Genomic DNA, 144,179 nt, shown 5'->3' with positions numbered 1-144,179 from the left:
CAGCTCGTAAGGCACAGAAACAATGCAAGGATTAACATGTAGCATCAGGATACAGACCCATCACACAGGACCATGAAACACAAGTTGACTTTTTAAATTTCCAAGGAATCACATCTTTGCCTAGCATTGACAGTTCTGAACTAAAGAGGAAAAAACTTTTGAGGGAAAAGAACGCCATGTTCTCCGCATTGGTTCCCGTTGTCGCTAATGAAAGCACCTTACCGTTTTGCAGGATGCGTACACACATTGTACTGGTTTTTCTTTTTTTTTTTTTTTTTTTAGCCATCTGCTTGTGTGATCCCCGTTGTGCTTTGCAAAGCAGAGTGAAATGGGCTCTATTTTGTTCTGCTTTCAGAACATTGAAAATGGTCACTGTTGAGTATTCCACAGATATTAACTGGACATGACTAGCACTCGTTCTACACAAAGAATTAATCATCTTCAGTGTGAGAATGGAAAAAAGAAAAACTGTGGGGAAGGACAATAAAGGTGTAAGTTCCTAACAAGATCTCAGCAGTGGACACTGGAGGGCGCTGCAGGCTCACCAGCGACGCTGCACGTTCCAGGGGCATCAAGTGCTTTAGCTGGTTGATTCCAATCTGGAAATTAGGTGTGGGGACCCTCCAAGCTAAGGGAAATTCCTGGATAAGAAACACAGTCCTGGAGCAAACTTAACCAGAGATGGAGCAGGGGCTGGGGCATTACTAATGCAAATAACCTTGGGATTCTAAGATGACTGCTAAGAGAGTGCCGGAGATCACAGCTCCGCAGTCAGGCAGTTAGGGTCTCTGGTGCCTGGTGAAGTTCCTGTTTGAAGTACAAGACCTTGCTTCTCCCCAGTTTTTACCCTCCCAAGAGCAGGTGCTCCTCAGATTTGTCCCTTGGTGCCCTTGAGGGAAAATAAAGGGACAAAATCAACAATGGGCAGGAATGTCTATTACCTTGTCAAGAATATAAGGGCATCAGAAGGGTGTGATGGTGGCTTCCTGCTGCGATTCTGATGAAAGCTGTAAAATCTTTAAAAATAAATAAACATGAATACATCTTTTTCTTCAGGGCTAAGAGCTTTTGGGAGAGAGGCGACTTCAATGTGTTTGTCTTTTTAGAAGTGCAATCATTAAACAGATGAATAATAATAAAAAGATATCAAACATACATGATAAAATGTTTTGGTGGTGATATCAAAAGGCTAACATTTGGGGCTGGCATTGTGGTGTTAGACCACTGTTGGTCATTCTGCATCCAATAGTGCAGTGCCAGACTGCTTCGTGGCTATTCTAGTTTGGATTTAGATTCAGTAGCTCCTGGGAAGGCAGCAGAATCTGGCCCAGGGCTTGCATCCCTGCTACTGATGTAAAAGATGAAGATAGAATTAATTGCTATGGACTCTTTCCTGCCCCAGACACAACTTTTGCGGCCATTTGGGAAGCAAATCCAGAGAAGGAAACATCTCTCCCAATTTTCCTTCCTCTTTATTTCCTTTCCTGGCCTTGTTGTTTTTTCAGGGTGTAAGTGCTTCTGTGATCAGAAATGAAGAGATCTGGGCTTGAAAACCAAGCAGTAGGTCCTTGCGTCTGAAGGAGAGTCCGTGAAGGACAATTGCAGGTTCATGGATGAGTCAGGAATCTGAATACAGTAGGTCAGACCTGAAGTGTAGGCTGAACCAGGAACGGTCTCAACCAAGAGTCTCTACCCATTCCATCTCCCTAATCCACCCACAACAGCTCTGACCTTCCACGTCTGAAGAGCAGCAGCAGTGGAAGTTCTAGGAAATGCTGTGTTGACCTCCCTTGCTATCTTGGATCATGCATCAGAAAACAGATTAAAAGTGCAGATCCGGCCAGTCGTAAGAGCAGTAATTGAACCTGGGTAGTTATAGGGATGCGTAGATGAGTGGATGGGGCTTTAGGAATTCAGGATTTCCTAATCAAGTAGTTAACAGAGATAACAATCTGAAACACACCCACCTTTAAGGCCTGCTGTTTAATTCTAATAAACACAGTATAGAAATTTTCCCAGCTCTGGAATGTAATCCATGATTAAGTCACAACTATGTTAAGCATTGATTTAAAATATTAGACGTGAGTTACCAAAGGAAAATTAGTTTAGATATGCTCAAGTAAAAATAGCATCATTTTTAGTTTACTCATGATTTATTTTATTTTATTAAGATTTATTTATTTGGGCCTGGTGACATGGCCTAGTGGCTTAAGTCCTTGCCTTGAACACGCCAGGATCCCAGATGGGTGCCGGTTCTAATCCCAGGAGCTCCACTTCCCATCCAGCTCCCTGCTTGTGGCCTGGGAAAGCAGTCGAGGACGGCCCAATGCTTTGGGATCCTGCACCCATGTGGGAAACTTGGAGGAAGTTCCTGGCTCCTGGCTTCAGATCGGCACAGGACCGGCCATTGCGGTCACTTGGGGAGTGAAACATCGGAAGAAAGCAGTCAAGGATGGCCCAAAGCCTTGGGACCCTACACCCGCGTGAGGGACCTGGAGAAGATTCCTGGCTCCTGGCTTTGGATTGGCTCAGCTCCAACCATTTTGACCTCTTGGGGAGCGAATCATTGGACAGAAGATCTTCCTTTCTATCTGACTTTCCAGTAAAATTAAATAAGATCTTTGGAAAAAAATGTTTTAAGACACATGAAAACTAGAAGATCTAAAAGCCAAAAAAAGAAAAAGATAAAAATTATTAGGTAGTCTCTCTGATTACATAGAATTAAGTTACAAATCACTTTACATAAGAAATCAAGAAGTCTTCGATATTTACAAACGATTTTTTTAAAGATTTATTTTATTTTTATTGGAAAGTCAGATATACAGAGAGGAGGAGAGACAGAGAGGAAGATCTTCCGTCCGATGATTCACTCCCTAAGTGAGCCGCAATGGGCCGGTGCTGCGCTGATCCAAAGCCAGGATCCCGGAGCTCCTCCAGGTCTCCCACGTGGGTGCAGGGTCCCAAGGCTTTGGGCCATCCTCAACTGCTTTCCCAGGCCACAGGCAGGCAGCTGGATGGGAAGTGGAGCTGTCAGGATTAGAACCAGCACCCATCTGGGATCCCAGTGCGTTCAAAGTGAGGACTTAAGCCACTTGTCCACCGCGCCGGGCCCAATATTTACAAATGATTAGCATCCTAAATACTCTGTGAAAAAAAGTAAAATCTACAAGAGAAATTAAAAATACATTTAACAAATACAGTTTAACAATTACTAGACATCCAAAATTCAATTTGTGCATCAGTTTCTAAATAAGTAACAATTGAGTTTTGCAATACAAGAATGTGATTGTCAAATTAGGATGTTAAAACTACATAAAAACGGCAGCATGGGCAACACACAAAAGAAAAACTATAAAATTAAAATCCTTCATATCAAGACTCTCAAGAGTTAAAAGATAACCACCTGGATGGGAAAATATTTAGAAATCATATTGCATCAATCATATACAGGGAATATATGATACACCTTTAACGCAAAAGCAATAAAACAATTCCAATATGGACAAATAACTAAATAGACATTTCCACATTTAACCTAATGGCGAACTAGCACAGCAAGATTCTCAGCATTACTTCTCATTAGGTGACTGCAAATAGCAACATAATGAGATAGCACTTTATTTCCATTGCATCATCCTTTATAAAAAATAGTTCACAACATTGGTGAAACTGTAGACATTACTAATACAAGTGTAAAATGATGAAAAAAAAAAAAAAAAACAGAAAACAGAACTCAAGAACTGCATATTGTGTTAACCTTCTCACAAGCTTTAGAGCCAGCAAGGGACATCACATTAAAGAGGCAGAGAGGATGGAAGTAGTTGCGTGGTCTCCCTGTCTCCTTTCAAAGTTGTCAGTAACTGAGGCCTGCGCTGTGGCCTGGTGGGTTGGACTTCCACCTGCAGTGCAAGCATTCCTGGCTGTTCCACTTCTGACCTAGGTCCCTTCTTCTGGCCAGGGAACACAGCAGATGATGACTTGGGTCTTGAGCCCCTGCACCCATGTGGGAGACCTGGAAGAGGTTCCTGGCCCCTGGGTTTGGATTGGCTCAGCTGTGGCCATTGCAGCAAATTAGGAAGTGAACCTGCAGATGGTAAATCTCTCCGTTTCTCCTTTTCTCTATAATTCTGCTTTTCAAATAAAAAAGTAATTAATAATCAATTAAAAGAAGAAGAAGAACATGCAACAGTTTACTGTGGTTTAGCAGGTAAAGCCCTGGCATCCCCTATAGTCATTGGTTCATGTCCTGGATGCTTCAGGACATAACCCAACTCCACCGTAACGGGCTGGAAAGGAGTTGTAGCATGCCCCAGGCACAGGGGTTCCTGCGTTCAGGGAGGCCTGGATGAAACTCCTGGCTCATGGCTTCAGACAGGCTCACTCTGGTCATTTGGGGAATGAACCACCAGGTGGAAAATCTTTCTCTCTCTCTCTCTCTCTCTTTCTCTCTCTCTCTCTTTCTCTCTCTCTATCTATCTATTTATCTTCCTCTCAGTGACTCTGCTTTCCAAAATAAATAAATCCTTAGAAAGAACCTGCAACAGGAAACGGCAGTTTGAAATAGCAAATTAAGCAACCTGCTGCTTCATTTTCAATGCAGTACTCTACTCATGCCTTGGAAAACGGTGGGAGCTAGTTCGAGGTCTTGGTAGGAGAGTTAGATGGGAAACCTAGATGAATCTCTAGGTTCCTGTCCTTAAATTGGTCCAGCCTTGCCATCGTGACCATTTGGAGACTCAGTCTCTATAATAAATAAATATATAAATCATTTGTAAAAAGAGCTTGTGGCAGGTTCTGCTTACATATTCATATAGCAGCTTGTGAATGTGACACAGCCTCCCGAATGGTATTTGGGAAACACATTATTTCAGCAATTCCAGAGAAACAAGAACTGAAATTTTATTCTTCTTCTTATTATTATTATTATTTTACCTCAAATAACTCCTACTACCGCAAAATGTTAGTGTTTATTTCCAGGTTGGTACAAAACCACTTTAATTATATCATCTATAATACCGATAAAGATACTTTCAGACTTGAAATCCCACAAGCATGAACTGATTCTTAGTTCCAATTTGAATCATGTAATAAATATGTCTTGGTTATGCATCACATAGCCTGCAGAAAAGGGTTCCATCAGGTTTGACAGCTCTAACGTCTTAGCAGTGACAACTTTACCTTGTTTATCACATTCTTATTTTTGCATTTTAATTTTTAAAAAGCCTCAAAACTCCTAAATTGCCATGAAAAATAAGCTGAGAAATGAACAAATGACTTACTGAAGTTGTGTTTATGTTTTCTGGCCTGGAGACGTAATGTGGTTCAGGGCTGTAGCTGGAAGAGCAGGTGAATGGGGGGAGTTGTGAGAACCCATCTGCTGACCCCCAGTCCCCACTGTGCCTAGCAGCGTCACGACGGAAATGCCTACGGGATACCAGACACATTGGCTGGAGACACAGAAGCAATGAGCTTCCCTGGACAGGAGTCATGCTTTACAGATGACAAGGGCCTGGAAGACCTCCTAGAAAAAGTGACAATTTCAATAATAGAAGAGCTCAAACTCAAGCTATCCTTACATTGACACATTTATTTACCACTTATTTTGAAAAAAAGAAATGCTACTGCCAAGTAACTTATTATTTCAAAGACTATTGCTCAAACGATAACACACCATAGAGAGAACATCTTAGTGTCACTAAAATCTATGCTACACGAAATATTTGGAGTGAACCAGCAGATGGAAAATCTTCATTTCTGTCTCTCCTTCTCTCCATAAATCTGATCTGCCTTTTCACTAAAATAAATAACCCTTTTTAAAATCCAATCAAGAGAACTTTACATAGACATTTCCAGGACTGATGGTTTTACAAGTTTGGGGGCTCACAAGAAGTTTTGCAACCCAGCAAAACAGAGAAGGGTACATGTATTGAAGACCAAGTAAATTTTCCTAGGGGGAATCACAAATTGATGACATTCTGATAATATATCTGTACTTAAATTTGGTTTTTTAAAAAAAGATGTAATAAGACTTATTAAGCTTAGTTTAGTTTGGTTTGGTTTTTTAACTTAAATTTACTTCTTTACTGTGCAGATATAAAAGGTGAACTTTTCCATCAGCCTGCAGAAGTCATGGCGGCGACAAGGCTGAAGTCAAAAGGCTTGAAATAAATCAGGGTTTTTCAAACTGGTACTCAAAACCCAAGCCACCGTGTGCCACCTCCTACCTTGTGCGTTAGTTGTGTATCGTTCTCAGAAAGAAAACAGTCTTTTTCAAGAGCTATTGATTATTTTAAATTGCATTATGGGGAGGGGGAAATAACAGATAGTGTTATGACTTTCACGGCAGAACTCAGCACTCCGCAATACGGGAAGAGTTCCAGACATTTAGGAATTTATTCCCCCAGCTTAATGCTCCCTATTGAACCTGACACCCCCCTCTAAGCTCCTGGGGACATTTAATCCCAATTATGAGAACTTAAGCAGTGGGAACAGGTGGCACTATGTAAGAAGTAATTCAGAGAAATCAATTCAGGCATCGGTGGCGTCACGGCTTCTCCCTTGGGCTGAGCTATAGAAGCCACTTTGGGTTAGTCCCTGCTGCAGTCCCTTTATGTGTCCACAAGGTTGCTATTTCAACCCCGGCCTCTGTCAGCCAGAAGGCCATCAACAAGTGCTGCCCCTCAACCTTGGAGCAAAACTGTGAGGTACGTAATACTGCTATTCTAATCGCTGGAGTCTATGCTGGTCTGTTATTAGCAACAAGAAAACTGCCACAGACCCTTAGGAGGAGCTGTGTTGAGGACTCAACTGTGGGCTTGAGACCCTATTTCTCAACTCAAGAAAATCAGGCCCAACATGTGAGGCCAGAGGTTCAAAGTCATCGGCTGCCGGGAGAGGACACCAAAGTCCCAATTGCTGGCCCATACCTCACACTGTGTGGGGCACCGTTTCACCTGCTCACCACTTCATAGTTTCTAAGCAATCGGGAGTCCTCCCAAGGGCTTCTCTCTCAGGAGCAGCACCAGGAAGGTGAGCATGGCAGCATCCGAAAAGAAGACCCCACAGGGTTCTGTAGGGTTTGCAGGCGAGCCTGAATGGATAGTTTGCCCTGACCATGAGTGCGCACGACGTCATAGGAGACGCAACCAATCAGAATTGCACTAGGTAAGAGAGCGTCACTTGGGGAGTGAGGGACCAGGCCTCACCTCTAGTCGGTAGCCGCCTTATGTTTTGTAGCTTGAGCCTTTCAACAGCAGGGGACGCTGTCCCCCTTCCTGGGGCTCTCCTTCCTTCCTCGTCCATGATTGTGCTAACTGCTGCAAACCCACAAGCTTGCGATAATCTTTGAGTTATAACTTACTGAATGTTTACTGGATTCTGGGACTTGTATTGGCTTTTTCCTGCTAGGTCATTTGACTTCTTAAAATACAGAATTGAAGAATATTTGAAAATAAGGTATAAATGAATCTTTTTAATCTCATTTCGCTTACTGCTATTCATTTCATGATCTATATTTTGTATTTTAACATTGTTCCCAATCTGTTTCTTATTGATACCTAGTAACTTGATTGTATATACTTATCTTCCATCCAGAACTCTTGCTTCATTCTCTATAAATTTGGTTTTTGATTGTGTTGGGTCATGTCTATACATAATAGGGCCATTGGTATCGATTGACACTTGTGTAGCTCCAAAGGTGACAACTGTAAGATTTTCTTTCCATGTTCAATTTCCCACCTAAACCTGAAACACAATGTTTAAGAGACAAAGTCGGAGGAGGAAGCCTCATCCAGGTTTGCTCCCAAGGAAGAGCTCCTGGCTCCTGGCTTCGGATTGGTTCAGCTCCAGCCATTGCGGTCACTCGGGGAGTGAATCATCGAACGGAAAATCTTCCTCTCTGACTCTCTGTATATCCACCTTTCAATAAAAATAAATAAATCTTTAAAAAAATGTATCAAGTGCATTTCTTTTCTTTTCCAATACTTAGTGACACCGTTTTTACATAGCTTTTTGTCTTTAGCCTCTCAGTCACTGCAATCCATTTTTCTTTTCTTTTCTTTTTTAAAGATTTAGTTATTTTTATTGGAAAGGTAGCTATACAGAGAGAAGGAGAGATAAAGAGACAGAGCTTTCATCCGCTGAAAGTGGGAGCAACAGCCAGAGCTGAGCTGATCAGAAGGAGCCAGGAGTTTCTTCCGGGTCTCCCACGTGGGTGCAGGGCCCCAAAGCTTTGGGCCGTTCTCGACTGCTTTCCCAGGCCACAGGCAGGGATTTGGATGGGAAGCAGGGCAGCTGGGTGATGAACTGGTGTCCCCATATGGGACCCTGGTTGATGAAAGGCGAGGACCTCAGCCATTAGGCCATCCTGCCAGGCCCAAGTACGCTTCATTCTGTGGGATGTCCATACTGTTCACATAGGTTATGGTGCTAGAGACAGGGTCACACGTTACTATAAATATGTATGAATTTTGCATTTTGAATAACATACTAATAAAACATTTTAAGAATTAAAAGGAGGTTGAGTCTATGATAGGATGACTGGGCTGGGTCATAGCAACCATCCGTTTGCGTGGACTGGGGCAGAACTGACCAGGTAGCTGTACATGGCTGGTGCAGGTGACAGACCACACCTGACCCTACACTGGCTGGCACACATAAGAGTCAAATCTGGGGTCATCCCACAGGATGTTTCTGTTTTCTGAGACCACCAGTCTCAGACCCCAGCCATCCCAGAAAAATCACAGGATGTGTGGTCCAACCTTGGAGTGCACATATTGGGACCAGGTCTCCTCAGTTGCTGATGCTGGTGCAGTGGACAGAGTGTCAGATGCACGCGGGGGACATGGCAGCAGGGGATGTCAACTACCTCATCCGAGGGTAGAAAGCAGAACAGGCCAGACAGTTCTCCGGCCGAGCCCGTCCGCACGCTCCTGGGTCTGTGGATGCACTCATGGTGACTTGGTCAACCAGTAGATGTCGGAACGATTTTCTCAACCCTGACGCAACGAAGCCATTGACGTCTCAGATCTCTCAAAGCCACTCGAGTAACACCCTGAGAACACTCTTGTCTACATTGGGGTCTCTACGGGGCCATCAAAAGACCGTGCCCCACCCCTGGGTGCTGATACAGTTTGACACAAACAGCGGCCCTCTCCCCTTCCTCTCTTGTGGACACGGAAAGAAAAAGAAATGAAGTATTTGTTCCACCCACCTTCCTCCATATCATAACCTTCCCCACCCTGAATGATGGAGGTGCACATGGCCATGTATCCTTCTCAACTATGTAAATAATATTGGAAAGAGGACCCTGTTCGGTGGCCTAATGGCTAAAGTCCTCGCTTTGAACACGCCAGGATCCCATATGGGCGCCGGTTCTAATCCCAGCAGCTCTGCTTCCCATCCAGTTCGCTGCTTGTGGCCTGGGAAAACAGTCGAGGACGCCCAATGCTTTGGGACCCTGCACCCACGTGGGAGACCTGGAAGAGGTTCCTGGCTCCTGGCTTCAGATCAGCGCAGCACCAGCCATTGTGGCCACTTGGGGAGGGAATCATCGGAAGGAAGATCTTCCTCTCTGTCTCTCCTCCTCCCCATATATATCTGACTTTGCAACAAAAATAAATGTTTAAAAAATAATAATGTTAAAAAGAAAGCTAAACATTGGAAAAAAGAATTAACAGGGCAATAACAAGAATACCATGTTCCAATGCAGTGTTTGTGGCAGGAAGCTGAATGCTAAATTCATTCTGAGATGCTTGTAGAAGACATTATGCTGCAATAAAAATAACCTCACAGACCCAGCAATACAGCTTCTGACTGAGCAACCAGGAGCAAGCCACTGACCTCCCTGAGCCTCACTTCCCTTATCTGTAACATGGGGTAACAATCTTTGGCGAGGCTGAGATTCAGGCACTGCCAGGAAATATAGCAAGTAATGCATTAAACCTTTCGCACGTCCTTAAACCTGTTTAAGAGGAAGGCAAGAGGAATAACACGGAGACTACTGGAAATGTGGGGGCCAGACTTTAAAGAGGCTCCGGGGATTGACTCTCACCTTTAGCCAATGGTTTTGGTTGCCTCTCTGGGGAAAATGCCTGTTTGCTTAAGAAAGAGGATGCTGAGTCAAACAGCCCACGTGCCTAGTCCCGCAGGCTCCTCAGAGGCGGGCTTGGCATTCCTGAATCTAGCCGCCATTCCGTAAGTGGCCGCGGGGTGGCACTGCTTCCTCGTCAGAGACGAACACTGAGGGCGCTGCCACGCTGGGAAAGCAACCAGAGCTCCCGGGTGCTGCGAACCGCTGAGAAAGACAAAACACCGTCCCCAGATCCCACGCGTTCCCTGCAGCCCACAGCCCTCTTCCCTCTCCACCAAGGACCCCAGGACTAGGACAGGGTCCCCACTTTCAAATCTTAGGTCCAGCAATATCTGTCCAGCTCTGAGGCAGAGTACAAAGGAAGGCTCATGTGGCCTGTGTCTGAATATTATTCAGTTATTAAATCAAGCTAATAAACATAACTTTGCTGCTCATCGTTGAGATTTTGTTGGTGTTAACACTCAATACACAGCCACTTTAATCTGTGCATAAGCCTTAGCACACATACCAAAGATCTAAAAAGTCATGAATTGTCATTCATGTTGGAATGCTTCCAGTGACTTTGCAGCTTCGAATTTGCAGGCAACTCTTCCTTAAGATTATATCAAATACCAGTCTCTTCCAATGTTGACAAACTGTTACAGCAATCCCAATTCACAAGACACTGTTGTAAGGAGTCAGACGGGATAGTAGGCAGTTAGGGTCTCGGGTCCCTGGTAAAGTTACCTTTTAAAATATAAAATTGTGCTTCTCCCCATTTCTTATCCCCCCAAGAGTACGTTCTCCCCTGGAGGAAGAACCAAAGGACGGAATTAACATATCAAATCTCCTCATCAGAACGGGAGGAGGAAGAGACAAGACCCACCTTGCCGCTCCCCGTTGCTGATGGACAGGTGCCATACTGCTGTCCGTGAATGAGATTTTTTCTCTTTTTTTGCCCTGTAAGTGACTCCCCTGAGATGGTGCCTAAATGACACCATCTCCTCAAGACATTTTCCCCTTGGGACTGGCTCCTGCCACTATGACGGAAGACCTCTCTCATTCTCTCTTAAATTTCCTCGGGTCTTTCCTACCTTGGAGCCCCCACCTGTCTCGACAGCAACCTTTTTTTCTCTTTCCTAAATGAATCTTGCTGCGCAAACTGGAGTTGTCCACATGAAAATCCTTCTTTCATATAAGACAGGAAACGAGGTTGCTGCCGTGTTTCTTGTTGAATTCCCCACAATATCATACACACAACATACTCAAATTGTAACCAGAATAAAGGCATCTCCTTTTTATTATATATACCAGCTGTTGGGACTGGTGCTGTGGCACAGTAGGAAAAGCCACTGCCTGTGGATGGCAGCATGCCTCATGGGCAGTTCAAGTCTCAATTGCTCCAGTTCCTATTCAGCTCCCTTCTTGTGGCCTGGGAAAGCAGCAGAGGATAGCCCCAAACCTTGGGACCCTGCACTCAAATGGCCAACCTGGCAGTTAGCCAGGAGTGAAATAGTAGATGAACGATCTTTCTGTCCCTCCTTCTCTCTGTAAATTTGCCTTTCCAATACATATTTTAAAATTAAGAAATAAAATACTTTCTTTTTTTTAAAGATTTATTATTATTATTGGAAAGCCGGATATACAGAGAGGAGGAGAGACAGAGAGGAAGATCTTCCCTCCGATGATTCACTCCCCAAATGAGCTGCAACGGCCGGTGCGCGCCGATCCGATGCCGGAAACCAGGAACCTCTTCCAGGTCTCCCAAGCGGGTGCAGGGTCCCAAAGCATTGGGCCGTCCTCGACTGTTTTCCCAGGCCACAAGCAGGGAGCTGGATGGGAAGTGGAGCTGCTGGGCTTAGAACCGGCGCCCATATGGGATCCCGGGGCGTTCAAGGCGAGGACTTTAGCCACTAGGCCATGCTGCCGGGCCCAGAAATAAAATACTTTCATACTCTGGTTTCTCCTCAGATCAAACAAATCTTTCACCTTTTACTAAAGAAATACAATACTTCTGTGCTTTGTGGCAGGTACCTGTGCACTCTGCAGCAGGGGGCTTTCAGGGAGCCTGGGGATGATGCTGGGAGGGACAAGTGGGGACCTGGGGGCTCACATCCAGGCAAGCCAAATGAGCCTGGAGATTTCCCCACATGCTTTGTCTCAGACGGGGTGTGAGGAGGGGAGAGGAGAGCCCAAGGTGAGGAATGGCTTTTGAGGGAGGCACGTCGACCAGGTCATTGTACTTGCAAGTAACTGAAGGGGTTGAGAGCCAGTGGTTTGGGGCAGGGGTAGCTAGAAGACCTTTATGGATCAGACCTAAGGAGACCTAAGCTGGGCTAGTTAGGATGGGTCACTGCCTGCCGATTAACACTCACGAGTACATACTATGGCTAGGGCTGGGGTCTTCCTGGCAGGGCTAACTCACAGTACTTGCCAACAAGAGTCACAACAGGGGATGGGTAATGTTAGGCTGGGTCATGACACTAACCAGCACATGAAAGACCCAGGTCTGGGGGCAGATTCTGTGGGGGGGGGGGGTATGTAGGCCCACCTCTGTGGAACTGCAATTTCTGCTGGTTTGATCAAGAGCTTGGGGTAGTGACAGGCTGAGCTAGGCATGACCATGGAACCCTCTGACACTCATGGGTGTTGAGGTTGGGTTCAGGCTGGGCTGGTCCAGGCTAAAGCACCCGCTGGTCCAGGCTAAAGCACTGAAGAAATATTGTATTTCTTTAGTGGTGTGGGGCAGGCTGGGCTACAACATCTACCAGCTCATACAAAGGCCAAGACAGAGGGGGCAGACTACGTTGGGTAAAGGCCTACCACCTGCTGGCACATGTGAGATCTGGGTCTGAGAGTGGGCCTGGTTGGTGGAGGAGCTTGGGAAACTCCCCTAATGGGCCACAGCCCCCACTGGAGAGTGTGATTCAGGCCTGGGTGTTGGTCAGACCAGGAAAGGTAGCTCCATTCATTGGCGATCGTGTGATTTGGTTCTGGAAGTTAGTAGACCACGAAGGACCACTCCTGTGCAGGAGCCAGGCTGGAGTGTGGGTCATGCCAGGCTAGGCTATCACACCTGCTGGTTTGCATGAACCAGGGATGGGAGTAGATGGGGCAGGGCTGGGCTGCAGCACCTGCCGGTGAGTTGGGACTGCGGGGACTGGGGACAGGACAGGTCAGGCTGCAGCATACGATGGCGAAGGCCAAGACGGTGGATGGGCTATGTCAAGCTGGGTCAGAGTAACCACTGGCACACGCAAGTTCTGTGGCTGGGAACAGGCCTGGATGGCAAGCTAAGGGAACGCCTCAACTGGGTTGTGGTTCCCACTGGTGAGTGCAAGAGCCAGAATGGGAGTGGAAATCTGGGCTGGACATGGCTGCAGTGTGGATTGGGTATGGGGTATGCTGGAGTGAGCTAGACTCCAGCACCCACTAGTGCTCGTGGGAACCAAGGTGGGTGTAGAACAGGCTGGACTAGGTCTTGGCACCTGCTGACCATGCAAGAACTATGTCTGGGTATGTACCAGGCTAGGCTATAGCACCCAACAGTAAGAACTGGCATGGGTGTGGGCCAGCTGGGTAAGGCCACTGTTCCTGTCAGGACAGGAGGTGGACTAAGTCATCCTGGACCAAGGACCCGCTGATGTGTACGCAAGATCTGCCACTGGGAGGAGACCTGATAGAGGATATTGGGAAACTCCTTTGTCGGGATGCAGTCCCTGCAGGTGAGCACAAGAAATAAGACTGGGAGCAGCCCAGACCAGGGCAGATACCCACTGGCATATGTGTAGGTCAAGTCTGGGGGAAAACTCATCTGGATCAGTTCATAACACCCACTGGCAGATCTGAGAACCAAGATGGGGTGTGAGACAAGTCAGGTCAGGGCATAATTCCAGCCAGTTCACATTAAAGCTGAGACTGGGTACTGGCTAGATTGGATTAGGATACAGCACCCACCAGCATTAGCTGGAACTAGGGGCAGATTAGGCTAGGGCAGGCTACAGCACCTGCCAGCAAATGTTGAGGTGAGGCAGGCCATGCCAGACTGGGCCACAGCACCAAGCAGCACACAAGACCAGGGTGTGTGTGTGTGTAAGCCAAGTAGAGGAGTACTGGGAAGCTTTCTTGCTGAGCCACTGCATAAGAGCTGGGATCAGGGGCAGACTAAGCCAGGCAGGGCTACAACACTTATTGGCCTGCATGTGAACTGGGTTAGGTGGAGAGCAAGGTTGGGCTGATCAATTGTATCTGGCGTGCACAAGCCAGAGTAAGTGGAGGTTGATTGGGGTTTTGCTGCAGCATCAGCTAGCAATTGCTGGGACTGGGGGCAAGCCCTGTCAAGCTAGGCTGTAAAGCCTCCTGGAAAGTACAAGTCTTAGGATTGGGAGTGGGCCCAGTAGGGAAACTGTGGGCACTTCTCTGATGGGTTGCAACTTCCACTGATGAGCATGAGAACCAGGGCTGGGGACAGGGTCGTAGCACCTACAAGCATGAGTGTGGACTGAATAATGGAGTCAGTTGGGTTGAGCTAGGCTTCAATGTCCATTGACGTGTATAAGAGCTGAATGGGATCTGGGCCAGATTGGACCAATCTGCTGCACATATTGGCAAGCATAGGAACCAGGGCTGGGGGTGGGCCTAGTGGGAGTTATTAGGGGTTGCTCTGACTAGGCTGCAGCTCCTGCTGGTGTATACGAGGCTAAGTGTGTGTTGGGCAGAGTTGGGCTGGAGCACAGCATCCATTGATTTATGTAAGAGACAGGGCTGGAAACAGAACTGATCCAGCAATTGCAACTACCGGCGTGAGCATAAGCTGATGTGGGTGATGGACTGAGCCAGACCCTGTACTGGGAAGTACATACAAGAGTTAGATCTGGCATCATCTCAGATGAGGTTTTTTTGTTGATCCTCACTCCCCCCCCAACTGAACCACTGGACTCAGAACTCCAACCATGGGGAGAATCGCAGGCTCTGTGGTCTCAGATGGAGCAGTGAATGACATGCCCAGATGCACTTGGAGGACATGGCCGTGCACTGGGGCCTGCAGAGGACATCTGTTACTACAGCTTAGGATGAAGGACAGAACAAATTGATCAACTATCCCAGCCAAGTGTTGGCAGCACGTATCTGGGCAAACAGAGTCTCTAAAGTAGACTAAGTCAGCCAATAGACCTTGGAAGCATTTCCTCACCCTTGGAGTGGTGAGATTGTCAGCATTTCAGAACTATCAAAATGACTTGACCATACCCTTGGACATGTTCCACTTCAGGGACCTGGGATGACATCGGCTGGCCATTCCCCAACACTGGATACTGAGGCAGTTGGGAGACTGGGTACAGCTTCTCCCCTAACTTTACCCCTTCTCCCACTACAACAAGAAGAAAAAGAACATTTAGAAACAATGGTTTCACCCACTTTCCCCTAATTCTCGACCCTTCCCACCCTAATCAACTAAGTAAACAACATCAAAAATAAAATAATTTTTTTCCTCTCCCCAACACTCATCTTGGGTGAATTGACTATTCAAGCCTCAAGCAGCATAGGCCTGATTATTTGTACAACAATAAACTGTTTAATATTTCACGGCAAATTAACAAAATTATTAGGCAAACTAGACAACCACTACCAAGTATGTTGCAAGAGTAAACACAGTTATGGGCCCGGCACAATAGCGTAGCAGTTAAAGTCCTCGCTTTGCAGGCACCGGGATCCCATATGGGCGCCGGTTCTAATTCCGGCGGCCCTGCTTCCCATCCAGCTCCCTGCCTGTGGCCTGGGAAAGCAGTCGAGGATGGCCCAAACCCTTGGGACCCTGCACCCATGTGGGAGACCTGGAAGAGGCTCCAGGGTCCTGGCTTCGGATTGGCTCAGCTCCAGCGGTTGCGGCCGCTTGGGGAGTGAATCATCGGACCGAAGATCTTCCTCTCTGTCTCTTCTCCTCTCTGTATATCCGCCTTCCCTATAAAAATGAATAAATCTTAAAAAAAAAAAAAGTAAATACGGCTCTGACACAACAACAAGGAGTAGCTTGCTGTGGGAATCAATTCTATCAAACAGCATGGGAGTAAATGTAATTGAAAACATCTAAGACATATTAAATACGTAACTTTTACTTCTAAATTAACCTATAATGTGTATTTATTGTATGATATAAAACTGTCCCCATGTGTCTGTTAAACTGATACCCAAGACATTTAAATCCTTTCCTCTGATACCGAAGATATTCAAATCGTTCTCTCTTTCCGTTAATCTGCCTTTCCAATAAAAATAAAATCTTTAAAGAGAGAGAGAGAGTTGAAATCCTTTTTTATATATAAACAGAAAAAAAGTAGTGGGATATTTAGCCACATGGGCTATCTTACCCATGATTTCAGCTCCTGAAAGTTTAAACTTAAGGGCCTGGCTAGAAGGTTCAGTGGCTAAATCCTTGGCTTGCACACACTGGGATCCCATGTGAGCATCAGTTAATGTTCTAGTTGCTCCACTTCCCATCCAGCTCCCTGCTTGTGGCCTGGGAAAGCAGCAGAGCATGTCCCAAAGCCTTGGGACCCTGCACCTGCATGGGAGACCCAGAAGAAGCTCCTGGCTCCTGGCTTTAGATTAACTGTTGTAGCTACTTGGGGAATGAACCAGCAGATGAAAGATTTTTCTCTATCTCCTTCTCTCTGTAAATCTGCCTTTCCAATAAAAACAAATAAATTTTTTTAATTAAGCTTAAAAATTAGATCGGGTGGGCTTTTCCCTTTCTTAAAAATGTTTCCAGAGTCACTAAAAAATTGCATTTACAAAATAGCTGAGAAGTTGTTCGTCTGGATTGTGAAGGAAGAGGAGCTGGGAGCACTGATGGACATGGTTATGATATTAATCAGACTTAGCTTCCTCTTTTTTAGCTTCAGAGACTCAAGTCTCCTCATTTTTAGTTTCTATTTTTTCTACTGGCAAGTCTATTTTTTCCACCTGGATCTGTTTTCCCCTTGCTCGTCTCTTCCGTTTTGTTTGCACTTTTTTTTCCACTGATGTCCTTTGCAGCTTTGTTTCCACTATTGCAAAGCGGGTGCAGCAGACAACGTGGCCAGTACCCTCTTGGGTTCTTCCTTCACAACTTCCCTAGGACATCTTGGCTGTGAGGAGGGCACGTGCCAGGTGTCCTCAGGTTACAATGTTCCCACAACCTTCATGAAATCGGGCTGCTGAGCTCTGACCTACAGTATTAATGTTAAATAAACTACGCTCCACCCTTTGTATGCACACCTTCAGAATTACCTAAAAGTCCTGGGAAAGGTCTAGGATTTTGAGACTCATTGGACATCCACTTGTGGCCTTTGGCTCACTCCAATCTTCTCAGATTGTACCGATTCTCACATGGGTGCAGGTGAACACTCCAGCGCATATATCCAGGTTTTACCCATGGCCACACTCCCCAGGATCCTGAAAATGGCCTCCCCTTGGGTACTCTGGGCTGCAATGTGTGAACACTGACAGTGAAGAGAGATCCAGAGAAGAGGCCCTCGCAGGCCCTGGAAGAGGGCTTGCTGTCATTGGGCAGGAACTCTGGTTTCCAGATTGGACTAGATCATGAACAAGTCTCAATCCATGGACTCCTTTACCTGTGGGAAGGGAGGTGGCCTCAGCAGGTACAAACAAGGGGATCTCTTGCTCTGGATCCCGGAGACTGGTCAGAGAGAGATGATATTCTGATACCCCCTGCAGCACTCAGAATTGTTCCCAGACAGCTCGACTTCTGAAAATCTGGGTTTTGAGAAGCCAAATCTCCTCTCAACTCCTTTTGATTTTCTGTAGAGCCCCCTCAAGTCCAGTGATTGGAACCAAAGTGCTTACCTCTCACACAGCTCTACAACAGCTGCCCCAGATCTTCTCAGATCTCAACAAAAGCACTATCAAAGCAGCAGTGCAGGAACCCAGTGTTCGGCGAAGGCTCACATTAACAGGCAGTAGAGGACAAGTGTTCTTGCAAGGGTACAGAGTGCCATTTCTCTTGCAAGGGACAGATAATTCCAGCCTTACTGCAACCCTTCCTGTGCTGACGGGAAAGCAGCCTCCTGAAGCAGTTCCAGTGAGGGATAAGGGCTCTTTGCTTGGAGTGAATAATTCATGAAGGCTCAGGATGGGCATTCAGATAACTGCCCAGTTACTGTGCTCTGGGGACACGGGAAGAAATTCGAACAGGCTAATGGAAACTTTCTCTCTTCTTGTGCCTCCCACAATATTTTTCTTTCCTGTTCAGGGCTTCCTTCTCTGCTCTGCCTGATCAAACCTCCTCACCAATGCTCATATGCCAGGATGTTCAGGAGAGAGCATCTGGCCCACCCAATCCAGCTACAAGGCAATTGCCCAGCGTTCTCAGAAGAAAAAAGCACATTCTTTCTGGCCAAGCTGGCATGGTCCCACACACCTGCCTCCCTAGACCTGGAAGAAATTCAAACTGCCTCTTGTTTGTCCTTGGAAGGACACCTACAGATTATGTCTTATTTCAATTTCAATTTCCTGACCAAGAAGCATGATCATAATTCCTATGGTGAGAGTGATGGCCCTAACTCCAAACTGCAAGACAGGCCATGAATTTCTTGTTGTCGTGCCGGGCAGACCAGCAGGAAGGAAGGAAGGAAGGAAGGAAGGAAAGATAACTCATGATAATTCTCGCATCAGATCTGGATGTGATTTCTTCTTGACTTAGAGACAAATACAAAGACAAGTTATTAGCTGTCCACATACCCAATGGACAAAGGAAGATCAGAGCCAGGATAATCTCAGTAAATACTCCATTTGGAAAGGATAAATTGGAGGCATAGTATTATTACTGATGTGTGGAAACCTTGGAATTGCACCGGGCTAATGTAAGAGTAATACTGAGAGTAACCTGATCCCTGATTAGGTTGGTTCAGGCCGCTGTCCCCCAAAGCAATCTGGGAGGCCCTTCCTTTCCTTCCTACTAAGGGGATAAGGCTTCCTGGGGAGTTAAGGTGCTTCATGAATATTAGAAATATTCAATAACCCTTAGGAGGAGAGTATTTCATTAGTGGAAAACTGTAAGTGCTCACCCACTAAAGACAAGCTTGGGCGTGTGGGCTGTTTTGGCTGACGGAATGTGAGCACAGACCATGTGTGCCTCGTGCAAGCACAAGCTTTACGTTGGGTGACCAGTTGACTCAGTCTCCCCAGGACTATTCTGACTTTTAAGATTAAAGTTTTGATCCAAGGAAGCTATCTGTCCTGGTAAATGGGAGTAGTTGGTCATCCTTGAAGAGTTATCATGTGCCCAACCATTTTCATTTTTCTTTTTCCATGAGAGCAAGACAGTCCTAGTGAGAAACTGTTCTTGAGCCATGGTCACAGAATGAAGAGACATAATGACTTCTGCGTACTTGTAACACAAATAAGAAATACTCCATGGGCCTAATGCGGTAGCCTAGAGGCCAAAGTCCTTGCCTTGCATGCACTGGGATCCCATATGGGTGCTGGTTCGTGTCTTGGCTGCTCCTCTTCCCATCCAGGTTTCTGCTTGTGGCCTGGGAAAGCAGTCGAGGACAGCCCAAAGCCTTGAGACCCTACACCCATGTGGGAGACTCAGAAGAAGCTCCTGGCTCCTGGCTTTGGACTGGCTCACCTCCGGCCATTGCTGCCGTTTGGGGAGTGAACCAGCAGATGGAAGATCTCTCTCTGTCTCTCCTTCTCTCTGCAAATCTTACTTTCCAATAAAAATAAAATAAATCTTAGGAAAAAAGAAAGAAATCGTTGGGGTGAAGCCAAGCCCCTTCACTAATGCTCTTGATGAAGACTTTGTCACGCTGTAGTATCTCTGCCTTAGCTTGCAGCTCATCTGTAACAAGGACCTCCTTACATTAGTGGGTGACACAGGGTAAAACTAGAGCCACAATCCTAAGTCACAAACACAGATCACTCCTATAGTTCGCATTGACATGTCAGCCTCCACTCAGTTTTGCAGGACCTCGTAAGTCCTGATCAAATGGAGTACTATCCAGTCCACCCTCAGCCACAGACACAGAGCCTACTTTGGCATTTCAGAGGAAACACATTTGCCGCCGGTCACTGACCAACCAAAGAAGACCAAGAGCACTGTGGACCAGTCAGAGGCTCACACACAAGCTGATCATGCATTGCTCAGCTCCGATTTTAAAAGATGCGTTGTGTCTAATGCCTTAGGAGTCTGTGTGAATTGAGCCACGGCTGCCTGATTCCTTTCTTTGTGCATTGCAAATGAACTCCTGCTTTTTTCCCCACTGGGGTCAGTGATGGGTTTGCTATGTGTGGTCAGTGGTCAGTTCAGGGAGCATTCTATAACAGTTACAAAATCACTCTCTGAGATACCTGGATGAAGAAGTATACTGAGAAAATTGCATCCTTGATGAGCAGCAGTGTGGAATGGAATGCAATGTTATCAGATTTGCATGAAACTTTCAAAAAGGAACCTTGGTGTGGCAGTTAATTAGAAACTTGGGTAGGACACCTAAGTAAACTGTGGTTTAAAACAAAAAGTTGCTTCATTAATTTGTCAGTTGGGTTTGGAAACGACTGCCCAAAGGCAGTGCTTCTCAACCTTAAGGCACCTGTGAAGCGCTTCCAGGTCTTGCCAAGTAAAACTCAACTCAGCAGGCTTAGGTGGCACCTGTGGTCTTCCGTTTCTAACAGTATGCTGTTGATGTGCAAACGTGTGGGTTACACTGAAAAAGCAAGACTTTTGGGGTACTTCTCAAACCTGAATGACCTTGACAGCTTGTTATATCCAACTCCTGTGCCCCATCCCAGACATGGTTACTTAGTAGGTAGATACAGTATGTTTTTGTTGTTATTGCTAGAAAAAGTTCCTAGGTATTTCTGAAACTGCCTCACCGATAACAACAGTCAGAGATGTGCTGTGCTGGGAATAAGGGCTTTGGAACCAGCAAACCTGAGTTTAATTCCATCCCAGTAAATTTTTTTTAAAGATTTATTTTTTTTTTATCACAAAGTTAGATATACAGAGAGGAGGAGAGACAGAGAGGTAGATCTTCTGCCCGATGATTCACTCCCCAAGTGACCACAATGGCTGGTGCTGTGCCAATCTGGAGCCAGGAACTTCCCCCAGGTCTCCCATGCGAGTGCAGGGTTCCAAGGCTTTGGGCCGTCCTCCTCTGTTTTCCCAGGCCACAAGCAGGGAGCGGGATGGGAAGTGGAGCTGCCAGGATCCTGGCGCGTTCAAAGCAAGGACTTTAGCCACTAGGCCTCCACGCTGGGCCCCCAGTAAATTCTTTACATCAGTTCTTCACTCTGGCTGTACATTCGAATCTCTGAAAAACTTAATCCAGACATCAGTGCTCTTTCCAGATCAAATTAAGTTGGAAAAGCTCAGAGTAAGATCAGGCCCAGGTCTGCTGCTTTAGCAAGTTCCCTAAATGCTTCTACTGTGTAGCCAGGTGAAAAACCACTCGAGTACTTTGAGTCAATCTGTATTGAAAATGAAGACTTTCTGAGGATTAGGTAAAATGAAAATGGATAAAATCAGCCATGAGGCAGGCACCCAACGTGACTGTGTGGCTCCTGCACTTTGTATGCTGCTTTCCATGTTGGAGGAAGAGGCGTCCCTTGGCCTATGCAAAGCACACCCAACCAAAGGAAAAAGAAAAACAGCCCCTTGCAGCCTTTGTCCCTTGCTTCTGAGTCACTGCCTCTACTGACCCGCTCCTGAGGCCCAAGTCCACTGGCTGCTCTCTCCCCTTTTCAAATGTCCTGAGTGCCCCAACACTCAGTCTTGCAGCCGTCCTGTTGCCCTGTTTCTTGCCTTCTGTTGCTGATGCTATTTCTCAAGCGATCTAGACCTGCACCAATTCCTAGGCTCTCCTTTAGCCCCAGGAGAAAAAAAAGATTCGTTTCCTCCACCCACCCCTAAACTTCACAGTGCAGATACCTGAAGGCTGTGAAAGGTGTTTGGACAAACCCAACTATCAATTTTTGGTAATCATTCTCCCTCAACTCAATTGAACAAACATGCTTTAGTGCCCTCTATCTCTGGGGTGCAAATCAGTCCCCAGCTGTGGCCTCGAGGGTAGGGCTTTAATAAGCAGCTATCACATAAACAAATCAATACTATCAGTGAGATAGGAATGATGACGTAAGTGGCTCTGGTTCTCAACACTCAACCTTCGCACAGAGCCTTCCACATAAATATTTTTTTAATGAATAAGTGAATGAATGAGCCCTACAGGAAGATGAGGGAAGGCTTTATAGGTGGAGTTACCTGCCAGCAGAATGAGTAGGGTTTTCCAGGTGGAGACGTGCATGGGTGGGTATTTCAGGCAGAGTCAAAGGTATAGGAGGGAGAAACAGGCGATGCCTCCCAGACATGTTGATAATGTCCGGTTGCTGTGGAAGGCGTGACAGGGAAGGAGGGAGGGAAGGCAGAGAGGAAGTGTCTCCACTAAGAGTTTGCACCCATGGGCACCTCTGAACTATAAGGACTGTTCATAAAGCATACCCATAATGTAGTCAATGGACTCCAAATCAATCATGCTTAATAACCAACCAAAATGCAGCCAGTGTTTAAAAAAGGTGCTAATAAGCCCCATGCACGTATTCCATGAAATTGGGCTGTCTCTTAAGGTTTTTTTTTTTAAGATTTATTTTATTTTTTATCTCAAAGTCAGATTTATAGAGAGGAGGAGAAACAGAGGAAGATATTCCGTCCAATGATTCACTCCCCAAGTGACTGCAATGGCTGGAGCTGTGCTGATCCAAAGCCAGGAGCCCGGAGCTTCATCCAGGTCTCCCATGCGGGTGCAGGAACCCAAGGCTTTGGGATGTCTTTGCTTTCCCAGGCCACAGGCAGGGAGCTGGATGGGAACTGGGGTGGCCGGGATTAGAACCGGCACCCATATGGGATGCCAGTGCGTTTAAGGTAAGGACTTTGGGGCTTGGCAGCGTGGCCTAGTGGCTAAGATCCTCGCCTTGATCCCATATGGCTGCTGGTTCTAATCCCGGCAGCTCTACTTCCTCTCTGTCTCTCCTCCTCTCAGTATATCTGACCTTGTAATAAAAATGGAATAAATCTTTAAAAAAAGGAAAAAAGTAAGGACTTTAGGCACTAGGCTACTGCACCGGGCCCTCTCTCTTAACTTTTTAAGTTTATAAGCTGTCTTCCATATTTTCTGTTGTTGAGGAGACAAGGTTGAAATGTTGACAGCTCAGGGTTTAAAATGGTGAGCTCTCAAGTCAGAGGGTCTAGCCCTGTTTTGTGTTTTTGTGATGTAATGCAGTTTCTATTGAAGTATTACCAATACACAGGAAAGCACACGAATCTGAATGGACAGTGTGTGGTTTCCTAAGTGAACACGCTGGGCTTACCTTTCCCAGCTAAAGGACAGAACATTTTTTTCACCATAGGCTCATTTTGCCTCTTTCTGAATTTTATACAAGGAGGCTTCAAAAAAGTGTGCAGAAAGTCCACTTAATTTTTCAGTTCTATTTTCCATGGACTTTTTGAAGTCTCTTCATATCACTAGAATTTTATGAACATAGCCTCTCTCATGAACAGCCTTTTTTTTTTAAAGATTTATTTATTGTTATTACAAAGTCAGATATACAGAGAGGAGGAGAGACAGAGAGGAAGATCTTGCGTCTGATGAATCACTCCCTGAGTGACCACAATGGCTGGTGCTGTGCTGATCCGGAGCCAGGAGCCAGGAACTTCCTCCAGGTTTCCCACGTGGATACAGGAACCCAAGGCTTGGGTTGTCCTTGACTGCTTTCCTAGGCCACAAGCAGGGAGTTGATGGGAAGCGGAGCTGCCGGGATTAGAACCAGCGCCCATATGGGATCCTGGTGCATTTAAGGTAAGGACTTTAGCTGCTAGGCCACGCCGCTGGGCCCAAACAGCCTTTTTTGCTCAACATTATAAATGTGTCCATCAAATACCTATGGTGATGAATTACTCATTCTCAATGCTGTGTTGTTACTCCGATTTGTTTATCCATGCCAGTGCCGATGAGTGTCTGGACTGCTCACAGACGTAGCCTATTACAAATAGCACTACATAGACAACTGTGTTCATGTTTCTTTGGTTAGATATTTGGGGATCAGTGCTGTGCATCCTCATGACGGCCTGGGTTTTCATTTTGGCTTTTCTATATACCACGTATGTCCTTGGGCACATTATGTCACTTCCATAGCCTTAGTTTCTTCGTGTATAAAATGGGTACACCCATACTTACCACTCCCTCAGCATTATTGTAAAAACTAGATATAAGAAATCCTACCAAGAACTTGGAATAGTACTTTGTTCTTAGTAACAGTTTGATAAATATTACTGACCATTATTCCCACCTTTGCGGGGATAACTTCTCAGTCTTCTTCACTGTCCTGCTACTGCCTCCTGAAAGCGAAAGGCTTCCAAGTTCAAAATAAGTGGATATGCTTTTCTCTCTCTCTCTTCTCTACTCCCATGGCTTCTTCCTTCTATGTGGGAACCTGTGCAGAGTGGCCCCATGGCATCTAATGCAGTCCCCTAAGAGAAAGGGGGTATCACCTCCCCAAAGGGACCCAGAGACACAAAGGACCTACCTAGGAACATCTTTTTGACCATGGAAAAATCACCCTGACCGAGGAAACAATGCAGTCACAGGAATGGTTCCTGGATTGTGGTGTGTATTGTTATGGCCAGCCTCTGGCTGCCGCACCTGTTGCTCCTTTGCAAGTGTATGGTAGTAGCTAGCCTGACTAGAAAGGTACCACTGCAGGCATCCTGCTCAGCTTTTAGGCCATGTTGCAGCAGTAGTCAGCCCCTACCCAGCCTGCTTGCCCACTGCTTCCTTGCAGTGTGTTCAGTAAGCCCAGCTATGTTTTCCATACTCTGAATTCTTTCACTGCCCAGGTTTCTGGTCTCCCTTGATCACTCCTATGACACAACCTTATAAAAATACATAAAGAAAATGACTCTGTCTCTCCTTATCTGCAAACTCAGCCCCTCTCTTCCTCATTAGCCCTGCCTTTCCTGTCTGCTTTTTCCTTAGAATATGTGCTTCCACAGTCTCAACAGAGCTCAACCAGACATGCCTTCCTCCTCCTTGGAATCACCTTAGAAGCATCTCTGGTTCTTCTCTTTCCTTTGCACCCAATATTTATTTTTTTTTCTTAAATTTTTATTTTGAATCTTTTGAATTTTATGGTATACTTCATAGAGACTGGGATTTCCCCCTGCCAAATCCCACTCCCAACAGATCTTCCCATGTGGCTACAATAGTCCTTCATAAGGAGTCATGATTCCATCAGTCTGTTGTTTAAGTTGCACCCAATATTTAATCTGTGGGAAAGTTCTGGTGAATGCTTCAGGACTCATTTTTTTTTTTCATTCTTTCTCTCACTGTCAAGTCCCAGCCCTTACTATTTTACACCTAAAGTAATGGATAGGCTACCATCTCTTATCTATCTACAACCTCTCCTTCTTCTAATTTATCTTAAGCATTGCCTACGGAGTAAACTAAAATATTGCTTATAAATAAATAAAATTAATAAAAAATTAAAAATACTGCTTCGTGATAAATTGTAATAATAGAGCATATGACTTCTGGACTGGCACGAGGAACTCTGGGAACCCTCTCCCCAGTGAAAGCAGCACAATTGGCTTCTAAATAGCAAAAGCTATTTAGAAATCAAACCACAATAATTTACAGCCTCTGGAAATTCTCTTAAGGCCATATAGCAAACTAATATAGTTGTATTCTGGAAAATCTAGTAAGTTCTCCTAAGAACCACAAAACACCCCCTTTCTCCCCACCTCGTTCAGCATGATAGAAACTCCATTCCAGGCAAAGCCAAGAATGCTGGCTATCTCTCCCTCTGGCTGTAAGCTGAGCCCTACTGCCCTCCTGCTCTGTGTTGCCAAAGCTTTCTCCACACTAGAAGGACTAGCAGGCGTGAGGCTCACTTCCTATACACAGTCCCCACTCTATCTCAGGTATGACAGGTAAAGAGTACTGAGGCTTAATCACTCCAGCCGCAGCTTGCTCATGGGGCAGCGATTCAGTGCTGAGAGTGGTAAGCTAACAACACCAGAGGCTACAGCCTTGCCCAACACTCTGCTCATAACAGGATTGTTTCTCTGAGATAAAAACAGCCACTGTTTATACCCAAGTTCCCGAGCTCCAGGGCAGGTGTCAGTCCAAGAGGAAGAAGCTGACCACAGAACAAAGAGCAACAAAGTTCTCCCTAGGGAAAAATCATATGTGGGATACAATTGGAAACAGGAGATTATTATGTTCAAATGTAAGGATACTCTAAAAAACAATGGAAATTATGTGAGTGAGGAATTAAAAGGAGCTTGAGAGCTACATTAGAGCAGTAAGCTGAACTGTAAACCAGTTAGAAGTATACCAGATGGAACCAAAGAGTTGGCTAACAAGAGCCTTCTAAGGGTTGGAATGCTTATTGGAAAGCGTCAGAGGCTGACTGTTGGACCATCCCTGGAAAGGCATCCAATTTTAACTGAATGATACTGGAACAATTTATATTTCAGAGTAGTCAGACTCCGTAGAACAATCAGCTAGCAATTAATGGCAGATCAGAGCAGGATGTCGGACAGCTCAGGTGAAGAGAGAGTCCTGTTAAGATGGCTGCCATTGGGCCTTCTGCGATAGAGTAACAACTCAAGTCTTTGCCTTGCACGTGCTGGGATCCTATATGGTGCCAGTTCTAATTCCAGCAGCCCTGCTTCCCATCCAGCTCTCTGCTTGTGGCCTGGGAAAGCAGTCGAGGATGGCCCAAAGCCTTGGGACCCTGCACCCGTGTGGGAGACCTGGAAGAGGTTCCTGGTTCCCAGCATCGGATCGGCGCGCACCAGCCGTTGCAGCTCACTTGGGGAGTGAAACATCGGACGGAAGATCTTCCTCTCTGTCTCTCCTCCTTTCAGTATATCCGGCTTTCCAATAATAATAATAAATCTTTAAAAAAAATTGTTTGTTTATATTGGGAAAGGCAGATTTATAGAGTCTCTCAATGGATGCAGGGTCCCAAGGCTCTGGGCCATCCTCCACTGCTTTCCCAGGCCACAAGCAGGGAGCTAGCCAGGAAACAGGACAACCAGGACATGAACCGGCACCCATATGAGATTCTTGCACTTGCAAGGCAGAGGATTAGCCAACTGAGCCATTGTGCTGGGCCTGCTTTTCTTTCTTTTTAAGGCTAATATTGCGTCATACATGTACTCCCCCTTCCAGTGAAGGCTTCCCGCATGGGCACAGATTCGTGTCCCCAGATGTCCCACTTCCCATCCGGCTCTCTGCTTGTGGCCTTGGAAAGCAGCAAAGCATGGCAAAGCTCTGGGATCTTGCACTCCCCTGGAAGACCAGGAAGAAACTACTGGCGCCTGGCTTCAGATTGGCTTAGCTCCAGCTACGGAGCAAACCAGCAGATGGAAGATCTTTCTCTCTGTCTCTCTTACTATAAAATCTGCCTTTCCCAGTGAAAAAAAATTTTTAATTCTTATTTTCTTCCACTAAAGACTTCTGTTTCTGTGGTCCTCCCCACCTAGAATGCCACCACTCCACATGTACACACACACTCATACTCAACCCCATGGGACCGTGGGTTTAGTTCACATCTCCGAGAACACTTCATTCCCTTCCTGTAATAATGATTTATGGTATTGATTGGACTCTGTTGTTCATTGTTCAGTCTTTGGAATTATCTCTTCAAATATTCTCCTTGCCCTATATGCCAAACTATGTACTTTGTTCTGTGGTTCTCTCTCTCAAGCAACAGTCATCTTACCCAGTTAAAAAAAAGTGTCTGCTGTTTTGTCAATTTTAAGCCTATGGTAAAACAATATGTGGTCTCTGGGAGTATGACAGCTTTAAGTAACTCAGTACCATTAAGTGTATAGGACAAGGTTGGGATATAGTTTCTTTTCTTTTTTTTTTTTTTTTTTCAGGATTCTGACATAGAGGTGTTCAGTCATAATTCCATAGATGGTAACTTCGCCCCACTGGCTCCTCAAGGTTGGGATATATTTAAAAAAGATTTACTTATTTATTTATTTTGATGAGTTTTACAGGATGTATTTTCAACACCCAAGTTTTGACTCCTTTGTATAGTGTGAAGAATTCAATTTTTATTGCTATAGTTAAGAATGAGGTCAAGAAGAGAAATGCGGGCCTGGCGCAGCAGCCTAGCAGCTAAAGTCCTCACCCTTCACGCGCTGGGATCCCATCTGGGTGTCAGTTGGTGTCCCAGCGGCCCCGCGTTTTTTAAAAAAATAAATAAATAAAAGGAAGAGAAATGGATAGTGACTAAGAGGTCATCTTTAGCCAGCCAAGAGTCTGTGTGTGTCTGATTATAACAGGGAACACCTTTGCACCGATGTGTGCATGTGTGGGGGTAAGGGAGAGAGGGAGGGAGAGCAAGAGAGAGAGAGAGACATACAGACAGAAAGAATCATTTTCAGTGCTGGATTATATGATTATTTTATCTTAAGTTTAAGAATTATCACAAAATTTATTATCCAACTTGCTACCATTTGAAAGTCACTAGAAAGGGGGGACCATTAAAATTTTTTCAGGATAACAGGAACAAGCCAAGATTGTCCATCCCATGATTTTACTATAGACAACCTCACATAGAGACTTAAGAAAGCATTCCCAAGTACCCAGCATAGCAGCTAAAGTACTCACTTTGCATGCACTGGGATCCCACATGGGTGCCAGTTCTAATCCCGGCAGTCCCACTTCCCAACCAGCTCCCTGCCTGTGACCCGGGAAAGCAATCAAAGACAGCCCAAAGTCTTGGGACCCTGCACCCACGTGGGAGATCCAGAAGAAGCTCCAGGCTCCTAGCTTCGGGTCCAGTTCAGCTCTGGCTATTGGAAAGTTAGATATACAGAGAGAAGAGACAGAGAGAAAAATCTTCCATCCACTGATTCACTCTGGTGGCTGCAACCACCAGAGCTGAGCTGACCTACAGCTAGAAACCAGGAGCCTCTTCCAGGTCTCCATGCAGGTAAGGGGCCCAAGGCCTTGGGCTGTCCGCTACTGCTTTCCCAGGCCACAGGCTGGGAGCTGGGTGGAAAACAGGGCTGCTGGGACACAAACCGGTGCTCATATGTGATCCCAGCCTGTGCAAAACGAGGACTTTAGCTCCTAGGCTACTGTGCCGGGCCCAAGGCTTATTTATCTTTATTGGAAAGGCATATTTACAGAATAAAGGAGATAGAAAGATCTTCTATCTGCTGGCTCACTCCCAAGTGGCCACAACAGCCGGAGCTGAGCTGATCCGAGGACAAGGGTCAGGAGTTTCAGGTCTCCCATGCGGGTGCAAAGTCCTGAAGCTCTGGACTCAACAGTTTTCCCAGGCCCCAAGCAGAGAGCTGGATGGGAAGCAGAGCATCCAAGACCTAAACTAGTGCCCACGTGGGATCCCGGCGTGTGCAAGGCAAGGACTTTAGCCACTAGGCCACTGCATGGGCCCAGAGCCAAATTCTTGAATTTCATCATAGTTTGTCTTCATGGAACTATCAAATTCTGGGGCATAAGTGTTCCAAGCACATTCTATCAATAAGAAACTGGCCAGGTGACCTGGGGACAGCACATTCTGAAACTGTTACCTAGGCTGCACTCAGAAGCATTGGGTATGGCATGCTACGTTCCTCAGCCTAGACCACAGCCAGGCCTTGAGGGAAATTTCATACGCAGGCTTTGCATGCTGTTCTCTGAGCCTCATCAGTGCCTCACAGTGATTGGGTTCCCTATGCTGATTAATTCAGCCCCTCGGAACCCTCTTCGGTGAGAATGGTTCAAAGGAAAAGTGTCTTTCACCAAGGAGTACATTTTGCTAGGAATAAAAAAAATCCTATGTGTATTGGAGCAAGGTGTATATGGGAACTGTGCTCTTTCTGCCTAATTTAGTGTAAACCTAAAACAGCTCTAAAAAAATAAAGTCACATATATAATCACTACTTCTGATGGACAGAACTCACAAAATCAACACTTTAGGAAGGTTCTTAAACGTACTCCTTTACTAAGACAAATGTTTACTAAAAGCCAGGTATGGGCCCAGCCCTATTGGATGTATTTTACGCCCATCAACTCATTTGCTGCTCACAGCACCCTGTGAGGGAAGGACCTTACTGTTATCTGTATTTTACAGAAGAAAGCACTGCTTAAAAAGGTTGCCAAACATTGCCAAGTTCGCAGGACTGTTAAGGGCGGAACTAGGGTCCAAGCCCCCACAGCAGCGCAACTAGATCACCTGTGCAAAAGATGCATTTTCTCCAAAGAGCATTCAGGACAGAGAACACCATCTGTCCTGTCTCCCAGAGGACCTTGTGGGCAGCCCCTGGGAGGTCCCAGCTGAGCTGACTCCAGTCCCACCTTAGTAGAAGTGCTGGAGTTCCAGTGCTGGAGTAGGCACCTGCCTCCCCCCTGTTCTCTTTGAAACAAAGCAGCCTCACCCTTTTGGTAATTTCCTTTACAGCCATATTCCAACACCTAGTTAACCCAGGCCAACACTCACAAAATACTGCACCCCAGCAAGCTCCTAAAACTGAAGGCAAAAATAAGTCCATTCTATCTCCTAAATGATTTCCCACAGAAATGCTCTGTTAAATGAAAAAATAATGCGATTAAATAGGACATTTAATCACTTTATTAAGTATCTGGCAAAAGCCAGAGCAGAGGGCAGGAAGCAGAAATCAGATGCAAATAAACATTCTGTGTGTTGGAAATTGGCAATGGAGCCTTCTTCCCACCAGTCAGAACTACAAAGATGCGTGAGCGCCATCTTCCCCTGGTGCCTGGACTCAGCCTGTACCTCTTTGCAAATCTCTGTGAACACAACTGTGTTTTAGGAATCATGAACTAGAGAGATATCCTTTTCCAGAATGCTTGGTGAGTCCTATGTTCCTGAGGTGGGAGGAGGGAAAAATCTATTTGTATGATGAGCCCATCTGTAATTTACTCCCAACAGCTGCTTTCTGTGGCTGAGAATCAAGCTGGAGAAATCACCCCATATCTCAGAAGCCATGTCACGCTTTTCAGAGCCCAGCAAGGTATTTCAATATCCCTCAGCAACCATACTCTGGAGCGAACTTTCATTGGGCTGAGTCCGTTTCCCTCACATGCACACAGACACGTGTGTGGGCACTAAGCTGTTTTATCTAAAGACAAGGAACAGGGAAACTGTGCATCAGAACCAAATGTATTCACATAGGTGCCTGTATACATAGGTATACAAACACACACACACACATCCCCAACCTATTTTTAAATTTCTAATTGTTTAGTTTAATGTATAAATGAAGTTGTAAGTAATTATGGTAATATACAAGTTCAGATACATGTTCACACTGTGGTGTGATGAAATCAAGCTAGTTAGCGTGCATCACCTCACATGGCAACAATTCAAAGCTCTCGTCTGAAAGTCCAAGGTGCTTAACAGAAAAACTCGGGACTGCATTGAAATCTATTACCAAAGTCTGGGATTTCCTATGCCAAGATGACATAGAGGACACACAGGAACCAAGCTAAAACCAAACATAACACAGCAGTGACAAAGATTTCTTCCTCCTTCCTGACACCGATGTGGGTTCTTCCATGGGTTTGGTACTACACTCAGCCCCAAGCAGCCGTTTCTGAGCTCACTCTATGATGGCCACTCTGGGTAATGGGGCTCAGGAGTTGCTGATGGATTTCATAGAGCAGTTTCCGATTCAGGGCTCATCAGCCCTCAGAGCATGCTCTTTGGTTATACTCATGAAACTCGAGACAACCTATTTTTCCTTGACACAACCCTGAACTCTGTTAGAAAAAAAGAACTGAACATTGTTTCAATGCTATCTCCCATCTTTGGCTCTGTCTCCCCGCCATCCAGCCCTGCTGTGTCCTGGCAGGGTGGCCCTGTCTGCCCTACAGGGTTGCATTTCATGTCACTCAAGTGTTCTATTCTTGGAAATGCACATGCCATTGTAAATGCAGTTGCAGGCTCGGAATTTTAAAACTGGGCTTAGTTCCATGGAAAGATGAGGTGAGTGAAGAATCAGTCTTGATTGAATACATAGTGAACTGAATGCCCAGGCACCATTAATGTTTAACAGCACTATTCAATCTTCTCACCAACTGCTAGTATTATTCCCAGTTGCAAAGTGAGGAAATCAAGAGGCATACAGAAAGGTTAAGTGACTTTCCCAAGGACCCAGTGCCACACAACCAGTAACAGTCTCAATTCTAGGCCTGACTCCAAACCTACGTACTCCCAGGTGGCCACCCACAGGGGTGAAGGTTAGTTAATGAGTGAAAGAACAGTGGGACAACATCGGAGGTCCACACTGCCCATCCTGTCACCAACCCCCTGCACCAGCTGGACTGGGCCTGTCCCTGCCTCCACATCCTTTCGTCTCAGCACCCTCCCTCCCAACCCAGGACAAGATCCCAACCGTGGCTCCCTGTGCCCTGGGTTGTACAGGTGAGTCACTTGGTTGGCCTGGACCCACCAGAACCCCACAGCTGGGCCACCAGCCCACCTGCCTCCTCCCAACCCCAGACCTGACCCAAGCCCCAAACCAGTCTGCGGTCACAATTGCCCCCTCTCCGCACCCCGCCCCCATCAACATCAAACAACCATCTTCTGGCCCTCCCTTTTCCCCGCCCCCTCTGGTCGGGCGTTACCCAATAGCGTCTTGGCTTTCGGGCTAAAGACATCAAAAGCAGCCAATTGTTGAAGAGCTCTCCTCTTTAGGGTACAGTCTCTATTCTGAGGAGCACTTCTCCTGACCAATGAACAGCCCGCCGGGTGCACTAAATGCACAAAGCGAATAGAGTAGCGGCTGGGCTGCCCAATGAATAGGCAGGTTTCCGGGTTTGGGGGCGTGGTGGAGGCGGTCGTCAGGGGCGTGGCGGCAGTTGCTTGGGCGGGGCCGGTAGCGGCGGGAGCTGCTCTGGCCAGGGGTTCCGGCTGCACATCCATGAGCGCAGCCGGCAGCCGCGGAGCTACAGGAAGCTGACTGGGAGAGAGCTGGGCCGCCGCGGTCAACCACGCACAGGTAAACCCGCGGCCGAGCGGGCTGCGCGGAGCCGGGATCGCGCCCTAGCTCGCCGGGCCGAGCCCTGGAGCCCAGCGGTCCTCGGCGTGGCTCGGCCCTACGCGCCGCAGCCTGGGTGCCCTGGCTCCTCGGGCATCCTCTGGGGGCCTGTCGCCGATTCGCCCGCCGCCGCGGCAGCCCGCATCTCAGTGGGGTTGCGCCCTTTTGAGAGCTCTTTGTCCCTTCCTGCTCCGGCCGCGGCCTCCTGGTTGCCATCCCCCCACGGATGCGCAGTGGTGGGGCCTCTGGGGTCTGCGGAGGGGTCTGACGGTCCGAGTTTAGTGAAGAAGGCCCGGGATCGCCACCAGAAAGGGGAGGGCCGAGGGACCAGATTTCAGTCCAGCCCCGGGTACCTCAGAGGCCTCTGTTTCCGGGGTCCAGAAGCGCACGCAGGACCGATGGGTTCAAGTTGTAAAGGAGGCAGGGTTTGGCCCACTTGGAGGCGCGCTGACCAAGTTTGGCTCCTTGTGAGGCACTGTTCTAGGAGCTTCGTGGGCTTTCCCCCCAGCGAGAAGTGTCCAGCAGTGGAAGGGACTGCCTGCCAGGCCAAGAAGCCGGGACCTCGACCTTGGGAGTGTCTAATCAGACGCTGGATGACAGCCACCTGTCAAGGATGCTTAGAGAGGATTCCCGAAGGAGGACTGCATGGCCCATCTGGAGGGCCCTTCCCCAGCCGCAGATGCACTTTCAGTGAGGTCTAGCTTGAGCAAGATACCTGGGAGGTCCTCCAGGTCCCACGTGGATGTTCGGTTCCGATAATGATTGAGAAGTTTCAGCCCTCCGGAGTGTTAGCAAAGCGAATGGGTCATAGCAAAGGGCAGAGGCTTGTTTAACGGTTGTGAAAACTCCTTCCTTTGAACTGTGTAGTCTCTTGTTATTCCCAGTTGCTCTGTTTTGGTTGCAGCAGCTTCACCCGCATTTCAATCAGCACATCCTAGAACTAGCTCAGCAAAGGGTGGGGTCTAGAGAAACTACAGGAGTGATAGAATCTGTGGGATGTGCAGTTCAGCTTCCTGAGGGCCATTTCATTACAGTCAAAAGCAGCGCCCACTTGGCTTCCACGCCCCCCTCTGCCACTGGCCCAGAGGAAGAGATCATGCTTTCCTGAAGTCAGGGCGAGAATAGCGTGCATTGCCGGCCATTACCTTGGACTTGTGCATATCAGAACTGAAGTCACCTTTGAGAGCATGTCTATTTCAGTTCCTCAGTGCTCAGGCGACCAGCTGTGGCTGCTGTGCCCCCGGCTGACGGGTCCTCGCAGAGCCTCAACAATGGCTTGTTCTGGACCCTGGCTTCAGGCCACATGTGGCTTGTATTCCATTCCCAGCTTGATTCTTTCACCCTAGGGAACCCAAGGAGGTGAAGGGCACAGATGTAGGTGCCTGAACGTCTGGGTTTGAATCCTTGCCCTGCCCTTTGCTGTGTAAATATTGGCACATTACTAAACCTCTGAGTGTTCCTTACTTCCTCACCTTTGAAACAGTAGTAACGCTGTTCCCTTTAAAAGGGCTGGGTTTGTTTTAGTTTTTTTAGGGGAGTGCACAAGTTACTGCCTGAAGAATTTGAAACAGTGCCTAGCAGATAGGAACTATTAAATATTTACTAAATCTGATGTTCTTTCTTTTTTTCTACAACTTTTCTTTCATATCTACCACTCAATTTTTTTAAAAAAGATTTTTTTTTTTTTAAATTTGAAAGTCAGAATAAGAGGAGAAGTGAAGACAGAGAGTGTCTATCCACTGGTTTACTCTTCCAAATGGCCACATCAGGAAGGACTGGTCTAGGCTGAAGCCAAGAGTTCCATTTAGCTCTCCCACATGGATGGCAGGGGCCTGGTTGGACCACCTTCTGCTGCCTTCTCAGGCGCCTGGGCCGGGAACTGAATTGGAAGCACAACAGTCAGGACTCAAGCCTGCACTCCAGTGGGGGATGTCAGCAGAGCCAACAGCAGTTAACCTCCTGCAGGACACACAACGCTGGCCCACACCACCAACACATTCTATTAGGAATTCATTTGTTGCCTTGCCTGTTTCTCAGTTTGTTAAACATATCCCAGATTTCATTTTGGCAGAGGCATCTGCAGGGGTTTCCAAGTCACTTTGCATGTTCTTATATATTTGTCTATCTTTTATTGAATCAGGTAATTCACCTTCTCTATTGGAAACACATTCTTTTGAGATACTTTTTTTTTTGTATTTAAAGGGGAAGGGGACTTCTCAAATTGCTAAACAAAGTCCCTGATGGTACTGGCCACCATGATGTCCTTCCAAATATGGACGCCTGTTCAGCCTGGGTCCCTAGTTGTCAGTGTGGTAGAGCTTGATTATAAATGTATGAATGCTTTTAGATTAAGATTTCATGAGCCACTGTATTAAGTGCTTTTCGGAAGTCCAGGGATCATGTGTCAAATGCATTTAAGCAAGTTCCTTAGTTATTTGAGCAGGGAGAGCACCAGTAGATCTGACTGGCCTGCCAAAAGCAGGAGTGTGTGACTGCCTTTTCCTGGTAATCTGTCTTGTTCACTGGCTTTTTGGTGTTTTTCCTGTTCTGTTGGAGAGCTTGAAATAAACCACAGGGCAAGTGCATTGGAATGGTCTTTTCCCATTCGTTTTATCCAGAGAAGCTCCATGTGTGTCTTTTTACTTAGATTTTCTTTGTCACACTTTTCAGTCGGCCCCTCGGTTTGTGAGCCACTTCGCTTTGATGGAACATTGATGCCTGTCATTTGTATTTTGCAGAAATCCAGTCACCTGTGCTTTTCCCTTCTTTCCTTTTTTAACCTGTTTTCTAGATAAACAAAGATAATCGCTGTTCATTAGTTAGCACCTTTGATTTATTTTTCTTAAGGGTTGATCTTGAGTTTTGATTTGCTGTTGTTGTTGTTTTGGTTATCCTAGCTCTCGCACTGCTCAGAATAGTTTTGGTGTCTTCTTGAGTGACAGAGTGGTCCCCTTTCCTTCTTGCTGGCTTTAGCGTGGTGGGAGGGCTTCTCATTTGCTGTTACTCCTTGTTGTCTCCACACGTCTTTCTCCTGGTAGCGCTGGCCGGACCCACAAACTGCATAGTGATTCCCACTACCCTCTTACAGAACTTCTGCCCTAAGTGCAGAAGAACTTATTTCTCCGATTTCTTGCCTGAATTCTGACTCTTTGGAAGTCTTGAGCCAAAAGGCACTTGCAAATAGATTGAAAGTGCCATGACATTATTGCCTACGATCCTACGATACTCTGATTTTTATTGCATTTGTGCATTTGGAGTACTACCTCCCCAATTTAAGGTAAGTGACATGCAGCATGAGAGTTTTAAGCTTTCCTGTTGCATTTTGGGCTAAGCTCTCCCCAGGAATAGAGTGTACCGGAAGCACAGGGTTGCTTCTTGATGTGGTTTGGCACCAGGAGTCACATCCCGGTCCACCTTTTGGACTAAGATGTGATTAAGGATATTTTTAACCTCTGTGCTGCACTTTCTGTATTAATGCTATACAGGTGCTGACATTATCTCCCTTAAAATGTATGCAGCTTTTTCTGTTGCCTTGACTCAAAAGTACTGTGTGTGGGGATTAAATGTTTTCGTTTACAAAATGGCTAGCGTGACAGATGGTAAAGCATGCTTTCTGGCCCCAGCTGGGCGAAGGGCTTCCTACACGGGGACCCATTTTCTAATCCTTTGCAGTAGTTAAGTAGCCATCATGTAAAAAGCTGATTAGAGAATCACAACATTGGCAACCTGGAGTTTGCCTGGTTTCTGATTTTCTTTTGTGGCCTTTAAATTAAGGTTCATTAAGCTCAGTAAATCAAGCATCTGGTGTGTGCCAGAACACGGTGGACCAGGTTAACAAGTGTTTGGAGTGTTGAAAAGATAATTTTGCTTTTAAATAGTTTCTCTTAAGGTTTTTTTTTTTGTAATTTTTATGTTTTTAACTAATTTTTTAAAATATAGCTAATGCATTCGCATGATGAAAGAAACCATTTGAAAGGCACAAAAAGTTTGGGAGTTAAATATGTCTCTGTCCACCCTGACCTCTGTTGTCTCATTTTGTTTCTCAGATGCAAGCTGAAGTTTCCTGATTTCTTCATCCTTCAGAAGTGGCTCACGCCCTTCAAAGATATTTTATGCATCCATAAGTAAATTCCTGTGAATATTGTGCACACACATACACACCCCTGTGTGCACAAGTCATTGCGCCTATATGTGTGGTGTGTAGAGCTTTGCTTTTTTTCACCTACGATTTCTTGGCAATTTGGAGTTTCCACATCATTTCTTATGAAGGCCGTCTCATCTACATGCCTGCTTTCTGTTTCAAAGAATGCAGCAATATCACATGCAGAAACTAAAGCTGTTGTGGATATTTGGGAGCCAATGTTTGTCTTCTCCAAGTCCTGCAACTGTTAGCTTGAGAGGAGACTGTGTGAGGTAGGGCTTCTCCTGAACGCCACACCACAAAGAGATGGCTGAGGTGTTCAGAGAAGGAGGAGTGTGTCAGACTGGGCCCTTGACCTTGACCTGCAAGCAGAAACTGTGCAGCTTCACAAGATAAATTTGCTGTCTTTCTTTCTTTCTCCTTTTTTTTTTTTCTGTTTTCTCTCTGGTCTCTGTTAAAGGTCTCCTTGCTTCCCTAATACACATCTCTATGGTGTCCAAACCCTGTTTCTTAGCCCGACAGCATCCACTCTGCCCTTACTTTTGGGCATTAAAGGGCACTCGTGCCCTTCATCACCAGCCTTTCTGTTTGAGTAACTTTATTGAAGTCTCCCCCTCTTTATCTGCTGTCACTCACTTCTCTGTAAAGAATCCTAACCAAACCTATGGTTAACCTTTGTCACTCTTCTTGGAGGTGTTTCCCAAGATCTGCAAATCACTCTGCCACTTCCAAGGTCCGACTGTTAGCTGGCCTTGCCTTGCTTGTACTCTTTCACTGGTGCTGGCTTTAAGAGGAAAGATTTCAGGGTTTTCATATTAGAGTTTTCTGTGGCTGTGCTTGTTCTGTAGATAACAAGAGAAACACTGATTTAAGAATGATCATTTTTTGGTTGCTCTCAAATCTTGCCTATTACATGTGTTTTTTCTCTCATCTTTGATTATGCCTTAACTTTAACCTGGCTTTTATTTACTTCTGTGTTTGAGTGATAGTCACCTTCCAGTGTAATCTAGAGTCATTGCTTTCTGGTGTTTGCTGATTGCTGGGTATCCAGCACCGATAGCATATTCGTAATGTGGTGGTAGGGATATTGTGTTATCAGTTACACTTCTGCAAGTCTCTCTTGGATAGGAGAAATTTTGAAAAACTGTCCCTATTCATACACAATAACTGCAGGCATGTGTTTGTGTACTCTTGTCTTAGTCATAGTCATATCCCTCAGGGCAAGGAAAAAACAAAAATTGGGAAGTCCAACATAGGATTGTAAAAGTTTAGCTTTTTCAGATAAAGAATCACAAAAAACCCTGTTTATCTTTCATCATCAGCAATTTCATTTAAGGAGAAAAATTTTAGCACCAGGAGTGTTGGAAGGTCAATATCTCAGAATCAAGAGAACCTTTTAAAGACAATTTTTAGTTTGATAAAATGGTTAATGACCATGGAATCTTAGCATTTAGAAGGGCCAAAAGTAGAAGATATTATTCAAGGTATTGTTGAACTTTTAAAAAGTTTTCATAAATGGTGCTAAGCTCCTCTCTTGCTAGAAATCCGGGCTAACCTAACAGTAGCATCATTTGGTGTCTTTGGGTGGTATGGACCACAAGATATTGAAAATGCAGTTTGCAGCATTGGACATTGTCCTTTGACGCCATGGGGTCTGCATTTCTTCACATCTAAAGTGTCACATTGTGGTTCTGTAGGAGTAGGAGTAGGAGGTGATTGATACAATCTGTGGGGATTGAGTAATACCCCATGGCAGCGTTTGCATTTCCATTCTTTTGAAACTTGTATTTAAAATTATTAAATTCATGATCTAACATGTCAGGTGGTGACAGAGATTGTTTCTAAGATAGCATATGACTTCTCATCCAGGTTTCCATCTTATTTTTTGCCCTCCTTATGTTGTGAATTTCCCCATCCAGCGCCAAGAACATGTTCTTGAGGTTTCTTGAGTTCTTATTGATTAAGAACACTCAGACTTTTTGCTTTCATGTTAACAATAATTGGAAATTTTAAGATTTGCTTGCTTACTTGAGCATCAGTTACAGAGAGAAAGGGAGAGATAGAGAATCTGCACTCACTGTTTCACTCCTCAGATGGTTGCAGTGGCCCAGGATTGGGCCAGGCTGAAGCCAGGAGCCAGGAGATTCATCCAGGTTTCCCACATGTGTAGCAGAGCCCCAAATACTCGAGCCATCCGCGACTGGTTTCTCAAGCCATTAACAGGGAGCAGCTGGGACACAGGCCAGCACTCACGTGGGATGTTGGTGTTGCCAACAGGCTCTACTCTACCCCAATACCAGCCTCTGGAAATGTTTGAGCACTGGATGTCTGATTGTATCAGGGCTACCCACATGGCCTCATATCCTGCATTCAAGTGTGGGTTTCTCATAAGCTGGGACCAGGAAAGTCACTGTAGTAGACAGAAGTACAGAGGTGGGCTTAGCACAGGAAAGATGCAGAGGTACTAAGTGAAGCCAAATGATGTCACAGAGCACTGTGCAGGAAAGGCTGAGAGCAGGGATGTGGGAAGGGGGTCGTTGCACTGTTCCACCGACACAGGCCTTCAGGACTCTGACATTATCAGCAGGCATCTAAGCTCTGAAAACTGGTTATGAGTCTCATTACCTTAACATAAGTTCATCAGAATTTTACTGGTCTCCACAGATAAAAAGTGCTGAAAGGAGTTATGCTTGTTCATTTTAAGAAATGATATGATAAATAGGGACTAGACACAGGTAATTTCATTTAATCAATAACTGAACACAAAGAGTTAATGCAAAGTAAACCAGGGAGGTTTAGTAGGACTAGTAGTCTCACTTTAGAGGCCACTTGAACCCTGAGTTCAAAGGACCTTGATGCAAGACGCTTAGCTCTCTGAGGCAGAGATTTCCTGGCATATTTGTATCCTGCACAGCTCCCTTCTGTGTTTTTGAGAAATATTAGTCCAGTTGAAGAATTAGCAGACCTTGTTTTCCTATGTGTCCATGCAGCCAATGCTTTTGCCTCACGGTAATGAAAAGGAGCCCTCTGAAAGTGACTTCTCTGCTTCTCTTCTGATTGTCTCCTTTAGGAGTGAGCCATGACGTTTTCTTATTGATGTTTGCATGACCTGAACACTTGCCAGGTTGGCAGTAGCTGGCAGTAGCTAAAGGCTGTTTGCCACAGGTGACTCATCAGCCCAAGGTCGGTGGGGACTGCGGCTGGATGCCGAGTGAGCTGGGACTCGACCGAGCCGATGTCTTGTTGCTTGTGATCATCACCCATCCATTTATTATCCTTTATTTGTGGGGTTTTAAAGATGATATATAATAGACAGTATTATATGGTGAAACCCCATACTCCTTCACCCACAGCCCACCTACAGGACTGTAGCTGTAATTACAGTGGCCACTCGTGTATCCTCTGTTATTCTAGCTACTTTTCCCCCAAGTTGCATTAATTTAGACTTCAATACAAAATGTCATATAACTGCACCTATAAATACCTCCCTGATGTCTTGCATAGAAATGGACTCTGTAACTAATCCCTATCATATGTAAAATCAATAATAATTCTCTAATATTAGATATCCAGGCATTATTCTCATTTCCAGTTGTTTAAAAATGCCATAATTGTTTTTCTTAATTGTTTCTGAATCAAGATTCAAATAAGGATCACATGTCTTGATTGGTTTCTCTACCTGTTATGTTTCTTTTGAGCCACAAATTCCCTCCTTTTCTTTTTTCCCTGCAATGTATTGGAGAAACTGTTCTGTAGGGCATTCATATACGATGGCATGCAAAGGGTGCAGTAAGGCAGAGTGAGGAAAGCCTTCCTTCCCAGAGGGCCAGATTATTAGTATCTTGTGTATTTTTCTTTTTTATATAACTAGTAGCTTATTATGCAGGTTGTCCTACTTGTTCTGTTTACTTGAAATGATGCAGTTTGTTTAAATTTATTTATTTAATGTGCTTTTTTCAAATGTAGAGAGACATCTTCCATCCACTGGTCTATTCCCCAGATGTCCATTATAAACAGGGTTTAGCTAAGCTGAAGCCAGTGCCTGGAATTCAATCTGGGTCTTCCATGTGGGTGGCAAGGATCCGAACATGGACGTGCCACATGTGTTTCTTCTCAGCATACACATGAACAGGAAGCCAGAATTAGAGCTAAGACTGGATCCAGGCGCTCTAATGTGGGAAGTGTTTGTCAACACCTGCCTAGCACGGCACATTTTAGCACATTTTCATGTGCAGAGTGGTGTCCTGCTAACTTGCTCATGTGTCCAATTATGACTCTCTGTCTCTTAAAGATGAAGGGAAACACACCACACCTAGGGTTTTACAATGGCAATGGAGTCCTGAGGGCTGAGAAACATTCTTTTTTTTTTTTTTTTAATTTTCATTCAGCATTTGTCAGGCCCTTTCGTTGCTGACACTGTGCAGGTTTTTGTCCTCAGATGTTCCCTGGGACCTGGTCCTCCTGTGCACCTCCATGGGCCGTACTTGGCCCTGGGGAATACTTTTCATGAATGTTTTGCTAAGCTTCCAACCTCTCATACTCCCTGCCATGTGGCCCATATTCACACTGTAGGCTTTAGCCTCTCAGGTTCCAAATACCCTGGCTGCAGTTCCCTCCGAAGTTCGGATCATGAAAATAGAGTGCTTACTCATTCTTGTCCATGACAGTGAAAAACGTATTCATCTAACTAGTGAGATGATAGAAGATGCCAAGTAGATTATAGCCAAGGATATTTTCCCCATTTAGAACAGAATCTGTCTTTCCCTCACTCTGTCATTAATATCGCCCATCAGTGATTATTGTTGACACAACTACACAGAAGACTGGATGTTGCACTGAAATCTTCATTTTGCTGCTGCAGAGCTTATACGAGGCATGTAAACAAAAAGACATGACAGAGCTTCTAGGTTGAAGTGGTTGGGTCAGTCCAGGTCTTCAGATGGCCACCATGATGGATCCGTGTCTTGCTCCTCTGCATTGCTAGAGCCTTCCCTTGGCCCAGGGAGGGCCTCCGTGCCCTAATGTCCTTGCTTACATTAGTAACTCACATAGCTGGTGTGAGTAGCAAATGAGGTAATGTCTGAGGATGCACGCTGTACATAGTAAATTATGGACTTGGTCTCCAATGTCAACATCAGCTTATTTTGTGACATGCTTAAGGGGTCAGTGAGGTAATGTTTTCAGATTGCACACACCTAGTGAGCTACACTAATAGGAAATTTTAGTATCAGAGAGTTCTCTTTCTTCATTTGCAGGACTGGTGGTTTGAAGATAATGGTGTCAGAGTCCAAGCATAGAGCAGGGTTCCAGGATGAAAGCCTTCGATCCCTAATGCCGATTCACAGTTTTGATATTTGGGTAACAGCCTAGTGGACAAGCTAATGGTCCAGAATAGAAGAATGTCTATTCTGGAAACAACTGTGTGATCCAGTTGTTTCTGGTAGAAGTTGATTACATTGGGGTTGGCAGAAATGGCTCACATGCAAGTCTCTGACCAGACCCAACAGTGTTAAGGAACCAGACATTCAGCTCTGGACTGGGACCCATTCTAGCATTGGTGAAGTACGTCCCTCCCTTGCCTTCTCTGGCAATTTTCCAATTTTAATTATAATAGAGGATACCCTAATGGATGGGGCTTAACATACGCTGTCTCATGCCTCAGAATGACTCTACAAGAAAGGCCTTATCATCCCCATTTAGTGGGCAAGGAGACTGGTATGCCAGAGGTTATAAAACTTGCCTAAAGTCGTACAATTCTATATTTAAGGTTTTTTCACCTACTTGAAAGGCAAAGCAACAGAGTAGGGGCAGGGTGAGGAGAGATCTTCCACCTCTTGGTTTATTCCCTAAATTCCTACAACAGCCAGGGTTGGACCAGGCAGAAACCAAGAGTCCAGAACTCCATGTAGATGTCCCATGCTGGGCAGTAGCCCAAGCACTTCAGCTATTATCTTCTGCCTTCCGGGATGCATTAGCAGAAAACTGGATGGGAAGCAAAGTAGCTGGATTCAAACCAGCAATTTAATTGGGGGTGCTAGTGCTGCAAATGGCTGCATGACAATGCCTGCCCCAAAGGAGCTGCTGTGCCTCAGTGCCCGTGCGCCAGCAACTCCTGAGTAACACAGCTGAAGCTCAGAAGCCACATCTGTTTGTTGCCTCTTTACCTTGCACACCCTGAGAAAGTATCTCAGTGAAGCAGAAACATTTCAATACCAGTTCTTCTGGTCTGTTTCCACAAACATTTTCAGAATTCCACAGATGTTTGAGAAAGGATTTTTCTGTTTCCTTTGGATGTTATGAAGGAACCCTATTTTGTAATCCCACCAACCTCTTGATCTAGGTTGACCTAGGATTAATTGTATTTCTGGTTATGTTTTGTACACCAAATAAGCCCATTCTGTTGGAAAATGTTGGACGATTTTGTTACATCTCAGAGTAGCAGGAATCGTGAGTCTTCGTATGGTCTTTGTCTTCCTCTGAGTGTCAGTGATCATTTCCATCTGCCCCATCTCGAGAGCCTTTTCTTCCATCTGCTACCTAGGACAGCTTGCCCTCACTTTGAATTCTCTTTCTTTATGAGGCATCAGTTTCTGACATAGGCTTATAACTAAGTCCAGTAAGGTGGCCTTTACACAGAGAAGAAAGAAGTGAAAAAAATATAGCACTGGATGGTAGCTCCTCTGAGAGAAAGCTGAACATTTTTCATTTGGGGAAGGATAATTATTTGCCTGAACTTTGAGGCGTTGTTTCAAATATTCAAAAGCCACTGAGCTTGCTCTTTGGATGCCATGGTGTGGCAGTTACTAAAGGACCATAGCTCTCAGCATCACGTGATATTTCTTTATAAGAAAATTCTGTTCAAGAGATCACAGTGGTAATGCTTTTGGCTAACACCTTTGCAGCAGACTCAGTCAGTAAATAAGTATTTAGGAACTTGGCACTGTATGCTAAACCCCTAAATTTAAATTTGTATGTAAATTAATTTAAACATGAGCATTGAGTAAGAAAAATCCTGCCACATTAAAGCACTATGAATCATCACTTTTAAGTAAAGGTTAAGACTAGCAGATTTTCTAGTGGTGAAAGGATATTTACAAAATATGAAAGTGAAACACTATTTTAGGGCTGGGTGGATGGACCCCCAATGCAGCTTCCTGTATTGTTCAGCAGATTGTACAGAGCTAGTTGACTGCCATCAAAGGGTCCCAGTGACGCTTAAATAGGGGATGAAAATACTTACCCAGCATAGCTGTGGGCTGGGTTGTACTTAGCCAAGTAAATGCTTCTCGTGCCTCCAGCCTCACATCCGTCCCTGAGCTGCGTAACATAGCACGCACAGCTTCGTGCACAGAGTCACAGTGGCATGTGTGTGGCGCCATCTTCCAGGCTGATGTCTGCATCCCCTGGTAAGCAAAGCACTGAAGCTTCTTTTCAGGGTGACTCATTGTCATTGCTCCCCAACCCATCCAGCTTCTGACTGCCTCACATTCTCAGGCCTTAGCTCAGCCAGGACCCCAGCCTGATGCCTGTTCTCCCTCTGTCTCACCTGCTCTTCTCTTCCATCTGTTCCTGTGGCTTCTCAGCCACAAGTCTGCTTTCTCTTTTGTGCATGCTTGGTTCAAATTTATCCAGTATGTACAGCTAGTATTCAGAGTTTAGTAGTTAGTTATATATAGATTAGCACTATTTTCCAATTATCCCATGGGTGCCATGCATTATACTTCTGCTGTGGTCCCTGCCAGAAATCAGAATGAAGTTGATTGATGCCTGTGGTATTCCGTGGGGAATGGGGTGGTACCCTGTGGTGTTGACACTGTTTTCTGTGGCTTCTGTCCTCTTCATTTACAAACCACCACTTTATCCAGGAGGATGCGCTTCACCTGTGCAGGTAAATGAATTTGGAGTACATGAGATCCTTTTCTTTCCCAGGCACAGAGAAGTATCTGCCCTACTTCTGATAAAATCAAATTTTCTACTGGCCAGCTCCTCACCTCCCAGGGAACTGACAAGCAGCAGCATCAGTGCATCAGGAAATGCAGGCAGTGAGCAAAGCGGCTGAGTATGTGTGCTGTGGAGTATTTTGTAGAGGTAGACTGCTGTGGACTCGGAGCAGATGTCTGCCTCTCACAGCCAAAATTTGGACACAAACCAAAGGAGGAAGGCTGCTGGCAAGCTAGGATTGGCAGTTGGGATTTGTCCTCTAGCTGTCAAAATGCCTGGGAAATTTGTTTCCCGAGCAGGAGGCAGGAACAATAGTAGTAGGGTTTGTGTTGGACACAGGGGAAAAAGGAAGATTTGAAGCCGTAAACTTATTTGTGCATCTTTACTTGCAAAAGCAACCCACTTGGCTCTACCCCCAAATGTGCCAGCCCAAAGGGCTTCCTTTTGGAATTGTGTTTTTTCTAGATTGTTCGGTGTCCTCAGTCTTTGAAGATTTGATAAAGCTGAGCTCCATACTGCCTGGAGACCAATCTCTTAGCTATTGCTTCAAACCTAACATCATTCTAATCTTGAGTTTTTTTTCCTAATATCTCACTTATTTTTAATATTGTTTGCATTGTTGAGGGATGCATACCCATGTAAGCCTCCATTTAGGGTGGGGAGGATCAAAGTATGGAGGAAGGTGGGGGGGATAACTGTTTCAGTTCCTTTTTTTTTTCTCCTTTGTCTGCAGGGGAGCAGAAGCGGGGGCCACTCCTGGCTGTCAAACTACATCAGCACCTGGGGGTGGGGGACAGCCATTCGATGTCATCTTAGAGACTCCAATCTGAGGAAGAGTGTTCCAAGGAGGTTGCTTGAATGTGTTTTATAGTTCTGAGATGCCATCAGCTTCATTGCACTGGGGTTGAGAAAATCTTTCCACGGTCTATTGACTGACCAGGTCCATCTTAGTGCATCACCAGGCCCAGACACTTGCTGCAAAGCTTGGCTAGGAGAGTTGTCCAACCTATTCTGCCCTCGCATCCTCTGATGAGGTGTTGGATGTCCCTTGCAAACCTAGATAAACTGACCATCATGTCCCCTTAAGCATCTGGATGTGCTGTCCACTGACATCAGCATCTGAGGAGGCCCAATTCTGCACTCCAAGAGTGAATCACATATCTTGTGGTTTTCCCTGTGGCCAGGGTTTGAGTACAGTGATCTAGTTGGGGAGTCCCCCAGGAAACCTCACTGGGGTGATGTTAGACTTGACTCATGGTGCACCAACCAGTGTAGGGTCAGGATAGGTTTGTCACACGCACCAGCCAGGGGCTGCAGCTGCCTGATCAGTTCCAGAAATACTTTTTTTAAAAAGCAGTTTTCTCTAAAGAGCTCAAAAGTATTTTTACAAACCTTATATTTGAGTATATCCATGGATATTTTTAAATCATAAATCCTTTTCAGCCTCAAATTTCATCAGCTTCTTTCCCTCGGTCACCTGGAATATTACCTTTCCTCTCTCATTTTAATAGGAGAAAAAGCAAGCTTTCATAAAGTTTAAGACAATTCACCCAAAGTCATTAGGCAGAAGCTGGGTTCAGACTGAGGTTTGCTGATTCTAAAGCCTGTGTTGTTCACCTGTTCCACATGGCGTCAAAATCCCAGCAAGGGCAAGTAACCTGCTTAGCGCTACACAGCACAGCACATTCAGGAGCAAGAATAACTCTAGGTGCTGTTGGCAACAAGTAATGTGGAGACACAAATCGAATCCCCTCCCTCCTCTGGCATTCTGGATCCTGCACATGGAGGTGACAGTCTTGGTTCTGAGAATCTGCAGGACTGATAGCAGAGGCTCGATGATGCTGGCTGTTTTCAAGACCAGATAGGTGACTAGCCCACTCATCTCTGCTTTCATTGTTAACCCCATGGAGGACTGAGCACACATCAGTCTTCCATATCCATCTACCCTAGCTGGTAGCATTTGTCTTTATGACTTGGTCACAGTGGAGTCCATGTGACCTCCAAGCTTGCTACTTTAAACTGGCAGAAGATCTAGTTTCTACTCACAGCATTTGAGGTATTTATAAAACAGAAATAAGTAAAGCATGCCTTGCAAAGCTGTCCACACCATGTGCTCTTGCCCAGAGAATTTTCTTTCAATCTCAGAAGGGCAAGGAGCCCAGCTCCTTTCCTGCTTTCGGGCCTTGTGTGAAGGGGTGTGGTGGCTGAGCTATGAGCGGAGCTTTTACTGTTCCCACAGCTGGCAGAATTCCTCTTCAGAGAGCCCTAGAGCTTGGTGGGGCAGAGAGGAAGGGTGCTGAGCAGAGTAAGTCTGTCCTTTGGAAACAAAAAAGAGTCTTGGCTTGCTGGTCGAGTCTTGTCATAGGTATACTTCTTGATACCTGTCCGTGTGAAGTGCAAGAGCATGGAAGTTTCAATGGTCTGCGCAAGTGAGACGTATGTTCTCGTTACGGCCTAGAAAAAAGTGTGTGTGTGTGTGTGTGTGTGTGTGTGTTAGCCAAGTACCGTGCACTGACCTGGCACCAGGCGCTTTGGAAACCAGAACACTCAGGATTGGGAACTTCCAGTTCTTTTTATTCTCCTTTTCTGTCACAGCACACTGGCTGAAACTTGCTTCTCTGTGTGCCCTAGTGAGCTCTGGGAATCAGTGGTTCTTCAGTCAAGGGCTATACTAGGCACTGGCTTCTTGCCCTTGCCTCCAGCCAGAATCCGATTTCCTCCCCTTGGAAGCTGGTGCGCAGGCATGGAAAAACAGATGGGGTCTGTGTAGTGAATCTGGGGATGCTCACCTCTTCAGCTGTGCCCTGCTCTAAAACACTGATCAACTGGGCACTGAGCTTGTTGAATTCTGGTAAATGGATTTTGCTTTTGATTTTACAGAATGCAAGTACAGTACAGATTTTTAAATTACCTTTTTTTTCATTTGTATTGAAAAATCAGATTTACAGGGAGAAGGAGAAACAGCTCTTTCATCTGCTGATTCACTCCCCAAGTGGCCACAATGGTCGGAGATGAGCTGATCTGAAGCCAGGAGTTTCTTCCAGATCTCTCATCTGAGTGCAGGGTCCCAAGACTTTCAGCTGTTCTTTACCGGTTTCCCAGGCCACAGATAGGGAGCTAGATGGGAAGGAAGCGGGGCAACCGGGATACAAACTGGTGGATGTAAGGCGAAGACTTTAGTCACTGGGCTATCATGCTGAGGCCTTAATTACCATTTTTAGAGTTATTAAACCTCTTTGTTACAGTGCCTGTCCACTTAGAAAATTATAAAAACCCATATAAGAGTCACCTGGCTTATGATATTTTGGAATTTTTATCTATGTATTTATTTGCTTGAAAGATACAGAGAGAAAAACAGAGAGAGAGAACTCCCCAGATGCCAGCAATGCCCGGGGGCTGGGGGGAGAGAGAGAGAGAGAGAGCTCCTCAGATGGCAGCAACAGCTGAAGGGGGGCAAAACTAAGACCGGAGAGCACAATTCAGCTCTTCCACATGGGTGGCAGGAACCCAGCCGCTTGTGCCACCACTGCTGCCTCCCAAAGTCTGCTTTAGCAGGAAGCTGGCATCAGGAGCAGAGCCCCAAGACAGACCCAGGCTCTATGATGTGGGATACAGGTGCCCTAATCAGCATGTTAACCACTGGAACCCTGATTATGATTGTTGTTTATTCTCAGATGTAGTCTTATTGGTTTTACAATGGCAGACCGACTAGCTTAGCATTTAACTAAGTGCTTTGCCCAGTTTTTCTCTAGTAGAAAGAACTAGTCTCTAGTAGAAAGAACTAGGATTGTCTGCCAGTGGCAGGGACCAGCTTTCCTTCCCTTCACATGTAAAGTGCTCCATTAAATGTACGCATTTATACCAGTGACTCAGTCGTCAGATATTTTTAGTTCAGTGATTTTCTTTTGTGAAAGCTCGTGGGTTACTAGCCATGCCTGACATTTAAATGCAAGGTTCACGTTTTCTCGTCGTGGGTGATTTTTCCTTTCACTAGGAGCTTGTAGGCCATTTTCTGACATTTCAGCTTGATGAGTATATGACTTAGGACTTGGCAGAAGAAAATGGTTAAAACTTGTTATGTGAGTAAATTTACACAGAAAGGCCATTTTTTGATCTTCATTTTGCACACAACTGAGAGCAGTATTCATGCAAATGCATTTAATTATCTGCCAAACCCTGTGCTTCTCTTTGACCCACTTGGATGTGAAGTAGCTGACTGGTAGGCTCTGTGTGTGAGAAGGTAACCCAGGGCCCTTCTTCTCCGCCACCTGTCATGTGCTAGCACCCAAGCCTGCTCTGGACCCCCCAGGCAGCTCTGGCTGGAGTTATTTCAGGAAAACATTCAGTGCTTGTTCTTTGAAATAAATGTCTCTTGGCAAATCCTGACAACAGGATTGGCCTGACAGTTGCCAGGGCTTTTCCATCATTTGTGGTAATAGGGGGAGGAGGTGGTCGTTTCTGTTGATCCTTAAACACTCTGGCCTGCAGAACACACAGGCCTGGACCAACACAAGCAACAAGAGCTGGAACTGGGAGCTGCTGGCAAGGTCTCGCTCCCATTAAATCTTACTGGGAGGTGAAGGTTGACCTAAGCCATCAGAGGCTGTGCATTTCTCTGTGGATGCTCTCCACAGCCTCCTGGCGGTACCTGTGCGGCTGACCCACCTTGCGGTGAGGAAGAAACATTCATAGGGTGCAGAGATGGATACTGAAAAGTGTCACGGGACCAACGTTGACACCACAGACTAAGCTGCTGCCTATAATTGCAGCATCCCATATAAATACTGTTTCAAATTCAACTGCCCCACTTCTGATCCAACTCCCTGCTAATGCATCTGGAAGGCAGCAGGTGATGGTCCCTTACCATCCACGTGAGACCGAAACAGAGGTCTTGGCTTATGCCCAGTCCTGGCTGTAGCAGCTTTTTGAGGAGCGATTCAGCAGTTGAAAGATCTCTATGTCTCATCTCATCTCTCTTTCTCTCTCTGTAACTTTTTTTTTTGGTAGAGATTTATTTATTTTCAATGGAAAGACAGGTTTACAGAGAGAAGGAGAGACAGAGAAAAGATCTTCCATCTGCTGATTCAGTCCCTTAAATGGCCACAACAGCTGGAACAAAGCCTATCTGAAGCCAGGAGCCAAGAGTTTCTTCCAGGTCTCCCACATGGATGCAGGGTCCAAAAGTTTGGGTCATCCTCCACTGCTTTCTCACGGCACAAGCAGAAAGTTGGATGGGAAGTGGAGCAGCTAGAACATGAACCAGTGCCCATATGGGATCCCAGTGCTTGAAGGTGAAGGATTAGCCAGTTGAACTGTCACACCAGCCCCAACTTGTCACAATAAAATTTAAAAATCTTAAAAAAAAAAAAATAGAGACAATGCTGTTTTCCTATCCATCTTTGTCTTCTGGTTTGTTCTGTTATTTTCTTTCTTTTCTTTTCTTTCTTTTTTTTTTTTTTTAACTCTGACAGCTCTGACTTCTTTATGCAAATGGAAAATGTAGGGGGAAAAGTCTGGCACTTTTCCTTCCAGCTTTCTCCCTAAAAACATCATAGCAGCTACCTTTAAGATTACACACTTTTTATCTTAGTTGCCACTAGAAAAGCTAAAAGGTTGGAGTGAGCTGGGGTTTTGTGGCCTCTACTGTCTGCCCGCTGGGTGTTGAGCATTGAGGCCCGCTAAAGGCTTCCCATGCTGGGCCAAGGTTATCTTTCCAGGTATTGACATTTGCTACGGCAGCCAAGCCAGTCAGGAGAGTGGAATTACACAGGAGAAGGAAGCGCAGGTGAGCGGCAGCATTTCCGTGGGCCGAGGAGAAGAGCCCCAGGAAGGAGGGATTCTAGAAAAGGACTCCAGGTTGGTGAAGCCCAGGACCCCCTTCAGCACAGAAACAGGAACAATTCATGTTGGAATTATTGGGGAGCCTTATTGGCTGCCCTAACTACCCACTCACTTGCTGAGTCTAATGTGGTCCAACTTTTGAGACTGAGAAGTGTGTCCAGGAGTTAATTTATTGAAGAGGGCCAGCAGTCGATGAGCCAGTTATTGTGCCTCTCTGGGGTTAGGAAAGGGTGTCTTTTATGTCTTTGAGGGTAAGTTCTGTTTGTCAGATTAGTTTATTGAGGCGTAATGGAGGAAAGTTTAGTGTTAATGGTAGTGACTAATATTTTGGAGCACTTACTGAATACCATGGGCTTATTGGTATAAAGGGTATAGCTGAAAACAATATAGTTAGGGAAAGAACATGGACTGTGGATAATTATAATCGATGAATTTAGGGGTAAAGTGCTCTGTGAAGCAGGTTGGAAAAAGGGACCGTTTTTTGGTTACAAAGATAATTCTATTCCTGTCTTCTCTAGCCGAAGACTACAATTCTAGCCCCTAAAATCTCATCTTTTTGAGCCGAAGTAGACGTCTGGCATCATCTACTTCTAATCTGACCTCTCATTTTACAGATAAGATCTACAGGGCCCAAAAGGTTGAGTGACTTTTTAGGTCACCAGCCAGGAGTTGTAGGCACTAAGACCCTGGTATCTTGCTTCACAAACTGGAGCTTATTCTAGTGCCAGGGCCCTGTCTCTGGCTGCTTCTGTACCTCCATCTTGCAGTGGTGTTCTCCCAGGCACCAGAGATCAGAGCATCAGAGGCTCAGCCCAGGCCTTTGCCACTGGTGGAAATACCAGTCAGATATGTCTGAAGAGACCAAGGCAATACTGAAAGTCCCTTTAATGACTAGATGGTGGGGGCTTGGCAATAAATAGCGTGGGTTTGTTGTTGGACAAATCCCTTTGCAGCGCCTGAGTGTACTTGTACTTGTAAAAAGTGAGGGTGGGGAGGTATGGGAAGGACTGTCAGGCTGGGAAAGGACTGACCCAGGTACACAGGAAGCCCGGCCCATGGTGGCCATGGAGATCATGTGGCAGATGGGATACACTTCTTTTCACTCCTGCTCCACCCGGGCCTCCAGTTCTCCTGTTTGGGCTGTCATTTTCACTGGGTTTCATTTGCCTAGAGCAGAGGAGGGCACAGAAGAAAATAGTGTAGTAAAAGCTGGGTTTGTTATGTTCAGAACAGGTTTTAGAATGTTTGTATGTCGTAGCAGGTCAGAGTTGAAAAGAATGAGCATCATAAAACAACTACAGCAAGATAAACTTAAAAGGACTGTGAAGCGTTTTGTTCTAAAATGGACTGCAAATTCCTGGTTTCGTACAGTGGATGCACTCTCTATACACACACATAACCTTACTCATATTTACATCTCTAAATCTGTTGGCTACATCACGTCCTGCTTTAGGTATGGCTGCTCCATCATGTTTCATTTCCCCCCCCCCCCCCCGGACTAATTATCATTGTCTCAAGGTTTCTGAAATGCAAATGAGCTTCTTAACATGAACTTCTCCCTCATTGAAATGAGAATTCTCCCTGATTGTGGTCCTGCACAGTGCTGGGCACGGAGCAGGTCACCAGGTATATAAGCTCAATGAACATCAAAAGGGAACGCCTCGGCCACGTGCCAGAGAACTGACCTGTGCCTCAGGACTGCAGGCTCAAGTCGGATCGGAGCTGCATACCTGGACCACAACCATTAAGATCACTCACAGGATTACCTACCCTAAATGGAGTTAAATGTGAAAACCTCGGCATTTTTCAAGGGTTGATGAAGTTAATTCTCTATTGCATTTGCTATTTAAAAACTGTGGTAGGAGGACATTGTCACATCACTCAAGGTCCCTTATGTAAAGTCCCACAGAGTGCTTTTAGGATTCCATACCAGAAAAGCCCTGTTTTCCCCAGATGTCTGCCGTGCTTCCAGAGGTGAGCTTGCGATCTGTGTCAGGACACTTTCTGTTTGTGGCTTCCCTCCACATCCTCACAGTCAGAAAGTATACATTCTATACTTCATCTAACCTTTTCTGCGCAACTGTGGTGCATGTTGACGTAAGGAGTTTCCTTACGTCCAGGGTTTTAAAATTGAAAAGATTTTGCTAGTTGCTATTTTGTCAGATTTTTTTTCAAATGACAAAAATACTTGAAGTCGTTTTGAATTTTAGTAGAGGGAAACTGTCAGCGCTCTTAGAAGTCCCGTAATTTTAGCGTCTGTAGAGGCTTGGGAATACACATTTCTTTTTCTTTTTTTTTTTTAACATTTTATTATTATTATTGTTATCATTTTATGATATAGTTCCATAGGCTCTTGGCATTTCCCTTATCCCCTCCCCAATTCCCTCCCTCCCACCTAGTTTCTCTATATCATTACTAAAATATAGTTCTTCATACACAGTCATATGTCCATCATTGCGGGCATGGACAATGGCAGAGAGTCCAGCATCCTATTGTCAGGATATAGTGAACAGATTCATTGTAAGTCCATCTTTGTCTGGAAGTAGAAATGCATACTACATTGTATCCTCACATCTGGATGTTAGTCTCCATTTCACAGCTACTGTACATCTCCTTAAATGAAAAGTCATAATACAAAATTAACAAAAAAAGAAAAATAGAAATTTACAATGCCATGAAGTTAAATGACATGTTGCTAGATATGGCAGTCTCCATTACACAGCTACTATACATCCCCTTAAATGCAAAGCCACAAAACAAAATCAATATCAGGGAGAAAAAAGAAATTAACAACACCATGAAGTTAAATAACATGCTACTAAATGCCTAACGTGTAGCTGAAGAGATGAAAATCAAGAATCTTCTTGAAGAAAGTGATGTACTCTATGATCTACGAGTCATTGAATGATTTAATCAGAAGAAAGTGTTTTTGAAGAGATGAAACTAACAGAAAACAACAAAATCCATGCGATATAGTTTCCGCTGATTTTTGTTGGTGAAGTGTGTCTCTTCTAGACAATAAATAGATGTTGTTTTGTTTTTTAATCCAGGCTACTAATCTATGACATTTGGTTGAGCTTAAGCCATTTACATTCAGAGTTTAACATGTATGGATGGTACTTTGGTCCTGTCATTTTAGGAACACATTTCCTTCTGTATCATCAGCAACTGCAAAGTGAAAGAGTCCAGAAATACTAGTGGGGAATTTCCTTTAGAAATTGTAAGGCAGGTGATCCAGATTTGGTGGGCTGACTCCTTTGGGTTATCAGGGATCCAGGTTTTCTTTTTAAGATTTATTTATTTATTTTTACTGGAAAGTCACATTTACAGAGAGAAAGGGGAAAAAAAAATCTTCCATCTGCTGGTTCACTCCCCAGGTGATCTCAGTGGCCGGAGCTGAACTGATCTGAAACTGGGAGCCAGGATCCTCTTCTGGGTCTCCCACGTGAATGGAGGGTCCCAAGACCTTGGGCCATCCTCTGCTGCTTTCCCAGGCCATAAGCAGGGAGCTGGATAGGAAGTGGAGCAGCCAGAATACTAACCGGTGCTCATATGGGATCCCAGCACGTGCAAGGCGAGGATTTAGCCACTGTGAGAACGCTCTGGCCCCAGGGATCCAGACTTTTTTCTGCTTTGCTGTCCTCCTAGAGGGACTCCTGGAGTGACTCCAAAGATTGCAGGAAAGGAAGGAAGCAGAAACAAGGTTGACTTCCCACCTCTTAGGATACATCCTATAAGGATCTGAGCAACTCTTGCTGAGCTGATCGGAGTTTAATCACCTGGACTCACTGAGCTGCAAGGGAGGCTACCTACAGTCATTCTCCCCAACAGATTTCTGTTTCTAAAGTCAGATAGTAACAATCACATGAAAGACTTACTAGAGAGACGCAATCAGTAGTGGTCTACACATTTCCAAATCTATGTATATACAAGGGTACTTCACTAAGTTTGTGGAAATAAAAGATATTTTGGTGCAAAAGATTTGAACTCCACAACACTTTTAAAAAGCATATATATTTTCTATAAAATTTTTGAAGACTCTCCATATTAAGTGGATTTCAGAAAATTTTGCACCAAAACCGGTGTATCTTGAATTTTTTTTTCCATTAAGTTTTTCAAGTGTTCTGTCAACAGGTGGAAAGTGCTGTGTCTTCCTGTCCAATAAGTTGTGCCACTCTGCCCTTCCATAAGTTTTTTATGGAAACTTGTCCCGGGCTAGAAAGTTTTCTCCAACTGTTGCATGTTCACATGCTTACAGGAACCATTCAGGTACCACAAAAGTATAGTGAAAGCCAGGGGCCGGTGGTGACGAGAGAGCTTGTCATGTCCAAAGGTCTGAAGGGAACAGCTACTGTCCAGGTCCACTCATTGTCACCATGTGAGAATGCTGGCTCTCTGTTGCCAAATTTTTTTTTTCTTTTCTCTTTTTTTTAAATTTTTTTTGAGAGAGAGAGAAATAGAGAAAGATAGAGTCTTATTGGAAATCTGATGTTTATAACTTGCCAGTTAATAAGGTTTGTTTGTTCACCAATCCCAGTCCCAGTTCATTGGGCCCAGCCCATGCTGTAGACTTCACTCTGCAGCCCTGGGCTCCTGGTCAGCTGTGGCAGATTTGCCCCAGAATACTTCATAAAGCTCACCGAAAAATAAAATTGAAAGATGAGGCTATTTTAGTTGCCAGAAGGTGCTGAAGTTCATGCATAGTTTATTCATACCATATATTTTTCATGAACATTTTGCAGACCTCTGGTATGCATTGGTTTCAACCTTGTTTTTCAGAAAAAATTTCAATTTTATTTTCCACTAACTTTTTGAAGTGGCTTCAGATGAAGAGGCTGTGAAAATCTGAAGTTGAGCAAGACCACCGTGGAGGTTAATTGGTTCTCTGGCTTTCGTTGTCTTGCTTGGGCAGTTTTGATGTGGTGGAATCAGAAGCTAACCGGCTTGATTCCCAGCTTTGTAGCTGTGCACCTTGAAGCAAACCTCTGGTGTTACATGTGTGTCTCGTACTAGTCATCTGTTTGCTGGCTGACGCCTCTGTTTCCTTACCCATCCTCACTTCCAAGTGGTGGCTGAGAGTAGGGTCTCTTGAGCCCAGGATGGATCCTGGCTTTTCTGCTGGCCAACCATTTGTTCTTGAGTGAGATGCTTGAATGTTCTCAATTCCCTCGCCTGAAAAGTGGGCCTTACCTCTAGGATATGTGAAGGGTTAAAGAAGCGGGTGTGCAGCATGGAGGATGGGCCTTGGCACATAGGTAGCTGTGAACATCAGCCATTTCCCTGGGTTCCTGTGCTGCTTTGGGAGCCATCGCTCTTTCAGCAGGTTTTCCCAGTGAGGCTCAGTTCTGGCTTCCTGTCTCATGCTGAACACCTTTCATTCTGGGTGCTCCGCACCTCCCTTTCTTTGGACCCTGGTCTGAGCCCAGTCCTGGCAAGCCAGGCCACCCCCACCTGCTGTCTTCTGCTGTGTTCTGTTTCTTCTACCTTGGTTTTCAGCCCATCTGTACCCTTTTACTTTTCTCAGCTCATTTTTTTTTTTTTTATCTCATTGCTGGATGTTTGAGGGAAAAGAAATGACTCTACTGGCTGTGCTCCGTTGATCCAAAGTTGATCCCAGTTATTTCCTTGGTCACACAGAAATGGTGCCCATTCTGCTAGGCATTTCTGAAGATTATGTTATGAACTAAAGGGTAAAAACAGGGTGAATTTGTTTTAGCCACAATTAGGAACACAGAAGACAGCTTGCTGTGGAAACCAGAGAAAGGCTGTCAGGATTACTGGATTCCCAAAGGCATTCACCAGCATGTTTGTTAAAATGACCAAACATCCTAGAATTTGCTACATATGTTAATTAAGGAAATTGTCTTTCTCCCTAAGAATTTTAAATGTAGAAAAAGGTTAACTACTTCTGTTTCAATGAAAATGACTTCTTTCTCATTCTTTTAAAAAACTCACCATACAATCTTTTCAGCTTTTAGGTTAATTTGACTAAGATCTGACCTGACCAACCGAACTCTACAACTCTTCAAGGAAAAGGACCAAGTGACATATAGGTATGTATGACCAAAACTAATTTTGTGTCTCCTTTCTGCCTCCTCTTCTATTAATAAGCAGTGGGCAGAAGGAGGAAGGGAAGGAATTTTAAATTTTTAAGTCCTGGAAGCCTATTGTAAACCAAGAATGAGACTGGTAAAACAACCTACTAAAGTATTAACTATGCTTCAAGTCCATATTACCAGCATTTCATCAGAGCAGCTTTGGAATTTCTGGTGGATTTTGGTTTTGATCCTTCACTTTACTAGACTTACTCTCTTAAGTATCTGCATCTTGGATATTTGTTTAACTGCCGTCCTGCTAGCAAGGTGGCCAGGCTGTGACCGGGTGAGGGATAAGAGCTGCAAGTTAGGGTCCGGCGGCGTGGCCTAGCGGCTTAAGTCCTCGCCTTGAAAGCCCCGGGATCCCATATGGGCGCCGGTTCTAATCCCGGCAGCTCCACTTCCCATCCAGCTCCCTGCTTGAGGCCTGGGAAAGCAGTTGAGGACGGCCCAATGCATTGGGACCCTGCACCCACGTGGGAGACCCGGAAGAGGTTCCAGGTTCCCGGCTTCGGATCAGCACGCACTGGCCCGTTGCGGCTCACTTGGGGAGTGAATCATCGGACGGAAGATCTTCCTCTCTGTCTCTCCTCCTCTGTGTATATCTGGCTGTAATAAAAATGAATAAATCTTTAAAAAAAAAAAAAAAAAAAAAGAGCTGCAAGTTAAACCCGAAGATCATGTTTTTGTGCAATGCTATTGACATTGTTGGGACATAGGTCCCTTTGACATTCTGACTAAACCCTTTACCACCTCCATAGAAAACTGTTACACATGCACAAACTTTAACATGTGATTTCAGAGGTTTTCTGGATTCTAGAATCCTGTCGGAGGCCCATAGACCCCAAGTTAAGAATCACATTTTAGGGGTTTCTAGTCAAACTTCCCAGGATATTCCCCAAAAGTAAGGTGAAATGTCACTAAAAGTTACATTTGAAGAAATTCATCTTCTCATTTAATGTTTCTGAGGCCTAACCATCACTCAAAATTGCATCAGGTGAGTTTTTAAAGATTTTGCTCTCCCTGATGGTGAAGGACCAGTTACAGTCCTGGATTTCCTTCCCTGCCTAGGTTGAGAACCTCTGCCAAGCTTGTCTACCATGTATGTGCTTGGGGCCTGTATTTGCCAGAGCTACTACTGAGTTTAGAAAAGGGTTTCTGAGTCCTTTCTGGATGTGCTGTTTGTGTCAGGAGAGTTCAGTTGACTGTACCTCAACACATTTTTTTGGAGATTATTTTGCCCTGCCCCGTTCTGTCTCCAGTATTGGCTACCAAGTTCTCACGATGACTGTTTTCTGCCAAGGCTACTTGAAACCATTCCAAGGAAAGTTGTTGCCATGGTTACCATGGCTGTGAGAATTGCCATTTTCTCCTTTCTTGTCAGCTTGTGGTTTTCCTGATTTTTAAGGTAGCAGCTGGCATTCTGTTTTTCTGCTGAGCAGCAAGGGAAACACTGGGTTTTTGTTGCCATTGCTTTACTATTGTTCATGTTTGGTTATATGTGTTGGAGTAGGGGGGCACGTGTATGTTTTTCATACAAGGTAAAGCTACTTCACAAGATGAAAGATTAGAAGAGTCAGGAAAAGTCATCATTATCTATACATTTTCTGTACTGCAGTTTTAAATTTTGACCTACTTTGGCCTAATTTTGGACTTGCCGCTAAGTTAGATACCTTCTATGGAAATAAAAATAAATAAGTGGCCAAGCTGCCTTTCATATTGCCTGCTACCCAGGAGCCAGGATACTTCAGTCTGGGCTAAATCTAAACTGGACTGGGACAGCTGTGCTTCTGTGGAACAGGTGGCTAAGTCAGGTGGAGGATGCTGTGTCTCAGCTTACTATGAAAAGAGAGGTGGGGCCAGCTGTACCTGGTGGCTTAGCAACCCCATCTCATATTCTCATCTGGGGCTATAAACGCAACGGTTAACACACACCTGGTACACCAGGTGCAGGTTAAGCCTACAGAGAGATTCAAGGTAGCCTGTTACCAGAAACGATAGTACCACCCCAGTGCTGCTCCTATCTCTGACCAGTCTTATTTTTGCTACTCTCTGAATGTCACCATCTTCATGGTTTTGCAGCTTGCTTATTTTGATTGTGTTATTGAAATTTAAAAAAAGAAAAGAAACCTTACAAATTGTATTAGTGCTCAGGACTGTATGTTTGGGAGTTGAGTTGTTGCCAGTACATTGATAGTGGTAAGGTGTGGACAGCGTCTATCTGGGTAGAACCTGTGGGCACACCTGGACCATGACATGCATTTTGGCCTCTTATCACACATGCCTCTGTAATGCTCTGTGTGCTCGTAAACCCATCGTGTGCTTGTAAACCCACCCTGTGCCTCTGCTCCCCAGAGCAAGATGAACGCCATGCTGGAGACGCCGGAGCTCCCGGCTGTGTTTGATGGGGTGAAGCTAGCTGCCGTAGCTGCTGTGCTGTACGTGATTGTGCGCTGTTTGAATCTGAAGAGCCCCACAGCTCCACCGGACCTCTACTTCCAGGACTCAGGGCTGTCACGCTTTCTACTGAAGTCCTGTCCTCTTTTGACCAAAGAGTGAGTAAACCTCATGCTCTTATTTACCCACCTGCTGATCTGCTGCTTGGCTTGGTGGGATGTTCTCAGAAGGATCTTCTTATGCCGTGTCTTTTAGGCATCAATGGAAAGTGGTGTCATTGGTGTTAAAACAGCTACAGTCTTGATAGCAATCTAGTATTTGAATCCAGGAAGGTAGGAGAGTCAGATCTTTGTTGCCTGGAAACATCCCTTCCTCCACAGGGTGGTATCATCATCCATGGTAAGGACTTTGCAGAAAACAGCAGTCATTTCAAGGTAGATAGAGAAAACTGGGACAATTTTTTAGCCCTTTAGCAAATGGCCTGTTGCCAGTTCTTACATAGAATCATCCTTACTCAAAATAATCAATAAGCCAGAAAGCCCAGACCTATTAGTTGGGTTGTCTTCATCTGCTGTATTGAAAATGTACCAAGAATGAACTAGTAGAACTGTTTTTTCGGTAGAAAGAACTTAAAAAGAGAACTTTCCTTCCAAGAAAACCAGGTTTCCCTGTAGAAGCCCAGGCCTGGATTTTGGAGGTGACAGGGGTAGGCTCTGCTTCTGGTATAGGAAACCACAGTTTAAAACTAGGAGAATCTGCCCAGTCTGTTTCCAAGCAATGAGGTGTTAAGCATGTCCTTGCCAATACCTTCTCATTAACTGTGTCTTTACGGGGCTTGTGTTAAACCTCACGTCCAGAGCATTCTGTACCCCATCCTCGCCCCCTTCCTTTCTGGCATTGCTGCCTCACTTTGGATTATTGTGTTCTGCATGCAGTCACACAGGACTGCAGCTGCTTGTAGAGCAGCACACAACTAGCTGACTTCCTAGGAACCAGGCCATAGAGAGCAGCAGAAGCACTTCGTTTTAACCTGGTAACTACCTCTCACTTGCTGGGTGTTCACGCACAGATGCTATGATAGTGGTGTTGTGACCCTGAGTTAGGAGACTGGGGGAGTGCTGTGAATAACACACAGTTGTAATACAGGGTTTGGCACTGCCCCTGCTGAGGGGGCTTCGCATCCCAGAAGGCTCTACAGTTAGGATGTGCTGTTCCTAATACACTAAAGTGTGCATTGTCCAGCGTTTTGCATATTTGAACTTCTGTTGTTTCTTCAGTGCTTAGCGTGGTAATTTGGACTGGCTAGTGCCATTGGTGTCCCCTTTCAGTCTGAGTGGGACTACTAGTTCCACTTCCTGCGACGTCTCATTGTAGAGAATTTTTTTTAAAACCAAAGAATTTAAAACCCTGCAGGTGTTTGCGCAGATGAGTGCAAATTTACACCCAATATTGATTCCTGACTAATTAGAGGGAGGCAGCTACAGAAAAACCGTTACTGTCCCAGCTCCAGAAAAATGTCATGTAAGGTATTTTCCATCTTAATTGTTTTTTTTTTAAAGTGTAGTTTTTTTTTTTTAAAGATTTATTTTATTTTTATTACAAAGTCAGATACACTGAGAGGAGGAGAGACAGAGAGGAAGTGGAACTGCCGGGATTAGAACCAGCAGCCATATGGGATCAAGGCAAGGACCTTAGCCGCTAGGCCACACCGCCAAGCCCCATCTTAGTTGTTAAAACTATTTTAAAAAGCTAATTATGGAAGTTTTTACCTCTTCTTACCTTTGCCTAAAAACAGCCCAGACACACCAGTTTCTCATTTCTCCTTCCCTCCCCCACCCCACCACAGCACACTTTCTCAATGAACCTAAGGTGCCAACCTGGTACCACATGCCCTGTGTTGAAGAGGTCCACGTACCCCTCTTGGTAGGGAAGTGCTTTCCTGGTGCCATCTCATCATTTGGTGGAAATGTTGCACCAACCTGAGCAGGCAACATCAGTAGGGAGCCCTGTGGCCATTGGACAGTTGCATGCTCTCTCCTGGCAAAGGCAGAATTAGCACGGTGGGGGAGATGGGAGCGAAGGATCACCTAGGTTAAAAGCAAAACTGATGTTTGCTTCAGAATTAGCTAAGGTTTGAAGGTGAGGTTCTCCAGCAAACTGTTTGCTTCCAAGACCTGTTCCTGTGATTTCAGGATGAGCAGCTAAAATTCCAAGCACACTAACATTCTTGACTTCAACATAAGAGATCAGGGCAGAAAGGTTCATTTGTTTTCCCTCCGTCTTTTAATTTGCCTCTTATTTCTGATTCAGATCCTAATTCTTTAGGAATAAGTATATTCTGCGTTCATGTGGGCCCATCACCAAAATATTTTCACATTATTCTCTGTTTAGTAAAATTTTTGAGTACCTCTCATGGGCATGATGCCATTTAATCCTCTTGATAAACAGGCTGTTCGATTTCACTCTTCCTCCCCGTTTTAGGGATAAGGGAAGGGGGGGGGCATCAGGGTAGGAAACCAAACACAAACTGCGATGTGGCTCCAGAGGTGGTTGCCTCCTTCTCCCTGGGTCCTACACCAGGATCTCCTTCAGGATGGCTGCCTGCAGAGGAGTGAGCAGAGCCAGAAGAACCCGGCCAGGCCAGGAGCCATCAGCAAGGTGTCCCCGCTCCCACCTGCAGGGACCTTTCACTCCTGAATATGCCTGTTTCTATTTTGATCGCCCTGTTGTAAGCCACAGTCTCTTAATGTTCTTTCTCTCCCTTGATGTCACATTTCTGGAATAGCCTCCTGTGTTTGGAGTTGAAGGCAGGAAATGGATCTGTTATGACTAAGAGTGCCTCTCCTGGAACTCTGGAGATTTTTCCCTGGGCAGGAGAAGCCTGTGTTCTGTCTTCACTAGCGCTGTCCTGGGCAGTAAAGTCCAGTCAGCTCATTTACAGCAAGCTGGGGGACCCTGACTGCAGGCGTCTGTTAACCTGACCTTGTGAAGGATAGGAACATGAACACATTCTCTTTGCTGTGCAGAAACAGGAGGAAAAGGAGGGAGAAGTTGAACATGGGAACATGTGAGGAGGATGGGATATTTCTTCCTCTCCTCCCCTCTCGCACCCCGGCAGTTTTAAAATCTGTCTGAAGGTAATTTCCCCAAGGATAAGTGAATCTTTTAATGTCTAAAGGAAAACTTTACTCCATTGGGATATGTCCCTTGTTCACTTAGCAACAGATCAATATTTACCTGGTGATTCATTTTTCTTTTTTTTTTTTTGCTCTCAGAGTGTTTGCTTTTCATAAAACAAGCAGGCCAAGCTCAGTTGCAACTTATGAGAAAGTCTTGGTGGTGATAGAAATCTCCTGGATTTTCACTTTTTAATAGAAAATAGAGTATACAAAACTCATTTGTTTTTTATTAATTATATACATTTTTGCATATTATATTAAGTATGAAGGGGCAAAGGCTAGAGGAAAGTGGGTAAGACCATTGTTTTCACATTCTGTTCTTTCTTTCCTGTATCTGGGGGAGGAGAGAGAGAAGGGGAGAAGCCACGCTCAGCCTTCCAACCGTCCTAGGGTCCCTGACGTGGGGCATGCTCCGAGGGTCCTGCTCAAGTGGTTTTGATAGTTCAGTAGTTCTGTATTGCTGCCTATCTTTCTACTCCAATCATGATGAAATCTCTCCAGACTCCACTGGCTGACATAGTCCACCTAAGAGACTCCGTTTGCCCAGGTATTCACTGCCAACACTTGGCTAGAGTAGCTGATCAATTTCTTCTGTTCTGCATCCTCTGTTATGGTACCAAGTGTCCTCTGCAGGCTCCAGTTGACTGCTATATCCTCCATATGTTTCTGAATATACTGTCCATTGCTCCATCCAAGCCACTGAGGAGGCCCAAGTCTGACACATGCACTCCCCGGTCAGACTGTGGAGCCTGCGGTTCAGTTGGGGGAATTTCCAGAGAAACTTCATCTACGGTGATCCCAGACCTGATTCTTGTGTGTGCATGCCAATACAGGGTCCGGCACAGTCCGTCGCCCAGATCAGCCTATTGTTAATTGCAATTGCTGGGTCAGTTGTCTCCAGCCCTGTCTTCTACACAAACAATGGGTATTACAGTCCCACAAAACTCATTTGTAATTTATGTATTCAGAGGTAGCACTTTTACTATTTTGCTGGATTTTTCTTGTGTGTGCACTTTACCTTCTCAGAGTTAGGATAATAATCAAGGGAACATCGAAACATTCATATAAGCACGGATTTAAAACATAAGTTTATGTGGATGTAAGAACAACTTGAAAGTCATGCATGGTTTTTCCATGAACTTTGTGAAGCTCTCTCATGTGTTGTTTAGTGACCTGCCTTGACACAAGCCCAATGTGCCATCAACACTTAGAAATCCACATTACAACCTCTGTCTTAACATTCTTTCTAATTTCCTCCTGGCTGTCACACAGGTGGATCATGGGGAGGTGGCTGTGGACACTCCCGGAAAAGCCCAAGGGAGTGGTAGTTATGCAGCTGAACACGTAGGCAAAAGATCTTGTGCAGCAGCAGCAATGTGATCTAAGCTTGCGTTGAGTCTGAGCTGGCATACAAACCTAGGTCTACCTCTGGACAGCTGTGAGCCCCGGACAGAGTGCTGGTCCCTCTGGGCGTTGATTTCCTTCTGCTTCAGAGACAGCAACCACATCTCCTGCTTGTCCTTCAGTACCAAGATCCTCTGAGATTAGACCTTTGCGTCATCAATGAGCAGCAGAGGAGGCACCCTGGGGAAGGACCCTCAGGAGAAAGGTTTTCTCCTGTGCCTCTCTGCTCCTGACTGTCTCTTCCCCCACACGCTGGGACAGGCTAGCACTGTCTCCCCAGGGCTTTAAAACAATTTTTAAACTACTGTTTTGAGCTGACATATTCAGATAACAAAATGCACAGGAGCTTTTGCCTATGTGTTCAGCTGCGTAACTACCACTCCCATTGGGCTTTTATGGGAGTGTCCACAGCCACCTCTCTGTGATCCACCTATCTGTCATAATGCAACTTGAGTTGACTTCCTCAAACATGCTAGCACCCAAGGCATGTTGCCGTGTGACCTAGCCTGCCTGTGCAGCGCTGTCACTTGCTTTGTCATTGCCCAGGAAGTGCCTGTTGCGCCAGCTACTCCAAATTCATTTCTCCCCACCAAAATACTCCTAACCCTATAAGAGAAACTTAACAGCAGTAGCATTGGCTCTGAGCTTTCCCAGACCTGCCCCGCTCCTCCTCTGCCAGAATGAACCTTCTTTCCTTTTGCTAGTGTGTGGTTCCTCAGCATGTAGCTGCTTCTCCATGCTCCCTCTTGTTTTCATGTTTGTTTGTTTTTTAAGGATTTATTTATTTTTTAATTGCAAAGTCAGATATACAGAGAGAAGGAGAGACATAAAGAAACATCATCCATTTACTGGTTCACTCCTCACATGGCCACAATGGCCAGAGCTGAGCCGATCCAAAGCCAAGAGCCACAGGAGTTTCTTCCAGGTCTCCCATGCGGGTACAGGGTCCTCTACTGCTTTCTCAGGCCATAAGCAGGGAGCTGGATGGGAAGTGGAGCAGCCAGGACATGAATCGGCACCCATATGGGATCCTGGTGTGTGCAAGGCAAGGATTTAGCCACTAGGCTATTGTGTCGGGCTCCTACCTCTTGTTTTCTGCAAATTTATATCTTTTTTCTATGGAGTATATGGACCCCAAACCAGCAACCACACACTTGGGGAGACAACAGGGTCCCTGACAGTTCCCAAACCTAGGGTACAATACTGTCCTGTCTCTTATTTTCTCACTAACACTTACTCCCATTTTGGCAAATGCCATGAGTGCTTGTGGAAAAGAAACCATACTGTTCCCAGCGTGTTCCATGATGCTCTGAAGAATCAGATGTATCTTTCACTCTTACAGAGTTGTTGGAATTGGAAGATTCCCTCCCATCTCTGGCAGAAGGTGGATTTTTTTTTTTTTTTTTAATACTCAGGGCAGCCCCAGATATAGGCAAGTGGCAGTTTGCAGCTACCACCCTTCCCTATGGGCCTGGCTGAAGTTTCCATCATTAGTTACAGATTAAAAGATGAAGACAAGCAGTAGCAGGTGCCTATCTCTCGGAGCCTACAGTTAAAGTGTATGTGTTCCCCTGTGGGAAGCCAGGCTACTGCTTTTCCACTGCTTAGGAAGCTGCTTGGTGAGGGGCACGCTGTAGCTAAGGATGCAGCCATTGAAAGTACTATGGACCACTCAACTAACAGACAAGCCTTAAGAATGGAGCTGGCTATCTCCACTGGTAGGAGATTCTATAGGGTCCAGAAAAAGGAAGCAGCCTGACCAAAGCCTTAGCCCCACCTATGATGGCAGGAAAGTCCTTCTTTTCCCTAGAGATCAAAATGTAATACTGTCATCCTGCTGCCACCCATGGGACCGAGAGCTGGGTACTGCCCTTCCCTGTGGGTTTGAGAGACACCTGAAACTTGAATGGATGGGTCACACCCAGCCGGAGCTAACAGTTGGCTCTGCTGCGCCCTGGAGCCTTCTCTGGGTGTTCCCTCTTGGAAGCTACTTCAGACAGTTATAAGAGAGTGGCAGAAATCCTTCAGGCTCTCCGTAGAACAGGATGAATTCCTCCTCTGTGATATTCCCAATCTCTACTCCCTCTCTAGGGTCCAGACCCCAACAATCTCTTGTAAGTTCATTTATTTAGTTTGTAATATAATCCAGTGGTCTTAGTTCACCAACATTTGGTGACATCTGAGACTCATTTGCTGGGAAGGATTTTGTTTTTGTTTATGTTTTAATATTTGCTTCAGTTATTTGAAAGGCAGAGACACAGAGTTCTCCATTCGCTGATTCAGTCCCCAGGCTGGACTAGGCCAAAGTCAGGAGCTTGGAGCTTCTTCCAGGTCCCATGTGGGTGCAGGGAACCAAGCACCTGGGACATCCTCCACTGCTTTCCCAGGTACATCAGCAGGAAGCTAATGGAGAGTTGGGACTGGAACTGGAGCTCATATGGAATGCCAGCATCACAGCTGGCAGTTGAACATTGCACCACCCATGCCAGGCCCTGGGAAGTATTTTTCAAAAGATCACTATTTTAACTTTTACACTGTGGATGTTTTCCAGAGGCATGTATTTTTATTGATTTCCTCACAGTTGCACTTCCCATTTCTGATAAGACTGAACAAACCTCCTTTTATTTATTTATTTGAGAGGCAGAGGGATAAAAAGAGAAAAAAAAAAAAAAAGCTGCCCTCTGCAGGTCCACTCCCCAAAGGCACATACTTTCCCTGCACCTGCCCTGCTCCCCGTGGACTGAAGCCAGGGGCCTGGAACTCAGTCCAGATCTCCCACATGGTGCAGGAGCCCAGCTCCCGGGGTCAGGAGCAGAGGCACTGATCAGACGCAGACACTTCGGTATGGAACACGCATTCCAACTGCTGGGCCAGGCACCCACCTCCAGACCTCGTTTCATTTTTTCCCTTAGACAATACCAACTCCCTTTCCATTGCCATCCTACATGTTTATGTCCTAACAGTAGTTGTCCATTTTTATTTTTAATATTTTTTTCTCTAAAGATTGATTGATTGATTGATTGATTTGGAAGGCAGGTTTGCAAAGACAGAGACTTCCACCTACAGGTTCACTTCCTAAATGGCTGGGCCAGGCCGAAACCAGTAGCCTGGAGTTTCATCCCTGTCTCCCATGTGGGTGCAGGGACCCAAGCACTTGGGCCATCATCTGCTGTTTTCTCAGGTGTATTAGCAGGGAGCTGGATCAAAAGTGGAGCAGCGAGATTCAAGCCAGCACCCATATCAATGCTGGCACTGTAGCGAGGAGCTTCACCTACTATGCCACGTTGTAGACTCCATTTTTCTTATATCTACCCCAGATAAAAGCCTGCTTCTGTGTATATGAAAGCTGTGTTTGTCATGGATATGTACGGAGGTGCTTATTTTGTCCTGATGTACCAAGGAAGTATTATGTAACTAGAAGTAGTATATACTAAAGCAGCTCTCTAGGCAGTACAATAGAAGAAGGAGTTCTTTTCCAGATCTAAAGAGCCCAGGACTCAGTGTAAAAACTTCTAAGTTCCTACCCTTCCTGTCTGCTTGTTAGAAGGCTGTTTATTGGCAGGGGCAGTGCCAAAGTGGAGGCTGGCATTAAGACCTTGGGCAGGAACCGTTGATGTTTTCTCAGTCTTAAATAAAATCTGAGGCAAATGCAGCTGCATGGAATCTCTTCTTGTAACTGTACCTACAGAATGGACAAAATCTGTTCTTTTTATAATAATAAAAAAATTAAGGAAAAAAGAAAATTCTGTCAGATTGTCATCCTTAGACCTCTCCTAGCACAGATTATTTATAGAAGTATAAAAGTTCATGAAAAATAGAATTGAAAAATAAGTATGAAGTATGAAATCTCAGGCCAATCTTTTTTTTTCTTTTTTAACATGTATTTTTATTGTATTTCCTTTTTTTTAAAACTAATTACATTGCATTATGTGATACATTTTTTTATGCACTGGAATTCCCCCCACCCCTCCCCACACCCTCCCCCCACGGCGGATTGCTCCACCTTGTTGCATCTCCATAATTCAAATTCAGTTGAGAGTCTTTCATTGGAGGTATTTACCAAGCATAAAGTCCAGCATCTTATTGTCCTGGTAAGTTCAATGGTTTCTTGGTGAGACCATCTCTGGTCTGAAGGTAGAGCCGGCAGAGTATCATTCCAATCAATTAAAAGTCCCAGCATAATATTTCCAACCATTTACAACATTATGGCATTAATTGACATGGTATTGATTAACCAATATGTTAATAGGAAAATGCAGGTTCTCAACCACAACCTGTGACTTCTTCGTAGACATTTCAATTTTGGTTTACATTCAACCGTATTCTATACACCTTAAAATGGCTTAGATTGCTATTCAGCTGTCCCATGCCTATTTTAATTTTAGTCTTTAGCAGTTTATAGCATTGAAGCATGATTTTGCTGAACCTGGCTGTTTTTCGGGTGGTCTAACTCTATAATTCTTTTTTTTTTTTTTTAAAGATTTATTCATTTTATTACAGCCAGATATACACAGAGGAGGAGAGACAGAGAGGAAGATCTTCTGTCCGATGATTCACTCCCCAAGTGAGCCGCAACGGGCCGGTGCGCGCCGATCCGAAGCCGGGAACCTGGAACCTCTTCCGGGTCTCCCACGCGGGTGCAGTGTCCCAATGCATTGGGCCGTCCTCAACTGCTTTCCCAGGCCACAAGCAGGGAGCTGGATGGGAAGTGGAGCTGCCGGGCTTAGAACCGGTGCCCATAAGGGATCCCGGGGCTTTCAAGGCGAGGACTTTAGCCGCTAGGCCACGCCGGGCCCAAACTCTATAATTCTAACAGGATATATGTCAACAGTTTAGGTGAGCATGTTTAGGAGGGGTGTGCAGAGAAATCTTCCATACCCCAGTGAGGAGTAACTAATCTTTGTGTCCCACCCAGTGAGGTATAAGTGCATCCCCGCTGACCGTTTCCTGTCTGGTTCTAAGCTTTCCTTGTTGTTCTCTGTCTATCTATTCTAGTTTTGTTTGTTTGTTTGTTTGTTTGTTTTGAGGGGTTTGTGGAGCGTGCCTGATGGTTATTACGAGAGGGGGGTGGGGACCCAAAATTGGAAGCAGGTAAGGACCAGAGAAAGCTCCTCTCCCTAGTCCCGAAGGAAGTTTACTGTTCTGTTTCTGCGGACCGCTCAGGGATCCTGGTTGTTGTTCCGATGACCTTGGAACCTGCTAGGCAGGATTTCGGCTTCTTCCATCCCATGTGGTAGATCCAAATGGGGGTGGTTGACCTCAGAGTTCTTGGTCTCGGAAGGCACTCCATTTCCCCGTGGTCTCCTTGGCAGTAGGGATATAGTCCTCGGTGCTCCTTGGTGAGGATCTGGGAGTCTTCAGGATTGGGATACAAGCCTCCTCCTGTCCGCTCAGGCCAATCTTAAATGCTTCCTGGCATTTAAAATACTAGTCGGGTGGGAGTGCCTGAGATGGAATTTTGCCTCTATTTCCAATCCAACTTGCTACCAGTGTGTCTGGGAGGCAGCAGAATTCGGGTTCCTGCCACCGGAATGGAAGACCTGGATGGAAGACATTTGAGGATTTTTGAGGATTGAGACAGTGCATACAAGATTCTCATTCATATTTTTCTCTCTCTCTCTCTGTCTCACTTTCTGTATCGCTCTCTTTCAAATAAGCAAATTTTAAGAATAAATGAGGTGATAAACTAATAAAATGCCAATTAAGACACCACATCTATCACTAGGTGTTTGCATTTCAATCCCAGCTCTGCCCCAGATCCCAGTTTTCTACTAAGACACCTCCTGGGAAATAGTAGGAGATGGCTTCCTGCCACCCGCGGGAGAGACCTGAGCTGGGTCACCAGTTCCCAGCTTCGTCCTGGCCCAGACCCAGTGATCGTGGGTGTTTGGGGAGTGAGCCAGTGGAAGGAAGAGCTCTTTCCATCTCTTCTTTTCAAAAGAATAAAAGAAAGGAAGAAAAGTTGCTGTTGCCAGGGATGTAGTCAGAGGCCGTTAGACTTGCTGTGCTTGGAAACCACCGACATGCCTTTGGCTAGAAATTTACCACAGCTGTCCTTGCAGGAAGAAGAGAAGAAACATAAGAAACAGCTAGTCCAAAGCACAGGCTTTTATTATGGATGCAAAATGGCCAGGTTGTTACAGGATCACCTTAGTGTTAAGCCCTGCCTAGACAGTGGTTCCCTGTGTAGGTTGTTGAACCACGTTGTGCCGGCCCCAGAGGGAAAGGCCCGACTCCCAGAGGGCTGTTCTTATAAAAGAAAGCACCTCCCATGACCCACACTCACAACTTCCTAGGGCTGTGGTTTCTCGCAGAAAGCCTTAGCATAACTTCAGGAATTCTAGTGACCCTACCAAGATAATGTAGTTATGTTTAACTTATTAGGTAAACAAGAATTAGCTCCTATTTTGATATCAATTTTCCAATGGTTTTAGGCCAAAAAAAAAAAATTTTTTTCGAATCCATGTACAGTTTTTGTATAATGTGCATTTTCCATGATCTTTTTGAAGACCCTCCCACCTCATAGTGAGCTAAAGCTGGAAGGAATTTCATTATTTGGGGCTTAAAGTCCTCTTATTTCCCTCTTGCTCATAGACATTCCAGAACAGATTTAGATCTTTCCTCCTTGGCTGAACACTGCAGCAGCTTTTCCCTTGTCACAGGATAAAGTCCTGATTTCCAAAGTCTTAATTCCATTGACCTGATTATCCATTTTAGGAGCCGTTCCAGTATTTCCTTAGCTGCTTATGATAAACTGAGAACAGAGAGGCCGTGCAGTACTCCAAAACCCTCACTATGTAGCCAGCAGACCTTAGGAGCACATTCACTTTCATCCTAAGAAAGTTCTTGGCAGATGAAATTCTGAGAATTATCTTTAATGGAACCACAGCTTGATTTGCTTCACTGAAGTCAGTTTTTAGGTGACTTCATCTTAAATATGACTTGTATTTCTGATGAATTGTCCAAACTGAAACTGTCAAGATGAGAAGGTTGAATTACTGACCCCTGGACATCGTTCTCTGGCAGTAGACTGATCAGACATCCCAGTTTGCCAGAGGGTGGGCCTCACCATGCCCATCCTGGGGAAGTCCCAGCAAATAGCATCTTTTGCCATGAGATTGACGGTGCAGTTTTTACAAGTAGGTGTACACTTGTTGATGGGTATTTAATTTGCCAGTGGCCGGGTTTAATTTAACTCTTGGATGTTACCCGCCTGTACTTCATCTGCCTTGGCCATACCAGGAAGCAAGGTACCGCCGTCTTGAAGGCCTCTTGTACTGAATCCAGATGATGAAACTCTGTGTGCTGTAAAATGCACCCACACCCTCTAACCTTGAGCTGGATTCTATCTTTTCATTACAGACTGTGTGCCTTCTTGCAGGAATTACTGCATCCTGAAAGATCTAAAAGTCTCCAAAATGTTCAAGATTCCCCCGGTTTAGTTTAAATCAAAGAAGGCTCATCTCTAATGTGCCATGTAGTCTTTTAAAAACAATCAATGCCAGTTTCCAAACATTGGTCACCTTCTTCCTGCCTACTCTATTCATTATACCTGACTTTATTCTTCAGGACTTTTCTGTGTATCAGAAAAGCAACAGTAGCTACAGAATGTGCTACAGTTGGTTCCATCAGCTGGTATCAGACCTGGCTCGTATGGTTGGCAAGTGGGTCTTAGCATCTCTTCCCGTGTCCCACTGCTCAGTCACTCCACTGACTCGGCTCCCAGATCTATCTTGATCTATCATCATCCTTAACTCTTAAAAGGATGTATTTATTTATTTATTTATTTATTTATTTATTTATTTATTTATTTATTTTTATTTAGAAAGGCAGAGTTTCCAAAGAGAGATGGGGGAGAGGCAGAAATCTTTCATAAGCTATTTCACTCCTCAAATGGCTGTAATTGTTGGAGCTGGACTGCTCCAGGCCAGGAGCTTCTTCCAGGTCTTGAACATAGCTACAGGGACCCAAGGACTTAGGCCATCTTCTGTTGCTTTCCCAGATACATTATCAGGCAGCTGGATCAGAGTTGGAGCAACCATGACTGTAACTGATACCCACATAGGCTGCTGGTGCCATGGACAGCAGTTTTATACAGTACACCGCAATGCTGACTCCTCTTTAACATTTTTTAAGTAATTTTTAAAAAGATTTACTTAGTTACTGATTTTTATTTGAGAGAGTTATAAAGAAAGAAGGACAAGACAAATTTTCCTTTAGTGGTTCACTCCCCAGATGGCTACTATAGCTGGGGCTGAGACTGGGGCTGGTCCAGGCTGAACCCAGGAGCCTAAAGCTTCTTCTGGGTCTCTCACATGAGTACAGGGGCCCTAGGACTTGGGCCATCAGCTGCTGCTTTTTTCAGGAGCATTAGCAGGGAGGTGGATCAGAAGTAGCACAACTTTGACTCAAACCAGTGCCCATATGGTAGCTGCCGTTCAGGCAATGACAGTGCTCCCCAGTCCTGCCCAGTATTAAGAGCACTTTCCCACAAAGGGAGCCTGTTGGGGGCATTGGGCTTTTGGAGCAGAAGCTATTAGGGGGTATCATATTTGCTCAAGAAAAGCACTTCCCTGGGCTTGCAAAGGAATCCACCCATCCACAACCCATACAGAGAATTGTGATCCTTGTTTCCCCCAAATTGGCTGAGGCACCTTGTGTTGTCACCCCAGTGACTGACATTGCCTGGGCCCTTCATTGGCCCTAGGTGGCTGCCTGTAGTGCAGTGTCACGGGGAGTTGGGGGAATGAGTCAGCCATGGTGACAGCTTGTGAACCCTTCCAGATCTGCACTTGGTGTCAGTTGCTAATCATAGAGTGAGCCTCAGGGACAGTGTGGCTCCATGGCATCAAGCCAAACAACTTACCCTCTGAGGTAGCCATTACAAGAGTCTATAGTTGAAACATCTGGGAAACCTCTCCTGTAGATCAGTGGTTGGTCTGGAACCATCTGTGACCTCCTACGCGGGGAGAATTCGGTGAGAAGCAGTAGCTCATGTGTTTTTTCCATCTTTCCATTGGGCACTAGTCCCATTGTGTTGATCAACCTGCCTTTCTTGTGCCAGGGAACACCATATTCTGCTGGAAACACCCAGAACAACTGGTGTTTTAGCAAGTCCTTAGAAGGTGAAGGAAGAAACTCCAATTAAAAATCTTTTTCTGTTATGTTTTGTTTTGTTTTTGTTTCATTTTGTCTTGTTTTAATTTAAAACCTGCCCAAGCCAGAGAAAGCATGGGCTTTTCCTTCCTTGATGTTCAAAAAGGGAAGATTCTTTTCATTGCGAAAAAAAAATTAATTAATGAGTGTTTGTAAAATTAGTCAATTAGAAATACTACATAACCTGCTCTTCCGGTCTGTTTGCTTCATGCCACACCTGCTGCCTCCTAAACATACACCCAGTTCTGTGTCTCATATTTCCAGCTTCTCTGGCCATCAGAATCCTGCCCAGCTCCCTGGCCCTCCGAAATCCTAGTGCCTCCAGCATCCCCCAATTTTCCCCTGTCTCGTAACAACAGGATATAAACAATAACCTGGTACAAGAGTGCCTCTCTTCACCACACCTGTATTTTAAAAGGGCCTACGGACAGATGCCATGTTAAAACTCTCATGGCTACCCATTTGGCATGCAGCTGGTACACACTGATTATTGTGGTAGAGACACAAGATTAAAGTGTCAGACTAGGTAATTCAGAGAAGTGATAAAGAAGTTCAGAGGAAGAAGATGTTATTACAGCACTTTGGATAAGAAAGAATTGCATAATTCTGAAAGAGTACTTAGCTCTGAGTAGGTGAATCAGAATGAAGAGGGCCAGAGTCTGGCCCCAGCATAAGCCAGTGATGTCAAACATTTAAGCCAGGGCCTCTGGCTGAAAACCATCTTGCACTTCCAGACCAGCACTGATCACCCATATTCATGTGTCCTTTTGTCCTATGGGCCCACCAGTAAGGAGACAGTCAAGGCCTTGCGGTCACTGGTACACTTCCTCATCGTCACTGCTCTGCCTTGACCTCACAGCCACTCTGCTGCTGTCCTCCCAGTTCCATGGATCTGCATGTGGCTGAACCTTGACCACCTTGCTTGTACTTTCCAAAGATGAACTTGGTACTATTTGCCTAGCATTTGGACCTGCCACCCAATCTGCCCTTTGATCTTATTTGCTAATGAACTTCCAATTCTGTCATAATCACTTCCTCTGCTCATCCCTGCCATAACCTGGGATGTCAGACGCTAACCAGGCCAGCGCGTCTCAGTTATGTAGGGGAGGAAGAAGAGGTCACATCATGTAGACATATAAATCTTAGACAGGAGGAGTTTGGACATCATCTGTTTGGGTCCTAATGGTGATAGGAAAGAAGGATGCAGGCTTTTAAGGGTAAAATCAGTGGGATTGGTAATTAATGGGATGGCCTTTGGCATGGAAGGGAAAGACTGAGTCACAGATAATGTCAGGGTTATCTACAAGTTGAGATAAGAATACAATCATTGAAAGAGATAGAAAAGCCAAAGGAGGAGGCTGCTTTCTCTGGGAAAGTTTAGTGTGAGTTTGGTCTGTGGATATATGCATGGGCAGGTGCAACAGAACCTAGGTGTGAGCTCAAGGCCAAACATGGGATTTGAGATCTGCTAGAGGTAGGGGAAGCTTGAAGGTGTAAGGGAATAACAGACAATGAGGGCAGGTAGCCAGGGCAGATTGTGGTTTCACACAGTGGAAAATCCCACCATTGAGCCTGAAATAGGGGCTGAGGAAGGTTGGAGAGCACAAGGGGCCCCCAGGGCTGTGAGAGCCACCAAAAACCAGGAGAAGACAGCGAGTACTTTCAATCTTAGTGACAAAGAATGAGGGATTTTTGAGGCTGTGTTTTCAAGTTGTAAGGTACAGTCAGTTAATAAAAATTGAGAAGTAACTTGGTTTGGGAGTGGTTAGCCTAGCCATTTAACCACTGGTTAGGAGGTGGTGTCCCAGATCAGAGTCCCTTGTTCGGTGCCCAGATGTGACTCCTGACTCCAGCTTCCTGCCAGTGCAGAAATGGGATGCTGCCAGTGGGAGGCAATTAATAGCTTAAGTGGTTGGGTTTCTGACACCCCTGTGGAAGACCTAGATAGGGTATTGTCTCTCTTCTCTGAGTGTTTGTATGTCTCTGTGTCCTTTTTCTTTCTTTCTTTCCTCCCCTCAGGTTTTTTTTATACTTTTTCCCCCCGCTTCTATTTTATTTAAAATTTTATGGTACAATTCCATAGGCTGCTGGGATTTCCCTTACCCTCTCCCCAAATTCCCTTCCCCCACTGATTTTCCCCCATATTATTACAACAGTATAATCCTTCATAAACAGTCATAAGTCCATCATTCTACTATTTAAGTGCATCTTCACATTGTAGGTACAGACAATAGCAGGCAGTCTAGCATTCTATTGTCAAGTTATATCCAACAGTTTCATTTAAAAACAGAACTGAGAAGACATTAACTAGGGAAAGATTTGAGAAAAAAGTAGGAAATGAGAAAACCAAATTAAATGATGGTGTCCCCCAAGAGTGAGAAGATTAGTGCAGAGGTTAAAATTAGCCAGGGATTTCTGTGGTCTAGCAATTAAAGCCAGTGCCTGCAGTGCTGGCATGCCATATGGGCACTAGTTCATGTCCATGCTGTTCCACTTCCAATCCAGCTCCTTGCTAGTGGCCTGGATAAAGCAGCATAAAGTGGCCTTGGTGCTTGGGCCCCTGCCACCCACGTGGAAGACCTGGAAGAGGCTCCCGACTCCTGGCTTCTGCCTGACCCAGTGCCAGCCATTGTGACCGTCTGGGAAGTAAACTTCTCTGTCTCCACTTTCCCTCTCCTGTGCTGTAACTCTGATTTTTTCAAAATAAAGAAATAATTAGAAAGTAAAAATAAAACTTACCTAGTGGTGGCACCGGGATCTATCTAGAGCTCCTGGGACTGACACAGCCTGGTGACTTCACCTTGGGGAATATGTATTTCCTCACTTGGGAAACAAAAAAATGCTGTGTTTCATGTCCTCATAGGAGGGGGAATAAACTGTGTGAAACTGTTTGTAGGATATATAGCATGTGTCAGTTTAGTCAGCAAAGCCTCTAAGTTACATTAGTACTGTCAGGCCAGTTGGACAAAGGACAAAGGGTGTAATGTACACAAATTTCATGTGAGAATATTTGAATATTAGCAAGACCTCAGTGGACGGGTGAGTAAAGGATTTGCCTAGATAAGCTCCTCGGGGAGAAATATGAGTAGTAGACACCACATTATATTCATCCCTGGTAACAGTGAAACATTTAAAAGCAAACATTTTTAAAGATTTATTTATTTAGAAAGGCAGAGTTAGACACAGATGAGAGGAGAAGAGAGAGAGCTGCCATCCACTGATTTACTCTGCAAGGCTGTGCCAAGCTGAAGGAGGCAACCAGGGGCTTCTTGCTGGTCTCTTATATGAATGCAGGGGCCCAAACACTTGAGCCATCTTCTTCTGTTGTCCCAGTCTGTGAGCAGGAAGCTGGATGGGAAGTAGAGCAGCTGGGACACCAACTGGCACCCAGATGGGGTGCCAGCATAGCAGACAATGGCTCTACACACCGTGCCACAATGCGGGCCCTAAGAGGAAGTTTTGACACTCAAAGGAATATCTGACCATATAAGCACCACAATATTAAATTTAACCCTGTGTTAGTCAAGGTAGGCTACATATGCTGTGGTAACTGATTACTCCCGCATGTCCCAGCATCTCAAAACCTCAACAACGGATTTCTCATTCTTGCTTCAGTCCACAGGAGCACTCTGCTGATTGTAGTCCCCCTAGGGCCTCTGACAAAAGTGTCAGCTCCAAATGTGACTTCGTGATCACCAGCAAGGTGGAAAGGACTGGGATACCTCACAAGCTGGCTCTAAAAGGCTGCTGCCCCAAAGCGGTACCAGTCCTTTTCCGTTCCACTGGTTATATATAATAGGGCTCATGGCCATGCCTCCCTTCAAAAATACACTTACCTGTGTGTCCAGAAGTTGGGAGAACAATGACAGCCACAGATGGCTCCCATTGGTTGAACCTCCCTCAGTCTTCCTGTCTTTAGGACATGGTTGGTTTTGGGTGGGAATGACACAGTAACTTCACCTCTTCCTCTTGTAATCCATCTTATAAGCCATCAAGCTAGATTTCTAAAGCACAAATCTTATCACAGCATTCTCATGAGGTAAAGCACAGTGGTTCCTCACTGCCTCTGGGACAGTCCAGCCTCGGCCTCTAAGCCTTCCTTCCCACACAGCACGTTTCCTGATACTACCTGTTTGCTGCTGCCTGAGCAAGAACATACGTACCCACCTTCAAGGAAGCCTCACTGGGCACAATCTTCTCTGTGCCGTCTTAAAGCATCTAGGAATTCTGCAATAAAATTTACGTTCATTTGCCTTAGAAGTATTTGTTAGTCTTTTCGAAGTTGTGAAGTAGCTTAGTATTCACAGCTACAAAAATAGCACATACTTTTTTTAGTGCTTGCTGTCCACTGGCTACTGAGTTTAGTGATTCCACAGCAGTTTTTTTTTTTTTTTTTTTAAGATTTTGTTTAAATCCGTTGGAAAGGCAGATCTATAAAGAGAACGAGAGACAGAAAGATCTTCCATCCACTGCTAGTTGCAGTTGCCATAGCTGAGCCAATCCGAAGCCAGGACCAAGGAGCTTCTTCCAGGAGGTCTGCACCTCGTGGGTGCAGGATCCCAAGGACTTGGACCTTCTGCTGCTTTTCCAGGCCACAAGCAGAAAGCTGGATGAGAAGTGGAGCAGCCGGGACACAAGGTGGTGCCCATATGGGACACCAATGCTTAGAGGTGGAGGATTAAGCAGTTGAGCCATTGCACCGGCCCCCCAGAACAGTTTTTTTAAATTTTCATAACCCTACAAGATGGGTTTTATTTCTCATCCAATTTTTAACAAGTGGGAAAATTAAGCTCAACAGAAGAGATTTGTCCAAAGTCTCAGAGATGTTATAGTGACCTTTGACCCTGACCTCTAAGATCATGATCACTGTTCTTCTCCCTTTCCATGTGCCATCACTACCCACCCAGTAAAGTGTCCAGTATGCTGTAGATGTCTAATAAATGTTAAGTGAAGGTAAAAATTAAAAGTAAAGGTATAAAAATACTGATCTCACAACCGTAAGTTTAGCTCAAAGAAATAATTTTTCAAAGATAAGCCAAAAGTCATGATTAAAAAAAATGGCAGGTTGAACATACATTTATTTTCACTCCTTCCTGAATCTTTACTAAAATGATAACAAAGGATAAAAAGGCACAAGCTATTTTTATTTATTTATTTATTTTTATTGGAAAGGTAGCTTTCACAGAGAGAAGGAGAAACAGAGAGAAACATCTTCCATCTGCTGGTTCACTCCCCTAATAGCCACACTGGGCAGAGCTAAGCTGATCTGAAGCCATGAGCCAGGAACCTGAGTCTCCACCAGGTCTCTCATGCGGGTGCAGGGTCCCAAAACTGTGGGCCATCCTCCATGCTTTCCCAGGCCACAAGCAGGGAATTGGATGAGAAGTGGAGCAGCCAGCACATAAATCAGTACCCATATGGGATCCTCGCATGTAGAGATGGAGGGTTAGCCAATTGAACCATGGCGCCAGTCCTGCCAAAAAGGTACCAGTTATTAAAAAGGTCAGGAATGAGATGTGAGCTAATGAGTGGAAGACAGATGGGAAAGTGGAAGCTGAGAAGACCGGAGAAAGGCAAAACTCAATTCTGCAGTAGGGAAGTCCCACCAAAATCAGGCTGAGAAATTAGAAGCAATGAATACCTTTCAGGTTGGGGGTCGAGTACATCTGTAAACTGAGGATCGGTGGAAAGTTCCCCAGTCTCCTCCCCTCTCTCCTGGGTGCCTGCCCTGCCTGACCTTGGCAGGAGACTGCTGTTTAAGGTTGGAGATTTGAGGATTGGGCAGTGGAGACCCAGGCCACAGGGACAATATTTGAAAGATCCCTCCAATGACCAGACTCCCAGGGAAATGGGATAATTTCCCCTGTAAGGAAACTGACCACCTGAGAGAAAAGTCCCAGAGACACTGCTCATTAGGGGTCCTCTAACAGGGTGGCTAGAAGCCCCTAGGTTGACAGACCCTGCTGCACATTTAGACTGCACTGCATCATCTTTTTAGCTTCTCTACCTGCAGATGCCCCAGAATCTAAGGAAAACCTTGAACATGAGAGGCCAAGACAGCAGAAGAGAGGAAGTAAGCAAAACAGGATGAAATGAACTTAAGTGTACTTAAGAAAACCTGCGATGTGTGTTTTCCTGGTTAAGATCTGTATCCATTACTGTGAACTTGGGACATTCAGAGAAAAGGGAAGAGCTTTGGAGTAGGAATAGTGATTAACTGAGGGACTAGAAGATGAAATTGAACCCCTCTTCCACAGAACATAATAAAAAGACAGAGATGGTGAGTGGAATGTGGAAGAGAAAAATTGAAGTTCAGTCCACGAAATCCAACATCCAAACAATAGCACGTAAAGGAAGAGTCTAGAGAGAGTGGAGGGGAAGAGGTCATCAAAGCATGGTCCTGTGCCGCGGGAGTCAGCATTCCAGATTGAAGTTAATCCAGGGGATGAAGACCTAAGGAAGACTGATAATAAAACGAGAGTGAGGATCAGGTGTCAGAACTGCACTGGATCTCAGCAACAGACCGGAAGCAGAGCCGGGACAGTGGAGGAAGACTTCCAACCCCCTGCCCAAATGGTTTCTAACATGGAATCCTATACCAACTAAACCCTACCCAATGTGAGGGTAAAATACATTTTCAAAATAGAGTGTTAGTCTCAAAACTGATTTTTTTTCGTAGTTCACTTTGGCTCAGGAAGCTGGTAGAAGCCTAAATAAAGAAGCAAGCAAGGGAGACGGCATCCTGAGGGCGAGCCGGCAGGGGCAGGTGTCGGGGAAGAAGCCCTTGCAGGCAGGGCAGACACAGGCACTCACTCCCCAGCGAGTGTCCAGGAAAGCACCTGGTGATAGCCTAGGCCCGCATCTCCAGAGACACACAGACCCTGTAGAGTTTAGAAATAAATCAGGCATCAGCAAGTAGAACACTTAGCAAGTGAGGGGATGATGAAAGTGGTAACCTGAGGGGATTGGTTCCAGGTTTCAGAAGCACCAAGCCTCTTACGAAATGGCATAGTTCCTGCATGTCACTTCTGCTGTCCTGTAGGCTTTATTTTCAAATTTATTTTATTTGAAAGGCAGAGAGACAGAAAAGATGGTTCTCTTCTGCTTGCTCACTCCCCAGATGCCCACAGCTGGCCTGGAGCCAAAGCTGGAAATGAAATCCAGGTCTGCCATGTGGCGACACGAACGCATTGACATGGGCCATTCATTGCCTGCTGCTTCCCGGAGTCTACGTGGTCAGAAGCTGCAGTCAAGAGCAGGAGCTGGAATCAAACCCAGCACTTCCCATAGAGGATGTGGGCATCTTAACCAATAAGCACAATGCCCATTCCTCTCCTGTATACTTTAAAGCATCTCTAGACTACTTAGAATACCTAACACTATAAATGTTATGTGAATAGTTGTTATTTTATTTAGGGCATAATTGTAAGAGAAAATCTGTTCAATATAGACAGTTGAATATACAGATGAAACAGCCATGGATACAGAGGACTAACCATAGTACTTGATTGTAGTTTTGACAAATCTGTAAATACAATTTTATAAACATTGAATATGAATTTAAGCAAAAATCTTGCTGGAACAGTGTTGGAAACAGTGAGAAAGGAGAAAGCACATATTTGAGGGAAGAGGTAAGAGTTAACTGGGCCCAGTGCTATAGCCTAGTGGCTAAAATCCTCACCTTGAATACACCGGTATCCCATATGGGTGCCGGTTCTAATCCTAGCAGCCTCACTTCCCATCCAGCTCTGCTTTGGCCTGGGAAAGCAGTTGGGGACAGCCCAAAGCCTTAGGATCCTGCACCTGAGTAGGAGACCCAGAAGAAGTTCCTGGCTCCTGGCTTCAGATTAGCTCAGCTCCAACCATTGCGGCCACTTGGGGAGTGAACCATTATACGGAAGATCTTCCTCTCTGTCTCTTCTCTCTGTATATCTGCCTTTCAATTAAAAAAAAAAAAAGAATTAGCACTGTCCATGGTGGGAAGTTGAATAGATGATATTGAAGAGCCAGTGGGATGAGTGTACCATTTCCAGGAAGGCTGCCACAGGAATAGAGGGGACAACTAAGAGAGCTGAAAAAAGCTTGTCTCTCAGAAACAGGGATCAGAAGTAGAGAAGGATGAAGCATTTTGTTTGACTTTTTAAGTTGAAAACAGTGAGCTTATCCTACCAATATAGTTAATACTGTAATAAACAGTGAGAACAGAGACTTCCCTTGTTGGAGCACACAACAGTATAATGCTGGGGAAAGAATGTGGGCCATAGGGTCAGACAAACAGGGAGTTCACGCACACTATCTAGTAGCCCTTTGTCTCACTTTGCTGGTCTGTAAGGGACTGGAGCTTCCCTATAGAAGAGTTGTTCTAAAGGGTAAGTTAGCTCACGTAACTTGTCCATAGAAAGCATTGGATAAAGTTGGCTCCTTTAACTAGTTGGCTAGTAAACAGATTCTTACGCAGACATCCATAGTTTAATAATTATCTGTGAAAATAGAGGAGAAGCTAAAAAAAAGCAAAAAGTAAAGTCATATCTATGTATCATTATTATAACTGTAAATACTGTTTTCAAATAGATACAGGTTAAAAGGAGCCAAAAAAAGTTTTGTGAAAGTGGAAAAGATATGAAGGTTTTTGAAATCTTTATCTCTTGTAGCTGCTTCAAATTTATATGTATTTCAGAGAACTCTGAATATGCATTTCATCCTTCATACCTGCAAAAAACACTTGTACTTCATTCTTGATGCTAAGCAGTGACATCAGCCATTGGCCTTGATGTTTGTCCTTTGTACAGAACGACAAGCTTTGTTTTGAAGTGTTCTTTCCCGTGGGCAGTAATGAAGTCTAGGGCCTCAGCTGCTCCGACTTTTGCCAAGGTCGGAGTTATTAACTATTTGAGGAAATGCTTTTCAGTGTTCACACGCCATAGGGAAAGGCTGCCCTTGCACCCGCCATCCACTGTGGCTCCTATCCGCCACTCGGAGCTACCTTCCTCTTGTTGACAGTTCCAGGGCAGCTGCATCGCTCCCTTCCACCGGCATTCCCCAGTGGTCCTCTCATCAGCCACTGAAGTCTATGACCTCGTCCCTTCCTTCAGTGTGGCCTTGCCTGTCAGGAGGATCTTACATCCATCCTTTCATCTTTTCTTGTGTAACATCATATGAGTACGGAAAGAACTTCCTCTATTTATGCCATGGTTGTTTGGTGTTCCATAACCCCAGAGAATCTGTTTAATCAGTCTTCATTAAGCCTCACTTATTTGTAATCTTTTGCTTTCATAATACCACAATGCATCATTTTGTATGTACGTTGTGAAGCACATTGTCAGTTCTTGAGGTGGAATTGCTAGGTCAGAGATGTGCATGGAACATTTGTTAGCTGTTGCCCTCACACCTACCTCTCTCCCACATCTCTAGCCCTGTAGAGAGGGCTGCTTACCTACAGTTTTGTCAACGTAAGAAATTCTCCTACCTTTTGATATTTGCCAACCCGTTAGGTCAAACACTGATTTTAATTGTAATTTTTTTGATGGAAGAATCTGTACATCTCTTTATACATGTAAGAACCCATTTTATTTCCTTTTCTGTTAGCCATCTATTGGTAACCTCTGGTTATTTTTCTTGTGATCTGTGGTCTTTTTTCCTGGTGACTAAAAAAAGCTCTTTGTGTGCTCAGGAAATTAGCCCTTTGTTTTATGAATTGCAAATATTTGTTCTCAGTTTGTCTTTTCTCTTTTGAGTTTTTCCCACAGTGACGTTTGCCGTGCAGACTTTTCTCAATATTTACAAAGTCAGATTTTTTACTTGTGTTTTTTGTGGCTTCTGGGATTTCTGTTTTTCCTTAGAAAGGTCTTCTTTACTGACTTAGCTTTCTTTTCTTTTCTTTTTAATTCTGTAGTTTCTGCTAGCACTTATATGGTTTCATCTTTATTTTGAAATATTTGATCCTTCTGGAATTTGTGCTGGTATCAAATCACCTAACATCATTTTCCTTAAAGATTTAGTTGTTGGAAAAGAAGAATGAGAGAAAAAGCTGGAGAGACAGAGAGAGCGAGAGAGCTTCCATCCTCTGGCCACAGTGGTGACTGGGATGGGCCTGAACTTGGAGCCAAAAGCCGAGGTTCCACTGTCCTCACCAGCACTTTAGCAGGAAGCTGGATCAAGGACAGAACAGCCAGTACTTGAACGAGCATTCCCATATGGGATGCCAAGGTTGCATATGTCTGTTGTATACCACAACAGTATTTTCTGCATTTATTGAAATACCTCATATTTTCCCTCTGTGTTTCTGGAATACATTGTAGATATATTTTCAGTTGTTTCTGTTTTGATGATAGTCTGAAGATATACCATTGGCAGATTGTAAGGTTCATGGTATGTGGTATCAACTACTAACCTTTAGGGGCAACATTTTAATTTTTATAATCTTCTATTCATTAAAGTGTTCTTACAAGGGCATTTCTTTTAAATAATCGAAAACTTTCCATGTAAATATTCCAGTTTGTCCCGTTAGAGAACAGTGGTAAATATGATGGGACTTTCCAGCACGTAACTCCCCTCCCTTCCCAGATTTCTGGCACAACTGAAGTGCTCTGTGGCTGGGAGGCAACCAAAAGGCAGTTCTGAGTTATACAGAGAACACTTCGTTGACAGCTAGGTGCCAGTTCTCCAGACAGAAGAGAGGTACCAAGCGAGACAAAGTGAAGTGACCTGTGTGGTCAGTGCAGGTAGTTTTATCAAATCTGTGTTTACTGGAGCTGTGCATTTAGCACTTAGATAGCCTAGCTCCAGAGTTTCACTACATTCTATAATTAAGCAACTGACATCAGCTGGCTGCTTGCAAGACTGGTTTTCTCTCTTTAAGTTTTATTTATTTTCACTAGAAAGGCAGATCAGACCCACAGAGAGAAGGAGAGACAGAAAGACCTGCCATCCATCGGTTGACTCCTCAAATGGCTGCAATGGCCAGAGCTGAGCCAGTCCAAAGTCAGGAGCTAGGAGCTAGCTCCTTGTGGGATCCCAAGACCTTGAGCCATGCTCTACTGCTTTCCCAGGCCACAAGCAGGGAGCTAGATGAAATGGAACAGCCAGGACATGAACTAGCACCCATATGGGATCCCGGCACTTGCAAGGCAAGGATTTAGTGATTGATCCATGATGCCAGACCCAGAATTGGTTTCTAATGGATGGCATGGTAGAGCTCTGAAATTTACTAATAAATGATAACCATACCTAAGTATATTGTGAAAGTCTGGTCCAGTTTTATGTGAGGGGAGACTGCATGTATATCCATGTGTGGGAGGGTGGCATGGCTGATTCTAACTGCTGCTTTTGGAACTGTATGCATTTGATATGTGAATATAAATCCAAGAGTTTTCTTTGAGCTTAGAGCAAAAAAGAGTGGCTTTAAAACTCATGGGCCTATTCTGCTTAACATTTGTGTTTTATGACTTGCACATTGTGACATGGGGGTCACAGAAGTGCCTGTTTAGCTCACTGGCCTCTGTCCCATGTTTAGAAACCAGTTGCAGGCACAGAAGATGACTTCCCTTGTTTCCTCGGGTCTCTATTGGTCATTTCGGGTAGAAATGAAACATCTTTGTGCTGGAATTTTCCTATGCAAAATCGTGCAATTCCGGAATAGAACACCCGGCAACAACGAGGACATAATGTGTGGCAGCTGCGCAGGAGCATTTGCCTCCAGTGGGGAAAATGCTGTGTTCAAAGCATATTTCTGATGAGCCTATTAATGATGTCTGGAGAGCTGAGTATGCCACTGCCATTTTGAGATAAAAGACCCAAGCTGTTTGTTCTTGAAGCTAATGATGAAATCTTTTCCCTGTCTCAGCTCGCCCCTCCCCACCCCACAGCAGGACTGGTGTGGTGTGTGTGTGCAGAGCCCGCCTCCACATGTGGACTTTGTGCAAAGAAGAGGCTTGATAGGGGAAAGGGGACACTGTCGTGTAGGAAAAGGGAGAGGCCAGTGGGATGGACTCCCAACAACTTCTGTTCATCTGCTAGCTTCAAGTCAACCAGACTGAGTGAAGGGGAGAGGCTACAAACAGAACAGAAGCAGGTCTGTGGTAGGAACATTGCCCTAAATCCTCAGGGGACCAGCCCTTCGCATCTTTCTCTCACCATGCACACACACATGCACACACATGCACACAAGGTCAGTTCTCCGGTTTCTGAAGCTGTTACAAGTCATCACTCCCAGTGTTGGCTTCATTGCTGATTTTCACCCCATAGCTATCCTAACCCAGCAAAGAAGAGTTAGCAATGCTTCTTCAGTCAGACACCATATCTGTTTTCCAGAAACCCCTCCATCCTTTCTTGCTCTCGTCGTCATCACTCTCCTGGTTATCATCTTTGGGGAGATACTCACTCTGATTTTTTTATAAGATTTATTTATTTTTGTTGGAAAGTCAGATTTACACAGAGGAAGATCTTCTGTACGATGATTCACTCCCCAAGCAGCCGCAGCAGCTGGAGCTGAGTGAATCCAAAGCCAGGAGCCAAGAGCTTCTTCTGGGTCTCCCATGCAGGTGCAGGATCCCAAGGCATTGGGCCGTCCTTGACTGCCCTCCCAGGCCACAAACAGGGAACTGGATGGGAAGTGGAGCCACTGGGTAACAAATCGGCACACAAATGGGATCCCAGCACTTAGAGGTGGAGGATTAGGCATTTAAACCATTGTGTTGGGCCCTAATACCACATTTGTTGAATTTTATTAAACAAGTGTGTAAGAATCGAAAGAACACCTACTTGCTGCTGGCTCAGTCCTGACAGTGTCATTGGTTTCGTCCCCAATGCTGACAGCATCATCTACGTTAGGCATTCTCCATCCATATTGATCTCAAAACCTTTCTCCTCCATGAACAAGTATTTTCCCTGAGATGGAGATTTGTTTTTCTTATCTATAGGAATGCTTTGAGCAGGGTGGAGGGTCTGTTGAGGTGGACATTTTCTCTAGAAACTGAAGAAAGCTATGAGAACTCTTCTGCATTTTGTCTCAGTTGCCAAAACGTGGGCTTTGTGAAAGGCCAGGGGGGTCTAAGTGGTGGAGTATAAGGTGGCAGAGCCATGATGCAGACTTGAGCAGCCTGTGTGGGGAACAGTCAGGGCCTATAGACTCAGGAGCTGCGCTCACCAATGGCTCAAGCTGGGCTTGAAGAGCTGCGTTGCTGACCCTCAAGAAGATAACCACTCATCTAACCTTTTACATAAACTTGAGGATTAGTTCCAGGTGCATATCCAGGGATATCCAGGGATCCCAGGGGACCCCGGGCGCCTGACGGAATCCTGCAGAAGGGCCTTGAACAGTAGCCTGGATTGTTGAAGTCCTTGCCTTACATCCACTGGGATCCCAGATGGGTGCTACTTCTAATCCCGATGGCCCTGCTTCCCATCCAGCTTCCTGCTTGTAGCCTGGGAAAGCAGTTGAGAACAGCCCAAAGCCTTGGGACCCTGCACCCTGCACCCTTGTGGGGGATCCAGAAGAAGCTTCTGGCTCCTGATTGCGGATGGGCTCGATTTCAGCCATTGCAGCCACTTGGGGAATGAACCAGCAGATGAAAGATTTTTCTCTGTCTCTCCTTCTCTTTATAAATCTGAATTTCCACTAAAAATAAATATATTTTAAAAATATCCTGCAGAGATCACTCAGGGCTGGGAGCCTTTTTTCCAGTGCCTTTGCATTTAGCCAAGGGGTAAATTAAAGGTGAACTCCTTTTTTAAAAACATTGGAATATTTAAGTATTACCTTCATATGCTTCCTGGTACTTAATGAGTCTGCATTGTGTTTAACTTAGACACATTCAGCTCCATATATATAGATTTATTCATGCTGATCTTGCTGCTGTCTACTCAGAAAAGCACAAGCCCCAGGTGTGTGAATTGGGAACCTTGTGTCCCGGGCAGCACAAGGACCTTTATGCTTCTTCTGCAACAATGAGCATCTTATTGTGTCTTTGTATTTAGAGACATGTTGTTGTATTTTCCACTTTTTGTTATTTCACAACATGGCCTCAAGCCACCAAAGCCATCTGTCGCTTAGCTGCTGCCCATCTCCACAGCTGCCTAGGCTGGGAGAAAACTGCCCAAGGCTCCACTCAGCAAGAGACAGTGTGTTCCTTTCTGAGAGATGTTCTTGATTACACTGAGGGCACAGCGTGATTGTGTTGAGGGCGTAGCTTGATTATCTTCTAGTGATGAAGACCAAGCCATGGATGAGACATGACCCAACCGTAAAAGCAGAATGACCCCAAGAAGAATAGAACTGAAGTTAAAATGGGAAAAGGAAATTAGTCCTGTCTGATTTCCCTCTGATCCATGTTTATTCATCCCATGTTTATTGCTGGCCTCTGGCTTGAAGCCCTCATTCACCAACTTCTCCAGAAGCAGACACATCAGGAATGGCTACCCAGGACCCCCATGTTGCTGAAAATCACCCTGGTGTAGGTAATAGGTTTAGAAATGGCCAACGCCAAGAAATGCATCGTGCTGTTGTGTAGATTTTTGAAGCGAGAGCCTGGCTGTCAGCTATTTAAGATGTGTTAAACTACATTTGCATTGCTTTTAAAGAACTAACTTTTTTTTTAAATGACTAGTAAAATTATGGGAATCTCTGGAATGAAAGCATTTATTTGTTCTCATGTCTATTCTTTTTTTTAAAAAAGATTTATTTATTTTTATTGGAAAGTCAGATATACAGAGAGGAGGAGAGACAGAGAAGAAGATCCTCCGTCCGATGATTCACTCCCCAAGTGAGCCGCAGCGGCCGGTGCGCGCCGATCCGAAGCCGGGAACCTGGAACCTCTTCCGGGTCTCCCACGCGGGTGCAGGGTCCCAATGCATTGGGCTGTCTTCAGCTGCTTTCCCAGGCCACAAGCAGGGAGCTGGATGGGAAGTGGAGCTGCCGGGATTAGAACCGGCGCCCATATGGGATCCCGGGGTGTTCAAGGCGAGGACTTCAGCCGCTAGGCCAAGCCGCCGGGCCCTCTCATGTCTATTCTGTCCATCAAATAAGCCTGGAACACAGCGTTGAAGGCCTCAGTTGCAATCTTAATTCTGATGGTAATTACAAGTATATGACCATGCCCATGCCATTTAACCATGGTTTTAGGGTCCCCACAGTAAAACAAGGGTAGCAGTTCTTGCCAATGTGTTATCAGAGACAAATGAGGTCATATACTAAAAGGACTTCGAAAACTCTTGAAATGCTGTAGCTAAATACTAGTTTTATTTATCATGTTCTGGGTTCAGAAAAAAAGATGAATGAATTCCTGGCACTAGAGCCACAATTAGTATCTTGAACTTTGCTGACTTCCTTAGCTAAGAAGCTCTGTTTACTGGGGAAACTCCCTTGGTGTGTTTTAAGTCACCAAGGGAGAGATTCCTGCTTTCATGCCAGATGATGTCATTTCTTTTCGATAGTCAGATTCCAGTGGCACTTGTCTTGGCATGTATGTCATTCTCGCAGATAAGTAAAGCATGGCGATTGTTTCTTCCTATCCCTCTTCTCTTTATGAAATTGTGAGGCTTATTGTCTCCATGTTATGCAGGAGAAACAAGACTTATTGGTCGATCCCCACAGAGCTCCCCAGCCAATGGCCTGCCCAGCCTTCGCCTCTCTAGCTGCGTTTGGGATCAGCTCCCCAGCCCAGTTCCTTACGTGCTGGTTCCTATGTTCTCCCTTGCTGGTCCCAAGTCTCTTGCCTCAGGTTAGGCTGGGAAAGAGGAACATACCGGAAGGAAGCACAAATCGGTTTCCATTCATTTACACTCCCGCTGAGTGAGACCAGACTCCGCAGCGGCTGAATCTAAGGGTATTTTGAATACAAATATTTTCATTAGAGTTATGCTGACATCAAAGGTTTCCTTTAAGAAAATATTTTCTGGAACAAATTCTACTGACTATTCAGTTCCATGACTTTTTTTTTTTTAAGTACAACACATTAAATTTTATCTTCATTAGGTTTTTTATTTAACTTTTCCTACAAACTTGAAATCGATCAGTGATCACTTTCTTGTCTGTTGCATATATTACGACCATAACTACAGTTTTTCTCTTTCTCTATTTCTGCTTCCCAAATAAAAATAAGCAAATCTTTTTTAAAAAAAAACTATGAAAGTAATAAAAGGAAACACTGAGAAATATATTTATAATTGGGTGTTAGAATAGCTCTTTTTAAAAACATGCTACAAAACACAAAGTTTGAATTTTTAAAACTATCAGATTTAATCACAGATATATTATGCAAGATAAAACCAAGTTAAAATATGCAGTAGACTGGAATAAAGCATTTATAACACAATAATGGCTTAATGTTAAGAGTAATGAAAGTAATACTTAAAAGGAAAAACAAGATGTAATAAAAATAGACAACAGTGTAAACGGGCAATTCACACAAAATACAAATGACTAATACGTGCATGAGTTGGGGAAATACAATTCAAACCAGGAACATTTTTTTTTAGCTGTAGATTGGCTCATCCCTAAGAAACACAATATGAATCAGGATGCCCATTTTCACCCTTAAAGTGGCCAGAATGTCAAAAGTTAATAGTACCAGTTATTGATGAGGATGAGGAAGACAGGCACTTTTATGCATCATTTGTAGTCATGTAAACTAATCCATTGTTTTTAGAAGGCCTTTGGCAGGGGCTGTGAAGTTTAAAATGTGCATAGCTCTCGTGCCCAATGCCCTTCCCCATCCTCCCAGCGACCAAGCAAAATCTGTCAGGTCTCTTTAAGAAGAACCAGGTCTGGATCTGCATAACAATTCTTCTACCACATTCCACCAACCCAACAGGTCACAGGCTAGCCTACGTGGACAGAGAGGGGTGTCTAGCTCCTGATGGACAGAGATTTTTTTCAGACATGTTCCCACTTGGGTAATTGGAATAAATCCCATTGCTCTTTGCACCATTGTAACAGCATCTCAGTGTTTATGTATAAATTTAAAATATTCTGTTGTTTGAGTTCATATTTCCTCCCTGACCTCAACCTTGTGACCAGAAACATATTCTGTTTTACTTTCTATGTTTTTCCCCTTGAGGATCTGTAGATAATCATATAACCAAAATCATATAATGAAAACATAGCAATCAGCACTAAAATTCAATTTTAAACCCGGATGACTGTATCTTTATGAAGTTAAATTAGAAATAGTGTTTTATCCATTTTCATCAATGGTATTATCCTAAAATTAAAGAATATGATAGTTCCCCTATATACAACTGAAATTAGGTTGAGCTGAGAAATCTCAGTCCTAGGTAATTCTGAGTCGGTTACTTCCTAAAATATATACACACACAATTACCCAAGTCGGAGTCTGGGGTTAGGTACCAAATGTCAATAGCTGGATTCACATTATTATGGTACAAATTATCTTTTAAATCTTTTTGTGTACATTTTTTGAGAGAAAAAAGAGAGATCCCATCTACTGGTTAACTCTCCAAGTGCCACGATGGCTGGAGCCAGGATCCTGGGACAAAACCCCAGCATGGCTGGCAAGAACCTAATCACTTGAGCCATCGCTGTCTCCATCAGCAGGAAGCTGGAGTCAGGATTCAAAGGTGGACATTGAATTCAGACACTCCGATGGGAGATAAGGCATCCCAGCCACTGTACAAACACCCACAACCATTTCGTTTTTAAAACCTATGTTTGTCATTTTAAGAGTTACTAACTGGGTCTGTATTCTCTTCATCTCAGCAAGCCCTCTTCAGTGCTTAATGTGCATCAGCTGCCTAGTGATATACCTGGAGGTGAATGAATGGTGTCAAAAGTGTGCTTGCAAGGAGCTTCCAGAATGATCAAGCCAGGCAGGCCTGTATACAGAGAAGCAGTGGCTTTCCCAACAACCTGTTTGTTGTGGATGACAGGAATAGCTTTAAGACTTCAGTATGACCTCAGATTGAGCACATGTGTCATCCTGGCAACTACATGTGAAATCTGCGGCTAACCAAATTTTAATTTTATTCATTTCATATGTTTAAAGATTTTTTTAAAAAGTCAGATTTATACAGAGAGAGGAAGAAACAGAGAGAAAGAGAGTTGACCTCCATCCACTGGTTCACTCCCCAGATGGTCTCAGCAGTTCTTGAGTCATCCTAAGGTCAGGAGTCTGGAGCTTCTTCCAGATCTCCCACATGGATACAAGGGACCAAAAACCTAAGCCATCCTCCACTGCTCTCCTAGGCACATTAACAGAGAGCTGCATTTGAAATGGAGTAGCCAGATCTCCAGCACCCACATGGGATATTGGCACCAAGGCTTTGGCTTTATCCACTATGCCACAGTGCCGGTCCCTGTCTCTCTCTCTCTCTCTCTCTTTTTTTTTGTAAAAATTCACTGTCTTGTTGGTTTTTTTTTTTTTTAAGATTTATTTATTTTATTACAGTCAGATATACAGAGAGGAGGACAGACAGAGAGGAAGATCTTCCATCCAATGATTCACTCCCCAAGTGAGCTGCAACGGGCCGGTGCACGCCAATCTGAAGCCGGGAACCTGGAACCTCTTCCGGGTCTCCCACGCGGGTGCAGGGTCCCAAAGCCTTGGGCCGTCCTCGACTGCTTTCCCAGGCCACAAGCAGGGAGCTGGATGGGAAGTGGAGCTGCCAGGATTAGAACTGGCACCCATATGGGATCCTGGTGCGTTCAAGGCGAGGACTTTAGCTGCCAGGCCACGCCGCCAGGTCGTTGGGTTTTTTTTTAAGATTTATTTTTTATTGGAAAATCTGGTGTACAGAGAGGAAGGGAGACAAAGAGGACAATTTTCCATCTGTTGATTCACTCCCCAAGCAGCCGCAACGGATGGAGCTGAACCGATCCAAAGCCAGGAGCCAGGAACATCTTCTGGGTCTCCCACGTGGGTGTAGGGCCCCAAGGCTTTGGACTGTCCTTGACTGCTTTCCCAGGCCATAAGCAGAGAGCTGGATGGGAAGTGGAGCAGCCAGGATTAGAACCTGCACCCATACGGGATCCTGTCACATGCAAGCCAAGGTCTTTAGCCACCAAGCTAATGTCAGGCCCCAATTGATACTGTTTTTATAAGCATGCTTTCTCTTGGCTGCCGTCATCCACTTAATTGCTAGAAATGCTTTGGTCTGTTCTCCAAATGCTACAGCTTCTGTAGGTATTTGAACCTGTGGTGGAATGCAGCGAGCAGCTTCAGGTCCTGCTATTTTAAAATACTCTCCCCTCTGTTATATAGAGATTGAATGTGTTCCCCAGTTTCTATTCCCCTGCATGAGATAACATTTCAAACCCGAAGCATAAATTGCAGTAATGAGAGCAGGATTTATTTAAAGTGAGCAAGTGGGTACCTTCAGGTTTGAGTGTGGGCAAACGCTTGTGAAGAAAAGCTTGCCAAGAAAGCTCCAGAAAGGCCTGCGTGTGAGGAGAGCACGCAGAAAGGCTCAACAGGGAAAGGTTGCTGGCTCACTGGTGCCAGTTATGGGAGAGGGCTGCCTGAACGGACCTGGGTGGAGCTTGGGCAGGGTTTGGTGCATGTGAGGTTTTTCTGGGGAAGTTTCATGGCATCTCCACGTGGAGCTTTTGTGACACCTTCTCCTCCATCAAGTAGGAGATTGAGGTGCATCATGAGAAAATGGGTGTACTGAATTGACCTGTAAGGGGAGGTGGAGTTAGAATGCAGGGCTAGAGACACAGCAACTAGAAAAATCCTCCAGCCCATTTTCCCTGTAACTCACTGTCCATTTAGGGCCTCTTGTGTCCTGTCTTTCTCAATCCCAAAGAGGAAGCTTGTCTGGGAACTGGCTTGATGTACTTCTCTTTGTGTAGATTTATCTAAGTACACACACACACACAGAGTAAGTTTTGAAAAGAATTTCTCAAATCATCTGGTTCTGGAGCAGTTATGGGGATGAATTAGTCGATAGACGGAGGCAAATTGGTATTAAAACACCACTGTGATACAATCATACAGGGACGAAAGATTGATGCCATGTCTATAATTGTAGTTTATGGCTCTAATTTACGTAAAATGCAGCTCCTGGCAGCCATCAAGCTTGAGTGAAAGGCCATGAGAGAGAAATCCCAATAGTTTCAATAAATGCATTCATCTTGTTCTGTGTTTGTGAGCCAGTCATTTCTCAGTTGCGGCTTGAATTACCTTCTTTGGCTAGTTTGTGATTTTTGCATTTTCTATCCAGGCCAAGAGCCACTGTACATTTTCACAAAGGACAGTTGTTTGGGAGGCATCCTGTCTTGCTTAAGCTATCAAGCCTTTATCCTTCATTAATCCAATAAGCATTTCCCGGCTCTGTCCTTCCGGCATGCTCTCCCGGAGTTTCAGAGCAGCTCCTCCCTGCATGCCCTCGGGCTCCTGGAAGAGTTCGGAGCCCTTGCTGCTGTGCTGAAAACAGCAGGTGTGGTCAGTGCAGTGATGACTAAAGCTGTGGCCTGCCTTATTCGAGGAAGCGCACAGTGCCGTTTGGTATACGTTAGCTCAGGGTTAGCCCTGTCAAGGTAGACTATATTCACTGTGTAGTACTTCTTTCTATTCTGTAGTGTGGAAATAAATCAATGTGGAATCACTTAATATCTAAAATCTGAAATAGAGATGTAAGCATGACCTGGTTGAGTTCTGAAGTTTATTGGATGCAGGATGTATTAATTAATGCAAAAGGGGTGAATCCTGGCATGAATGTAAAACCACTAAAAAAAAAAAAAAGGAAAGAAAAACCCTCATGTTTATGCTTAGCATACACAATTTGTCAGGACAAAAGTTTATGAAGTTGAAGGGCTTTTGCTTAAACTTTTTTTTTCAGAGCATTTTTTTGAGGAATTTAGGGAAAATTAACCTCTACTTCTTTCCTAGGTACATTCCACCATTGATCTGGGGGAAGAGTGGACACATCCAGACGGCCTTGTATGGAAAGATGGGCAGGGTGAGGTCGCCACACCCCTACGGGCACCGCAAGTTCATCACCATGTCTGATGGAGCCACTTCAACTTTCGATCTCTTTGAGCCCTTGGCTGAGCACTGTGTTGGAGGTGAGCTAGTGTAGCATGTGCGGCTGGGTCACTGCAAGTTCAGGAGCCCCGATTGGTGAATGCTCCTGCCACCAACTGTCCCTTTGCAGCTGGGCTTCTGGGGAGTCAGCTGAGATGCACCCTGCAGGGCAACTGGCAAGGATTAACTCCAACGTGTGCTTGCCAGCACTATTCTAACCTCTTTAGAAAGCATCATTGGACAGTGTTAGATTCGCCGAGCACCCGTGAAGGAACGCATCAGCTGAGTATAGAAAAGAAGACAGATGGCTTTTATCCAAAGAAACTCCGTCCCCAGGTCCTTCTTTGCCATGTAGCGGAAAGACAGACGTGGAGAAGGGAGCTAGAGAGGAGCAGGAAAGGCGAGGAAAAAAACATGCAGGAGGTTTTAAACCGCCCTTGACATGTAAGCTGAAGCGAGTGTCGCTTCGGTCCTTATTAGGCAGGGAATATTGGCTTGTGTTCGTCATTGGTACAGCAGTGAACCCGCTGCCTCTGGGGGTTGCTGGATTTCTGCTCTTTCCGGGTTCCAGTAAGAGAGACGTACCAGTTTGAAGCAAGCTCCGCCCTCCTCTGCGGCAACCATCAGATAGTTTTGTGACCGCCTTGTGATTAACAAACACTGTGTGTAGGGATGAGTGAGAGCTTGGAGTCCAGGCCCCCGGACCGAGCTCTCAGCTAATGTCTGTATTGTAAATCTGCTCTTACTTCCTCGAATCCTCACTCACCGTATCCCTGTGAGGCTGGCGCTTCATTAGCCCGATGGCACTGACAGGGCTGCTGAGCTTCTGCAGTGTGTGCTGGTTTTCCTTGTTGAATAATAGTTAACAGAGGTTCTCAGTACCCTCTACTTCGATGTCCTGGACAAAAAAAAGGACCTTTTAAGATCATATTTATCATACAGGAGTCCGGGTACTGATCTGTAAGAAGCAGTTTCGATTTCAGTTGCTGCTTGAGTTTGCGGTTGTTTTGTCCTGCCTGTACAAGAACATTCATAAAGTGCTTCATAACAAGAACTTTGGAAGAAGTGGAATTACATTCCAGAATTCTTTTGACTTCTATTCCTACTGCAAGAAAATGTGTCTTTTTTGTTGTTGTTTAAAGGCACCTTAGTTTTCCATAGGAGTTCAGTGATTATTTATGGGTAAATTCTAGTGAACCAATTTTAATTCAGTGATTTAAAGAAACCAGAACCTCTGAGTAAACTGGTGATAAAGTTTTACGTTCCCTCGGCCTGGCAGGCTTCTCCCTGAATGAGGAGGTCTCAGCTCAGATGTCACTTACCCGGAGGGAGTCCTGGACTCTCCTGCTTACCTAGATTTTCCTTCCCAATAGAGCCACGCTCCTGCCTTAGGTCCTCGGGGAGCCAGCCACTTTCCATATTTGAATGTGCAGTTGTTTATCTATCTGCTAGAATCCGAAGAGTCCCCAGAACAGTCAGCTTCCAGGAAACAGTCATGGAAGGAATGGATAAATAAATAGGTTAGGAGTTCATTTTGCGTTTAAAAATCTTTTTTTTTTCAAATATTTATTCCTGTACCATATCCAGCTAAATATGTTCTTTCTCTTGTTTCTGATGTTTTTGCTTTATTTTTTCTTTTTTTTACCTTTGAAACACAAATGTTAGTTTGAACAGTTTGTTCATCCTGCCAGGATTATGGTAAAATGTTTAAAAAAAAAAAAGGGCAAAACCGATTCCTCATCTAGTTATGTTCATTTATGCAACCTTGTGCCTGACAGGATTGACAAAAGTGATTCTGTGAGAGACAGTACAACGGGTATTCAGAAAGTTCATGGGAAATAACATGAGGGGGAAAAATTGTGCCTAGGTTTCAAAACATTTTTTGTACCAAAATAAGCATCATTTATTCTACATTTTCCATAGACTTACGGGTTTTTTCCAAGACTTCCCCATTTACTTTCCCCCAAGAAAGGTTCTAAGAAAAACAATTCTTTTTTTCTTTCATCATTTTTTTTAAGTATAAAAGTTCTCATTTTAGGAAACATAGATACTACAGAAACATTTTTAGGGAGAAAATTAGACTTTATAGCTTATTCATAAATCAACTTTAAATAGATCAAGGATTTAAATATATGACCTGATATCATCAAATTACTAGGGAAACTCTGTAAGACATTGACATGAGCAACGGCTCTTTAGAAAAAAAAACCAGAAGCACAGATGATAAAAGAAAAGATAGCCAAATAGTATTGTATCAAACTAAGAATCTTGTGCTTTGCAAAGGACACCATTAACAAAACAAGGAGGTAACTGATGAAATGGAAGGAAATACTTGCAAACTATGCAACTGAAAAGGAACAATATCCTGAATCTATAAAGAACTTTAGAAATTCAACAACAGTAAAACATTCCAGTGAAGAAATGGGCAAAGGACATGAACAGGCATTTTTCATGGGATAAAATTCAAATGGCAAACAGGCACATGAAAAATGTTCAGGCTCCCTGCAGGGAAATGTAAATAAAAAACAGCATAAGGTTTCACCTCATCCCAGTTAGAATGGCTAGCATACAGAAATCCAAAAACAGTCGAGGCTGGTAAGGATGTGTGAGAAAAGGTATGCTAATCCACTGTTGATGGCAATGTAAGCTAGTACAACCATTATGGAAGACAGTATGGCGATTCCTCAGAGATCTGAAAATAGATTTGCCAAATGACCCAGCCATCCTACACCTGGGAATATATGGAAATGAAATGAAATCAGCGTATCGAAGTTATTTCACCCCCATGTTTTGCATGAATTTGAATTGCAGCTTAGTTCACAGCAGCTAAGATATGGAATCAACCCTGATGTCCAGCAGAGGGTGACTGGATAAAGCAAGCGTGGTACATATACACTGTGGAATACTATTCAGCTGTATAAGAGAATGAAATTTCATCATTTACAACAAAAGGGATACAACTGCAAACCATTAATGCTTAATGAAATAAAACAGTCCCAGAAAGACAAGCATATATTTTCCCTAGTCTGTTCATTAATATGGAGTACAAGAAAGGTATGAGTGAACTTGACACTTCGAGATTTGCTTACTGTTTACCGCCCTTGTCAATACTCCCGAGGACCAGTAGTTACTACTTGTTGAGTAATTTACTTTTTATCCTAATTTGAGGGAAAATTAGAATCATTAAAACTTTTTTCCACTTTTTATATATTGGAGAGCTTGCCATATTAGTTTATATAAAAATTCTCATTACTTTTAAGGAATACACACTCCTTCACCACTTGGCTTTGTAATAATTCACTAAAGCAGGCCCCTATTTCTAGACATTTAGGATGTGTTCAGTCTTCTACCATTCCAGCCTACTGCACATACTTGTCTGTGTTTTCCACAAACTGAAAAGACCCATTGTGTATTGTTTTGCCTAAGTACAGAAATGTCTGCAGAATAAATAACTGAAAGTAATTTGAAGGGTTGACAAGATCTATGAAAACACTACTTTTTATTTTTCCAGTCGTACAAAGAGAAATTCAGAAAAACGCTTAGAAACTTGTATAGCAATTTGACAAAGGGTTTTTTTTTTTTTATTGTTAAATACAGGAATAAAAATGACTAGAAAAATGTTTTCTAGTCATTTTCTGATGTTTTTCAAAAATATCTGTCAATGACAGATTGTACATTTTTTAAACCAGTCCTTCACCATAAATAGTTCAAGAAGCACTGAAATTGAGAATTTAGACTCAAAATGAAGGATACTCTTTTGCAGAGAAAGTCAGAAGTTGTATGTTAAATTAGTTCCCCCTTCTTTCTAAGCCAGCAAAATATAATTGTGTTAGTTTGTGAATTCACTTTTACTGTATACATACAACTGTCTTTTTCCACCCTACAGATGATGTCACCATGGTCATCTGCCCTGGGATTGCCAATCACAGCGAGAAGCAGTACATCCGAACCTTTGTGGATTATGCCCAGAAAAATGGCTATAGGTGTGCTGTGCTCAACCACCTGGGCGCCCTGCCTAACATTGAACTGACCTCGCCTCGCATGTTCACCTATGGTAAGCACAGGGTGTGGCCAAGAGGAGGTTCCCCTTTGTCTGTTCTCATGGCACGTGAGAAACTACTTCTGCTTCTACCTCTTTTTTTTTTTTTTAAGTTTGGAATTCATGCCCATTTCCCAGAGATGGTAGGGCACACAACAGCCAGCAGCCAACTTGTGCTGGGCATGTATAATGGATATTTCATATCAACTTTTTTTAAAAAAAGACTTATTTTTATTGGAAAGTCAGATATACACAGAGGAAGAGAGACAGAGAGGAAAATCTTCCATTCGCTGATTCACTCCCCAAGCGGCCACAACTGCCAGAGCTGTGCCAATCCAATACCAGAAGCCAGGAGACAGAAGCTTCTTCCTACACTGGTGCCAGATCCCAAGGCTTCGGGCCTCCTTGACTGCTTTGCCAGGCCACAAGCAGGGAGCTGGATGGGAAGCAGGGTGTCTGGGATACAAACTGGCGTTCACTGGGATCCTGGCATGTGCAAGGCGACGACTTTAGGGGCTACTGCTCCAGGCCCTCGTATCAACTTTTGAGATAGACTCTGCAACCACCCTCCAGCAAATAGATGTGGAAACAAACTCATAGGCAGTCTTGCCCAAGGTGCCCTGGCTGTTAAGTGGTAACCGACAGCCAAGGAGATCAGACAGCAGGTTGTGCCCTTTCCCACCGTGCCACCCTGACTGGCACGCATTCCTCAGGACTCTGACTGGCAGGCAAGGGCCCAATGAAACACATGGATGTCCGTGGGAGGCAGCCTGGCACATCAGCCACCCTCTGGATTTTCTAATGCCTTGAAGGTAGAAAATCCCGTATTGAGGTGAATGCTTCTTGACTTCGTCGAGTCCTGTGCTAGCTGAGGCTCTGGGTCTGCTCTGCTCATTCTTGACTCTTAGTTAACATCTCCCTTCAGACTATAGGTCCACATGAGAATAAACAGTTCATAATTGTATCTGTGGGAGCACATATGTTCATAACCAGATAATTTGTGGTACGCTTTAGTGGGAAAAACGAAAGATGTTTATAAGGATACATCAAAAAGTTCATGGAAAAATGAAGTTAGAAAATAAGTTTGTTCCAGAAAGCTTTTGAACTCTGTGCAGTTTTTCCACAATATACATTTTTCTGTGAACTTTTTGCAAGTATAATCTTTATAATTTTACCATTCTGTTTCTTTATCCTCCCATTCTTTATCAATGTGTGCATAGTTTTTATTTAGTTGCACTCACAGTGTATCTATGGTGACTTATTTATAGTAACATAAAATTTCACTCATTATATTTCTTCCTTTCAGGAGCCACATTGCTATTACTACTCTATTATAGTTCATTTAACCTATCCGCTGTGTAGGACATTGGGTTATTTAGTTTTCAGCATTTTAAATAATGATTCTATAATTATCTTCTGTATAGAAAATTTTCCTTCTCCCCTTTAATGACTTCTTTGTGGTAAATTTCCAGTAGAATTACAGAGTCAATATTTTTTTAAAACATTCATTCATTTACTTATTTATTTATTTAAAACCAGAATTATGGAGAATTCGTTCATTTGCTGGTTCACTCCCCAATTGGCCACAATAAGCCAAGGCTGTGCTGGGTTGAAAACAGGAACCAGGAGCTTCTCCTGGGTCTCCCATGTAGGTGTAGGGGGCCAAGCACATGGGTCATCTTATACTGTTCTCCCTGACACTTTAGCAGGGAGGTCGGTTAGAAGTAAGGGCATCCAGGACACAAACTGGTGCCACCGTGCTGGCCCCAGAGTCAATATTTCTGTTGCATATTTGTACAGATTGTCCTCAAGCAAATTCATTCGAGTTTACACTATTACTAGTAATGTGGGAGGGCGCTGTCTGCAAGTGCAAATAAGCGAAGATCATAGGGAGGGAAATGAGCATGTGTTTTGTGCTTCTGTTACTGACCTGAAGTTCTTCAGCTCGTTTACAAGTAGAAACTGAGAAGAGGTCAGTGGGCCACACAGAGCTTACTGGGGCTTCCTGCTGCAACACAAGGGATGCAGCGGGGCAGGAAGAGTTTCCATCGACTGGTCCCCAGCTGGAGCCAAAGAGGTGCTCTTAATGGAGTTGAAGCGGTATGACAGTTTCTTCTGCACACAGCATTGTGATCTGGATCCAGCCTGCAGTACCGGCTCAGCGTTCTGCATAGGCATGGGGTTTTTTGTTTCGTTGTGTGTTTTCACACAACATTTGCTCAAAATGGCAGTGTTGCTCACTGCCAGTATCATAGCAAGAGTACATATGGGTCACATTGGGCTATTCTGAGCAAACATGCAGGTTGGGGGTGTCCCTAGCACTGTATTATGGGTCTTTTGCAGTCTGGACGCTGCTTGCTTTTGATGGATTTGGAGGTGGAGATGGATGTAGTCTGGTCTGAAGGGCATGGGTTAGTGAGCCCTGCTTTGCCCTGCTTCACTTCGTGCCATACAGCACTAGGTACTCGGAGTCTGTTTCCTATTTTATGCTCACATACCTTAAGACCCATTTCACAGACTGTTCTGTTCAACAGTTTGGTCAGTGGATTGAAGACGTAGGTAAATAAATATATAGATTTATAGATGATTATAGGCATAGGGGGAATGGTGAGTGTGTGGCAGACAAAATTGAACCCCAAAAGCAGAAACAGGCAAAATCTAACATGAATAAAAAAGTAAGAAGCAATTATAAAGTCCTGTCCTTGGGTATTAAAGGTCCATCTTTACAAGCAGAGGTTAAGAAGGCATGATCTGGCTGGCAGCCTGGGCAGTCACTGGAGAGTACCATCAAACAGTACAGTGTGCCCACAGGATCAGGAGTGCCAGCAAGAGCACCTACTGTGTGCCAACTGCAGTGCTGCAATCTCACATAGACAGCTTCTCTTTGATCTCGACAGCATCCCATGAAACGATAAAATTCTGATTAAAAAAAGAAATCTGTGATGCAGAGAGCTAAGAGCAAGGGCCTAGAACCAGTAAGTGAAAGAGTTGACCTAGGGTCCTGGATACGGTTGCCGCACTCTCCAGAATCACCTCCAAGCCGGTAAAGTCCCTGCATATGTGGGGCCCAGGGCCTCCAGCTCCCCCCACCTGGTGCTATGGGCTACAACAGGGAGGCCTTGTCTGAAGAATCCAGGAATCAAAGAAGCAGAGGTTTAGCAGCTTGATGCATGGAAAGTGCTCCAGGGGACCCCCGGCCAGGAGGCAGGCCCTATGTGCCATACCCCAGTCCTGCCATCAACTGGCTATGAAGCTGTGCTTCATTCCCATTCATTCCAGATTCTTGCACTACAGTAGTGAGGGCTACAGTTAGATGTGGGCATGTTAAGCAGTTAAGTGTTCACTGTCTAGAACAATCAGCATGTGTTAGGTGTTGATTTATTGCTATCAAGTTCTTGAAGGTGTGTTCGTGTTGGTGAGAGATTAGCCACACTCTGCATGACCCAGACAGATAAGACATGTTCTGCAGGGGGAGACAAAACTGTGGGTAAGCAGTCACAGCACCCTGTGGACAAGCATGGAGGGGTGTGTGGGGTACGCCATAGAAGGGGGTGGTAGTTGTGGAGACTACTGTGCCAAGGGCAAGATCCTCCTGGGAAAGGCCCGGTGCTCAGAGTGAGCCTGGCTTGGAGCTGGTAAGCAGAAGGTGAGCTGAAGGGAGGGTACTCCACACAGAGGGCACTCCACACACCACCTACCTGGTGGCCTGGAAGGGCACATGAGCTGACTCTGAGCTGAGAGAGCAAAGCCATGCGGGTGAGACTGGTGTGTCTAGGAAAGCTGTCAGTCCCCTAGTTTTAAAAAGTAATTTGTTTCCTTTTATTTTATATAATTTGTTTGTTTCCTCAGTAGTTTCAAAAAGCTGAGCTTGAAAAAGACAAGTAATGTTTCACACTAGACTACTAGGTTGTATTTTGTTTCATTTTTGTGCATCTGTAGTGTTTGAATTGTTGAAGAATAAAGCCAAACAAATAGAAGATAAAGCCTTAACAAAGAGGAAAGTCCAAATGCTTTGTTGAAGTCTTAAAAAAAAAATAAAATATCTATGGTATTGGTAAAAAGCTAGAGAAAGAAAGTGCATTTCCTTAGCTGTTATTGATGTAATTTTAAAATGCTGTATTTTTAATAAATGTCTCCTGTGACTAGTGGCTATGGAGCAGTCCTTAGCAAAAGTGGCCTAATACAAGGAATCTTCAAATGTTTGAAAAACATACACATGGATTTCAAATTTTTATGTACCAAAATAAACATCTTTTCTTTTATAACTTTTTAAAGAAGTTTATTTATTTTTATTGGAAGGGTAGACCACATTTACAGAGAGAAGGAGAGACAGAAAGATCTTCCATCTGCTGGTTCACTCCCCAAGTAGCCATAACAGCCAGAGCTGAACTGATCTGAAGCCAGGAGCTTCTTCTGAATCTCCCACGTGGGTCCAGGGTCCCAAGGCCCTGAGTCATCCTCATCTGCTTTCCCAGGCCGCAAGCAGGGAAGCAGGGAGCTGGATGGAAAGTGGAGCAGCTGGGACATGAACTGGCATCCATATGGAATCCCAGCTCATACAAGGCAAGGATTTAGCCACAGACTCATCATGCTGGGCCTGATAGCTTTAAAAAAAAAAAAAAAAGCAGAAAAAGAAGAAGAAGATTTTTTTATTGGAAAGGCAGATATGCAGAGAGAAGGAGAGACAGAAAGGGAAAGATTTTTTTCTTCCACTGATTCACTCCCCTAATGGCCCACAATGGCTGGAGCTGAGCCAATCTGAAGTCAGGAGCCAGAAGCTTCTTCCAGGTTTCCCACACAAGTGCAGGGTCCCAAGGACTTGGCTATCTTCTACTGCTTTCCCAGGCTATAAGGAGACAGCTGGGTGTGAAGTGGAGCCGCTCAAACACAAAGCAGCACCCTAATGGGATGCCAGCACTTGAAGGTGGTGTTGAGCCATGGTGACAGCCCCAAAATGACACCTTTTAAAAAAAAAAAAAAAAAAAAAAAAAAAATATATATATATATATATATATATATATTTTAGAGAGAGATCCGAGTCACCAGTTCATTCTACATGTCCACAGCAGCCAGGCCAGGCCTGAAACCAGGAGCCAGGAACCCAATCCAGGTCTCACATGGGTAACAGGCACCCAACCACTGAGCTATCACTACCGTCTCCCAGAATCTGCTTTAGCAGGAAGCTGGAATCAAGAGCCAGAGGCAGGTCTAGAACCCAGCACTCACATTAGGCATATGCCTAATTGGCATCTCAGCTACTAAGCCAAGCACCTGCCCCCGAGTTTAACTTTAATTCCCTTTTTCCATAAAGTTTTGAAGTACTGTCATACATTAGAGCAAAGCCCATGTTTGTTTGTTTTTGACTGTTAACTGAGGCAGCCCAATACTTAGCATGCTAGAACTGAAAAACCTTCATCACAGTTAATGGTTTCTAAATTCATGTATTAGACATTTATTGTTAAGGTTTCTTTACTGCACTACAAAGGTATTTGTTGACTTTTTTTTCAGATTTATTTATTTTATGCTATTGATGTAACTTTAAAATGCTGTATTTTTAATAAATGTCTCCTATGACTAGTGGCTATGGAGCAGTCCTTAGCAAAAGTGGCCTAATACAAGGAATCTTCAAATGTTTGAAAAACATACACATGGATTTCAATTTTTTTTTCTCTCTCCAAATAGCTGTAACAGCCAAAACTGGGCCAGTCCAAAGCTAGGAGTCAGGAGCTTCTTCTGGGTCACCCATGTAAGTGCAGAGGCCCAACACTTTGAGCCAGTCTCCGCTGCTTTCCCGGGCCATTAGCAAGGGAGCTCAATGGGAAGTGAAGCAGCCAGGACTGGAACTGATGCCCATTTGGATGCCAGCTCATATGAGTGCCAGCTCTGCAGTTAGAGGATTAGTCTGATAAGCCACTATGTGGGCCCCTTAACTTTTATTTGTATGCCCACTATTGTTACTCATTTTTCATTATTGCTGCTTTGTGGTGTGGCCTGATGTCTGACAGTATTAGCTTCAACTCTGCTACTTCAGAGTGTACTCACATCTGCCTATTTATTTCTTGCAGTTCAACTTTAAAATTATTGGGTCAAGTTGTTTGCTGGATTTCTTGACCAACAGGATGGACTAAGTTATGCTGTTGGAAGGAACAATTTGCTAATTTCAGTGGTTTGTAAGCAAAGATTTGTGTGTGTCTCACACTGCATAGCTGGGGGTTCTAACCCGTTCTTACCATCCTACCTCCAGGACCATAGCTCATGGACTAGCCACCAGCTGCAGCAATAATGAGCAGCCCTTAAAAGTGGAAAGATTGTGGCTCTTGAAGTTTCTGCCCAGAAATAATAGAGGCCACTCGTGGTCACAGTGTGTTAACCAAAGAACACTACGCGAGCACACCTGACTTCAGGGGGATGGAGGAAATCGGTCCTTCCAAGGAGAGAGAGTAGATGCTGATGAGCACAAGCATAATTTATCCTAGTTTTTGAGTGGAAGTTTTAATTTATAAAGTAACTTGGAAAAATCTTCTTATTTGCATAGTGTTTACTTTTATCCTCCAAGTCTTCCTTTGTAACAAACTTCTAGTTCTCTTTGTGTAGATCCTCCCACCCCGCTCCAGAGCTTTTTTTTTTTTAAGATTTTTTTTAGTCCTTTTTTTTTTTAAAGATTTATTTATTTTATTACAAAGTCAGATATAGAGAGGAGGAGAGATAGAGAGGAAGATCTTCCATCCGATGATTCATTCCCCAAGTGAGCTGCAACGGGCTGGTGCCTGCCGACCCGATGCCGGGAACCAGGAACCTCTTCCGGGTCTCCCACGCGGGTGCAGTGTCCCAAGGCATTGGGCCATCCTCGACTGCTTTCCCAGGCCACAAGCAGGGAGCTGGATGGGAAGTGGAGCTTCCGGGATTAGAACCGATGCCCATATGGGATCCCGGGGCGTTCAAGGTGAGGACTTTAGCCGCTAGGCCACGCCGCTGGGCCCAAGATTTTTTTTTTAAGATTTATTTATTTTTTATTGCAAAGTCAGATATTCACAGCAGAGGATTTTCTGTCTGTTGATTCACTCCCTAAGCAGCCACAATAGCTGGAGCTGAGCCGATCTGAAGCCAGGAGCCTCCTCTGGGCCTCCCACTGGGTGTAGGGTCCCAAGTCCTTGACTGCTTTCCCAGGCCACAAACAGGGAGCTGGATGGGGAGTGGGGCTGCCAGGATACGAACCAGGATCCCGGCGTGTGCAAAATGAGGACTTCAGCTGCTAGGCTACCATGCTGGGTCTGCCAGAGATTTTATAAGACACTGTTACTGGAGCCCAGTTCTTAAGGAACATAGCACATACATAGGCCTTTTCACAGCCACAGAGAAAGGTTTTATGCCCTGATTCCTGTTTGATTTTGGCATATTTTTTCTGGGTAAAAATGCAGAAGGGAGAGTAGAATGATAACAGCATAAACCCTAGTGTATATATCTCCCAAGCTCTACAATTATTCAACTCCTGGCCAATCTTGTTTCATCTCTGAGTCACCTCCTTCCTACATCCTCTCAAAGATAATTTCAAGAAGGTCCCACACAGCCTGTCCTTTATCTCTTGCTGTTTCAATGTGTCTATGTGTAAAATGCAGCAATCTTTGTAAATGGCTTTATTTTGTTAGGACCATAAGGAAATACCAAATCAGAGTGGCTTATACAACACAGATTTATCTTTTCACAGTTATGGAGACCAGAAAGCAAAGGTCAGGGTACCAACAGGTCTGCTTTCTTCTGGGGCCTCCCCTTGGCTTGTGAGAACCGCTTCCTTTCTGTGTGTTCCAAGTGTGGTCATCCCTCTGCACCTGTGTCTGCGTCTGTATCCCTGCCCTCATCTCCTCTCATAAGGACACCAGTCACACTGGATCAGGACCCACCTTGTAACTTAATTAACCCTCCTAATTAACCCTCTCTGACTACAGGTGCATTCTGGGGGTTAACTCTTTAACCTGTGAATTTTGGTGGGAAAACACATTCAGCCAGAAGTACTAGGCTGTCACCCACAGCCAAAACACCGGACAGTATTCCTTAAGAGTCTTCCCCGACTGCCTTCTCTCATGCTTTTTGTAAATACAGTTTATTCAATTCAAGGTCAAAATCAGATCCATATTTTACAATTGGCCAGTAGGTTTCTATGCCTCTTACGTAACTCCCTCTCTTCACTTTTACTAGGCCGGTGACCAAGTCAGCCTCTTCCATTGGGGGCGACTGAGTCCTCAGAACATTCCCACAGCCCATTCATTAGTCAGGCTTCCTGGTCCTACTCTGAGCACATGTGCACCAGGCCTTCGCCCCCAGTCAACTTCAGATTCCAGGGCAATTCAGGGCCTGCTAACCTCAGGCTTTTGATTTGGAAGGCTTTTCTGTGATCTGACTTGATTTCTTGTCAAGTTTGGATCTCAGATAAGGGGTTACCCTCTCAAAGCCTGTCCTTGACGTTCTCCCCAGCCCGATATGGTCCCACCTTTTGCTAGCCCCCAGTCCCTTGTGTCTCTACCTCCTGCTCCTCTTTACATTCTTCCAGGCACTTGTGATTTGAAATTAGTGAACAATCTGTGAAATTATGCATTTGTTTACACGTTAATTTTCTATCTCTGCATCCCAAAAGCCCGCTGTATGAGAGCAGGTGGTGTTGGTGTTCTCCCTTCCCAGGACTCCAAGGAGAGGCCTTCCCAACCCACAGGAAGTGCTCACTGTGTGACTGAATGGGGACCCAGGTGACAGATGCAAAGTGGCAGCTTGTGAATATGAGATGACATTTTACAAACTATCATGTCCCAAATGGTGTGCCTTGTGGTTCTGTGAATACTCCCTGTGCAAAATGCGTCTTTCCTGAGCAGAAGGCAGGCATTCAAGTCACTGTAAATACCCTTTTGGCTTTTGAAATTGATCTTGACCAGAAGGAAAACTAAAAGCAGCATTGACATGAAGCCCTGTATTCTTCCTGTAATCACACCCTTCGGTCTCTGTTTCTGGGAGAATTATAAAAGATCTTTTCTCCTTTATCAAATAACCCTGTTCCAAATCACATGAGCACCAATCCCTTGTTACTGGACATCTTTGCTGATGTGATTAAGGATGATTGAAAACAGATCTCTCTCGCCCAGAAGAATTTCCTAAATGAATAATTATGCATTTTTGCAACTTAGAATCCCTTGTCCTGCGTTAAAAGATAAATTCATGAAGGAAAATCCTTGTGACAGCAGTTACCACTTATCTAACACTAATGAGTTCCAGGAATGTGCTGGGTTTTGTGTGTACCTCACTAATCCTCACTACCTTAGAGGTAGGTGTTAATTAGTATCCCCACTTCACAGGCTTAGGGAAAGTAAGGACCTTGTCTTGTACCTTACCTTGATCATGATTGGTAAGTAGCAGAGCCAACATCCAAACCTTGTGATTAATCCCAGCTCAACACCACTTCTCTTATCATGTCCTTTCCGTTAGGAATATCTTATATGATATGTTTAAATCACTCGCCCCACTGTTACAGATGAGAAAACTGAGGCCCAAGGTTGAGTGACTTTTTCTAAGATCTCAAGCTGATGAGTGTGCGAGCCCATTTCAAACCCAGGCTGTCCAGCTGTCTAGTCCTACAGGACATGCCCCAAGCTAGAGGACATGGCCTCTCTGTGGAGAAGACTGCATCCTGCTGAGCCAGCTAAGGAGGAAGGAAATAGTTTGTTAGCAGATACATTATAGATTTAAAGCAAAAGGTCAGCCAGAAGCCTCTTTGAGCCACAGATATGGGCTTGATAGGTTCGGTCTGAGTTCTTTTGTTCATTAGTATCTTCTAGACATTCCTAGGATCCTATGATAAGAACACAGGGATGCCTCAGGAAACTCCCACTGTGTGAAGAATAGCTCACATCTGGTTGGGACATGGGAAGGGTGACAGCAGACTGGTCCAGTCTATCCCACATCCCATTCAGCTCTCATGCACATTAATGGACATTGAAGCCTAGCACAACCCAACTGACCCCAATATCCAGGCCACACTCATGCTGGCAAGTGCCACCACCTGTCTAGCCAGTCCTGTCCTCAGCCCTGGATCTCATGCTCACCAGTGGGAGTTGCTGCCCATCAGAGAGGTACCCACAGTTTCCCTGCTGGGCCCACTCCCAGTCCTGGAATTTGCACTTTCCAAGAGGTTCTGCAGTCTAGCTTGACAGGACTTGCCCCTGGTCACAGTACTTGCCAGCTGGTGCTGCAACAAAGCCCAACCAGCCTGCACTTTGGCTTGTGCATGCACCAATAAAATTGGTCAGCCCAGCCTGGCTTTCCCCCAACTCAGTTCACATATAGGCCAGTAGGTGTCATAGCCCTGCCCAGCCTGGTCCACCTCCAGTCTCAGTTCTTACACTCACCAATGGGAGCAGTGGCCCAGCATGGGAGCCCCCTCTTCACTTGTACTGGGCTCACACTGCTGCACACTCTTCCCTGCTATCCCCCACCCCCGCTGGTTTCATGTGTGCTGGTGGGTGCTGCAACCCAGTTTAGCATGGGCCGTCTATCCTTGGCTTTTGCCAGCAGGTGCTGTAGCCTAACCCAGCCTCGTCTGCCTACAGTTCTAGCCCTAATGTAAACTGGCTGGTTTTGTGGCCCGACTCAGCCTGTCCTGCACCACATCCTGGTTCTAACATCTGCTAGCTATGTTATGAACTGGCCCAACCTGGTCCAGCCCTTGACCTGACCCAAATGTATGCCAGCAGGTACCACAACCTGGCCTAGTCTGGGCTGCTCCCAGCCTTGGTTCTTAGTACTCAACTGCAGGGACTGCGTCCTGACAGAGGAGTTCCCCAAGCACCTCTATCAGGCCTCCTCTCAGTGGCAGATCTTGCATATTGTGGGTTGGTCCTTGGCCCATACTGGCTAGTCTACCTCCTGTCCTGGCAGGAACAGTGGCCTTGCCCAACCAGTCGACACCCATTCCAGTTCTTACTGTTGGGTGCTACAACCCAGCCATACCTGGTCCACTCCTAGACACAGCTCTCACACAGCAACCAAATCTTGTGTCCACGGATTCATTTCCCATATGCCTGCATTAACTGGGGCCATGCAAAGACCAGGCTAAATAAAGCCAGCAGCCTTGAACAACTCCATTTAGGTCTCCCACATGGATGGCAGGGACCCAACTGCTTGAGCAATCATCTACTACCTCCCCAGTTGCATGTCAGCAGGAAGTTAGAATCAGACACAGAACCAAGCTTTGAAGCCAGACAACCCATTATGGGACATGGGGATCCTACTCAATGCCTTAAACCATGTGCCAAATGCTCACCTGCAGATCTGTTGTATTGCCAGACTATCCTCTTGTTAACCTCTTGCATCTGGTTTATCACTTAGATCTTCTCGGAAAAGGCTGATTCAGGAATACCCAGTGCTTTGGAGACCAGGATAAGGGCAGGATACGGCTATTGAGAAAACTGGCAATAATACAAAATTGTGTAGCATACTGTCCAGTGAACACAAGAACATGACACTGATTATTGTCTTTATTTGTCCTTCTCTCTAACTTTGCGTTTTCCTTGAGCCAACTTAGAGAGAAATGACTAAAGTTTACTTCAACAGCCAACAACTCTGCCCTACATCAGCCTTGTACAGATGACTGTCTTGTGCTGTGCAAGGACCGATTTGAGAACTTGTTTTTGTTGAGCATAAGAAGATTCATTCTTTTCTGAGCTCAATGCAAGGTATGCTTCTGTTTACAGGACGATCAGACCCTGGTGGTTATTTTAAAGGATGTGGGGCTTGCCATTCAACTATAGCACCTTCATTATTTGCCTCCTGGCCAAATTTGGTTGGGTCACATAACTCGAGCTCACAGCCTCTGGCTTCTGTATTTAGAGTCAGCTCTTAAAACCAGTACTGGCAAAATGTTCTTACGTAGTATCTGCTGCATGCACTATGTTTGTTCCAAAAATTAGTTTCATTCGTAAAAAGGAATTCTTCACTACTTATCTTAATATGCAGGTCATGGATTTAGTTATTTATTTATCTGAAAGTCAGGGGCCAACATCATGGCATTGTAGGTGAACGTTCAGATCTCTGTTGCTCCACTTCTGATCCAGCTTCCTACTGATGACCGGAGAAAAGTAGCTGAAGATGACCCAACCCTGCTACCCATGTGAGAAACCTGCAAAAAAGCCTTTCATATAAATAAATTAAAATAATAAAAAGTTAAATTTTAAAAACATGAAAGAAAAAAGGCAGAATTACAGAAAGAAAGCGAGATCTTCCATCTACTGGTTTGCTACCCAGGTGACCACAGCAGCTAGGTCTGCATCAGGCCAACATCCAGGAGCCAGGAGCTTCTTCTTTGTCTCCCACGTGGGTACAGGGGTCGAAACACTTGAGCCATGTTCCACTGCATTAGCCGGCCATTAGCAGGAACCTGGATTGCAAGTGGAACAGACGGGACATGAACTGGCACTCATAAGCGATCCTGGCCTTGCAGGCAGCAGCTTTACCTACTACACCAAAGTACTGGCTCCATGGAATTTTTTAAACTAAAAAAATACTAAATATTTCTATTTGTAGTAAATTAAATTAAGGGACGTTAGCTGCTCTGGTATATATATTGGAATGACTGCTGGCCCCAACAAAGGTAAAAGTCACCAAATTGTCTTTCCAATTTCTTATGGAAATAGGGTACTGTACTGAATCACACCCAGCACTCCCCCAATCCCATCCATCATATGAATGAGATTAATAAATGACACCTGGAAATAATAGATCACGTAGAGGTCCTGAAGAAAGCTTGGAAGTGTGTTGATTATGAAGAGCCTAATCTTCCGTGGAACACAGCAGCGCCAGACATGTTGGCTTAGCCTATTGACCTCCTTGATTTTCTAGACCAGACGTTTACAGTGTGTTTCTGTCAACGATGCTATAGGGGATTAGCAAATTCCAGAAGCATCTACTCATTATCTGTCTTTGTTCTGGTGTCCAGTCCCTCTGGCCCGGTGTTCATGGTCAGGACAAAGGAAAGCTGGATCCAGTCCACCCGTTCAGAAATGAACTGAAAACCAAAATTTTCCAACCTGTTTTTATTCCAGCCTTCAGAACCTATCTTCCCATTATAAAGTTTTATGAGCAGAAATTTCAGAGCCAGATAACAAAAAGTCCTGCGAGTCTGATCATGATTCAAAGAGAGAAAACATTTTGGATTTTTTTTTTTTTTTACTTATTTATTTGAAAGGCAGAGTTAGAGAAACAAAAAGAACTTTGCATCTGTTGGCTCACTCCCCAAGGGCTGCAACATGTGGATAAGCAGGAGACCAAACACTGGACCATCTCCCACTGCTTTCCTAGGTACATTAACAGGGGGCTTGATCAGAAGTGGGACAGCTAGGATGCAAACTGGCGCCCAGATGGAGTATCGGCACTGCAAGGTCACCTTTACACCGTAGCGCTAGTCCCTGAATTTTTTTTTTTTTTTTAATGAAAAGAACAAGAGCCAACATTGTGGTGGGTTAGGCTGCCTCTTGGGATGCCAGATCCCAGACTGTAGCACCGATTTGAGTCTTGGCTGCTCCATTTCCAATCCAGCTGCTTGCCAGTGTGTCTGGGAATACAGCGGCAGGTGACCCACATGTTTGGGTCCCTGCTACGCACATAGGAAACCTGGATAGAGTTTCTGCCTCCTAGCTTCAGCCTGATCCAGCCATGCTCGTTGTGGCCATTCGGGGAGTAAACCAATGGTTAAAAAATCTCTCTCCCTCTGCCTCTCAAAGAAATGGATACATAAAATATTTGCTTAAGTATCACCTGACTTTGGTCCTCATGCTCCCTTAGGATCATGAGCCTCATTAGAACTTAACACCCATCTCAGACTGAAGCACCAAACTAGGGCATTTGAGCTTTGAAAACGGTCTCACAAGGTTTAAATTGCTTTTTCCTGCACATGTAAACAGTGAAGGAAATAGGCCCTTCCCTTATTTCAAAACACTTGACATTAGACATCAAGCTCAGAGGAAGTAGCTGAAATCTAACATTGTGTTCTAGTGTTTGCAAGAAGAGCTCCTTAAGTGCCTAACCAAGTGTAGTGCAGAGATTTTTTAAAAACAGCTAGCTTTTGGAGCCTTAGATAAGACCAGAAATCTTCGCCTTGCATTTCAGAGAACATCATTTCAGTCTTAAAGAGAAAGGAGACTCTGAGTTGGGGTGACCGCATCAGGGGAAGGCAACAGTACCTTGACTTAAAAAACAAATAAGTAACATCCCCAATCCCAGACAATCTGGGATGCACAAGAATACTTCAAAAGTTCATGAAAACATGGAGTTAAAAGTTTCTTTAGAGAGCTTGTGTTGTGATGTGGTCAGTTAAGCTGCCACCTGCAGCAGCGGCATCCCCACTGCTCCAGTTCCAGCCTAGCTCCTTACTGAAGGAACTGACTGGGAAATTAGAAGATGGCCCAGCTGCTTGAGCCTCTGACCCCCACCCTCACCCCCACCCCCGTGAGGGAGACACAGAGGAAACTCTTGGCTACTGGCTCCAGCCTGGTTCAGCCCTGGCTATTGCAGGACTGGAAAGTGAATCAGCAGCTGAATATCTGTCTCTCCCTCTCTCTGTGCAACTCTGTCTTTCAAATAAATGAATCTCTAAAAAAATGTTCATTTAGGTGCAAATAATTGTTTAAATCCATGCATAGTTTTTCTATAATCACATTTTTCTGTGCATTTCTGTAAAGGCTCTTCACATGGCCACATAAGCTATTGCACGAGGTAGAGACCACCCGTGACCCAAACTTTCTCACCATAAGGGGTTGTTTGTAGATGGTTTGTAAGGCACTTCTGTTTTCTATTTACTGCTCAGTCTACCTTCATACATTTAGTAGGATCACGAGCCTAGATGTTTCTCCGAAGTTTTCATAGCTACCAGCTTCACCGGTGCCAGCTCAGTTTGGATGGAGCTCATGATTCCAGATCCACAGCTGTGAATAGTGTTGCCTTTGCATCAAACAGTTGAGTCTGATAATGGCAGAAAGAGCTTACTGGGAAGGGAAGAAGAGAGGAAGGAAGGAAGAGAACCTGAGAGTGAAGGTGTGAAGTTTCAGAAGCTCAAGCATCTAACTCAGGTCACCTGCTGAGTCTAGCCAGGAGCTTCGGAGAAGGCCTGGAGTCACATCCAGAGGGGAACCACCGAGGAGCAGTGGGAGGTCCGGCATCTCAGGAGGAGAGCTGAAGATTGGAACATTCGACCAAAAGAGGGCAATTTCAGACTCGTCTGCCTGCACAAGCACAACCAAAAACACTCATTTGTGAAAATCCTTGGTTCAGAAATAAGGACGTAGCCAACAACCTTGATGGGCGAAGAGGGGCTCTCACTTTGTTTCTTCCTGTGTGAGTCAGCTTTGCATAATTTCCCCTTGGCTTAAGAAACAGCTCACATGCTTTTCCTCTAAATGACAGCCTGTGAGGCTTCCAACCGCCCACCTGCCTGCAAGCCGTGTTGTTAGCCTGACCATATCTTTTTCTTGGACTAAACTTAATGGGAAAGCTTCCTGCCCCTGCATGGTCACACTGGCCTGTATTGTGTGCATTCATCCCACATGATTCAGACCTCTTCTTATCCACCTATGTTTCGGGACACACCCACCATGTACCAGGCACATGACTCAGTCTCCATCCACAAAGAACACTATGAATCTGGACCCCTGTATTTTAGCCTGCTTAGTTGCTAATGTTGTTTGGGGGAAATGGCTTTTGGAATAGTCGCTTTTCAGGTAGCCTTTTTCTCCTATAGAGCAGACACCACAGGAAGAAGGCGTGGGCCTTCCTATCCTCAGCCAGTCATCTCTCTAAATGGCCCGTAGTGTTCATCTTGCTAAGACCAAGCTACTTTCTCATATTTCATCTTCTCTTTAAAAGGCTGCAGCAAGATTAGATACCTAATCTTATTACTGGTGCTAATCCCGTAAGGATTAAGCACATGGAACCTCATTAAAATCCTCCTAGTATTGAAAAACAGATTACCATAGATCTTACTTAGGTAGAGCATACCAGGGAGGGGCCCCAGTCCCTGGGAGTGTTTGGCTACTGACATCAGGTGCCAGGGCTCCTCCCCAAAGGCTGGTCCTGGAACTGGATAAACAGAAGGAAGTCTTTGCCCTTAGCCTGACCTGGAGAGCTCTGGCAGGACTGGCCTTGTATCCAGATCACATGTGTTTAGATTTAATTAAACTGAGGCTCCCAGCGTGCCTGCACAATTAGCTGTTATTGCCCCTCAGTAGTGTAGTAAATCTGAGTTTTGTTGTGTGCTTTTCTTTGTAAGGGTTTATTTATTTTGCTTGAAAGGTGAAATTTACAGAGGGAGAGGAAGAGACATAGAGATCTTCCGTCCATTGGTTCACTCCTCCTAATGGCCACAATGGCCAGAGTTGAGCCAATTCAAAGCCTGGAGCCAGGAGCTTCTTCCAGGTCTCCCATGCAGGTGCAGGATTCTGAGGCTTTGGGCCGTCCTCTGCTGATTTCCCAGGCTATAAGCAGGGAACTGGATTGAAAGTGGAGCAGCTCAGACACCCCTATGGGATGCCTTCACTTGCAGGCAGAGGGATTAGCCAGTTGAGGCATCGCAGCAGCCCTGTCATGTTATGCAAGGAACAGTGTCCCCAGCACAAACCACTGCTCCAGCACAAATGGTATGTTGGACATCTTTAGGCTAGTCAAAACTGGCCTAATATATATATATTGTTTGTTTTTGCTAATTTTTTGTAACTATCTAGATTTTGATTGGAAAAGTACTTTCTACCATTGTTTATATTTATATAATATAAATATCAGAATGATGGACTTCTGACTGTTGCTGGAGAACAATGCTATTATAATAAATACAGGGAAAACAGTTGAAAGGAGAGGAATTTAAAGGGGGAAAGGGGAATACCCTGAGCCTATGGAACTATATCATGAAAAATAAATAAATAAATAAAAATTTTAAGAAGTAATGTAGGTGGACCCGGCACAATAGCATAGTGATTAAAGTCCTCACTTTGCACGTGCCAGGATCCCATATGGACGCCAGTTCTAATCCCGGCAGCCCCACTTCCCATCCAGCTCCCTGCCTATGGCCTGGGAAAGCAGTCGAGGACGGCCCAAAGCCTTGGGACCCTGCACCTGCATGGGAGGCTCGGAAGAGCTCCTAGCTCCTGGCTCCTGGCTTCGGATTGGTTCAGCACCAGCTGTTGGCGGCCGCTTGGGGAGTGAATCATCGGACAGAAGATCTTCTCTCTGTCTCTCCTCCTCTTTGTATATCCGCCTTTCCAATAAAAAAAAAAAAAAGTAATGTAGGCAACATAGTAAAAATAATAATAATTTCAACAGTACCAAATTCTGTCCCATGCTAAGCCCATATTTCTCCCCAGCAAGCATTCTGTCAGATGTGTAGGCATGTCTCATGGCTCTGGCACCCGAGCCCACTCAGGAGATGGTGCCATCCCCACTGTCTGCCTCTTGTTCTTGTCCCTCAGGAAACTGGCGCCACAGCACACCTCCGCATGGGACTCTGTGTCCTCCCTGTCCACAGCAGTGACGGGTCATTTCACTCAGAAGGAGATGTAGATAGTTTTCGATCCTGTGCTGCTGCCAACAGCACTGCAGTGAACTCTCTTGCACATACATCTTTGCACACATGTACAAGTACACCTGCAGTAGGAGGTCCTCTAAAGTGGAATCCTAGCCAAAAAGACTACGCTTTTTCTTCTTTTTTTAAAGATTTATTTATTTTCTTGGAAAGGCAGATTCTCAGAGAAGGAGCGACAAAGATCTTCCATCCACTGGTTCACTCCCCAGATGACCTCAATGGCCAGAGCTGGGCTGGTCTGAAGCCAGGAATTTCTTCCAGGTCTCCCACATGGGTGCAGGGTGCCAAGACTTTGAGCCATCCTCTGCTGCTTTCCCAGGCCACAAGCAGGGAGCTGCATGGGATGTGGAACAGCCAAGACATGGACCAGTGCCTACATAGGATCCCAGCAGTTGCAAGGCCAGGATTTAGCCACTAGGCCTCCGCACTGGCCCAGGGCTGTGCTTCTTTTAGTTCATATGCTGCCAAAGTGAAAACAGGGCTGTGTTTTTTTTTTAAGATTTATTTATTATGTTTTTTTATTGGAAAGTCAGATAAACATAGAGGAGGAGAGACAGAGAGGAAGATTTTCTGTCCGATGAGTCATTCCCCAAGTGACTGCAACAAGCTGGTGCTGTGCCAATCCGAAGCCAGGAGCCAGGAACCTCCTCCAGGTCTCCCACATGGGTGCAGGAACCCAAGGCTTTGGGCTGTCCTCAACTGCTCTCCCAAGGCCACAAGCAGGGAGGTGGATGGGAAGTGGAGCTGCCGGGATTAGAACCGGCGTCCATCAGGAAGAGGCTTGTATCTCAACCCTGAAGACTCTCAGATCCTCACCAAGGACTATCAGTACAAGCACCAAGGACTACATCCCTACTGCCAAGGAGACCACGGGGAATTGGAGTACCTTCGGAGGCCGAGAACTCTGAGGTCACCCCACCCCCATTTGGATCTGCCACATGGGATGGAAGAAGCCCAAATCCTGCCTTGCAGGATCCAAGGTCATCGGAATGACAACCAGGAGCACTGAGCGGTCCGCGGAAACAGAAGAACAGTAAACTTCCTTCGGGACTAGGGAGAGGAGCTTTCTCTGGTCCTTGCCTGGTTCCGACTTTGGGTCCCCACCTTCTCTCGTAATGACCATCAGGATCGCTCCAGAAACCCCTCAAAACAAACAAACAAATAAACAAAAAAAAAACTAGAATAGAGAACAACAAGGAAAGCTTAGAAACAGACAGGAAACGGTCAGCAGGGATGCACTTACAACTCACTGGGTGGTACACAAAGATTAGTTACTCCTCACTGGGGTATGGAAGATTTCTCTGCACACCCCTCCTAAAACTGTTCACCTAAACCGTTGACATATGTCTTGTTAGAGTTATAGAGTTAAACTACCCGAAAAACAGCCAGGTTCAGCAAAATCATGCTTCAACGCTATAAACTGCTAAATACTAAAACTAAAATAGACATGAGACAGCTGAATAGTAATCTATAGCCATTTTAAGGTGTATAGAACCCGGTTGTATATAAACTAATAATTGAAATGTCAATGTAGAAGTCACAGGATGTGGTTCAGAACTTGCATTCTTTTTTTTTTTCTCTCTTTTAACACATTGGTTACTCAATACCATGTCAACTAATTCCATAACGTTATAAATTGTTACTGATGTTACATCGGGGCTTTTAATTGATCCGGATGATACTCTGCCGGCTCTACCTTCTGACCAGAGATGGTCTCCCCAAGAAACCGTTGAACTTATAAGATGCTGGACTTTATGCTTGGTAGATGTTTGCAATGAAAGAATGTCAACTGAATTTGAACTGTGGTAATGCAACAAGGTGGAGGAATCCACCATGGGGGGGAGCTTGGGGAGGGGGGAGAATCCCAGTGCCTATAAAACTGTGTCACATAATGCAATGTAATCAATAAAAGAAAAAAGAGAACTGGCATCCATATGGGATCCTGGCACGTTCATGGGGAGGACTTTAGCCGCTAGGCCACACCTCCGGGCCTAGGGCTGTGCTTTTAAAAAGCATGAATAAATAGGTGTTGCCACACTGCTTTCCGAGGCAACAGATTCAGTATGGTTTGGTAATGTTCCCAAGTTCCCTCATGATTAAAATTCATCCTGGAAGTTTGTTAAAAGTACACATTCCCAGGCCCCATCCTACTCCTGGAGCTCTAAGCCTCCGGCAGGGATCTGGAAAACTGGATTTCTGTCATTCCTCAAGAGATGCCTGTCATCAGAGATGATTTGAGAGCAGGGGCAGCCTGACCACAAGGGCCCTCCCTTAGCCTTGAAGCCCAACTGCTCCTGTAAGACCCTGGTTTTAGGGTCCCTCATGACCTGAGGAGCTGAGTCAGTGTCCCTGATGGGATTTTTACGTGTTCATTTGCTGTGCAAAAGAGCATCTGTGGTATCAGCTAGACATGTTTCAGGACCAGCACTACCCTCCCTTTGACATCTCAACTCCCCATTTTAATTTCAGTATTTAGAGGTACACTGTTCCCTAGATGAGTCTGGCCAAACTTGGGCTAGAAGTCTGGCAGTTCAATTTCCAAGGTTAAAGGTCCAAAGTTCCCTCCATCCTGGCTTTGATCCTCCTGGAGAGCAACTAGGAGCCATCAGAAAATACTCAGCTAGTCAGCTCATCATTGAAGACCTACAGACCCGCCCGGTCTCAGCCAGGTGCTGGAGGGAGAAAGCTAGGAGACTGTAGCATCTGCTATCTCACTGAGAGAAATGTGCTTCCTTCTCAGCCTAGAGCCCAGTCTGACCGTGCTGAGAAGGTGTTGCTCTTGGATCCTGGTTTCCCTGTTAGGGTGTGTGTGTGTGTGTGTGTGTGTGTGTGTGTGTGTGTGTGTGTTAAGACTTATTTATTTTTATTGGAAAGTCAGATATAGAGAAAGGAGAAAAGACAGAGAAGGAAGATCTTCCATTTGCTGATTCAATCCCCAAGCGACCACAATGGCCGGAGGTGAGCCAATCTGAAGCCAGGAGCCAGGAGCTTCTTTCAGGATTCCCACGCAGATACAGGGTCTCAAAGCTTTGGGCTGTCACCTACTGCTTTCCCAGGCCACAAGCAATGAGCTGGATGGGAAGCAGGGCTGCCAGGATACAAAATGCAGAAAACCTCATTGTACATTTTCTGTGTATAAGTTATTCCTTCATAGAAATAAAATAGGACAAGATACTTTCTGTGTACTGATACATAAAGGCTTGTGAGACATATTGTAAAGGAATAAAGCAGGGCACCAAACAGCGTGTATACTACCACTGCTAGTTTAAAAATAATGTAGGAAATGTACCCTTCGTTGCATTTTAAAAAAAAAGACTATTTATTTGAAAGAGTTACAGGTGGAGGGGAGACAGAGAGGGATCTTCCATCCTCTGATTCATCCCCTAAATGACAGCAAAAACCAGAGCTGGGCCTATCCACAGCCTGGAACATTCTGGGTCTGTCACATTGGATGCAGGTGCCCAAGCACTTGGACCATCCTCTGCTGCTTTCCCAGGTGCATTAGCAGGAAGCTGGATCGGAAGTGGAGCAGCCAGTACTCGAACATGTATGGGATGCCAACGCAACACAAAGTGGTAGCCTTACCAGCTGTGCCACAGTGCTGGCCCCTTCACTGCATCTTTTACAGCATTTGAATTTAGTGCCATACACATTAGCTATCCACTCAAAAACAAAACAAAACAAAACAAAAACACCCTTTCTGCCCATTCCTGGGCCTGACCCATGTCCTATGGAATCAACTTCTCTGACAGTGATTCTGCCACAAATGGCTGCCTCTAACATCACCTGCAGGGCACTCTGTGCACAACTGCACTTGGAGAACTGCAAGCAGTTGTGCTGGCCTACCTTAAGCTGCATCCCACTCAAAAAGGAAGACAAACATGCACAGCCCGGAAAGGTCATGGCTTCATGGTTTGCCGACCCGTGTGAGGAATGTTGGAGCCGGCGCCGCGGTCAGCAGCTCGCGTCTCCACTGCACACCTGCGCTCTTCTCCTGCCTGTCTGGTGCGGATGGGCTTCCTGCCGACACTCATCCCGTTCCCTGTTAGATTTTATTTTAAACCAGCTTCCTGCAGCTGGGCCTTAAGAAGATAAAATGAGTGCCTGTGCCGGGCCATCCACATGCTCTAAGCAGAGATGCCACTTGTACCAAGGCTTGCCTTCCCTGGGGACACTGGCTGAGATCATTCCCCGCCTGGGAAAAGCAGCCCAAACACCGTGCTGCTCAGAGGCCTCCTGTGTGTGTTTGTGAATGGCCTGCCTCCCTTGGCAGCCTGTGCCTGCATCACCAAGGTTCTTTCACTCTCCCTCAGAGCATTCTGGCTGTCCCTCTGGACTCCACTTGGTCTCTCCATCCCTCCACAACACTAACAAAAAGATCCTATGAATCGCATCCGCTGGGTACTTTCCTGACCCTCATGAGTCACCTTACACTTGGGCTTAGTGTCCCAATTAACAGCCCAGGAAGCTGCTCCCAGTGGGTTTTGCTGTTGCTTTTACTACATGCGCATGTCAACATGAGTACTCAGGCACACCCTGTCTGTTGGTTTCTGTGAGTTTTCCTGTGATCCACCTTTAAAGGAACATTGCACATCAACTAGACACATGGTACTTGGTGCATGGACACTAGAGGTGCCTTCCCTCTAATTCCTACATGCATCTCTCTGGTTAGCCAAAAAGCAATCTGTCTCGCTTTGGGTATATACTCCAAAAGCTTTACGGAAAATGGAATTAAAGGGTAAAGCTTGTTTTTCATAATAGACATTTTCCAAGACGTTTCTGAAGTCCCCATCTGCATGGATACCTCTTTACTAACCCTCCTGCTTGCACTGTGTCCAGTATTTGTTGCAATGACTGAGCGTCATACTCTTCTTGCCCACAGGCTGCACGTGGGAATTTGGAGCCATGGTGAACTATATCAAGAAGATGTATCCCCTGACCCAGCTGGTGGTGGTGGGCTTCAGCCTGGGTGGTAACATCGTGTGCAAATACCTGGGGGAAACTCAGGCAAACCAGGAAAAGGTGCTATGCTGCGTCAGCGTGTGCCAGGGGTACAGCGCCCTGAGGTGAGTCATCTCCTCCTGCCACCATCCTCCTCAGGTGGCTCGCCACACTGTGGGCTCAGATCTGTGTTTGAGTAAGCAAAGCTCCTCTTACTGGCTACTGTTTCCCTGAAGGTTCTGAGAGGTGACTCAGTCTGTTCATACTTCAGGGGTTTGGCACAAACACAAGGCTAGTAAGAGAACAGAAGACACTGGCAAGCCAGGATCCGAGAACTGGGCTGTGGGAGCCCACATCCCTTCTCCCTACAGAGAGGCTGAGTCTCAGAGGAGATCCAGCGGGGTCTGTGGGAATCCCTCCATCGGTGTCCTCACCTTCCACTGCCCGTTCCTCTTATCATTATGCCCATTCATCACAGAAGACTTGGGCTCTTGCCCATCAGTCTCTTGCCCACAGACACCCTGCTGGACGGGTCCTAGCTGCTCCAGGCCCTGCCCCCGGGGTCATCTGCTCTGGCTTCCCCTCGAGATCACTCTGTCCCAGATCTCACGAGTCACCACACTCGTGCTAACACATGGTTTCACGCTCACGTGCACACTTGCTCACACTTCTTTTTCTGTATTCTCACACGCTGGCTCACTTCTCACACTTTTTCATACTTATAGACTCATTCTCGCATATGCTCACATGCACAGACATCTCCTCAGTCTTGAAAAGCATTCATTTCTGCTGCACCCACACTCTTCATGATATTATTTGTATTGCAAACAGGTGTGACTCGCTACTAGGGCGCTCTTAAGGAAATCGAAGTCACACAGAAAAGTTTAAAGAAACACTCCTTTATTGACCCAGTGTAAGGCTGAAGGGTCCTTACAGTTAGTAAAGGAGTCCTGTTTTACCTCACCTGTATTTCTCACACTTCACTTTAATCCCGTTTTGTTAGTTTCTGGTAGAAACTCGTATCTAAATGCCGCAGATCAACATGGGCTTAGAATTCATCCTCGTTCTGTGAGGCTCAGAGCTGGCCAGAAGGGGAGATCTAAATGTGCCATGGCAACAAGAGCATCCCTGGAGAGATCTCTCCTGTGCTCAGGGGCCAAGGCCTAACAGCGCCCATTTCCTCATCGGGGATGTGCAGATGCTATAAAAACAAAAAGGTAGACCTCGTGGCTCCATTCTGAGGGTCACACTAATGTGCTTGGAGTAGTGCCTGGCCCACAGAATGTCAGTCACTAGCTGTGCGTCGTCGTCACCGTCCACGGTGTGGACACTGGACCCCAGTGGATGGGCTGGTCAACTCCTGACCATCTTCACTTTGCCGAGGAACACCTGGGTGTCAGGTTAGAAACTTGGCCTCTAAGGCCCATCGCTACAGGTTGTGATTCACGGATTCTGTGGCATGGGACCTCAGGAATCTGCATTTGATGACTGCTGGCGTTGAACTGTTCACAGCCAAGTCTCCAGGTCTGGCCCCACAGAGCTAGGCTAGCCTCTCGTCTTCCTGTTAGGAAACTTGCTCATCACACACCGGGAAACTGACGGAACACACAAGTTTCTTTGTCTCCACTTGATTAGAAATATTCAACTCCCAACTCACGGCCAGGTGCGCAAGTTAACCAAGACCCATCCCGTCCAAGCACTGAGAAGAAGGTGAGCCAGGAGTCAGCCCTCTCAGACCTTGGGAGCCAGGAGCCCTCACCTGCACTCACAGCTGGGCCTACTTTCAACCAAGCCTTTGTCTTCTCCAGGATTGGAATAACCCAGTTTCCTTCCTGAAGCAGTGGCTGTGGATTTGCTGTAAGCGCTGACCTCGTATTCAGTGACGTCTACATGATAAATAGGAGAACAGAGGGCAAGTTTGTTCTCATAATGCCCAGAATCGAAATTGATGGCCACTTCATTTCATTTTGCTGCAACAGCGCCATCTGCTGTTGGCAAGTGCGCGTACTCAGCTCAGTCAACAAATTAAGGCGTGTTCGAAGGTTGCAAAGGGTAAGGCAGCTGGGAACTGGAATCTATTACAGTCTACACAACCCCTTTCTTGAGCACTCCAACAGCTTCATATACATAATTATCTATTGTCTTATCAGCCTCCTGCAATATGAAAAAAAAAAAAAGGAAGCAACTTGATCCTCTAATGTCTGGGCTAAAATGGTGCCCTCCCCAACAAGGGGAGCCGAAGGCTGGTCAGGATACCACAAACCTGGTTGTGCCTGGGGCTCCCTGGTGCTTCGATCGTCCTAGCAGTGGAACCAGCTCTACTGAGTGAATGACAGTTCCATACCTTACAGCAGTATAACTTTTTCTATTCCCTGCCAAGGCTCGAGGGCAGAGCCTCACAACATTAGGAAAGTAGCAAAGCAAGAGGGCCCATCTTGTCTGCAGAGGTCACTCAGGAACTCATGCTTCTGGAAAATCCTTCCCAGCTGAGTCTGGAGAGCAGCTTGCCTAGCGATTCCCCTCCCTCTGGCTTCTTGTTTCAATAGCTGACCTCCCTCCCCCGCAGCCAGAGCCGCACGCAGGCTCCAGAGAGCAGCCACCTGCTTGCCGTAGTTAACAAACTATAGCCGCTGCTAAACTAGCTCAAGCATCAGAATGTGCTGCACCACCCACGAGGGGCACCCCAGAGTCCCATGGCACCTCGGGCCTTCCCCTGTCCCCACAGTACAGATGGCTGCTGGCTGGCCCTTAAGAGTCCAGGCCATCAGATTCCGTCCAACTCTCTGGTTTAGTTAATCCACTGAAACTTGATCATGAAAAACTGGACAATAATTTTGTGCTGTGAGCAATGACCAGAAAGGAATGTGAGAGGCAGAAATAGATGAATTACTCATGGATTCCTTCAGCTGGAGCCCCTCCTAGATAATGAGGTGGCGCCCTCCCAGACCAGCTCCCTGCCCTTGTGGAGCATGAAGACCAGGGAAAGGAGACAGACAAGAACTGTTCTTTCCTCAGCGAGTGTTCAACATTCCCATAGTGCAAAAGTGGTCAGACATGACAGTGCAAGGAAAGACAAGCATTTGCTGTGATTTGGGCATGAAAGGTGGTTTGTGTCTGAGGGTCTCACAGCACTTCATGACAAAAGAGTATCATAAGACTGCAAAACAGCAAAAGTACATCAGTAATATACTACCCAGTAGGCATGTGGGTGCCCGGGACGTCCCCAGGAAGGGTTTTGGGACAGAGGGAAGGGTGGGTACATGGCAGCTAAGGCCCCTTGCAGGATGGGCGGGATGGTGAGCGACTCACTGGCATCCTTAATGCAGGTGGGGCTGTTGGCTGAGAGGCAGTGTTCATGTGCGGAAGTTATGTGTGTTCATGTCCGAAACATTATGTGTTTCCACGAGTTCTAAAAGGACATGAAGAAAGGTGACACTTGTGGATTCTGTGCGGCCTAACGGTTATTCTCAGAGGAGACTCTGGCTTTGACATTCAGAAAACTACAAAAGGGAAGTTTTGCTGTACATAATGTGTACCTGGCGGCAGGCTGTGTTGGGATTCAAACACAAGGAAGAGAGCATTGAGTGGGGAGGGCTCAGCTGCCACTATACTCAGCGTGGGCGCAGAGGCTGGTCACCAAAGCCAGCCTGAATGCAAGGCTGGCTGTGCTGTCTTCTCCTTGCAGCAGCCAGGACTCTGACAGGCAGGGAGAGCCTCGCCCACCCGCAGCAGGGCACTCACAGGCTCCGGACAGGGTCTTGCCAGACGGGCCCGCCCACTGAGCCTAGAAGACATTGCAGACCTCTCTCCTTCCACTTCTGTTTCCTTGCCCTTTCAGTAGTGGAAGGATCTGATTTTATAGTTCTCTTTTGCCTCTGAAAAAAAAAAAAAAACAATTTAAAAAGTGGGCTTTTCCTGCACGGTACTTCCCACACCCTACTTTCTTACATATGTGCCTGTCATTAAACCAGGGAACCTTACCTGCAGGTAGGAAGCCCAATAGAAAAAGGTCCGCATGACAATAGCAACAGCTTTCTGCCACTAGGAAGGCTAGGGTGCTAGAAGGGGCAGGGGGTGTCAGGAGTGCCCCCTGGCCCTAGAGGAGCTCCTGGCCAGGCCACCTTCAGCTGCACTGTTGTGGTTCCTTCCAGGCTTCTTGGCAAATACGTGAACATCACACATCCATCTCGGTGCTGGGTCAAGCATTGTGGCTGTGACACGGCAGGTTCAGGTGCAGCTTGGGATGCCTGCATCCCGTGTCAGAATGCAGCTTCAAATCTGGAGTGCCCTGCTTCTGTTCTGGCTTGCTGCTAGTGCACGTGCGAGGCAGCAGGTGATGGCTCAAGCACGTGGCCCTGGCAATCCATGTGGGAGACCCGGATGGAGTCCTGAGCTTCTGGTGTCAGCCTGACCCAGATCTAGCTGTGGCCGGCATTTGAGAAGTGAACCAGAGTGTTGGAGGTCTCTCTCTCTCTCAGTCATTCTGCTTTCCGATAAAATAAAATAAATACATTTTTAAAGATTATTTGGAAAGGCATATTCATAGAGAGAACCATCTTCCACCTGCTGATTCACTCCCCAAATGGCCACAACAGCCAGAACTGAGCCAATCCAAAGCCAGGAACCACTTCCAGGTGTCCCACACAGATGCAGGGGCCGAAGAATTTAGGCAATCTGCTATTCCTTTCCAACACCACAAGCAGGGAGCTGGATCAGAAATGGAGCCACCAGGACACAAAACAGGCACCCATTTGGGATGCCTGTGCTCACAGGTAGAGGGTTAACCAATTAAGCCATGATGCCAGCCTGGATAAATACATTTTTGTAACAAAAAGCCTCAATATCAGCCTAAGGCCATAGCAGGACAGAGGAAGCAGCGCCCCCTCCAGACAGCCCCCTGTATCTCCCAGCCATGCCCCTCACTCTCACCATGGTTCTTTTAGGGCCCAGGAAACCTTCATGCAGTGGGATCAGTGCCGGCGCTTCTACAACTTCCTCATGGCTGACAACATGAAGAAGATCATCCTCTCCCACAGGTACTCATCTTCTGCGCAGTCCAGAGACAATTTCTCTCTGAGCCCCTAGGGCAGTCAAACCTGGAACTCCTGCTTTGCAAGGAGGTAGAGAAGTACTAGGGGGATGCAGACTCTCCAGTGGTTGGTTGGAAACAAAATGCTTCCTGTCTTCCTGGTTCCCTGTAAATCCAAGGAAAGGAACCATGTCCTCAGTTAAAACAGAGCTGAGCTGGCCCTCACTGCTGGTGGCCTCCCTTCTCTGGATGCTTCTGTGCCCGGGAATCAGTACTCAGTCGGAGCTGGCCCTTGGGATTCTGCCCAGGGCAGCAAGCAGTGCGGCAGCACATGGCATGGCAACTTGGGCTAGAGCTTTAAGCCTCTGCATACTCTCAGCTTCCTCATCCACTTCTCTCCTGCTCGGAACCGTCCAGAGAGGTAGCCGTCAGTTAACAGTGGCGATTTTATCCCTAGGGTCACCATCATCACTGTATCTGCAACTCCTTCATCCCCCGGCTGGCTCGGGCCATGCGGAGGCTCATGTGCCATCTGCTCTCTGCCAGACCACTCTGCCCCAGCAGAGACTGCTCTTCCCTCACACTGCTTGTCAGAACCCTCCCCCTGCCGTCTCAGGCCCCTCATCCCCTGATTGCTCGCCTGGGGCTTCCCCCGCGAGAAGCCCATATCTGAAGCTGTGCTTGTCACAGAGCCTGGCTCATACTGGGCACTCAAAAACTTCAGTTTTGGACATAGGGAGGCACCACCTTACAAAAAGCATTCTAACAAATGGTCAGCTTCTTACTCTGGTTTGTTTGTTTGTTTTTGTTTTGTTTTGTTTTTCCCCTATGCATAAAAGAAAATGTATTTCTGCCTGCCATAGCCACACAGCCCAGATGCGGTTTCCTAGGGTGGGATTCTGGTGTTGCTAGGCCCATCCACAGGGCTTCACAAGGCAGGGGAAAACTGTGTCTCCTGTGCTTTGACAAGCAATTGTTGATGCGTGGCTTGTGTTGTTGGAGCAACTGCTGGGTGCCGGGCACCAGGCAGCAGGTGGCTCAGCTGAGGTGCAGATGGGTCTGGGCAATTGCTCAGATCTCCTCCTACCAGAAGTGGTGAAGCCTGGCCCTTGGCACCAAGTTTAAGTCCTCTGTCCACCCCTCTGCTTTTCTGGAATCCACAGTAATTCCCAGAATGGCATTTTGCCTAGCATTTAAGACACCGGTTAAGATACCGGTATCCCCTATTGGAATGCCTGGGGTTGACACCCAGTTCCACTCCTGACTCCAGCTTCCTGCTAATGCCCTGAGAAGTGCTGGCTCAGGTAATTGGTTTCTGCCATTCAGGTAGAAAACCTCAATTTTCTTTTTCTTAAAGATTTTATTTTATTTTTATTGAAAAGTCAGATATACAGAGGAGAGGAGAGACAGAGAGGAAGATGTTCCGTCTGTTGATTCACTCCCCAAGCATCCGCAACAGCTGGAGCTCAGCCAGTCCGAAGCTAGGAACCCAGAGCCTCTTCTGGGTCTCCCACTGGGTGCAGGGTCTCAAGGCTTTAGGCTGTCTTTGCTTTCCTAGGCCACAGGCAGGGAGTTGGATGGGAAATGGTGCTGCCAGGATGAGAATCGGCACCTATGTAGGATCCTGGCACATGCAAGGCGAGGACTTTACCTTCTAGGCTATTGCACCAGACCCTGACTTCAATCACAGTGACTCCTTGAAAAGTTTTCGATCAAAGGCTCTGTTTTGCAACCAATCAGTTTCGTGGAATTCTTCACAAATTAGAGGTGTCCTGTGGGTGCCCTGCGTGTGTTTATGTTTCTGAAATTACAGAAAGCCAAAAGCAGAAAGCCAAATAGGTATATTAGGGAAACTTGAAGCTGTGAATTCTATCCCATAGATGGAATTGTCTTAATCTTTTAAAAATGCTAAAGAAATGTGTCCTGTTCCTTTGGAGATGTTGCAGATGGACACCAGAGCATGAGTTTCAGTAATCTCTATTCCTCTATATAAGGCCAAACCTAACCTGAACTTGGTCCTTCCCCAGTAGAGTCCAGGGTCCTTGCTGGTCGGGAGGCCTGGAGTGCACCTTGACCCCTGCCAGGTGGCCATCCTCTTGAGGTGGCTCTTGTCCTTGAGGATCCCTGGAAACAACTGACCCTTTGAAACCATAGGTTCCATATCTGTCTGTTTCAGCCAATATCCCATATACAGAATTTTGAGGGTCATTTTTCTATAAATGATACAGTATAACTGTTTACATAGCATTTACTTTATACAAGGAGTTAAGAATAATAAAAGGATTATTTGAGGTGTACAGAAGGGTATGCCTGGATTATATGCAATACTTTCCCACCTTAAGGTTTCATTTATTTTCATTGAAAGGCAGATTTACAGAGAGAAGGAAAGAAAGTTCCTTCTCTCACTTCCCAAGTGGCCACAATGGGCAGAGCTGAGCCGATCCAAAGCCAGGAACCAGGAGTTTCTTCTAGGTCTCCTCACGAGTCCAGAATCTCAAGGACTTGGACCATCCTCTGCTGCTTTCCCAGACCATTAGCAGAGAGTTGAATCGGAAGTGGAACAGCCAGCACATGAACCAGTGCCCATATGGGATGCCGGCATTTGCAGATGGTGGATTAGTCAGTTGAGCCACCACACCAGACCCATACTATGCCACCTTTTATAAGGAACTTGAATAACTATGGAATTTGATACTCCTAGGCAGGGCAAGTGTGTATAGCTTTGTAGCTAACATGTTGAAGAGCTATTGGTTGATTTGCCCAGCTCTTCGTGGTTGAGCAATAGGAGCAAGTTCCTAAAGGAAAAGGAGGGGCCCTGCCAAAGGGGCCATGTCAGTACAGATGCCAAAGAGGGGCCAGGCGTGAGACCCCTTCCCCTGTGGTGAAGGTTGTGTACTGTTCAGCTAGCCTCAGACCGAGCCCTTACTGCGCCTCGCTGCCTCTGAAAACGAAAGCAGACAGTAATGTTGCTCCCTCTGACATTTTCCAAGAGTCAAAGTGCAAGCTGGAGGAATCTCAGTATTCCCAACTTCAAAACCCATCTCTGCTGGCTTCCCTCTGGACAGGAAGTCTGCTCTGCTGTGCCTCATTCCCCTCCACTTGCTATTCCCTGTCTACTTCTGTGTCTCCTTCTAGGCAAGCTCTTTTTGGGGACCACGTTAAGAAACCCCAGAGCCTGGAGGACACAGACTTGAGCCGGCTCTATACGGCAACCTCCCTGATGCAGATTGATGACAACGTGATGAGGTATGCCCCGGTGGGCGGGGAGGAAGAGCTGTGCCCTGGAGCAGGGGGCCAGCTGTGCCCAGCACAATGGCTTTGCCATGCCCTCTTTAAGGATTTTTTTTTCCCCTTCTTTAACTAAGTGTCCAACATTTAAAAACAGGATTTTACAAACAAATCCAAATTCCTAGTTTCTCTTGGAAACCAGTGAAAGGATCTGGCCCGTGACACTGCGGGGCCTGTGCGAGCCAAAGAGCTAGGGTGCAGGCCCAGCCCTGCTTCCCTCACCCAGCCTGCCCTGCCTCAGAGCCAGAGCAGATACCAGGTGCCTCATGAATGTGCATTTGTGCTGGAAGAAAAGGAAATATTTCTTCTCTCAATGTCTCCGTCAAAAGCAGAAAGACAAAACAGTCCAAGAGGGCTGAGGGTTTCAAGCAAAATTGACAGAGCCTCTTTCTTTGGGGATGTGAAGACTCTTCTGTGATTGTGAGACACAAATCCTGCCCACTCATTTCCTCTGCACCTGCCAGGCCCTTCCAGGCAGCCGAAGTCACGGCCTTGACAGTGTCCTCTTTCCCGTCACAGCAGTTTCCAACTGAGATCAGCCTGAGCTGGAAAAGGTCAAGCTGACCTCGGATCTCATCAGTTCTCTTTCAAAAGGTCATCCTTCTTATGAAATGATCATTTCAATCCTAATAGCCATGATCTGAAACGGGTGTTCAGCCCTTGGCTCCCAAGAGCGTTTGGGATTTCTGCCTATTGTCCTGCTGATTGTTTCTCAAATGAAATAGAAAAACCAGGCAACTGCTGGTATGTTTAGAGAGTGAGAATGAATTGCATCCAACCCCACTTAAGGGGGTTATATGTGGTGTCAAATGAGGGGGAAACATTTTTAATTTGAATGTTCCATTCAGTGATATCTGGTTCCAGGCTGCATCAAAGGATAAGTTAACTGCATCACAGCTAACTGATACCACAGTCACTGTGCTGGCCAGTGGCTGCGGTGGCTGCTGTCTTCAAGTCTCTGTCACAGAGGGGAAACCAAGGTTCAGAAAAGTTGAACCGTTTGCCTCATGTCACATAGGCAGTAAGTGCTGGAGCCAGGATTTAATCCCGATTGCAAAACCCCAACTTTTTTTTTTTAAGATTTATTTTTCTTGGAAAGGTAGGTTTACAGAGAGAAAGATCTTGTGTCCACTGGTTCACTCCCCAAGTGGCTGCAGCGGCCAGAGCTGAGCCATTCCAAAGCCAGGACCAGGAGTGTGTTCCAGGTCTCCCACACAGATGCAGGGTCCCACGGCTTTGGGCTGCCATCCAGTACTTTCGCAGACCACAAGCAGGGAGCTAGATGAGAAATACAGCAGCCAGGCCTAGAACCAGTGCCCATATGGGATCCCGGCGTGTGCAAGACGAGGATTTTAACCAGTGGGCCATCACACCAGGCCCCTGTCTGTGCTGCCTACCTGTGTTCTATTGACATGAGTTAGTACAGAATTAGGAGCAATAATAAAATCAGTGCAGCATTGAGACCTATCTCTGCTATCTGTGTCTACGAAGGTACTTCAAAAAAAAAAAAAAAAAGCAAGAAAAATGGAACCAATCGATATACTTACTATGAGGCAAAAAGATTTTTAATCTATGCATAGCTTTGAGAGAGACCTTTATATTCCCTACTAATGCAATGTGTTGGTGCAGGAACTGAATAATAATTGGCTCGGCAGTGTGGCCTTGTGACAAAGGTTGTTTTGTGCTTTCCCTGTGTGTGTGTGTTATGCAGGAAGTTCCATGGCTATAACTCCTTGAAGGAATACTATGAGGAGGAAAGCTGCATGAGGTACCTGCACCGGGTAAGTGGCCAGCACCAGCTCAGAATTCCTGACGCTGCATCCACCTGCGTACACAGTACAAATATTCCTCCTCAATCCGTCGGTGGAAGCGCAGCCAGAACCTGGCTTGAAGCGCTTGAATCTGCTGCGTGGATTCATTATTGGCTCAGACTCAGTGGCCCTCATAGGCTAACCCCAGAGCCGCCCTACTCCAGGGCGCACCCGTATCCGGAGAGAAACCCAGTTTGCCCTCACTCTCCCTTTGACAGCACAACCTTTCCTGGTTTCTGCCAAGGAGGGAGATGCACCTACATCCCATGCTATCCTTGGACACTTACCTCACGGGCATTGTGCATTTTTTGTTAGAATGATGCTACGACCGAACTCCATAGTCCTGCCCTCATCTGGCAAGCTGAGTAAAACAGATGTGCTTCCGTTTTATCAAAGTATGTTTAGCAACTGGTCTGTGTGAGTGCAGTTATTAGCAGCCACAATAGGCTACTTTTTAAGCTTACAGCAAACCACAGTCCTGATGTTTTTTTTCTTATTTGAGCCACCACTAAGTCAATTTCTCCCATCTGTCTTCACACAGTTGCTCTTTTTACACAAACATGTAACTTCCCAATTAGCGCCGTCCATGTACACCTCTGTTGGTTTGCCCCATTCTTCTCCCACCTGGAGCACATAATTGGAAATTGTAGTTGTGTTGTCGGTCACATCAGCCATTCCTCCCAGTTTAGTACCATCACTGTTCTGCTAAATCAGATACTGAATGGAACCCTGCCAAGAGAGTCCTCCTCCTCCTCCTTTCAACTTCTAGATTCTTCCAGAAAGCCTTCTTTGCCAGTACAAACTGAATTCATAGGTACCTGACTCTGTAAAGCCGTGTTTTTGTGGGTTTTTTATAAAGAGTTTTTTTTTTTTTAATTGGAAAATCAGATATACAAAGAGAAGGAGAGACAGAGAAAAAGATCTTCCGTCTCTTGATTCACACCCCAAGTGACCGCGAGGGCTAGAGCTGAGCCAGTTGAAGCCAGGAGCTTCTTCCAGGTCTCCCACACGGGTGCAGGGTCCCAAGGCTTTGGACCGTCCTCCACTGCCTTCCCAAGCCACAAGCAGGGAGCTGGATGGGAAGTGGGGCTGTCGGGATTAGAACTGGCAGCTATATGGGATCCCGGCGCATGCAAGGAGAGGACCTTAGCCACTAGGTTACTGCGCCGGGCCCAAAGTCGCATTTTCTAAAAGGCATGGTTAGTCGGCGGTATTTGCCTGTGGATGCCATGGGGTCTCTCTCTCTCTCTCCCTCTCTCCCTCTCTCCCTCTCTCCCTCTCTCCCTCTCCCTCCCTCCCAAGTCTGGGGTCCCTGTGGTACCGGATCCTGTACATGCCTGCCTGCTGCAGGGCAGTGATCACAGAAACACTTGGAACTCATCCCAGTGCCACCTGTTCGGCAAGCTGAGCTACGTGACCCTCTTGGCCTCTAAAATAATGCTCAGCCGTGAACTTGAGCCTTAACTCAAATGAGACCTGAAAAGGGGAACCAATCATTTAATTCTGCTTGATTTTCTTGTTGCAGATTTATGTGCCTCTCATGCTAGTTAACGCAGCTGACGACCCATTAGTGCATGAAAGTCTTCTGACCATTCCGAAATCTCTCTCAGGTATGTGTTTCTCTCCTCCCCGTCTGCCACCCACCCCGCCCTCCACTCAACAAATTACCACAAGCCAAGTCTATCCCCTTCACTATGCTGTGGTCTCCCAGAGGCCACGCCATTAGGGGAGGTACAACTCACGGTGGTGTCCCTAAATAGTCCTGTGGCTGTGATGGGGGCCTGGGCAGAGCCTTCTGCTACCCCCACCAGTATAGGACAGGACCACCATTCACAGACATAGCCAGGTTGTATGAACTCCGTGCCTTGGGATTGTGGCTGCTTTAAGTTTGGAAGTGTAGCTTCAAGAGTGCATGACCCCATCCTCAGGTTAAGCACTGAGGATTAGCAAGAGGGTAGCAGGGGAAGCACATGGGTTCCAGGAACCTTCACGTCATCATTTCAAATCCCTAGAACATAGCCACCTGCCCTCCGCAATCCTCTGACTGGGTCTCCCCTCACAAACATCATGTGTTAAGTAAAGACAACAGTACACCCCTGGTCCTCTCGTGACCCTACACTAGGATGGATAGCAAAGTGAAAAAAGCCCCCACAGGATGAGGGCTGCATATGTTGGAGATGAACGCTATCCCGTCCTTCCACGGGCTCCCTGACAGAGGCAGCCCGCTTGTCCACATGTGTGACAGTGCGGAGAGAACAAAGAGTGGCATGTATTTCCTTTGTGCCTCTACAATAACTTTCATAGCTCTAGTGCTAACACAAAGAAATAAAATAGCAATTGAAAGGGAAGAGGGAAGGGGGTGGGACAAGAAGGAAGCCCTATAAAGCCAGTGTGGGCCATGTCGGTGAGTTTCCCGGTAGACAGCTGCTTCCTGTTGCGCCTGACTGCCCGTTCCACACAGACCTCTCAGGATTTCTTAAGCTGGTACCACCCTGCTCCAAAGCTAAGCTGCTATTCCAAATCAGGGCAGGCAGTTAGCCCAGTGGTTAAAACACCAGCTAGAACTCTCCCATCTACATTGGCTCAAGCTCCTTACTCCAGCCTCCTGTTAACGCAGACCCTGGGAGGAAACAATGGCTGAAGCAATAATATTCCTGCCACCTGTGTGTGAGTCCCCTGCTTGAATTCCTGGCTCCTGTTCAGCCCGGCCCAGCCCAGAGCATTTGAAAAAAAAAAGAAAGAAAGAAACAGCAGGTGGAAGGAATGTGAGATTCTTTCTCCCTTCACTCCCACCACCACCCCTGTGTGTATGTGTCTTAATTAAATGAAAAACAAACAGAAAAACACCTAATATCTGCTGATCGCTCTGTCTTACCTGCCCCAGCAAAGTTCTGCTTAGTCTGAAGGCTCAAAGAGATTGAGTAGAGGTAGGAAGCCCCAGTAGGTGGCTTTTCCCTATGGGACAGGCCTTGGACACCCCTTCCAACTCGCTTTCGCACCCCCTGCCGGAGGACAGAAGCTCACTCACTACTTGCTTCTGCCCCGCAGAAAAACGGGAGAACGTCATGTTCGTGCTGCCCCTGCATGGGGGCCACCTAGGCTTCTTCGAGGGCTCTGTGCTGTTCCCCGAGCCCCTGACGTGGATGGATAAGCTGGTGGTAGAGTACGCCAATGCCATTTGCCAGTGGGAACGGAACAAGTCGCAGTGCTCTGACACGGAGCAAGTGGAGGCCGACCTGGAGTGAGGCCTCGGACTCCTGCGCGCTCCAGCAGCCCTCCTCTGGAACCCGCATCCCCTCACCCACTATTTCAGGTCTCCCATCTCCCTCCATGACCTGGATCTGACCTCACCATCAGCGGGGGGCCCACCCACCATGCACACGTCTCAAATAGGTGGCTCTCTCTGGGAGCTCCAGGCTATTTTTGTGCTTAGTTACTGGTTCCCTGTGTTGCATCATTAGCCATGGTGACAAGTGACAGGTTTTCACCCTCCTGTCCAGTTTCAGCATCTGATTGCTTTCGAGCCAGTGACATCTAGTTTCCCTATTAAAAATGTGTCTGAATAGCACTTTTGCTTTGCAGGTCGAAAGGCTTTTCCCAGAGAGCAGTCTGACAAATGCTATTTGGTGGTGGTTGTATGTGCCCTCACGTAGACTCAGAGATCATTCTAGGTCAGCACTAAAGGCACACTCCATCTGGGAGTCTGGGGATTCTCCCAGGCCAGTGTGCGGCCTCTTAAACCAGAAAGGAAATTCCCACAAGTCATAAGCCAAGTTTTTCCCCTTACTGTTGCTAAGACAGTTTTCCCTCACCTTGCTGCTGATTGAGAGTCTCATGGGGCACTTGTTAAAAATTCAGCCTCCCAGGTCCCTCCCCTTGGAGAAGCTGAGGCGGGAGTCTGGGGAAGGGTCTGGGGATTTTAATGTTTGACCAGTGCCCCAGGCGACTGTCATCACCAGGTCCTCGTGGAAAGCCTTGTTGTATTATAGCCCCTCTACCTTAGAAACATCTTGGTAGCTGATCTTTCTGAGTCGCGGTCACAAGTGTCTCTTCACTCCCAGGGACCTGCAAAGTAGTAAGTGTAGAGTCTCCAGACAGGCCCTGGATGCGAATGAGCCCCGGCTCTGCCTCTTCCGGCTATATGACCCTGGAAAAGTCCTCTCAGACTTTCACCTTCCTTACCTGGAGTGTGAGGGACTTGGGCCAGGTAGATTGCTGAGACAACTACTACTAAAGTTCAATGACAAACTCAGTGTACTGAGGTTTGAGAGAACATCGCTCCAGGGGAGCCTGGGGGCTGTTCCCCCAGGGAAAATATGGGGGGCGACATCATTTGCCTTTCTTCTATAGTCCCTCATTTCGTATTAAAAAGTTTTGGGGATTTTTTTTTTTTAAGCAATTGTAACTTTAATGTTTTAACCCAGGTCTCTATGTCTGTGGCTTTTGAGACCAGTCAATTCAAAAGTTAGATTTGAGTTTAGAGAAAAATGCTTGCAACCAAAAGATACGACTTGGAGACCAGATTTCTAATGACCTACATTTGTACTATATTGAGTAGATCTTTCCAAAGTATGTCTTCTCGTGTGAAAACACCATTCTGGGTTCCCAGGGTTCCAAGTACTCCTTATCTCCAATCCTGTGGCTTAGCTCTCTAAAAACCCTACACTTTGAAAAATCCACAGCTGCTGTCTGAAACTGAGCAGACCTATGAGTGAAACTGCCTGGATCCTTGTAAAATCCATGTGTCACCTTTGGCTCCACAACAGGTTGCAAGAGAAATAGTGGGTCTGTGTGGCTGTGTGGGAATCAGAGGATCTGCCTGAGACCCGAACGCCAACCCTATCGGTCACGGGTGGGTATAGTTTGGATTCTTTCGCCTCAAGAAATTGTTTTCTGACAATCATCAGATCTTCCTCCTAACATCAAAAACAGCCATTTGTCTCAAAAGATTGAGATATCTGTCATCTCAACTTTGCTTCGGTGTGTCATTTCTCATACCCACCAAATCCTGTCTCCGTGACTTTCCCCCAAGTTGCTATTTCTTTAATGTGTTTCTTTTTCGTATTCTTTTAGCACAGATTGGCACTTTATCACCTACCCCTTGATTTGGAAGCTAGTCCCTCTCCCTGTTACTTTTCCCTCCACCCAAACACACTTGTACTCTAGAAGGCTCATAGTCCTGTTTCCTCCTGTTAACGTTCATTCCTGTACAAATAGTTGAACCAAGCAATAACTTAGTAGAATTGAATCGCTGTCCCAGGAAGCGAGAGACTTGTTTTCATTTGCCTGAGGCCACATGTCTTGAACTATTCTGACAAAAGTTACCCAGGTACCTACATGCGGAAGGGGAAAGGTGGTCCTGTAGCACACCCGTGGCAGGGGACTGGGAGTCCTTGAGCCTGGTCTGCCTTGTTCTCATGACCCCCACACAGGAGGGGCAGGGCTGGGGGCAGAGCCTCTGCTTCCTCAAAGCCAGAATGTCCCCACAGGGCTGCGAGGGCTGTGGCCCGGCTGAAATCCGTGTGTGGCTCTGAAAAGTACTTATGTTCCATCTTGGCTCCCATGAAATCAACGGAAGCCCTTTGTTTGCGCTTCAGGCTCTCAGGCATGGAAATGAGAAAGTGACTGTGTCTGTCTTTCAGGAAAATCCTTGTTTGTCCCTGAATGAAAACACAGAGACATTGAATTCAGGGATGCCAACTTGTCTAATCAGCGAGGGAGTGGCACCGTACATGTAGGTCAGCTCCTTTCCTTCCTTCACTCCCTTGCTTTGCCCCCCAAGGTCATCCATTTCTGATGATACTATGAATGCTCTTTTTGCTCTTTGTTTCTACCTGGGGTAAAATAAGATTGAGGTTTTTTGTTTGTTTGTTTTAAAGGTGTTTGGAAGTAATATTTTGAAATCATATTAAAGATACAAATTACATAGTCTAGACAGTTTGTTGCATAAATGACCTAACACAAAGACAGGGATGACACCCACAGTTCTCCAGCTGGACCCTCTCTCCTAAACAGTCTGAAGCCACTGATGAGACACTCATCCCAGGCACGTGAGGAATTTCTGACTTTAAAATTCAGTGTCAGTTCTCCTAAACGCATGTATGTTAGAAGGGAGTGTAGCAGACTTGGAAAAAAAAAAAACCTCTCTTTCCTGCTGGGCAATTGCACCCAGTGATTGCAAACAGGAAGTTGTTAAAATACTCATCTAAACTCTGGGGGGGGGGGGGGGTGTGACTTGTACAGGGAACACCTGGCATACCACAAGAGTGGAAAGGCACCCAAAAGGGGAGTATTCCCTTCTCGACTTAGTGTTACGGAACCAGGGTCCCCTATACCTGGGTCCTTGTCCAGTCTGTTATTCACACTGGATCACAGGCAAGTCTCCCTCACTCCCTTCACCTCCTGAGGCTGTGTAACCTCCTCTTCCACCATGTCTAAAACCAGGTCATCTCTTGATGCATCGTTTGCCTGACCTTGGCTTCCCCAGCCCTCGCAAGCGGAGACAGCTGTGGCAAGGTTCAGCGCTTGCCTTGAGGCGCCTTTGCCAGGCAGGAGGTTCCACGTGAGGCCTTTGTTGGCAGGAGCTGGATGCTGTCCAGAGCCCTGTGTCATCGGCCTCTTACTTCAGAGCATCCACTATCACCAAGCACAACATCCTGGCTCTTCTGAGGGCGGTCTTGTGCCTGTGGCAGGTGCTGGGTGTCGGAAGGAGGGAAGCATCTCCATCCTTCAGTGCAGCTCAGGCAGGGCATTGTGAGCAAAGCCCTTCCTGCTCGGGCTTCCAGCCCACAACCACAGCCTTGGTGAAAGCTGACCTTGCTCTGAATGAGAGCACTCATTGTGACTGTGTGACTCCAGACTGTTTGGCCAGCTCCCAGGAAGCCGGGTGTGCGTTCTTGTTAGTGTCTGCCAGGCAAGCAGGTGTCTGAGATGTGAGAGGCATTGATTCCCCTCTTGGAGGCACAGTGAGGCTCACCCTGCTGAGTTGAAGGAACTCACAGGTCTTTGCCTCTTAGGCAGCCAGGGGAGCTACTTAGCATCTTCACTGTAGCTTTCTGTCACTGCGGCATCAGGAATTATTGGTCCTTTGCCTAGAAAGCCTTAACTTGCCTCTAGAAAATCCCTTGGTATTACAGTATAATGGCATTGGAACTCTAAGTCTTCTGCTATGGAAGCTTAGAGCAAAGCCATAGCAAACTCCATCAATTCCCTCATGTGGCCTAGGAGCTCCCGTTTCATTAGCATCTTCCCCATTCCACCCCTCACCAGTATGAGTGGTCTCGATCCAGCCAAAACACTGCATTTTTACCTTCCTATCTTCTCGGGACCCTACACTGTTCTTCAAAGCCACTTTGGATTATTGCCTGCTTCAGAAAATCATGGAAAGTGGCCTGCCTCTGGCGTGCAGAAGCCAAGCAGTCAAGGGAAAGGGTTTCCTGTACCTCTGCTACCTGAGCAGAGGAAGTGTCCTCCCAGCCCCTACCCCCTTTCTAAACTAGCATTGCTTTGCCAAATTGTTTTTGAAGCTAAGGAAAGAGGAACTGGCTCCTGCAGGCAGAAGCACTGGAACGCCTTCCAAAGCAGGGGCAACTTCCTCTCGCCCGCGTCACCAGCCCTGGATGCTGGGCCCAGTCATCCTCACCAGTTGTGCTGACTACCAGAAAGGCCCCTTGGAAAGTGTGTCAGTCTCCCATGTTTTCTGAAGTTTTTCCTAGCATGTGTGTGGGTAAAGCTTCCACATGTCCTTCATAGATGAGCTGAAGTCCTTTTCTAACAGGTGGGTTCAGTCAGTCCTACATTGTTGAGTCCCTCGAAGTTCTCAGCATTTTAACTAGAGGCTGTCAGTCAATGAAACCAATACTCTGCCTTCTCACCATTCTGGTCCCCATTAGCCAAGAGATCCATTATTGCCATAATTTGGGGCCAGTCCTCTTACAGCACCTGCAGAAACACCTTAATTTTGATGAGAGTTCACCACGACGCCCCCCCCCCATGCCAACCTAAGCAGCCAACAGCCTCCTGTAATAACTGCCCACCCCACCCGCGCCTCCCCACCAGGTCGGCGCCACCACACCTCTTCCTGGCTACTCTTGTGCGTGAACGAAGTTCCTGGCCATAGGAGCTGGGTTTTGTTTGGTTCTTCTCAGCCTCGCTTTAGTTTTCTGAAAGCACAAGTCCAGTGTAGAATCCTGTCATCTCTCCGCACCAGTTCCAGGTGATCCGGGTCTCCCAGTGCCTCAGGAAGACCTTCACTACCTGAGCTTTTGACATCCGCCACTGCGGCTGCCTTAGGGACGCCAGGGCGGGAGGGAGTGGGGACGGGGGAGGAAGAGCGGGGTCGTGTCTCTCCTTGTCCTGGGTGGACTCCGTTCAACCACATTCTTATGTTGGCATCTCTGCTTCCAGAATGATTTTTGGAGAACCATCACTTTCACATTCCTAATCCTGCTTTGTTGTGTTTTGTTTGAATTTTCTAAAACTTAAAAATGCTGCCCTGAAAATACTGTATTTTTGCATTTGTGTTCTGAGAGCCTCCGTGCAGCTGGATCTTTGGGGTGGGGGGAATTCAGGATCCATTAGCACTGAGGTGTTTAAGATTCGCAACTAGCAATGCAATTTTTTCTAAATATGGGAATATTTACCTTTATTAAGAAACGATACTAAACAATGGTGTCCTGATTATTTTATCTTCTCATAATTACTTTTGATTCTACTTGGATTCTGTGTGGTGGTAAACAAAGATCATTACAAACAAAAACTGTAATTTTGTTATCTTGGATTCCATGGGATTTCTTTACTTAAAAAATAATAATAAAGACTAAAATGTGGTGTGGCTGTGTGTCCTTTGTAGGGAGGACGATTGGGCAAAATGGACATGGTATTTGCCACGTGTAATTCCTATGCTTTTCCGGCAACGTTATTTGAAAAGACCAGGTGAACATGACCTAAATCAAGACAGCCTCCTGTAATAACTGCCCACCCCACTCCCGCCATACCCCCCCAGGTCTGTGCCACTAGTGTTTGGCATAGCAGTTAAGATGCTACAGTGGGGCCCGGCGGCATGGCCTAGCGGCTAAAGTCCTTGCCTTGAACGCCCCGGGATCCCATATGGGCGCCGGTTCTAATCCCAGCAGCTCCACTTCCCATCTAGCTCCCTGCTTGTGGTCTGGGAAAGCAATCGAGGACGGCCCAGAGCTTTGGGACGCTGCACCAGCGTGGGAGACCCAGAAGAAGCTCCTGACTTCGGATCAACTCAGCTCTGGCTGCTTGCAGCCACGTGGGGAGTGAACCAGCGGACGGAGGATCTTTCTGTAATGTTCTCTCTGTGTATCTGCCTTTCCAATAAAAATTCGTAATCTTTTAAAAAAAAAAAATGATTGCTCAGGCGTGTGGCACAGCAGCTTAAACCACCACTTGCAACACCAGCATCCTATATCAGGGCAGCCAGTTCAAGTCCTGGCTGCTCTGCTTCCAATCCAGCTCCCTGCTAATGTGCCTAGGAGAACCATGGATGATAGTCTAAGTGCTTAGTTCCCATCACTCACGTGGGTGAGCCAAATGACTTCCTAACTCCTAGCTTAAGCCTGGCCCTGCCCTGGTCATTATGACATACAGGCAGTAAAAAACAGATGAGAGATATGTCACTCATCTTTTTAAGTAAATTTTTTTTTAAAAGTTGAATAACACGGGCCCGGCACAGTAACCTAGTGGCTAAAGTCGTCACTTTGTATGTGCTGGGAGCCCATATGGACGCCGGTTCTGATCCCAGCAGCCCCGCTTCGCATCCAGGTTCCTGCTTGCAGCCTGGGAAAGCAGCAGTCAAGGATGGCTCAAAGTCTTGGCAGCCTGCATTTGGGTGGGAGACCTGGAAGAAACTCCAGGCTCTTGGCTTTGGGTTGGTTGGCTCAGCTCCAGCCACTGCAGCCACTTGGGGAGTGAATCAGATGGAAGATCGTCCTCTCTGTCTTTCTGTATATCTGCCTTTCCAATAAAAATAAAAATAAAATAAATCTTAAAACATACCAAATGACATGATTGACTATGGATAACACATAGATTCAATCAGGAATCCTAATGATGCCAAGAAACTGCAAATTGTCCACATCAGCAGCTAATGATACTCTTCTTTCTGATGTTCAGGAAACGTTTCCTTCATGCACAAAATTACAAGATAATATATAAAATTACCTTCAGATTATGTGTATGAGGCATATATGAAATAAATTTCATGTTTTGACTTGGATTCTTTCCCCCATGATATCTCATTCTAAATATGCAAATATTCCAACATCAAAAAACCTGTAATGGCAAAACACTTTCTGATCCCCTCTCTGAATAACATACTCAACCTGTAATGTTTTGCAAAACTGTTACTTCAGGCAGTGGTTTCGGCTGTGGGTTCACACTGCCATGCTGCCTCCTTGGACAGTGTAGAAGCTAGAGGTGTCGTCACTGTTTTGGGGACTTTGATAGGTTCTTTAAAGTGCAAAGCACATCAGCACATCTGAGGTGGGGCCAGATGCTAGGCCAGGGACTCCTCACTGTAGTCTCTGCCGCCCTCCGCCGACCTCATTTCAGGCAGCAAGGCTCCAGACCCGGCACCTGGGATCAGAGGTGGCCCAACTCACACCTCTGCTTCTGGTTGGTCTGGGTTCACACCTCTTCCATGAAACCTTTGTCAACTGGCCAGCAGCATCAGCCTCCTCTGGCGTCCTCTTAAGACTCTGCTGGACGGCCAGTGTCCCGAGGACACTCTGAAGCCACCAGTCCCTTCCCCTAGTGAGGCTGCAAACCACACGGTGATGAAATGCCCCGGGATTGGTGTCTCCTGTTTCTGAAGGGTCACACTAGGATGGCCGAAATCTCTTGCTGTGTTCCTCTGACTCTGTCCAAACACCTGTTACTCCGCACAATCCCGCTTTGTCCCAGAGTCTCTGGAAGTGAAGCTGTTCTGGGATGTCAAATGGTGATGGGCAAATCCCTGCTCTCTTGTTCCCGTTCCCTTAGCAAGCAGCTTTGGAAGACACTTTATTGGCCTCCCAGCTCATGAACTAGGGGAGGGGGCAGGGGCTGTGGCTTGCTTTAGGAATCACACAGGCACCTGGAACTTTAAGAGGCTAAACACCTCAAATTCCAACATTCAGTCTTTCCACCCTTTCTCCCAACAACCCCAACTCCCTTTCCGCTTAGCTTGTGCATGGAAGGGCAGTGCCAGGCCAGGGCCAGCAGGGGGCGTCTCGAGCCCATAATCGGAGATGCTCACTGGGGCCCAAAGCTGGGACTTTTCCTAAGAAATTTCCTGGGCTTTCTTGTCAGGAGCGACCCTGGGCTAAGGCTCTAGCTCTGTGGACTTGAAGGAGACCACGGCATCCCTTCAGGTCTGACAGGGAACCAAGGCTGCCCTCCGAGCCTACTGGCCAGGAGCTTGCTGCCTATACTGACCCTATTTGTAAAGATGGGGCTGTCACAGGCCAAGATGGCTCCCAGTATACTGGGTTCTGAAAAGAAGCAAGTAAGCTCTCAGGGACCAAGCACTATTTCTCTCAGATCTGGGACAAAGTTCTTAAGAAAACAATAATTAGAGGTGTGTCTTTAGAAAATTCCGGGGGCTGGGCCTGGCACAGTGGCCTAGCGGCTAAAGTCCTCACATTGAACACACCAGGATCCCATATGGGTGCCTATTCTAATCCTGGCAGCTCCACTTCCCATCCAGCTCCCTGCTTGTGGCCTGGGAAAGCAGTCGAGGACGGCCCAAAGCCTTGGGATCCTGCACCCATATGGGAGACCTGGAGGAAGCTCCTGGCTCCCGGCTTCGGATCGGCGCGCATCGGTCCGTTGCGGCTCACTTGGGGAGTGAATCATCGGATGGAAGATCTTCCTCTCTGTCTCTCCTCCTCTCTGTACATCTGACTTTGTAATAAAAATAAATAAATCTTTAAAAAAAGAAAAGAAAATTCCGGGGGCTGGCATTGTGAGACACTTGAGTTAAGCCATTGCCTATGATATCAACATCCCATGGGGGCACAGATTCAACAGGATTGTTTATCAATAAAATAAATTTTAAAAGAATAACTCTAGGGGCAGGTATTTGGCTTAGTGCTTAACACACGTGTGTCCCTAATCAGAGTGTCTGAGTTTCATTCCTGGCTGTGACCTGACTCCAGCTTCCTGCCAGCCCTCCAAGGGTGTTTCCAAGTAACTTTGTACACGTGTTTACACATATCCTCACTGGAAAGCAAGAAAGAAGACTCTTAGTGCATTGGGAAAATTCCCAAAAGTGTGAAGACAGATGGGACTGGATGGAACCAACAACCTACCAGTTGGAAGGTGTTGCCCCAAAATCCCCTACAAGGAGGAGGTAATCCCATGGGCTGATTCCCTCGGCTACCTGGGTGGAAGCAACCAGGCCAGTCAGCCCTCATCCATGACCAGCAGCAGGATCAGGCATCTGATTCCAGGTGACAGGTATGCGTAGCCCCTCAGTGAGGCATCAGTCAGTGCCTGGGAGCCTCACGCCCGGGAGAAGCCACTAGCTCCCTAGGGAAAGCAGCATGCCCGGCCCTGAGGGGACCTTCCCGGGCGACCTCACTGTCCAAAATGAGCATGCACCCCAGGAAAGCCAACTCCAGAGAAAGAAATCATTTGTATTTGTCAAGATATGCAGATTCGAGAAGTGCACTTGCAGCGTTGTCAACCACCTGAGCCTGAGAACCAAGAGCTCTAGGTGTATAGCTGGAGGACCAGAGGCGTTTGGAGAAGGCTTGGCCTGCCCATGCGCGGAGCCATCCATCAAGCAAGGGGAGCAGAGCAGAGCTCTCTGGGTGAGAAACTTCCACAACAGATGGAGTGGATGGCACGGCTGCCCTGGGAGGACGGCACAGCTCCTGACCCTCACTGCCCGCAGGAGGCTGCAGGGGACCCGGGGCAGGCCACCCAATAGGAAGCTGCTACAAGGCTGCTTTCGCCTGAAAATCAGTGTGGAAAACCACGATCTGTCTGCAAGTGCCAAGATCAGTGTGTCAGCTCAATCGAGTCGTTGGGATTTTCATCCCCCCTCCTTTATTTCTTTTTTATTGTGTTGGGGCAGGACTTTCACCCCAGACCCCTTGCCTATTATCACAGATCCTAAAGTAGCAAGCATCTGTTAGAAACGAAATCACTGAAAAGTCTGATTGGCAATTCAAGGGCACACCA

At 45.7% G+C, this 144,179-nt stretch overlaps 2 protein-coding genes and 1 pseudogene across 3 annotated transcripts in view; 2 read left to right on the top strand and 1 right to left on the bottom strand.

Annotated features, from left to right (window-relative positions):
* The first annotated feature begins 32,703 nt into the window (after window positions 1-32,703).
* ABHD2 (abhydrolase domain containing 2, acylglycerol lipase) lies at window positions 32,704-134,553 on the top strand. Its single transcript, XM_058665602.1, has 11 exons — window positions 32,704-33,104; window positions 57,038-57,119; window positions 59,517-59,716; window positions 94,141-94,316; window positions 98,162-98,329; window positions 120,799-120,982; window positions 125,801-125,893; window positions 129,022-129,132; window positions 130,886-130,955; window positions 132,511-132,595; window positions 134,034-134,553. Exons 3-11 carry the CDS (start codon window positions 59,523-59,525, stop codon window positions 134,228-134,230), a joined length of 1,278 nt encoding a protein of 425 aa, XP_058521585.1. The 5' UTR covers window positions 32,704-33,104; window positions 57,038-57,119; window positions 59,517-59,522; the 3' UTR covers window positions 134,231-134,553.
* LOC118759237 (small ribosomal subunit protein eS27-like) lies at window positions 70,165-70,529 on the top strand (annotated as a pseudogene).
* Window positions 134,554-143,743: 9,190 nt separating the features above from the next.
* The window catches only part of RLBP1 (retinaldehyde binding protein 1), a 10,067-nt gene continuing 9,631 nt past the window's right edge, over window positions 143,744-144,179 (bottom strand). For both annotated transcript variants that reach the window (XM_058665604.1, XM_058665603.1), the window contains exon 7: window positions 143,744-144,179. This exon is cut by the window's right edge and continues 338 nt beyond it. The gene's annotated coding sequence lies outside the window, so the exon portion shown is untranslated.

This window comes from Ochotona princeps, chromosome 6 (genome assembly GCF_030435755.1).
Source record: "Ochotona princeps isolate mOchPri1 chromosome 6, mOchPri1.hap1, whole genome shotgun sequence".
NCBI lineage: Eukaryota > Metazoa > Chordata > Mammalia > Lagomorpha > Ochotonidae > Ochotona > Ochotona princeps.
The sequence above is the reverse complement of the archived record's forward strand: the minus strand, read 5'-3'. Positions and strand labels throughout refer to the sequence as shown.

Bases quoted from the DNA above. Each gene is read 5' to 3' on its own strand.
- ABHD2 (XM_058665602.1), top strand. From the start codon at position 59,523: ATGAACGCCATGCTGGAGACGCCGGAGCTCCCGGCTGTGTTTGATGGG. The intron at 59,717-94,140 runs GTGAGTAAACCT...CTTCTTTCCTAG, and splicing joins TGTCCTCTTTTGACCAAAGA to GTACATTCCACCATTGATCT. The intron at 125,894-129,021 runs GTACTCATCTTC...GTCTCCTTCTAG, and splicing joins AAGATCATCCTCTCCCACAG to GCAAGCTCTTTTTGGGGACC.